Below are 134018 nucleotides of genomic sequence, written 5' to 3' on the forward strand. Positions count from 1 at the left end.
GAGTCCAAGGAAGGAGGGATGACTCTGCTCTGCTGACAAGGAGTTGACAAAAGACCCTTGTATTTTTCAAGTTTGGTAGAAATTTGCTAGTAGAGGAGAAAGAGAACATTCCAGGCAATCTAGAAATGCTCCTCTATGGAACAGCACGTGTAAGGCCCATTCAGCCTGTATCCCTAGACCATGCTGGGACTTAGCATGAGTCAGATCTGGGCTCTGCTTATGAGAGGCTTCTGGTTTGGTGGGCACAAGAACAGTGTGTGGGCAGGATCAGGGCAGGAGTGGCAGATGAAGCCTGGATATAGTGACAGACTTTTTTTTTTTTGGTCTACAATATATTTAACATTTTTGAATCAATTATCTACTGTTACAAATCAGTTTGCTTTTTTAAAAAAAATTTTCTGGCTTCTCTCTCAAAAAAAAAAAAAAAAAAAACCCAAAAAAACGAAAAGAAGGAAAGCAGAGAAACTGGCATATCAGACTTACTCTCCTTCCTGTCAAAAACTGGCTGAAGCTAAGTTGCAGAGGCTCCTTTTTTGTGGGGTCAACACTCTCCATTTCACCCGCTTATGTTTCCTGCTTGGCCTCTTGACTTGGAAAGTTTTTTAAAATGATAGTTTGAGGCACAGTAAATTTTCTGCAGTGGAGGCGGAGGGATGAAGCTAAACATGTGTTGGAATCTGATTGGGAAAATGAAGCGGAGGGGCTTGGACTGTACTCTGTAAAGCTTTTCCAGGGCTCCCTATTGCCCACAGGGAAACTGTAAAGTCAGTAGCAGGGTGTAGGGGACTGGCTGGGAGATCACACAGGTGTGACTCAGCTGAGGTCTTTTAGGAAGGTTATGGCAATGCTGGGATTTGAACCCAAGCAATTGATTTCAGAGTCTGTTTGTGGGTTTCTTGTAACACCACCCCCTTTGCCTCACGGCAACTGATTTTCACACCCTGGTAAGCAGTGATAGAACAGGGTCAGGCAGCAGGGTGTAGCGGTTGTGGCTGAGGGCTCTCTACCACCTTGGAGTTGTGTGACCCAGAACAGGTGGTTTACCCACTCTGCCTCTGTGTTTCTGTAGGAACTTCACAGGGTGCATGGGATCTGGAGTGGCCACAGCTGGTGATGGCTGTCATGGGGGCGGGGATGGGTAATCAAAGAGCAATTTGGGAGCCAAACTGAGGGGAGGTCAGAACAGAGCTGGGGCCAGGGGGTTGTGGGTCATCCTGAGATGGCAGCTTGGAGGAGGATGCTCGAACTGGGGGAATGCATTGGAGTTCATTTTAGGACACCGGGAGCCTGAGGTATCACGGAGACACCCCAAGGGGAGTACTGGGGCTGGAGAGGGGTGGTGCGGATGGGAAAGGGGCGGCCCCTCCCACGGCGATTGGGAAGGGGCCTGGCCGGGTCATCCCGGAGGAGAAGCCAGGGAGCGCGCTGCCCAGCGGCCCCTTTAATCGGGGCCGCGCGCCAGCCGGCCCGCGCGCTCTCGCCGCCGTCGCCCGGCCGGAGTGGGAGCGGGAGCGGAACCCGGGCCGGGGCCGGGGCCGGAGCGGGTGGAATGGAGCCCCCGCGCGCGCCCGCTCTGCGCCGCCTGCTGCCGCCGCTGCTGCTCCTGCTGCTGCCGCTGCCCCCCCGCGCCCGGGCCAAGTACGTGCGGGGCAACCTCAGCTCCAAGGAGGTGAGCGCGCCCGGCCCTCCCCTGCCACCCGCCGGGCCCCCGAGGGACCCGAGGGAGAGGAGGGGGAGGTGCCGCCCCGCCCCCTGCCGCCCCTCCCGGAAGGTTCCTGAGAGCCTGGGGGCGTGGGGCCAGGGGCGATGAGGGACTGGGTCTGGCTTGAGGCTGCGGGGGCCCCGGGGGTAGAGAGGAGCCTCAGGAATTGTAGGGGGGACATTGAGGTCAGAGTTGGGCGAGGAGGGGGGCGGGGTTGGGAGAGTCAGAGTTTGGGGTGGGGGTGGGGGACGCCGAGGTGGTGCTGAAGGGACAGCACTTTTCACTGCAGGAGAGCCTGAGTTCACATTCCTGCTCAGGACCCGGAGGGGGCCGTTTGGAATACTCCCCAGCATCTGATGGGCTCTGGGACCACTGTGTGTGTGTGTGTCTTTGTGTGTCTGTGACAAAAGATGTCCAGTGTGTGTGTGTGTGTGTGTGTGTGTGTCTGTATGTATGTATGTATGTCTGTCTGTGACAAAAGATGTCCAGGATGGGGATCTGGCCCTCCAGGCTTTCTCTGGCACCTGGGAAATGGGAGAAGTGTTTGAAAGTAGGGGAAGAAACTTGGGGGACATCCAAAGCAGGAATCCTGGAACCAAGGTGAAAGGATAACAGAAGAATTTTGGAGGTGACCTGGTCCCCTTTATGCTTCTTAGGAAACCAGGAACTCCAGGGTAGGGAGGAAAAGTTGAGAGGGGGACTATGGAATCAAGGAGAGTTCTCAAGGGGCTCAGAAGGTCTGAGTGGGCCCCTTTTCCAGGACTGGGTGTTCCTGACGAGATTTTGCTTCCTCTCGGATTACGGCCGACTAGACTTCCGTTTCCGATACCCTGAGGTGAGCCTTCCCCAACCACTCACCATGCTGAGGCTGGACACCCCCTTGGCCTCCCAAGGCAAGGGCTACCCCAGCTCCCCACCCCCCCCCCCCCCATTTCTGGGTCTGCAGGCCAAGTGCTGTCAGAACATCCTCCTCTATTTCGATGACCCATCCCAGTGGCCAGCCGTGTACAAGGCAGGGGACAAGGTGAAGTCTGTGAGGAAGGTGGAGGGGAGGGGGGAGAAGGTTGAAGCTGGCCAAGGAGTGACCGCATCCCTGCCCTCGCCTAGGACTGCCTGGCCAAGGAGTCAGTGATCAGGCCAGAGAACAACCAGGTCATCAACCTCACTACCCAGTATGCCTGGTCAGGCTGTCAGGTATGGGCCCGGCCTGGGGGAATGGGCAGGTGCTGAAGGTCCAGGTCCAGGCAGGCTTCAGCCTTTGCATTTCTCCTCAGGTGGTGTCAGAGGAGGGAACTCGCTACCTGAGCTGTTCCAGTGGCCGCAGCTTCCGCTCAGTTCGTGAAAGGTGGTGGTACATTGCGCTCAGCAAGTGTGGCGTAAGTGACTGGGGCCTTCTCCTCCTTGCCTTCCTGCCAACCCCCTCCCTGTGCAGGGCTGCGCCCACCTCCCTTCCTTAGGCCTCCACACTCCCCATAGGGAGATGGGCTGCAGCTGGAGTATGACATGGTCCTCACCAACGGCAAATCCTTCTGGACACGGCATTTCTCTGCTGATGAGTTTGGTGAGCCCGTGGGGACCCAGTATCTCGGTGGAAACCTAGAACTGGGAGCCTGTTGAGGGAAGACCCCTCCTGACTGCAGGATTTTCTCCTTCCACCAAATTGGCAGGGATCCTGGAGACGGATGTGACTTTCCTCCTCATCTTCATCCTCATCTTCCTCCTCTCCTGTTACTTTGGATGTGAGTCTGGCCCATGGTGGGGGCGGAGTGAGGGGGGAGAAGGAAGATGGGGGAGGGGGGACAGGGTGGAGGACAGCCAACCTGTCTGTGTACAGCTTTCCTTTACCCCCCTCCTAGATTTGCTGAAAGGTCGTCAGCTGCTACACACGACTTATAAAATGTTCATGGCTGCAGCAGGAGTGGAGGGTAAGGTTTAGAGTATCTTAACTTTTAAGTTCTATGAGAGGAGGAGCTTAGGGCTCAGATACCTAGGCCTAAGAAAGGAAGGGCTGGGGGCTTGGATTCTTAGGTCTGAGGGAGGAGGAGCTGGGGACTGGATTCCTGGGTCTCAGAGAGGAGGGTCTGGGGGTCTGGATTCCTGGGTCTGAGGGAGGAGGGGCTGGGGGCCTGGACTCCTGGGTCCGAGGGAGGAGGGGCTGGGGGTTGGACCCCTGGGTCTGAGGGAGGAAGGGCTGGGGGTTGTACCCCTGGGTCTGAGGAAGGAGGGGCTGGGGGCCTGGACTTCAGAGTATCCCAGGAGGTCAGCAGGAGTAGAGAGTCTAAATCCTGATGGGGATGAGCGAAGGGCTCTGGTCATCTGGATCACAGTGCTGGGGAAGAGTGATGCTCTAAAGCCGGTGTCTGTCCTTTCCTCTCGCTGCCTGTCCTCCCCTCAGTCCTGAGCCTCCTATTTTTCTGCATCTACTGGGGCCAGTATGCCACGGATGGCATTGGCAATGAGAGTCTGAAGATCCTGGGTGAGAAAAAAGTGGGCCCGGGAGGGTGTGGGGCTCCTCCCCCAGCCCAAACCCTGCATCTGAGCTGCCCTCTCCTCCTTCTACCAGCCAAGCTGCTCTTCTCCTCCAGCTTCCTCATCTTCCTGCTGATGCTGATCCTTCTGGGGAAGGGATTCACGGTGACACGGTGCCCACGCTGGGGCGGGAGGGAGCACGGCGGGGATGGGGTGGCTGGGCAGGGGGGCAGGGCAGAGATTGGGTTGGGGGAGGGGGTGGCTACCCCCTCCTCTCTGACGGCTCCCACCCCTGCTGTCTCCCCTCATGGCCTGCCGCCAGGGGCCGCATCAGCCACTCAGGCTCGGTGAAGTTGTCTGTCTACATGACCCTGTACACCCTCACCCACGTGGCGCTGCTCATCTACGAGGCCGAGGTGCGTCCCCTCAAAGCTCAGGCTTTGCTCCATCCTCCCCATGCCCCGAAGCTTTTAGTGGCCTCTTCCACCTGTCTGCTAGTCTTCTTCCTGGCTCTCTCTCCCCCACTCTGTGGTTTTCCGCCTTCCCATCTGTCTCCATAAGTGCATTCCCGTCTTTCTACGTGGCTCTCTTCCTCCTCCCTCTGTCTCTCGCTGTCTGTCACATTTCATGCTCAGTGTCATGACTAAGTTCAGGAGTCACACAGACCTGGAGTCCACTCTGGCTTTCCCATTTCCCAGCTGGTTGACCTTGACTGATGCCCACCCCACCCCCAGATCTGCTGCTGCTTCTGTAAAATGAGGAGGGTCTTACCTACCCTAGGGAACTTCTCTAAGGCTTTATATATCACCTTGACTTTAGCCGAAAGGCTTCCTGCTTAGCCTCAGTTTTCCCCTTCTGTAAAATGGGGTGAAAATAAGACCTGCTTCATCAACTTGGTGCAAACAGAAAAACTTACACTTGGTGGTGTTCAGCTCTGTGCTGAGCCATGGTAGCAGAGATAGTTTCTATCTTTTCACTTTCTCTGCGTCTATCCTTTCATCTCCATCTCTCATTCTCCTACTGCTTCTGTCCTGATCAAGTACCTCTGTGCCCTTAAGGGTATTTGAGGGTGGGATCTGGGGTCCCTGTGAGGAGGGCCAAAGGCCAGGGCTGTAACTGACCCTCTCCCTTGGGTCCAGTTCTTTGACCCGGGCCAGGTCCTGTACACCTATGAGTCGCCAGCGGGCTACGGGCTCATTGGGCTGCAGGTGGCGGCCTACGTGTGGTTCTCCTATGCTGTGCTCGTCTCCTTGCGCCACTTCCCGGAGAAGCAGCCCTTTTACGTGCCCTTCTTTGCTGCCTACACCCTCTGGTGAGATGTGCTGGGCCCCCAACCTGTCCATGCCTTCCCTGGCTCCCCAGAAATGGCTGTCTTCAACTCAGACCCTCTTCTGGGAGGCAGATGGACTTTAAGTTAGGCAGCTGTCACCAGAGTCTGCCACTTACTCACTGTGTAACCTGGAAACGATTCCTTCCCCAAAGTGAAAAAAATATAAAAGCCTCAGGTTGCCTGCCCAGAAAGAGGGATTATCCGGAGTATCTCCTGCAAATGGGTGTCTTGAGAGTGCGTAGGACAACAGATGAGGGCTTTGAGTGTGGCACAAAGTAAATGTCCAACAAAAAGTAGTTGTGATTCTCTTCATTTAATATAGCATAGCAGTAAAGTTATGGGCTTCCCAGGTGGCGCAAGTGGTAAAGAACCCGCCTGCCAGAGCAGGAGATGTAAGAGACACGGGTGTGATCCCTGGGTTGGGAAGATTCCCCTGGAGGAGGAAATGGCAACCCACTCCAGTATTATTGCCTGGAGAATCCCATGGACAGAGGAGCCTAGTGGGCTACACAGTCCAGAAGGTCGCGGAGTCGGACGCGACTGAAACAACTTAGCACACACACAAAGCAGTAAAGTAGGTGGATTCTTTTAAATGACTTATTTTCTCATATATGCATTTTAAATATTTATTTACTTATTTGGTTGCACTGGGTCTTAGTTTAGGCATGTGGGATCATTGTTGCAGCATGTGAACTCTTAATTGCAGCATGTGGGACCTAGTTCCCTGACCAGGGATCAAACTCAGGATTGGGAGTGTGGAATCTTAGCCACAGGACCACCAGGGAAGTCCCAAGTAGGCGGATTCTAAGCCAGATTACCTGGATTTAGATCCCAGTTCTAAAGCTTGTGGGGCTTCCCTGGTGGCTCAGATGGTAAAGAATCTGCCTGCAATGCAGCAGGAGACCTGGGTTTGATCCCTGGTTTGGGAAGATTCCCCCGGAGAAGGGAATGGAAACCCACTCCAATATTCTTTTTTTTTTTTTCTTTCCACTCCAGTATTCTTGCCTGGCAGGCTACAGTCCATGGGGTTGCAAAGTGTCGGACATGACTGAGCGACTAACAGTTTTACTTCACTTTCTAAAGCTTGTAAACTGTGTGACATTACACACATCAATTAAATTCTCTCTGCCTCAGTTTCCTCATCTGTTTAATAGGGACAGAAATTGTACTTGCCTCATAGAGTCACTGTGAGAGTTATATAAGTGTGTATTCATGAAATGCTTAGTAACAGGTCCGGCATGCAGTAAGTCCTTAATTGTTATCATATGTTAATTCAGTCATCAAACATCTGTTGATTTCCTCCCAGGTGCCAGAATTTGTGGTGGGGGTAGAACTGAGTTAAATTCAACCTACTGCTTGCCCACCCCCCTCACCACATTTCCCAGGCCAGTGGGATTCCTGTCTCCTTTTAACCTCTGGCTTCTGAGGGTCACACTGGCTTCCCTCCAGTTTGGGACCCACTTGGGGCCTGTGTGTGTGTGTGTACATAGCAGGGGATTCGGGGCCATGGGGTGGGGTGGAAGGCAGGGATGGTGTCTCTACAGACCCACTGCCTCCCCTTCAGGTTCTTTGCAGTTCCGGTCATGGCCCTGATCGCCAACTTCGGGATCCCCAAGTGGGCCCGGGAGAAGATTGTCAATGGAATCCAGTTGGGGATTCATCTGTATGCCCACGGCGTGTTCCTGGTGAGGCTGGACCTCCGGGGTGGGAGGGGGTGGGAAACCAGCGGGTGGAGGATACATGAGGCTGTCCACCCCTGAGCTGTCTGAGTTTCTGTTCTGAGCGCTTGATCCATTTCCTTCAATTCATCCTTTAGGCATTCAACACACGCTTACTGAGAGCCTGCTGGGTCCTTGCAGGCTGTTCCATTGTATCCCCCAGAGTCCACCCTCTTCTATTCCTCTCTCCTACTTTTGTGTCCTGGGCTCTTCCCCCAGCCCTACTCTATTTGCCCCATCCCCATTTCCATCCTGACCCTGGGTCCCCAGACTCTCACTTTCCCCTTCTGTATCCCCACTGCCTTCCCTAAGCCCCTTGGTCTCAACTCCCTGGCAGCCCCCTCACATCCTCCCATCTCTGCCACTCCATCACAGCCCAAGCCACTGGGTTGGGTCAAGCTGGGGCTCCAGGGGGCCTAGATCTGAATGGCAGCAGGGGTTACCAGCACCAAATCTCTTCTTTGCGCTGGTTTACATCCTATCTGGCTTTCTGGGAGACAGTCCAGTCCGTCTGTTCATTCATTCTTCCATCCATCCATCAACCATTTAGTGGGCACCTTTCTCAAACCAGCCTCTGTTTCATGCTGGGAACACCCATATGCCTTTATTTCTGCTGTCTTGTTTACTTGGCAGAGCAACCCCAGGGCGGGATGGATAATAGTCATTGAAACCACTATGCAGAGAGGGGAGCTAAAACCCAGAGAGGGGAGGTGACCTGCCAGGCTCCGTGGCCATTGGTGGGGGTGGTGGGGTTCTCTAGCAGACCGAAGATCTGGCATAAGTGGGAACCAGACAGGGAAATAGGCGTTGCTGATGGTCCCAGCTCCTGACTTGAGGGGTCCACCATGTATTCTTTGTTGGGAATATACTCAGCCACTGAGGGAGGGGGCCAGGTTCCCCATGGTCTACCCTGGAACCCGACTTAGTTACAGACTCACTTTCCTGGGATGGTTCCTCTTGAGGCTCTGCAGGAAGTCACAGAGGGACAGAGAGAGGCGAAATGCTGAGAACCCACCATATGCCAGGGCTTCCCAGGTGGTGCTAGCAGTAAAGAGCCTGCCTGCCAATGCAGGAGACCTAAGAGACGCAGATTTGATCCCTGGGTTGGAAGGATCCCCTGGGGGAGGACATGGCAATCCACTCCAGTACTCTTGCCTGGAGAATCCCATGGATAGAGACTGGCAGGCTGCAGTCCATAGAGTCACACACAGTCAGACACAACTGAAGCGATTTAGTGCACATGCACACACCATGTGCTAGGGTCTGCACCAGCGGTTTTCATTTCCACCCTCTCTTCATCTTTTCATGTAGGCACTGCAACTCCTTTTGTGCAGTGAGGTTCTGGGAGTTTATTTATTTATTTATTTATTTGGTTCTGGGAGTTTAATCAGCGTGCCCCAGAACCCATACTCAGTGAACTGTGGGGCCAGGAGGTGGGGTGTGGGCTCAGAACACCGGACACAGTGCCCTTTCTGCTATATTTCACTTTCGACCAGTTTCCTTCCTAAAAATGCTCACATTAGCTCAGCACAGCTCTGCCACGGGCAGGCATTCCACTGCTCTGGTTTCAGCTCCTTGTTCACTTACTCAGCAACAACCTTGCAGGGACTGAGCTGGGCTCCCGCGTGCAGTGCTAAGGTCACCCCAGTCCCTGCCCTTGTGGCCTGCCAGCTAATTCCGGAGACATCTCTACATTTAACCATTATGTATTGAGAGCTATAAGCTATGTGTCAGGCACTGTTCTAGAAGATGTTGGGGATTCAGCGGGGAAAAGAGCCATCAAGTACCTGCTCTCAAGGAGTTAACATTCTAGAGTCTGTCAGTTGCTCTTCAATTAAATTTTCTGTTTATGAAAATATTCTACCACCTGTGCTGTCTCATACAATAGCTACTAACCCCATGTGGCTACTGAACACTTAAATGTGGCCAGTGTGACTGAGAAATAAAAGTTTTAGTTTAATTTTGGTTATTTTAAATTAGCCACATATAGCTAGTAACTATTGTACTAGATGGGCTTCCTAGGTGGTACTAGTGGTAAAGAACCTGCCTGCCAGTGCAGACCTAAGAGACCCAGGTTCAACTCTTTGAGTGGGGAAGATTGCCTGGAGGAGGTCACAGCAACACACTCCAGTAGTCTTGCCTGAAGAATCCCATGGAGAGAGGGCCCTGGCCGGCTAAGTCCATGGGGTCGAAAAGAGTTGGACACGACTGAAGTGATTTAGCACACCCACATCCTACTAGATATCATAGGATGCTGCAGCTTAACCATTCAGTGATAACTGGGAGCGCAGGGCTTTGACTGAGGAAGCGCCTGCAGAGTAGTAAAGTGGTGACGGACTGCAAGTTAGAGCCCAGGACATTGTGAGAGCCCAGAGGAGGTGCCAAATCCAGTTCAAGGGTTCAGAGAAGCGGGGGTATCAAGTGAACGGGGGAGTCCTTAGGGCTCCTGTTTATGAAGGCTGCCTGGGGCCTGGACAGCCCTTCTCCAACCTGCGCCTGCCCTTCGTCCCAGATCATGACACGCCCTTCAGCGGCCAACAAGAACTTCCCATACCACGTGCGCACGTCGCAGATCGCCTCCGCTGGAGCCCCGGGCCCTGGAGGCAGCCAGTCCGCAGACAAGGCCTTCCCGCAGCACGTCTATGGGAATGTTACGTTCATCAGCGACTCGGTGCCCAACTTCACGGAGCTCTTCTCCATACCCCCGCCCGCCTCCTGCGTAAGCCCCGCGCCCCCGGCGCCCGAGGAGCTGCTGGCGCCGCCCCTGGAGTACCTGACCCCGCTCCCTGCCCCTCCACCGCCCTCCACGCCCAGGCGCCTGAGCCCACCCCCTGCCTTTCGCAGCCCCCGCGCCCCCACGCCGCGCCGCGACCGTCCCCCGGCGCCCGCGCCCACCTTGCCAGACTGGGTCCTGGCGCTGTTGCGTACGCCCCCTCAGACACCCCGCGCGGTGCCCCCGCCGCCGCTGGCCTTCCGCGGTTCTCCCCCACCTCCCCGGCCACCGCCGGAGTTCGCCCGGCGCACCCCGACGCCCCCGCTTGAGTACCTGGCCCCACTGCCCAGGCGCCCCTAACTGACCCCTGCGCCCACACCTCGGGAGGGGGGATCATCGCGGGGAGGGGGACGGGCCTTCGGGGCCGCATTTGCCCCTCCTTGGGTCCAGGACGGCCTCTGATCCTGACCCCCCTCCCAGGCCGGGAAGCAGGTGGAGGAGACAGCGGTGGCGGCGGCGGCGGCCCCGAGGGGCCGCGTGGTGACCATGGCCGAGCCGGGCGCGGCCTCCCCGCCCCCTTCCTCTCGGTTCCCCAAGGCGGCCGACCCAAGCTGGGATGGCCCGACGCCGCCCTACCAGCCGCTCGTGCCCCAGACAGCGGCGCCGCACACCGGCTTCACCGAGTACTTCAGCATGCACACGGCCGGGGGCACCGCACCCCCGGTCTGAGCACCCCTGCCCGCCCCTGCCCCATGGGCCGCGCGCCGGGCCCCGGCCGGGCTCCAGATCCCCTCTCTAACTCGGCCCCAGGGTCTGTCGTCCCCGGCCTTGCCAAACCTCCCCACCCCGCGCGCCCAGGTAGGGGTGTGTAGTGTCCCGCTCCCGCCCAGTCCCCCTTTGACTCGTGCCAAACGGTCCCGCGGGAGCCGCTCTCCCCGTCCCCTCCCTCAGCCCCTGCCCCGAGCGGCACCGGATTCTGGGCTCCCGCTGTTCCGTGACCTCCGGCCCCCTGGCCCCCTCCGAGACCTCTGACCCCGCCGGACCCCGGAACACCAGTGACCATCGCCGGGACCCTGCCTGAGGCTCTCCAGGAATCTGCGACCCCGAGCCACTCACTGCTCCCAGGACAGATATTGTGAAGCTACTCTCGACTCTGAAACCTTCCCCTGGATCTCTGTGACCTCGGACCCGTACTCTGCCCCCCCCCCCCCCCCATCTCCATCCCGGAGGCCCTCCCTCAGGTCCTTGGCAGAAAGACTTTTTCCCCTTCTTGCCAAAATAAAGAGGATTCGTTGAGTTTTTATCTTTAAGATGGGCTCTTTTACATCTTGATAGTGCTCAGAGACCGTGCTGAACACGAACCATTCCAGGCTCGGGACCTCAGTGTGCCCAACTGTGAAATGGTATCTTGTGAGGGACCTGCATAACCTGACCTTTTGTTGACCCATAATCGGAGAGCCCTGAAGGTATGAATCATCATCTAGCAGAGTTCTCTTACTGTACAGCTTTATTTTTACCTTCTCTGCCCCAGTTATAGGTAGAAGCGCCCTCCAGTGGCCGTTGCTTTGCTCAGCCACCTGCACCGGGAGTTCGGGTTAAGATTTTAGCACCGCGCATGTGTAATTCTCACTTCACCGGCCGAGGCGGTCACTGCTGCGCCTGCGTCTAGGAACAAATGGGCGGGGAAGTTTCCGGAAGTCTCCCTTTGTGGAGCGGTGGAGTTGGGTGCTCTGCAGTCCTCCCAGGGCCGCTCTGACCTGCGTCTCTGCAACTTCTCGCCTCCTCTTTATTTTCTCTTCCACAGCGGCCGCTAGGCCCCCGCCCTCTCTCCCTCCCAGCGGGTCTTCCCTTGGCCGCTCTGGCCCTAGCGTCCCCTCGTCTCTCTGATCTGGCTCATCCGGCTCGGACGGGAGTCGCGGGTGGGTGAGCAAGCGAGTTCGTCTGTGGGGTCCAGGCCTGAGCCCCTGAAGACTGACTCTGCCCCGGGCACCCGCTCGCGCCCCGCCCCTGACTGGAGGGTTCTCTCCCGGAGGACTCTCCAGTCCAGGACGTGCCCGCATCCTTGATGTAGGCCCCCGCCGAACTGTACACCCCTTCGCCCACTGGGGACCCTAGTGGTCTATAAGGTCCGTTTCGGCCTGCAGCGGCCCTCGACTGTAACTGCTGGACATCGTTTATGGGGTCAGCTAGCCTATGGGGGCCCATGTCTACAAGGGACTCCCATGGCCCCTAAGGGTCCGCCCCGTCCATAACGACCCCCATTACAGGGTTTTCCATGGGTCTGTAAGGCCCACCCCTCCATCTCCAGAGCCCGGCGACAGCGGCTGTCCCAGCGGCTCCTGGACCCCGCTGGTCTACAAGGCCATGTCCCATCCATAGAGGTCTGCAGGGCTTCAAACGGGGTGGAAGGCCCTCTCCGGGGCTTTACGACCCGTCAGTACGGGAGGAGGCGGCGATGGCCCTGGGCCGGGCTCTGGCTGCGGCGCTGGCTATATCATTGGCCGTGCTGGGGCCACTGTCCCCTGGATCCCAGGCAGGGGACTGCAAGGGCCAGCGGCAAGTGTTGCGGGAGGCTCCAGGCTTCGTGACAGATGGTGCGGGCAACTACAGCGTCAATGGCAATTGCGAATGGCTCATCGAGGGTGAGTGGGGCCGCGTGGGTCACACACCCGCTGGTGCGCTAATTCATTCATTTGTGCCCTCATTCATCCACTGACCACGTTCCCAGAACCCATTCTGGTGTAGGCCCTTTGCTCTGAAATGCAGCCAACCTGGGCCCTGCCTTGGAAGGCCTTGAAGTCTGGTCTGGGAATTGCACCCAGACCAGATGGACAATTACAAGCCACAGCATCAGTGCGGACTGTTCTGAGTAATCCTTGGATACTTAGGGGCTACTCTGGTGGTCCAGCAATTAAGACTCAGTGCTTCAACTGCAGGGGACGTGAGTTCAATCTCTGGTGGTGACTAGGATCCTGCATGCCGCTTGATGTGATCAAAAAAGTAAAAATAAATTAAAAAAAAATTTTTAAGCTTCATTTAAAAAGAAGTTGTTGGAAACTCAGGCTTTGAGCCCAGCCACCTGGCTTCAAATTTGGGTTCCGCTTCTTCCTAGCTTTGTGAATTTGGGCAGGTGGCTTCCTTTCTCTAAGATTTGGCTTTCCCTCCCTGCTTGTGGTGATAGTAATAGTACTCACCTCATAGGGCTATTGCAATTAAATGAGAACAGGTATACTGTGCCTGGTACATAGTAAATACCCAATAAATGGTCTTAGGATTATTAGTGTTGTTCTTTTTAAAGTACTTCAATGAAAGCAGTTTTTCAGTCATTCATGTACCAGGTATTGTCTTTGCCACTGAGATTCAGCAGAGAGACCCATGAGCCTCAGCACTCTGTGATGACTTGGGGCTTGGAATCTAGTGGGGGAGGCAAACACATTAATAGTCCATCCTGGTGTGGTCGGGGCTGTGATGGAGGAACCCCACGGACCTGGGGGTGCCCAGAGGAGGTACCTGATTCTGTGGGGTGAGTAGGAGCAGAGAAGTCTTCCTGGAGGAGGAGATGTCTGAGCTGAGGACTAAAGACCTATGGGAATCAGCCAGGAGGAGGAGAAAAGCATTCAGGAAGAGGAAATAGCCTGTGCAAAGGCCCCATCTTTACCGTTCTGGGCTCCCAGTCTAGTGGGGGAAACAAACCCACTCCTAGGGAGTGAGAACCTCAGAGATGGCATCTGACTTAGCCTGGGCTATGCCTGAGACCAGAGGCATATGTAGGAGAGAGCAAAAGGGCATTCCAGGTAAGGAGAATAGCCCGTGCAAAGGCCCGGAAATAAGAGTGTATGATGCTTTTGTGTGTGTGAGTCCCACTCTTTGGGACCCCATGGACTGTAGCCTGCTAGGCTCCTCTGTCCGTGGAATTCTCCAGGCAAGACTACTGCAGTGGGTATTCCCTTCTCCAGGGGAGTCTTCCCGACCAAGGGATTGAACCCAGGTCTGCATTGCAGGCAGATTCTTCAAGATATCTATATGTTAGGACACAGAGTCCAAGAAGACAGTGAGCCAGAGGCTGGAGGCTTGGGAGGAACCAGAAGGTGTAGGATGTGGTAATTTTGAGCTGTGCTCTGAGGACCATAAGGAGGTGGAGGAGCAATCTAAGGCAGTGGCTAGAGAAGTCCAGGAAGGCCTCCCTTGGCAGCAAATGAGGAGCTGGCCTTCACGGAGAGGTGGGAGTCCCCCAGAGGAGATCCTGGGCAAAGACCAGAGGTGTGACAGGGCCTGGGTCGTGCCAGACCTCCTTTTGCAGGCTTTGGAGCTTGGTCTTTATCTGGGGACACAGTTTGTCCATGGAAGGTTTTGAACAGGGAAAGTCATGATCCAGTTTATGGTTTAGAAGATCTTTGGCTGTTGTGTGGGGTATGGGTGAAGCATGTTTCTTGGGGTTGAGTGTGTCTGTCCCGAATGTGGGGGCCATCCTCATCTAGGGGTTGAGAAGAGAATGGGAAGTGTGTGTATGCATTGGGGATGTAAATTGTTCTCTGGCTTTGAAGAGCTCCAGCCTGCTTGGGGATGGTAAGGCCAGACACAGACATTCAGCCTCCAGTGTGCCCAGGGCTGAGACGGAAAGAGGTGCCTGGTTGGGTAGATGGGCCTGGAGAAGTGAAAAGACTCTGCTGGGAGTCACAGAGGGGCAGCCACTGAGCAGGGTTCTGAAACATGCACTGGAGTGTTGTTCAATCTCTAAGTCTGGTCTGACTCTCTGCGACCCATGGACTACAGCACACCAGGCTTCCCTGTCTTTCACTATCTCCTGGAGTTTGCTCAAACTCATGTCCATCTAGTTGGTGATGCCATCCAACCATCTCATCCTCTGTCACCCCCGTCTCCTCCTGCCCTGAAGCTTTTCCAGCATCATCAGGGTCTTTTTCAGTGAGTCAGCTCTTCGGACTTGGTGGCCAAAGTATTGGAGCTTCAACTTCAGCATCAATCCTTCCAGCGAATATTCAGGGTAGGAGTGTACCGGGTGAGAAAAGGGAATAGCCCTGTGAAGACAAAAGAGGGGCTGGTGGGGCTTCCCTTGTGGTCCAGCGGTTAAGTCTCCACTGCAGGGGACATGGGTTTTTGATCCCTAGTTGGGAAACTAAGATCCCATGTGCTGCCAGAAAAATAAAACGGAGGACTGGTGGGTCTCAGAACCCTGTCTCAGCTAATCTGATCTGGCTGAACTGTTGGCTGGGAAGAGCAAAGCAGGCCAGAAACAGGGAAGGAAAGGCCCTGAATGTCACACTGAACAGCGTGACTTTTCTCTGGGGATTGGTGGGGAGCCAGAGGAGGATTTTGAGCAGGAGTTGGGTATCACTGTCAGGCTGGGTAAGGGGCAGACTGGAGACTTGGTGTGCTTGTCTTGTGGGAAGTGATGAGTTCTGAATTGGGGCAGGAACTAAGTGGGTGGAGAGGCATGGAGAATGCTGAAAGACGTGTGATGTTTCACACATGAGACCTGGGGACCAGTTGGCTGGATGTTGGGGTAAGGAGGTGTCTGGGAGACTTCTGGATTCCTCCTTGAGGTCCTATCCTTCCCAGTGTCTGTCACCACTAAGAACCAACATGTTCCCCCATCTATTAAAAAATAAGCAAATGACGCACTTACTTTTTCTTTTTTAAACCATGTTCACACTTCATTGGGCCCAGTGCTCATAAGGATTCATAACATCCTTATGAATAAGAGGCATTAAGCCTTTGAAAAGCAGGAGCATTTGGGCTCAGATCTCTGTCCAGCATGGTCTGGGGATTAGGCCCCTGTTGGATGGAAACAGAAGGACTTGGACTCAGGGAGGAACTTCAGGAAGGCAGATGGTGAGCCGGCGGCCTCTGGCAGACACTTGGCAAAGATGTGTTTGTTGTGATTCTAGGGACAGAGCTTTAAAGTGTGGTTGAGGCTGGTAAGATTCTGGGAGGTCTGGTTGCCCGGCCTGGCTGAATGGTTCTTCTCCGTTCTCCAGACCACAGCTCGGGGTCTCTGTGTGATGTTCTTGGGGGCTCTGGCCAGAGCCAGAAGGGGAGGTGCCAGCTTCGGTATTCTGTCTGGTGCATTTCTTCCTTCCTTCATCCAGTGTTTCCTGAGCCTTTGCTCAGCACCAGGCCCTGTGCTGGGCAGAATCGGGGAGGGACCCACAAGATGAGTAGACCCAGGCCCTGTCCTGTGGGCTGCCTCGGTTGCAGGGAGACTGACTTGGACACAGATGGTCCTGGCCCAGAGAAATGGAGGTTGTATTGGAAAGTGAGAACCTGGAGGGACCCCTCACCCAGCCAGGGGGCATCAGGGAAGGCTTCCTGGAGAAGGTGGGGAAGTGTGCTGGCAGGAAGGGAGAACATGCTCAAGACAGAGAGGAGCTTGTGCAAAGGCCCAGCTCCTGATTGAACTGTAAGCCGTGGGGAGATGTGGGGCAGGTTGAGACTCCAAACCCCCAGTTAGGGAGCTGAACTTTTTCCTAGAGATGGTGGGGAATCACTGAGGGCTTTTGAGCAGGGGAGGGTAAGGACCAGAGGTTGAGCCAGGGGGATCCTTCAGGGAGCCATGTCAGGGGAAGACAGGAGGCCAGGAAGGAGGCCTGCTCTGGCATGTTGGAGTCACCATCTGGGATCGTCACACCAGCCTTGAGTGAGAATCATCTCCAAATTACATCAAGGAAACTGAGGCCCCGAGAGCCCCAGGAACTAGTGAAGGGTGGATGAGCACCTCCAGTGCGCAGACAGGTGTAGTGAGGAGCATGGGAAAGGGGCTGGTCCTCCAGCAGGTCCGAGCAGAGCTGGAACCTAGGTTTCCTAGTTGCCCCAGCCCACAAGACCTCCCTGAGCCCCTAGTGAGAGACATGGGGTGAGAGAACCTTCTGGAACCAGACAGAGAGCAAGAATGGTGACAGTGCCAGGAGTAGTGGCATTATGAAGTGTGAGGCCCCATCATAAATCAGCACTTAAGGTGCCTTATCTGTTACGGCATCCCGTGTGGTCAGTCATCTGAACAGTCTGGGCCAGGCACCCAGGATGCTCCCTCACGGGTGGGCAGTTGATGGCAGCTGGCGGCTCAGCTTGGACTGACAGCTGGGATACCCACACATGGCCCCTCCACGTGATGCTGGCTTTTCATAGCATGACAGCTGGGTTCTGAGAAGGCATATTCTACGAGGCCCAGGTAAAAGTGACAGGCTTCCTCTGATCTAGCCTTGAGAGTCCCAGAGCCTCACATCTGCTGTTGTGCACTGGCCAAGCTAGTCTCTTCCCAGATACAGGGGGTCAGGAATCAGCCCTTATTTCTCTCTCTTTTTTTTTTAATTTTTAAAAATTTACTTGTTTATTGGTTGCACTGGGTGTTCATTGCTTTGCATGGGCTTTCTCTAGTTGCGGCAAGTGGTGCTCCTCTAGTTAAGACGTGTGGGCTTCTCATTCCGGTGACTTGTTGTGGAGCATGGGCTCCGGAGTGCAGGCTCAGTTGCTCCGTAGCATGTGGAATCTTCCCAGACCAGGGATTGAACTTGTGTCCCCTGCATTGGCAGGTGGATACGTATCCACTATACCACTGGCGAAGTCCAGCCCTCATCCCTTGATGGGAGGAGTGACCAAGAAGTTTGCATTGACCACAGTGATTATATCCCTGTTTTACGGATGAGGAAACAGATCTAGAGAGGTCTGGTGACTTACCCAATGTCACACAACTTACTAGTGGCTAGTAAGTGGCAGAGCCAAGATTTGTGCCCAGTCAGTCTGGCTCCAGAAGCTGTGCCCTTAGCTAGTACAGTACACAGAGAGAAGAGACCCTGGGTCAGGGCAGAGAGGAGCTGTGGTGCTCCAGGGTTTGGTCTTTGCCCAGGGGGAAGAAACAGGCCTCTTCCCTTAGAGCTCCTTGAGCCTGGAACTCAGGATGCCCACAGAGGCCCTTTTCCATCTGGGAGTTTGCCTTCTGCTAGGGCGTGAACCCTGACCTTCAGGCTTAGGCGTGACCAAGGCTCAAGAATAAATGGGAACAGTTCTTTGTGACCACTGGGATGGGGTTCCTCTCTGCACTCCAATTTTCCCATCTGAATGATAGGGGGTGTTTGGCCTGATCTCAGGAGCCCTTCCCCTGATACTGTCCTTTCTTTGAGCTTCTGTCCCTCTTGCTATTGCAGCCCCATCCTCCCTGGGCTGGGAGCCTGGGAGTCCCTTGAAGCCAAAGCCCAGGCCTGACTTATCTTTGGGCCCAGCATCGTGAGGAGCAGGGCTTGGTGTTTGTGGGTGGGCTGCGTGGAGGCAGGAAGGGGAGGGCCCATGTCTGAGCCCGGCCTCCCTGTTCTCACCGCTCAGCCCCGAGCTCCCAGCACCGGATCCTGCTGGACTTCCTTTTCCTGGACACAGAATGCACTTATGACTACCTGTTCGTGTATGACGGTGACTCCCCCCGCGGGCCCCTGCTGGCCAGTCTGAGTGGGAGCACACGGCCTCCGCCCATCGAGGCTTCCTCGGGCAAGGTTGGTGGGGCTGGGCTGCGGGGCCATGGCTGGAGGAGCCAAGCGAAGTGTGTAGGACATGGGGGTAGACACACAGAGGGAAACACGGGGCCAGGGCACTCGGCACCCATCGGAAGGATACAGGGGCAAAGAAAGGTGGAGAGAGACAAACACAGGAGATGGGGTGCCCCAGGGTGGGGGGTGCAGGAGCAGACCCCGTCCGTGCTGCCCCAGAGCCCCTTACCCCATGCCTGCAGATGCTGCTGCACCTCTTCAGTGATGCCAACTACAACCTGCTGGGCTTCAACGCCTCCTTCCGCTTCTCCCTTTGCCCGGGTGGCTGCCACAGCCACGGGCAGTGCCAGCCTCCAGGGCTGTGTGTCTGCGAGCCGGGCTGGGGGGGCTCCGACTGCGGCCTGCAGGAGTGTTCAGCCTACTGCGGCAGCCACGGCACCTGCGCCTCGGTGAGCCTGTCCCCCTGGACCCCGGCCTGTGGCCACACCTTCCACCCCCACCTCCTGGCTCTGACTCTGCTCCTGCGGGAGACAGCCCCTGCCAGCCTGCCCTCCCCCACGATGCTGACCCCACCCCGGGACCCTGCTCCCTCCTACAGAACTCCCCACTCCCCCACCTATGACTCCATCCCACTCCACCGGGGGCCCTTCCTTGGCCTGAACCCACTCCCAGCCTCACCTATAACCCACCTGTCACATGTGAACTCACCTTCCTTCCTCTTGCCAGGCCTGACTCCACCCTCCCACTCCCACCCCTCCACTCTGTCTGGCTTGGGCCCCCAGCTGTGACTTCTGACTTTTTTTTTCCCCAAGTCTTTATTGAATTTGTTACAATATTGCTTGTTTCATGTTTTGGTTTTTTTGGCTGGGAGGCACCCCTGCATTGGAAGGTGAAATCTTAACCACTAGGCTGCCAGGGACATCCCATGACTTCTGACCTTTGACCACTGACCCAGTGCCTGAGCCATGCATGTCCAGCTCTGGGACTGGATCAGCTTCGAGCCCTCCCTGCCTTGACCTCCCCGGACCTGAGTTCTTGCAGCCCAGGCCGACCCTGACCTCACCACTGTTTTTTTTTTCTCCAACCTGTCTCTCTGTCCTTGTTTTTCTTTCCGGGTCTTTTTCCTTTTCCTTTCTCTGCTGGTCTGGCTTCTTTTCTCCACTGCTCCGCCTCCCTCTGGGTGTGTCTCCTGTGTCCATCTCTTTCTCCATCTCCTTCCCGTCTCCTTGCCTCTCTGTTTTTCCATCTTCTCCTTTCGTGTTCATCTCTCTCCTCACTTTCTGCTCTGCCTGTGTCACCCTGGCTCTTGTCTCTGGTGCCTGTCTCTGTCTGTCCCTGCCTGTGTGTCCCCCCAGCCCCTGGGACCGTGCCGCTGTGAGCCTGGTTTCCTGGGACGCGCCTGTGACCTGCACCTGTGGGAGAACCAGGGGGCTGGCTGGTGGCACAACGTGAGTGCTGGGGATCCCGCCTTTTCTGCCCGTATCGGGGCAGCCGGGGCCTTCCTGTCCCCACCGGGGCTGCTGGCTGTTTTTGGAGGTGAGCAGATGGCATAGATCTGAGTCTGGGGTCTGGAGGCCTGGCAGCCTGGGCCAGGGCCTGACACTGTCCTCCTCTCCACAGGCCAGGACCTCAACCGCGCCCTGGGTGACCTCGTCCTGTACAACTTCTCTGCCAACACCTGGGAGCGCTGGGACCTGAGCCCTGCCCCGGTATGGCCCCCACCTCTGCCCTGCTTGGGGGAGCCTGTCCACTCTGTCAGAGCCAGCCAGGGCATCCCAGTTGCTGTTCAGTCGCTCGGTTGTGTCTGACTCTTTGCAACCCCATGGACTGCAGCACGCCAGGCTTCCCCGTCCTTCATTATCTCCCGAAATTTGCTCAAACTTACGTCCACTGAGTCGATGCCGCTCCAGAGTGACCCTGTTACCCCGCACACCCCCAGCCCCTGCAGCTTTATGCAGGGTCACCGACCCCTCCCGCTCGTGCTTTTCTTTCTTCTTCCTTTGTCTTCCTTTCTGCGTCTTCCCCTTCTGTTTTTGTCTTTGACTTTGCATCTCTGCTGTTTGGGTCTCTGCGTCTCCTGCTCTCTGGGTTGCATCTGACTCTCCTGGTCTCTGTTGTTTCTCGCTGATAGTTCCTCCTCTTCCTGCCTTTCTCTGCCACCCCTCTCTTTGTACTTGCACGTGTCCATCTCTCGGGGTCTCTCTTCTTTTCTCCCCTGGCATGTGTCTGTCTGTCTCTCCGTCCCGCCCTGTCTCGGCATCTCCATCTGGCTAGCTGTCCCTGTCCTTCTGGGTGGCACCACCTGTTTCCCTCTCCATCTCTGCATCCTGGTCTCTTCCTCACAGGCTGCCCGTCACTCCCACGTGGCTGTGGCCTGGGCTGGCTCCCTGGTGCTGATGGGCGGTGAGCTGGCTGATGGCACCCTCACCAGCGACATCTGGGCCTTTAACCCGATGGGCGGTGGCCGCTGGGAGCTTCTGGCACCACCTGCCTCCAGTCCCTCGGGGCCGCCCGGCCTGGCAGGTCACGCGGCAGCCCTCGTGGACAACACCTGGCTCTATGTGTCTGGTGGCCGCACCCAGCATGACCTCTTCTCCTCTGGCCTCTTCCGTTTCCGCCTCGATGGCACCAGTGGGGGCTATTGGGAGCAGGTGATGCCAGCAGGTGGGCGGCCCCCTGCCGCCACCGGCCATTCCATGGTGTTCCACGCCCCCTCCCGTGCCCTGCTGGTTCATGGTGGACACCGGCCCTCCACTGCCCGGTGAGTGACCTGTCCTCCACCCCCGCCTTGCAGAGCCGGGCCTGGCCCAACACCCCGGGCCTTTAGGCTTTAGCAGTCTTCACCCACTGATAGACTCCTGCGGTCACTCAGTCACCCCTTCCTTTCTTCCTTCACTCATTCATTTGCTCACCCACTCACCCATTCTCTACTCTGTCATCCAATCTCTTGGTCACATGCTTCCCCACACACACCCACTCGCCGATCCATCCTCCTCACCTCTGCATGGTGTCCATCCCTGGCTAGATTATGCAGGGAACCCAGAGATGTGTCGGACTTGGGTCCTGCCTGTGAGTTGTTGCTAGTTCCAAGAGGATAAATATCTAGTAAAGCCAGTCTCAACCCTGGGGGATCACGACTCCTAAGAGCGCAGAGGAGGGAGAGAGGCCCTTCCTGCCCTGAGCCCCCCTCCCACCCCTCCCCGACAGATTCTCTGTGCGGGTCAACTCCACCGAGCTCTTCCATGTGGATCGGCGTGTGTGGACCACCCTGAAGGGCCGGGATGGACTTCAGGGCCCACGGGAGCGAGCCTTTCACACGGCCAGTGTCCTGGGCAACTACATGGTGGTCTATGGTGAGGAGGCTGCCCGTGCCCACCTGCCCGCCTGCCTGCCTGCCAGGGGCCCACATCTGAGCTGAGACCCCCTGCATGGATGCCCTCACCTCCCCCAGGCTGGCCAGCTGTGCCCCTCTCCTTCCCCAGGGGGCAATGTGCATACCCACTACCAGGAGGAAAAGTGCTATGAAGATGGCATCTTCTTCTACCATCTGGGCTGCCATCAGTGGGTGTCAGGGGCCGAGCTGGCCCCTCCGGGAACTCCTGAGGGTGAGTGGCCCCTCTGTTTCTGTCAGGGGCTCCTGAGGGTCACATGTGCCCCCATAGTGATGTGGGCTTTGGGCAAAAACCACCTGGTCCTGTTTGGAGCTGACCTCAGGAGGCATGGCTGCACTGGAGGCAGGACCAGGACATTGCTGTGCAGATGGGAGACATGTTCAGTAGCATCAGATCTGGGTTGCAGTTGAGGTTTTGCCAGTTTTCAGCCGTCCCAAGGAACTGCCTCCAAAGAAGCGCCTTTCTCAAGGTCAGACAGTGGGCAGATGCTGAAGCGAAATGACTGTTCCTCAACAACCTTTTGTGTAAAAGCCATCATTTAATCTCTCTGTACCTCAGCTTCCCCCTCTGAAAACTGTAATAACACTTAAACCTCTGGGCTGTGGTAAGAATAAATTGATAAAGTGAGGAACAAGTGAGCATCGTCCAGGAGGGGCCCCACACACCGTCCTAAGAGCGCAGGGCCAGAGGGCTCACCTGGAGGGCGCGTGGAGAAGCCTTTCAAGCTCAGGAGATCAGGGACAGCTTTGCAAATGGGAAGAAAATCACAGGCCCTCTCTTCAGAAAGATACTTGTGTGCACAAGCTGGGCATATCTTTTCAGCGGGCTCTGGACTTCTCAGAGGCCCATCTGTTCTCCCCACCCTACTGAATAGAAGGGTGAGGATAAAGGACAAGCGTAAGAGAAGGGACAGTAACATTTAAGGGGTGGGCAGGAGGAGGGATCCGTAAGGAACTCTGTTTGACCATCAGAAATAAAGCCTTGGCCCAGCATTGGAGGCCTCCGATCCCAGCCCACCTTTAGGCTCCCTCACTGGATAGACCAGAGTGTGAGGTTTCTGGAGGCCTCTTCTTTCTTTGTAGATTTTGATCCCTGGGCCAGGTCCCCTGAACTTACAGAGCATATAGGTACTCATCAGTCAGGACTCTTGGTTGTAAGTGAGAGAAAGCCTACTGCTTAAGCAAAAAGAAGAATGTCTTGACTCCCTTGAGTGAAAACTGGGGGCAGGCTGGCCTGGATCCAGGTGCTCATGTGATGGCCTCGGCCATGTCTCTCTCCAGTTCTCAGCCTGGTTTCCTTCAGTCTCTGGCAGGTTTGCTTTTGTAGATGGTCACCAGCAGCTCTGCGATTATATTCACCCCTTTTAAAATGCCCGGAGAGGAGACAGATATATACCTATGACTGATTCATATTGATTTATGGCAGAAACCAACACAATATTGTAAAGCAATTATCCTTTAATTTAAAATTTTTTTTTTTTAATGCCTGGGAAGAAGACCGTATCTTTCCCCCAAGAATAGTAGAAATTACGTTCCCTCCCTGAACTAGTCACTGACTCTGATCAGCCTGGGCTCAAGCCCCACTGCTGCCAGAGTCCAGGCCAGCTCCACTTGAGCCTTGGCGAGTGTGAGTGGGAGGGGTGGTTTCCCAGAGGAAATGCAGAGGCTGTCCCTGGGGGAAGGCAGGTGTCGGGCAGATGAGGGCCAGGGAGCCCACCTCAGCTCCCCAAGGGCAAGGTTCCATTTACAGAGGAGGAAACCAGGACTCAGAGAAATCCAGTCTCTCGCCCAAGGTCACACAACTAGTCAGCAGTTGCTCTGTGATTTGAAAGCAAGGAAGTGGTTCAGTTCAGTTCAGTTGCTCAGTCATGTCTGACTCTTTGCGATCCCGTGAACCGCAGCTCACCAGGCCTCCCTGTCCATCACCAACTCCCGGAGTCCACCCAAACCCCTGTAAGGAAGTGGTAGATCCAGGATCTGAACCCAAGTTTTTCTGATCCCAGAGAGCATGCTCTGTCTGAAAGATGACTTGGGCAGTGGTGTGGGAGCTCCAGGAGATGAGAGAACTAGGGCCGGAGCAGGGCCAGGCAGGCTGGCAGCGTTGGACGAGTGGGGTTGAAACATGGGGGTCTCGGGTGGTCCTCTACGCGGGTAACCATGAAGGTGAGAGGGGGAGTTGTGGGTGGTCTCATGTCCTTGAGGGGTCTGTATTCTCCTAGGCCGAGCAGCGCCTCCCAGTGGCCGGTACTCACACGTGGCGGCTGTGCTTGGCGGCAGTGTCCTGTTGGTGGCCGGGGGGTACAGTGGCCGGCCCCGTGGGGACCTGATGGCCTACAAGGTGCCCCCCTTTGTGTTCCAGGCGCCTGCTCCAGACGTGAGCACTGGGGTGACGGAGAGGGTGGCTGGGGAGGAGGTGACCTGGTTCCCATGGTTAAGGGAAGTTGTGCGGGGGTGGGTCCCTGGGAGAAGGGGAAGAGATCCCAAGGGCTGTAATAGGAGGGAGGTCAGACCCCAGGTCCAGGGGAGGAGGAATAGTGGTCCCTGGGGCTGAGGGCAGAGGGGCTGGGGCGAAGTGGACTGGGGGTCCTCAATGTTCTGAGCAGTTGGGGTCCCCTGGGACCATCAAGGTGAGCAGGGGCGTGGGAGGAGGTGCTAGGTCTGAGTGCCCCCTCCTCCCTACCCACTTCTCTGCAGTACCACTTGGACTATTGCTCCATGTATACGGACCACAGCGTCTGCTCCCGAGACCCGGAATGCAGTTGGTGTCAGGGGGCCTGCCAAGCTGCCCCGCCTCCTGGGACTCCCTCGGGGGCTGTGAGTGACTGTCCTTGTCCTCTGTCCCCAGCACAAGACCTGGTCCTCAGTGTCTTTTTCTGCCTAAACCAAGTCGAGACGGACTTTGCTGCGCTTGGGAGACTCATTTTCACACTTGAGATGGGCATTCCTGACCCTTGACCCTTTGACCCTCTTCCCCATCCTTTTGTGCTTCTGACTCTGTCCCGATTCCCCACCTGTGTCCTCTTGATCTTTCTGGTTCCAACTCGGCTCTCAGTTCCTTTCTTCAATTTCCAGACCTTTTTCTGCCCCAAGACTCCTGAATCCCCGGTCCCTTAAGCTCCTGTGGGTGGTGACTGCCATGTATCCCTTCTCTGCAGTGTCCAGCTGCCAGCTGCCTGGGCCTGGGCCGTCTCGTGGGTGACTGCCAGGCCTGCCTGGCGTTCAGCAGCAGCACGGCTCCCCCCCGGGGGCCCGGCGCCCTGGGCTGGTGCGTGCACAATGAGAGCTGCCTCCCTCGGCCTGGTGAGTGTCCAGTGGCAGCGTGGGGAGGGTGGTGGGGGGGCGGCCCAGCACTGCATACCGACTCCCCTCTCCCGACCCTCCTGTCCCCACAGAGCAGGCCCGTTGCCGCGGGGAGCAGATCTCCGGCACCGTGGGCTGGTGGGGGCCCGCTCCTGTCTTTGTGACCTCCCTGGAGGCCTGTGTCACCCAGAGCTTCCTGCCTGGCCTGCACCTGCTCACCTTCCAGCAGCCACCCAACGCCTCCCAGCCTGACAAGGTGGGGAAGCCGGGGTGAGGAGCCCAGCATGGAGTGTCGAAGGGCCTGGTCTTAAGAGTTCTCATTTTTTCAAATGGATCTTTTTTAAGAAATTGTTTTTATTTGTTTATCTTGGGCTTTGGCTGTGCTGGGTCTTCATTGCTGCGTAGGCTTTTCTCTCGTTGCGGAGGGCAGAGGCTGCTCTCGAGTTATGGTGCACAGGCTTCTCACTGTGCTGGCTTCTCTTGTTGAGGAGCACGGGCTCTAGGGCGCATGGGCTTCAGTAGTCGCAGCATGCAGGCTCAGTAATTGCAGCTCTCAGGGTCTAGAGCACAAGCTCAATAGTTGTGGCACAGGGGCTTAGTTGCTCCATGGAACAGGGGGTCTTCCCGGACCAGGGATTGAACCTGTGTCTCCTGCATTGGCAGGTGGATTCTTTACCACTGAAGCCACCAGGGAAGCCCTCAAATGGACCTTTATCACTCTTGTGTTTACCCCTTTAGTCTTCATAGTCAAGGATCTGATTTTCCTTATTGACTTAAATTTTTTTTTTTTTCAAACACCTGTGGTGAGACAACACACAACATAAAATTTACCATTAGTGATATTTAGCACATGCACGATATTGTGCAGCTGTCACCACTCTCTAGTTGGAAAATATTTTTATAACCCCGAGGGGAAGCCCCAGATCCATTAAGGCGTCACTCTCCACTCCTCCCTCCCTTTGGCCTCTGGCAACCACTAACCTTCTTCTGTATCTGGATTTGTTAACCCTGGGTAGGTCGTACAATGGAAGCATATAATCCATGGCCTTTTGTGTGTGGCTTCATCCACTCAGCAAACGTTTTCAAGGCTCATCCGTGTTGTGGCACGTGTCAGACCTTTCTTCCTTTTCTGAAAAATTGTTTGTTTAGTTTTGGTTGTGCTGGGTCTTCGTTGCTGTGGGCGGGCTTTCTCTAGTTGCAGTGAGGGGGATAGTCTTTATTGCAGTGAGGGGGATAGTCTTTATTGCAGTGAGTGGGCGTCTCATTGCAGCGCCTTCTCATTGCAGAGCACAGGCTCGAGGCGCACGGGCCTCAGTAGTTGCCTCATGCAGGCTCAGCAGTTTTGGCGCATTTGTATTTCTTATCTATCCTTCCACAGTTTTCCTATTCAAATATGAGTAAATTGATATTTAATTATTTTTTGTTTCTTGTGGAAAAAGTAACATGTCGTCTACACTGTACTGCCACCTTCCTTTTTTTCTTTGTGTATCCTGGCAAGTGTCCCATAGCAGAAGTTAGGAAACACTCTCTCTCTTTTTAACAGCTTCATAATATTCCATTTACATTCTAATGCTGTAGTGTTCTAGCTTATTTAAACAGTCTCCCATGGGCTTCCCAGGTGACCTAGTGGTAAAGAATCTGCCTGCCAGTGCAGGAGACATAAGAGATACTGGTTTGATCCCTGAATTGGGAAGATCCCCTGGAGAAGGGCATGGCAACCCACTCCAGTATCCTTGCCTAAAGAATCCCATGGACAGAAGAGCCTGTTGGGCTATAGTTCATAGGGTTGCAAAGAGTCAGGCACGACTGAAGCAACTTAGCATGCATGTATCCATGACGAATACTTGGGTTGTTCCCCCCTTTCACATTTATAAAAACACATACTAGCAATAAATCATGTAATATGTCCATTGCTTTGAATGTTGGATCTGGACTCCTTTTTTTTATCTTTTTAACTTATAACTTACATACTGGTTCATTTTACAACAAAGAACAGGATACATAGGGTGAGGTCCTGAAGGGTTCTGATCTTCTGTCCCCACGGAGTTGGGATGAGACATATTCCTGGAACATGAATGTGTTCACTAACCTGTAGCCTGGAAGTTCTCCAAACCCCCTAGTTAAGGGAGCTGGACTTTGAAGGGCTTCAGTGGAAAGATAGGATGTTGAGGAAGAAGCTGCTGAAAGGTCCAGGGCCCTGGAGCTTAATGAGAGGTGGAGATGAGCAGGGGCTGGGAGCCCACTGTCTGCTGTCCGAGTTGGAGCCCAGCTCCCTTCCTAGAGTAATGATGGGTGAGCTGTCTGTCTCCCCTGCACCCCTGATCCTGGCCTCAGTCTCCCATTTAGTAAAACAGAGGAGGAGATTGGGTTGCCTGGTCTCTCCGGCTCAGATGTGGCTGGAGAGGCATGAGGCCCCTGGGGCCGGGCAGAGAGGTCCTCATGCTCGCCTCTCGCCTCCACCGGCACAGGTCTTGATCGTCCGCAGCACGACCATCACCCTGACGCCGAGCTCAGAGACCGACGTGTCCCTGGTCTACCGTGGCTTCATCCACCCGCTGCTGCCGGGAGGCCCTGGGGGCTCTGGGGCTGAGGATGTGGCCGTGTGGGCCCGGGCCCAGCGCCTGCATGTGCTGGCCCGGATGGCCCGGGGCCCAGACACAGAAAACATGGTGAGAATGCCTGGGATACTCAGCGGGCTCTTTATGGTAAACACAGGGGGTGTAGGTGTGTGGCGGGGAGTAGGACTGGGGAGAAACTGGAGGCCTGGGATATATCCTTAGTGGAGGGAGGGCCTGGGGCGGGGGGGTCTTCATTTGAACAGAATTGGAGGGGAATTTTTAAAAAGTGGAAGCTCTCAGTTACCAGGTCAGACTCCTCTGAGGAGAAGGTGGGTCGCTGGGAGGTTTGGGGATGCTGGGAGGTTCTTAGGGTCTAAGGAACTCTGAGGCCCTCCTCTTCCCTGGAAGGGGTGCGTGCTCGGTGGCTTTGGGACTCTTGGGGTTTTCAGGAGCCAGAGTGTGAGTGGCACGTTCAGGGGCCCCGTCTGTCCCCCAGGAGGAGGTGGGGCGCTGGGTGGCACAGCAGGAGAAGGAGACGAGGCGGCTGCAGCGCCCAGGGTCAGCTCGCCTCTTCCCACTGCCCGGCCGGGGCCACAAGTATGCAGTAGAGATCCGGGGCCAGCTCAATGGCTCAGCAGGCCCTGGGCACAGCGAGCTCACCCTGCTGTGGGACCGGACTGGCGTGCCAGGTGGCAGCGTGAGTACCCAGAGGCCCTGGACTTTCTGAACCCAGGGCCACGAACTAACTCCCTTGACCCTGACCTCTTACTTGACTCCTGAACTCTGGGTCTTACCTTCAACCTCCCAGACCCCAGCATCTGACCTCTGGAGTCTGATCTGGTCTCGTATTCTGACCCCTGTCCACGTCTCTGACACCTCCCACCCTGACCTCACTGACCCTGGCTTCTGCCCTCCCTACTTTTACCTCTGATCTCTAGATTTTCTCAAACCCCAATCCCATTTCGTCTGCCAGTGTCCTAGACCCTGACTTTCTGCATGCCCAAATTCTCAACCTTGTCTCCAAATCCTTAAGTCTTTAGCTTCAAACCTTGACCTGGAGCATGGAGCCCTGACCTTCCTCTGACACCCCCACCCCCAGGAGATCTCCTTCTTCTTCCTGGAGCCCTACCGCTCGTCGGCCTGCGCCTCCTACTCCTCTTGCCTGGGCTGCCTGGCAGACCAGGGCTGCGGCTGGTGCCTGGCCAGTGCCACCTGCCACCTGCGCCAGAGTGGGGCCCACTGCGGGGACGCTGGGGCCGGCGGGTCCCTGCTTGTACTGGTGCCTGCCCTCTGCCCACTCTGCGAGGAGCATCGCGACTGCCACGCCTGCACGCAGGTGCCCACCAGGCCGCAGTGGGGATGTCTCAGCACGGTCAGCCAGAGCAGGCGACTCAGCCCCGGGGGGAGGGACCCCAGGGCTGGCCGAGGGACCCTGTGGGTAGTGGTGAGGGTAGACAGCTGGTGCCCTTGTTAGGAGGTGAGAGTCGGGTAGGAGAGGGGCTGGAGAGTGGGCTTGACATAGTCATGACTCTGCATGTGGCAGGGGCCGGAGAACCCAGCTTGACATCTCTGCACCAGAGGGGCCTTATCCGCTTGGACACCAGAGCCCGAGAGCAGGTCTTCAGGCCTGCTGGCTCCAGAAGTTCAAGCCATGTAGTCAGCCATTCATCTCCTTCCATTCCACATCCTCATTTTCCCTGGAAGTTCATTCCTTGGGAGGGTCAAGGGAGCCTCAAGGGCTCCAGACTTTCATCCCCCACCCCTACTCCGGGTACTTGAGTCCCAAGAGGAAGAACACCTTCCTGTCCCCACCACACCCTCACCCTTCAGCTCAACAGAGGTCACTGAAGGGCCTTTTCTGTGCTCTTCTGAGCTGGTGCCGGCTCCTGGACCAGTGAGACTGGGAGGAGGGAGGGTGACCCCCTGCCCATCTCTGGATCCTGGAGATTAGATCAGCCCCACCTGGACCACACAAAGTGGCACTACTGCCCCCAAAGCGGGCAGTGCGGGTCAGGCAGAACCCATGGATCTCCCTGGCTGTGGGAGGGAGGTGGGCTTGGACCAGGGGTCTGTGAGCCGGTGCTGGGGGGCTGGCGCCAGGAGGCCCAGGGGAAGGTTCAGCTGGGCTCTTCTTCCTCCATCCTCCTAGGACCCCTTCTGTGAGTGGCATCAGAGCACCAGCCGCAAAGGGGACGCGGCGTGCAGCCGGCGCGGCCGGGGTCGGGGCGCCCTGAAGAGTCCGGAAGAGTGTCCCCCACTCTGCAGCCAGTGAGCCCCGCTGGGCCCAGGGAGAGGGAGTGTGAGGGTGTGTGTGGGGGCCGGGCAGCGCCCTGACCCAGTCCCCGCCCCGTTCCCTGCCTGCCCCCAGGCGCCTGACCTGTGACGACTGCCTGGCCAACTCGAGCCAGTGCGCCTGGTGCCAGTCCACCCACACCTGCTTCATGTTCGCCGCCTACCTGGCCCGGTACCCGCACGGGGGCTGCCGAGGCTGGGATGACAGGTGTGGCCCGGGCGGCAGGGCTCCCGAAGGGGAGGGTGGAGGTGGGCGGGGTGGCGGTGGCTTGGGCAGCCTCACACCCACCTCCCTGCAGCGTGCACTCAGAGCCTCGGTGCCGGAGCTGTGACCGCTTCCTGACCTGTCACGAGTGTCTCCAGAGCCACGAGTGTGGCTGGTGTGGAAACGAGGACAACCCCACGCTGGGCCGGTGAGGGTTGGGGGCTGGGGGCGGGGCTGGTGGGGGGCTCTCTGCCCACCCTGATTCTGACGGCCTCTTTGTTTCTCTGCCCCTTGGCCTTTTTCTCTGTTCTTCTCCCCCTTTTCTCTCTCTCTCTCTCTTTTCTCCCTCCCAACTCTCCCTATTTTTGTGACTTGTTTTCTCTCATATTCCCTTCTGTTTTCTTTCTTCTGATCTTTGTGTTTCTCTTCTGTCTCCCTTTGTCCGTGTCCCCACCTCTCTTTCCTGTCTTTTAAAATCATTTTTGCCTGGCTTTCCTGTTTTTTTCTCTGCCTGTCTTCCATTTCTCCTTCTGTCTCCATGTTCATCTTTCTGTCTCTCTGATTTATCTCTTCTCCCTGTCCCTGTTTCTCTGTCTCTCTCTCCTTACCCTGCCCCTCCACCCCAACCGCCTTCTTCAACCCCCCGTCCGCAGTTGCCTCCAGGGTGACTTCTCAGGGCCTCTGAGTGGGGGGAACTGCTCCTTGTGGGTCGGGGAGGGCCTGGGGCTGTCTGTGGCCCTCCCTGCCCGCTGGGCGTATGCCCGCTGTCCGGATGTGGACGAGTGTCGCCTGGGCCTCGCGCGGTGCCACCTGCGGGCAACCTGCCTGAACACACCCCTCAGCTACGAGTGTCACTGCCAGAGGGGCTACCAGGGCGATGGCGTCACTTACTGCAATCGCACGTGAGTGGGGCCTGGGTTTCCATGGAGATGTCGGCCCAGGGCGGGTACGGGCAGAGAGGCTGGAAGTGATCCTGGTGTCAGGCTGCCTTCCCTGGAGCCAGCCTCCCCAGTGAGCCTTGGGTTTTTACCTGGCAAAACAGGCCCTCATTAGAGCGACAGGGTCCTCACTGTTACACGGTTACTGCGGAGACGGGTCACCCTTGGACTGGAGGCCACAGTTGCCATAGAGACGGAGGAGGACCAAGTTGAAAGGGGTTTTCACAGAGAACAGATCACCAGTGGTGATATTTGGTTTCTATAGAGACAGGAGTTACTACACGTGATGGGGTTACCTTGGAGACAGGGCCACCCACGGAGTCCAGGATCCTGGAACAGGCAGTAGCTTCTGATGGTGTTGCCATGGAGATACTGGGGTGGAGTGGGGAGAGGGGTGGATGCCTTGGGGGCTCCAGGCCTGCCCATCCTTCCCCCACCCCCACCACACCCCCTCAGGTGCTTAGAGGACTGTGGCCACGGTGTGTGCAGCGGCCCCCCAGACTTCACCTGCGTGTGTGACCTGGGCTGGACGTCGGACCTGCCCCCTCCCACGCCTGCCCCCGGCCCCCCTGCACCCCGCTGTTCCCGGGACTGTGGCTGCAACTTCCACAGCCACTGCCACAAGCGGGGGCCCGGCTTCTGTGATGAGTGCCAGGGTGAGCAGCCAGCTGCTAGCCTCAGGCACCTCCCTGGGGCTCCTGAGTCCCCACCCCCAGCTCCAGGTCCCTCGGTCCCACTGCCTGTTCAGCACCCACCGTCCCTCCGGGATCTGCACTTCCTCCTCAGTCTGGGTACCAGTTGCCCCGCTTTGAGCCAGGTGGGGTCAGAGAGGGTCGGGCTCCTTCCTGCCTTGGCCCCTGACCCTGCCTCTTGCCCACGGGGGCCTCCACAGACTGGACGTGGGGGGAGCACTGTGAGCGGTGCCGGCCTGGCAGCTTCGGGAACGCCACGGGCTCCGGCGGCTGTCGGCCCTGCCAGTGCAATGGGCATGGGGACCCTCGCCGAGGCCACTGTGACAACCTCAGCGGGCTCTGCTTCTGCCAGGACCACACCGAGGGTGCCCACTGCCAGCTCTGCTCCCCTGGCTACTATGGGGACCCTCGGTGAGCCAGGGGCCAGCCAGGCTGGGGTGGGGGGCAGGGTGGGGTTAAGCACATGGCGGGCCTGGGCGGGATTGATCTGACACTGCCTCTCCTCTCTCCCCCCAGGGCAGGTGGCTCCTGCTTCCGGGAGTGTGGGGGTCGTGCCCTCCTCACCAACGTGTCCTCAGTGGCACTGGGCTCACGCCGGTTTGGGGGGCTCCTGCCTGCAGGTGGTGGGGCAGCAAGAGCGGGGCCAGGCCTGTCCTATTGTGTGTGGGTTGTCTCAGCCACTGAGGTGCTGCAGCCCTGTGCCCCCGGGACCCTCTGTCCCCCGCTTACCCTCACCTTCTCCCCCGACAGCAGCACCCCATGCACGGTGAGCACCAGGGGCGCTCATGACAGGCCCATGTTCCCCCACCCAGTGGGAATCTTCAGACAGACCCTGGCCCCTGTGTCCCTGCTTTTTCATCCATCAAACTCCCAACTCTATTCCTCAGGCCCCTAGCCCTCTGTTCCTCAGCCCACAGACCCTCCCACTTCCCAGGCTGCCTCCTGTTTCCTGGACCCCAGTTTTCCATTCCCCAGTCCAGGCATGGTAAACGTTTGTACCTTGAGTGCCAACTCTGATGGATTGGTAGTGGCTGCCAGGATCTGTGCATTGAGAAAGAGTCTCAATGCATGAGTGCCTGATTGATTAACCATGTCTGCTGTCGACACAGGTGTAGGAATGGTGGCCTCCATGCCACAGCGTGACAGTCAGACTAGGTGGTTCAAGCAGCTTTTGCCCCCGTCTCAGATTGCCCTCTCTTTTTGAGCTCCTCTCCTCCCAGACCCCAAGCATCGCGCTGTCTCTTCCCCATCATCCACTGATCCTCGACTCCTCACCTCTCCAGCTGAGCTACGTCCTGGCCTTTGATGGATTCCCACGCTTCCTGGACACCGGTGTCGTCCAGTCGGACCGTAGCCTCATCGCTGCATTCTGCGGCCAGCGGCGGGACCGGCCCCTCACAGTGCAGGCCCTGTCTGGTACGGGCACTGGGGGAATGGGACCTCCGTCCTGGACTGTCCTCTGTCCGTGTACCTTGCTGCTTGAGGTGGGCTCAGGACCCAGCCTGACTGTCCCAGCCACTGACTTGCTGGGTGACGCAATTCCTTGCCACCTCTGGATCGCAGTTTCTTCAGCTGAAGATTGTACTGGCTGGGTTGTGTCTCTGGAAGGAAGGTCCAAGTGGGGGACACAGAATGTAGCTGGTGTGGGGGCCCCCGAGCATCTCTCTCCTCAGCTTAGTGGTTCTCAACCAGGAGTGACTTTGCCCCTTGGGGTATTTAGCTGTGTCTGGAGATGTTCTGATGGTCACGATTGGAGGTACTACTGGTTTCCCATGGGTAGGGGTATCCCATGGGTGGGGGCTGGAGACCCTACTCTGCAGTGAAAGGGCCCGTGTTTGGAAATGCTTCTCTTCATATTGTAAAACCCAGTGGCTGCAAGGCTGTGAGAGGGCAGAGTTGGGAGTTGTTCCTGCTGGCGAAGGCACGCGAGCCCAGACCCTGCACAGCGAACTACTAGAGCTGAGCAGTCGTCTCTGTCATTTCACCCAGCGAGTGTTTACTGAGCACCCAGCTGTCAAGCTGGGCCTGCCTGGGCTCCGTGCTGGGCGTGTCGAAGGGAACCAGGGACACAGGCGCTGCCTTCATGGACTCACAGCAGAAGGGGAAGTGACAAACAGCAGTGAACAAATTATAGTCAGAATAGTCACACTTTTTTGAGAAGGGACGAGAGGAAATGGAAAGGACTGGGGACCTGGCCTGTCTGGGGAGGTGAGGAGGGATTCTTTGCAGAAGTGAAATTTCACTTGAGGCCTGACGGGGGCAGTGTGGGCAAGGATGACTACTCAGGGACGCATAGCAGATGCCCAGGCTCTGAGACTTGGTGGTAAAGAATCGGCCTGCCAATGCAGGAGATGCGGGTTTGATCCCTGGGTCAGGAAGATCCCCTGGAGAAGGAAATGGCAACCCACTCCAGTATTCTTGCCTGGAAAATCCAGTGAACAGAGGAACCCTGCAGGCTACAGTCCATGGGGTCGCAAAGAGTCAGACATGACTTAGCGACTAAACAACGACGACAAACAACAACTTCCTATTCTGAGAATAAGAAGCTGGTCAGTGGTGCTGGAGTGCAAAGAGCTGGGAGCGTGGGAGGTGATGAGGTCAGAGAGCCTGTAGGCCTACTGACTCTCTTTATTTTTAAAAAATATTTATTTCTTTATTTGGCTGCACTGGGTCTTAGTTGTGGCGTGAGCTTAGTTGCAGCATGTGAGCTCTTAATTGGCAGCCTGCAGTTAGTTGCGGCATGTGGGATCTAGTTCCCTGATCAGGGATCGAACCCATGCCCTCTGCATGGGGAGCGTGGAGTCTCAACCACTGGACCACCAGGGAAAACCAACCCCTGTCTCTTTAAATATCACTTTGTTACAACCTTCTGATGAGCCTCTGGACTCTCTCCTCCAACAGGGCTGCTGGTACTGCACTGGGAGGCCAACGGCTCTTCATCCTGGGGCTTCAATGCCTCCGTGGGTTCTGCCCGCTGTGGGTCAGGGGGCCCCGGGAGCTGCCCTGTCCCCCAGGAGTGTGTGCCCCAGGATGGGGTCCCAGGTGCTGGACTCTGCCGGTGTCCCCAGGGCTGGGCTGGCCCGCACTGCCGCATGGCTGTGTGTCCTGAGAACTGTAATGCCCACAACGGGGCGGGGACTTGTAACCAGGTACGGGTAGAAGAGAGCCAGCCAGGTGGGACGGGGCAGGGGTGGGGGTGGTAATCAGGGCAACCCCCCCACAGCTGCTTCTGCTGCCCCCCAGAGCCTGGGCTTGTGCGTCTGTGCTGAAGGCTTCGGGGGTCCTGACTGTGCCACAAAGCTGGATGGCGGGCAGCTGGTCTGGGAGACCCTCATGGACAGCCGCCTCTCTGCTGTGAGTTATGGGCGCCACTCCCCAGGGAGGTGCCGTGCAGCCCGCCTCCTGGATCCTTCTCCCCGCTCCACTCCCCAGACTACCCCCAGAGACCCTGTACCCAGCCTGTCACTTGGTAATGACCTCACCTGAGCCCTCCTGTCCTGTCTGCACCCACCCCACCCCCAGGACACTGCCAGCCGCTTCCTGCACCGCCTGGGGCACACGATGGTGGAGGGACCTGATGCCACCTTGTGGATGTTTGGGGGCCTGGGCCTGCCCCAGGGGCTGCTGGGAAACCTGTATAGGTGAGGACGGCCCTGGGGAGGTGGGACACCTGAATGACAAAAGGTCACCTCAGGGGATGCTGAGATGCCTGTCTAGAAGAGTCCCGTTGGGGGGAGGTGTGCAGAAAAATCTCCACGAGTGCAGGATACCCCAAAGGATGCTGGGACGCTTGTCACAGGAGCCTTACCTCGGGCTGGGGTGCTTACTGGGTTGGTGATACCCCAGAGGATTGAACAGTGATTGGGGTACCTGCCAAGTGGGAGGTGATCCCAGGGGATGCTGGGGTACCAGTGGGGGGACATCACCCCAGGGGGTTATGGGCTGACTGCCACATAGTGAGGCTGCCTTTTTGCATCTTGGCCCCAGGTACTCAGTGAGTGAACGGCGGTGGACACAGATGTTGGCAGGAGCCGAGGATGGGGGCCCAGGCCCCTCCCCTCGCTCTTTCCACGCTGCTGCCTATGTGCCTGCCGGCCGTGGGGCCATGTACCTACTGGGGGGGCTCACAGCTGGGGGCATCGCCCGGGACTTCTGGGTCCTCAACCTCACCACCCTGCAGTGGCGGCAGGAGAAGGTGAGCATCTCAGTCCCCAGGTCCCCACAGCCAGACTCCAGCAGAGATGGCGAGAGCAGCTCCAGCCATCCTTGCCCCCAGAGGAGGACGCTTCCTCCTGGGGCCCCAGCACAAGTCCCAGAAGTTGAATTTCCTTGGCCGTCCTGGGTCACACTTAATTCCTGAGCCAGTCCCCAGCCAAGGGGATGTGACCCTCTGGGTGGCCAGGCTGGGACACAGTCCCCTTGTCGAGCTGGTACACTCAGCCCTGTGCAGGCAGGGTAAGAGTCAGGGAGCAGGGGTTTCCCGAAGGAACCCCGGGCTATTCCCACCTGAAGAAGTGACACCAAGCAGGCTGAAATAGTGACAGGTCTGCTGGGGTCTGACCCGTTCCCCCTTAGCAGTTCAAGGGGAGAATGGGGAGCTTTGAGCCTTGCTTCTACCCACAAAATGACCCCTGACCTCTGCCCTTCTCCCTAGTGACCTCCACCCTTCATCCCCCAGGCCCCTCAGACTGTGGAGCTGCCAGCCGTTGCTGGTCACACGCTCACTGCCCGCCGAGGCCTATCTTTGCTCCTGGTGGGTGGTTACTCCCCGGAAAATGGCTTCAACCAGCAGCTGCTTGAGTACCAGCTGGCGACTGGCACCTGGGTGTCCGGGGCTCAGAGCGGGACGCCCCCCACAGGTGGGCCTGGGGACAGGGCTCGGCGTGGGGTCTGGGCACAGCGCTTTTGACTCTCAGCTGTCCGTTCTACCGCCTCCTGTACTGTGTGGTCACCGCCCCCTACACCTGTCGTCTCGCTGTGTACTGTCACCCACCCCCCCTCTCAGGATGCTGTCTTTTGAGAAGTTCAGTTTCTCTACTTACCCCTCAGACTTCATGAGAAGCTGCCCACCTCCTGCCTAGTAGCAGTGGGACACTTTCCCTCTCCCAGGCCCTAGAACACTGCCCTTCAGGTATTTTCCTCCCTCTCCCTCTCCTCTTTCTTTCTTTCTTTGGCTACACCGGATCTTAGCTGTAGCACGTGGGATCTTTCTATGTGGTGCACAGACTCCCTGATAGCGGCTCACAGGCTCAATAGTTGCAGCTGAGGGCTCTAGTTCCATGGCCTGTGGGATCTTTGTTCCCCAACCAGGGATCAAACTCTCATTCCCTGCTTTACAAGATGGATTCCTAGCCACTGGACCAGCAGGGAAGTCCCTCTCCTGCATTCTTTGATCTGTCCCCAAGGTCCCTCCGGCCACCCTGGCTCCCTCTTCCCTTTCCCAGAGTCTCAATGGCTGTCCTTTAGCACCTAAGGGAGAGGGAAGGGTTGAGAGAGGCTCCCCGGTCTCCGGCGTCAGGGCCTGGTTGGGTGGTGACATGGTCACGAGGAGGGGAGCCCGGGGGGCCTTCTTGATCCCCAGCCCTTTCCCCAGCCTCTGTGCTTGCTCTCCCCGCACCCCCAGGTCTCTACGGTCACTCCGCTGTGTATCACGAGGCCACCGACTCCCTCTACGTGTTCGGGGGTTTCCGCTTCCACGTGGAGCTGGCAGCCCCGTCCCCTGAGCTCTACTCCCTGCACTGCCCTGACCGCACCTGGAGCCTGCTGGCCCCTTCTCAGGGAGCAAAGGTCAGAAAGAAGGGCCAGACAGATGAGTCAGCGGGGGCAGGGGAGGGGCCCCTCCTTTCCCAGTGCCCCAGGGAGTGGCTCAATCCCAGATTCCTACTCCGCCTCCTTTCCAGTCCCCCCCTCCCCCAAGTCTCCCCTTCTTCTACCTGACCTGGAGGTCAGAATCAACCACCAGGAGGTCGGAGGCCTGGGTTCTGACCTGGTGCTCCCACTTCTGGGTGTGGCCCAGACCGGCCCCTCCCCTTCCTGGTGCCCCCAGCTATGAAACAGGGAGCTGAGGTTGTGCCTCTGCCTCCAAGGCCAAGGAGTCAGTGTGAGTGAGAGCAGGAAACCTGGGTGCCTAGAGACAGCCGCATTTTCCATCCATGAACAAGTTTCCAAGCCCTTCTTGGGGCTAGACTGCAAGGGAGATGGAAGTATGAGCCCCAGCAGAACCCCAGTCCAGCTGGTGAGGTGATACAAGAAACCAGGGGTTCATCTTAAGCCATCCAGGCTGGTTCCTGGGGAACAGCATGGGGCATGAGGGTTCTGGGGGTTCACGAAAAGGAGATGGCTTTAGAGGTGGCTCTGAGGAACAAAGGAGATTTCCTGGAGGAAGGAGTGAGATTTGAGGAAGGTTAGGGTTGGGTGGGCTGGCAGGGGCTGGGGTGTGAGGAGATTTGGGGTGGCGGGTGGGCTGAGAGGGAGTGGAGGACTGTAGGCCCTCACAGGCCACCCTGCCGCGTGTCCCCGCAACAGCCCCGGCCCCGACTTTTCCACGCCTCGGCCTTGCTAGGGGACACCATGGTGGTCCTCGGGGGGCGCTCCGAACCCGACGAGTTCAGCAGCGACGTGCTGCTTTACCAGGTCAACTGCAACACCTGGCTCCTGCCCGACCTCATCGGTGAGTCCGCTGCCCTCCTGGGAGGCCCCGGGACAACCAGGGGGCGCTCTGGCCTGGCCTGAGACCCCCACTCGTTGGCAGTCACATGGACCCCTTCAGACCAACAGGCAAAGCTTTGGTCCTCTCCACGTTATCTCAACACCCACAGAAGCACCCTCCTTCCTTTTTTTTTTTTTTTAAGGAATGTTTTAAATTCTGATTATGAAGTCATGGTAGATAATTCGTAAAATAGGAAGAAAAGCATCCCCCATAATCCCATTCTCTAGAGATGGCTGTCATATGTGAGGGTGTTTCCTTTCAGTTCATAGGCTGGTAAGGGGCTGAATCTTTTGCCTTTGTATTTCATTTGACCGTTGTAAGTGACTGACGGTGTTTCTGGGTCTGTCTCCTTTTCATTTTGTTTCTCTCTCTGTCCCTCTGTCTGTAGTTCTCTTTTGCTTTTAATCTATCTTTTCCACCACTCTGTGACTGTTTTTTTTTTTTTTTTTTTAGGATTTAAAAAAGTGTAGGTGCTTTGTGATGACCTAGATGGGTGGGATGGAGATGGGAGAGAGGGGATGTATGTATACGTGTAGCTGCTTCACTTTGTTGTACAGCAGAAACAAATACAACATTGTAAAGCAGTTATACTCCAATAAAAATACATTTAAAAAATAAAAATTTAGGGGAAATTCACGTAATGAAATTAGCCACTGTAAGATGAACCATTAAGTGACATTCAGTACCTTCACAGTGTTGTTCACCCACCGCCATGGTCTGGTTCCAGAAAATTTGCCTGTTTTTATTCCACTCTTTCTGTTCCTTTTTCCTGTTGATGTGTCTCTCTCCCTCTTTCTGTCTTGCTGTGTGTGTCTGATTCTCTTGTTCTGTTTAGCCTTGTCTATCTTCTCCCTGCCTTTTCTTGTCCGTCTCTGCTCTTCTTAGACCGTCTCTCTGCCCAGCATCCCTCTCTGACTGGCTCCTGTGTGTGAATCTCTGCCTCCAGTCACCTGTTCTCTCTCTCTGAACTTTCTGTCTTTCCTCAGGCCCAGCCTCCGTGGGACCGCCAATGGAAGAGTCTGTGGCCCATGCTGTGGCCGCGGTAGGGGGTCGCCTGTATATCTCAGGAGGCTTTGGGGGAGTGGCCCTGGGCCGCCTGCTGGCCCTGACCCTGCCCCCTGACCCCTGCCGCCTGCTGCCCTCGCCCGAAGCTTGTAACCAGACTGGGGCCTGTACCTGGTGCCATGGGGCCTGCCTGTCCGGGGACCAGGCCCACAGGTAACCATGGGGATTGACAGCACCTGGGTGGGTGGTACTGGTGCCGTCCAAAGGGGGTTCTGTGCTGGGCCAGGCTTGTTGGGGAGTCCTCAGTAAGGTACTGTCTGGTTGGGACACCAGCTGCCCTGGGAGAAGGGCCAGCTCATCATAGGTGGGGCAGGTTTGGGGAGCGCCCGAGTGGGACCTGTTAGTGGGCTGGGGCAGCTGAGTCTGAACTAGGCCCCAAATGACCAGTTTGGGGTCATTTAGACCACAAAGATTCAAAGCAGGGCTGTGTCTAGTGGCTTTTAGAAACACCTGAGTTGGGGAAGACTGAGACTGGAGAGGTGGGTGGGCCTGCTCAGAGAGGGCTCCCAGGGCCCAACCGCCCTGGGCTCCGTCCAGTTCCGGAGACTCCTCGTCTGTAGTTTGGGAATCCAGGCATCTCAGGAGGCTGAAAGTGCTTTGCTGGGTTTAGCACAAACTATACTGGCTGCAGTGACCCTCTGCTGACGTGAGGCTACTAATGGGCTTCATTTTGTCCCATTACATGTGTCACCATATTTACTACAGAATATTATAGGCTCTGATTTTTAGGGTGCTCCCCCAGACTCTGCTAGGGGTGTTACAAAACAGTGGGTACACCCACTGCTTTTCTAAAACCTAGAAAATTCTGAAACGTGTATGCCTTCAAGGATTTTGAGTCAGGGATTGCGAGCCTCCACGTGGGTGATGGGGAGTCACCGAAGGGGTGAGCAGGAGAGGGCAGGGGTGGGCTCGTGGAGGAGGGGATGGGGAGGGGAGGCTGCAGGTGTAGGCTTGAGAGGAGGAGCCTTGAGCTGGGCGGGGGGCTGCAGGGGTCGGTTAGGAGGGGGTGGTCAGGGAAGAATTTAGGAGGAAGAGGCCTCCATGGGTGGAGGGCCAGGAGGACATGGGGTGTTGTCCAGTGTCTCTGGCTTGGGATGACAGGTGGCCGTGGGATCATCACCACGTGAGCTCAGGAGGGGCCGGTCTCGGAGGCCTGTGCTGAGACCAGTTGGAATGGACCTGCGGGGCCTTTAGACCAGTGTCCAGGAGGCACCAGGGAGGGGCGCCGGGTGCGGGGAGGATGGAGCCTGGCTGAGTGTGATGGGCCAGGCCTCCTGCCTCCCCAGGCTGGGCTGTGGCGGCGCCCCCTGCTCCCCTATGCCCCACTCCCCCGAGGAATGTCGGCGTCTGCGTACCTGCGGCGAGTGCCTGGCCCGCCACCCCCGGACCCTGCAGCCTGGAGATGGAGAGGTGAGTGATGGGGGCGGGGGGAAAGCGTTTCAGGCACCAAGGGGCTCTCCACCTGGGATCAGGTGGCAGGAACTGAGACTGGAGGGGTGCTGGGGGCCCTGACAACCCTTCTGAGCCAGTACCTCCCCCCCAGGCCTCTGCCCCCCGCTGTAAGTGGTGTACCAACTGCCCCGAGGGTGCCTGCATTGGGCGCAATGGGTCCTGTACCTCAGAGAATGACTGTCGCATCAACCAGCGCGAGGTCTTCTGGGCCGGGAACTGCTCGGAGGCCGTGTGTGGGGCGGCCGACTGCGAGCAGTGCACCAGGGAGGGCAAGTGCATGTGGACACGGCAGTTCAAGAGAACGGGTGAGCGCCGAGGCCTGGTCCCTGTGAGGAGAGCCCGGGGAGCCTGGTCTGAGGGAGGAGGTGGGGGGCGGGCAAGGGACCCAGACCCACTCCTTGATCCCTGCGCCCCCCAACCTCAGGGGAGACCCGCCGCATCCTTTCGGTGCAGCCCACCTACGACTGGACGTGCTTCAGCCACTCGCTGCTGAACGTGTCCCCGATGCCGGTGGAGTCCTCACCCCCGCTGCCCTGCCCCACACCCTGCCACCTCCTGCCCAACTGCACCTCCTGCCTGGACTCCAAGGGTGCTGATGGGGGCTGGCAGCACTGTGTCTGGAGCAGCAGCCTCCAGCAGGTACCACACCCGAGCGGGTGTGCGGGTGGCCCTCCCCTCCCCACCACATTCACCTTTCTCCCCACCTCCGCCTCTGCCCCACGTCCTCCTCCGTCTCCTTAGGTCTGCTCCCAGCATCACACTTCTTCCTTCCCACTTTCTCTCCCCACATCTCTTTCTTCCTTCTTTGCCTTTTTTTTTTTCTTTTTTTTTTTCATTTTTGGCCACGCCACGGGGCTTGTGGAGTCTTAGTTCCCCGACTAGGGATTGAACTTGTGCCCACAGCCCTGAAAGCACAGAGTCCTAACCACTGGACCACCAGGGAAGTCCCTGAATCTCATTGTTCAAGTGTTTTTAGAGACCTCAGTCTCTGCCCAGAATCCTGGTGACTGGTAACTCCCCTAAGTCACCCCATTAACATAAACTCAGGTGTAAAGAGGTTCCTTGTGAATAACAAAAGACGTCCCCATCACTCAGGAACCCCTGTGCATTTTAGTAGCTCAGTACCAGGAACCCGGGACAAAGACCAAATATATCTGGTGTCATACCACTCCATCCCATAGGAGGGTCATCCACATTAGAATTGTGCTGCTGAAGCAAGCACAAGAGTCATCCACATTAGATGGGAGAATTATTTAGAGCCTGGAGCAGTGCCTGCTCTTCAGTAGAAACTCAGTAATGCCCTCCCCCACGCCCCACCCCCTGGGAAAATCTCCATTCTCTGCTGTCTGGGCCACAGGGAGAAGGTCAGTGCAGCGGCTGAGGGTGGAGGGTGCTCCCTCTGGGGGTGCTCATTGTGGCTGCAAGGGCAGAGGCCCCCTGCGGTGCCTCCTCTAACAAACCGAGGCCTCTGTCATCCTCAAGCCTGGGTTCCTGCTGGTGATACAAGGTCTCCCTAAGTATTTTTGAGATTGGTGTTATTTGTTCTTTACTGGGATTCCAGGGACTGGAAGACAACACCAGAGAGCCCGCAGGCAGCTGAGGAGCTAGGAGGCGGGAGGGAGTGGTGGGGCGGCTGAGTGGATCGCATGGAGCTGGTGCTGCCTGGGAATGTCAGAGGGCCGCTGCCACATCTGAGTTCTGGGAGGATCAGTTAAAAACTAAAGTGTGTTGGCTCAGGGTTTTTTTTAAAAACGCAGGTCAAGGGGACTTCCCTGGCGATCCAGTGGTTGAGACTTCACCTTCCAGTGCTGGGCTGTGAGTTTGATCCCTCGTAGGGAACTAACATCCCACATGCCTCCTGGCCCAAAAAAAAAACAACTAAAAACAAAAAAATGCCACTGCCCATCCCCCCACACCAGATCAAATGTAACAGGTTTGCAGACAAGACCTGTTGTGCTGTGGCTCAAGGGCAGCCATACTGTAATTGTCAGACTTTGTTCTTCTTAATGACTTTGGCCTCAGAGCCTGGGGCAGGCAACAGGGTGCTGTCTTCCCCACTGACTGACTGGCTTCTTCCTTCCTTCCCTTTCTCCTTTCACCAAATTCATCAGCAAGCACCTTCCTCGTGCTGGGCACTTTGCCAGGCGGTGGGCATAGGTCAGCAGACAAGCTGGGATCCTGCGTCTCTTCCAGGAAACGCAGTTAATGGTGTTGGGCAGCATTGCATTGGGCCACTACAGTGGTCCCAGAAGAGAGTGCTCAGCTGACTGGAGCCTTGGGCTGCTCAGCCCCCTTCCCAATGGCCCTGCTGTTTGCCAAGGAGGGCACTAAATTTAGATCTGGAAGCCTGACCTGGAGGAGAATTTGGCTCCGGCTGTTCAGCCAGGCTCAGCTCATCACCGGCATAGCCCGCAGTGGGTTCAGAGCTCCGGCCACAGCAATCAGGGTTTTCTATTTCAGGATTGCACAATTGCTTTGTTTCTTCCTGAGTGCATCCAGACAGACAGCCTAGACTAATCCCTTTCCCCTTGTACTTTACTTAAGGCCAGAGCTGTAAATAAAATGTTCTCATACAGTGAGGTAAGTTCCTGACCTCACTGCATACCCTGTCTGAGTGCCCGGACACAGTAACTGATGGTGCATGAGCTGCAGTGCAGCCCCTGACCACAGGCCCCAAATCCTCCCGGCCAAGGGCAGGGGGATCCTGTTGCCCAGTGGCAGGGCCCACGTTCTTTTTTTTTTTTTTTTTTAATTAGAAGTTTAATTAAAAGTTTTTTTGGACACTCTGTGCCTCATGAGGGATCTCAGTTCCCCAACCAGAGATTGAACCTGCAACCCCTGCAAAGGAAGTTCAAGGTGCTAACCACTGGACCGCCAGGGAAGTCCCTTCCATGTTCTTTCTAAGAGACTGTGGCTGGCCTCCCCCCTCCTGAATCTTGTTTCTGTGTCTACCTGGGACCATTGCCTTTCTCTGACTGTAAGAGACGGCTGTATCCCAAGCCAGGTGGTAGAGAGGGCTCACCATACCAACACAGTGGCGCCTCGGGTAAGGCGGGTGGACAGCACAGCCAGGCACCGGAGATGGAGCCGGAAGGCTGCCTCTCCGCTCGTCCTCAGCGTGTGTGGGTCTCATCTCTGCTGCCTTCTGCCTCTGCTCTTTCCCCGCCCCTCCCCACTCTCTTCCTTTGCTGTCACTTGTTCATCCTAACGCCCGGCCAGCCCTGGTCCACACAGTCTAGTTTCAAGGCTGTCCCTAGCTGACTTCCGGTCTGCACTCCAGTTACAAATGCTGAGGAGGGAGGATGCAGTGGCCCCAGGTGATGGCCGTTTTGGCCCACCTGCTTGTGGCCAGCAGGGGTGAGATCTCTGAGAAGAGGGTGCGGCCCAGGGAGCCCCCAGGACATGTGTGCCTGATGGTCTTCCTCCGCCGTTTCCGCTCCCCGCAGTGTCTGAGCCCCTCCTACTTGCCCCTGCGGTGTATGGCCGGAGGCTGCGGGCGGCTGCTCCGCGGACCCGAGAGCTGCTCCCTGGGCTGTGCGCAGGCAACCCAGTGCGCCCTGTGCCTGCGGCGCCCCCACTGTGGCTGGTGTACCTGGGGGGGCCAGGATGGGGGCGGCCGCTGCCTGGAGGGTGGACTCAGTGGCCCCCGTGACGGTGAGATTGGCGGCTTTGGGGATGGGGTGTGGGGGGCTGGCCCCTGTCTGGGTTCCGACAGGGGGGTTGGTGCGGAGGATGAACGTGGGGGCCCTCACAGGTAGTGTTCAGGGAAAGTAGGGGCAAGGGCCAGGGGGGCTGGGTGGGAGGTACAGAGGCTTGCCCTCCAGCAAAGCCTGGTGTCCTCATGTCAGGGCTGACGTGTGGGCGACCTGGGGCCTCCTGGGCCTTCCTGTCCTGCCCCCCGGAGGATGAGTGTGCCAACGGGCACCATGACTGCAACGAGACCCAGAACTGCCACGACCGGCCCCACGGTTACGAGTGCAGCTGCAAGGCGGGCTACACCATGGACAAGTGAGACTCTGGCTGGACCAGGGCTCTGGTGGGGTTGAGGGGAGTGGGCTAGACTGACCGTGGGGTGGAAGAGCCTGTGAGGAGCAGTAAAGGATGGGGCGTGGACCCAAGCAGGATGCAAGGAAACACAGTCCAAGGTATGGAGGAGGGTGTGAGGTAGGCGCTCAGTCCAGGGAAGGCAGGTTGGTGCATTGGTTTGATAGGGTGCCCTGGAGTGGGGGGTCATCGCTCCCGCAGGAGGTTCTGGCCTGGACCCAGGAGCGGGGCAGTGATGGAACGGACCTGGGGGCGGGGTGGACTAGTGGAGAAGAGGGTGGGTGGTCGGGGGTGGGCTCTGAGAAGCTGTGAGCACCCTGACGCCAGCCAGGTCTGCCCTGGGGAGGGGGCGGCTGCTGCCCTGCCCTGACCTCCACCCCCTCCCCACAGTGTGACGGGGCTGTGCCGCCCAGTGTGTGCCCAGGGTTGCGTGAATGGCTCGTGTGTGGAGCCCGACCACTGCCGCTGCCACTTTGGCTTCGTCGGCCGCAACTGCTCCACGGAGTGTCGCTGCAACCGCCACAGCGACTGCGCCGGCGTGGGGGCCCGTGACCACTGCCTGCTCTGCCACAACCACACCAAGGTGGCCGTCCGGGATCTCCAGGCCTGCCCCTGGGCCCTGCTGGCCTTCCACCTGCAGTCAGGCATCTTGAGCCTCATCCCAAGCCCCAGTGAACTAGATGCAGGGAGGAGGTGGCATAGCCCCATCTCAGGCAGGATGAGAGGACAGTGGGGACACCTTCTGGGGCTGTGTCACAGTGGGGTGCTTGGGAGTAGTGTGACAGAGTTAGTGCTGGGCCAGGGAGGGTGAGCACGTGGAACAGCATTTGGGATCAGGTAGGGAAGGGCTTTCCGAGCTCAACACCCTGGACTGAAGGGGACTGAGACCCCTGTCACTGGAGGTGTGCAAGTGAACGTGGAGGGCTAAATGGTAGAGGGGCTGGGGTAGTTAGTAGTAGTTAAGTTGCTAAGTTGTGTCTGACATGCGACCCCATGGGACTGTAGCCTGCCAAGCTCCTCTGTCCATGTGATTCTCCAGGCAAGAATACTGGAGTGGGTTGCCATTTCCTTTTCCAGGGGATCTTCCCAACCCAGGAATCAAACCCAAGTCTCCTGCATTGCAGGCAGGTTCTTTACCGACTGAGCTATAAGGGAAGCCCATAGACGGGCTGGGGTGGCCCAAGCCAAATGCCGGAGCCACTGCTGCCTTCCCAGGGTGCTCTCAAAGTGAAAAGTGTTAGTCGCTCAGTTGTGTCTGACTCTTTGCGACCCTATGGACTGTTGTCTGCCAGGCTCCTCTGTCCATGGAATTCTCTAGGCAAGAATACTGGAGTGGATAGCCACTCTCTTCTCCAGACCAGGGATCAAACCTGGGCCTTCTGCATTGTGGGCAGGTTCTTTACTATCTGAGCCGTCCCACCAGGACCCTTCACTCCCTCTGACCACTCTGTCCTTGGTTTCCAGGGCAGCCACTGTGAGCAGTGCCTCCCACTGTTCGTGGGTTCAGCCGTGGGGGGAGGGACCTGCCGGCCCTGCCATGCCTTTTGTCGCGGCAACAGCCACGTCTGCGTCTCCAGGAAGGAGCTTGAGATAGCCAGGAGGGAGCCGGAGAAGTACTCGCTGGATCCAGATGAGGTGAAAGGCTGGGGTCCTGAGTGCCTGGGGACCCCTCCTGGAGGAGGGGTCTGGTCCGAGTCAGTTTGTGATCACCCTGTCCTCCCTTGGCCAGATTGAACACTGGGTGACAGAGGGTCCCAGTGAAGATGAGGCTGTGTGTGTGAACTGCCAAAATAACAGCTACGGGGATAAGTGTGAGAGCTGCCTCCATGGCTACTTCCTCCTCGACGGGAAATGCACCAAGTAAGTGGAGAGGGGCCAGGGGCCTCCGCCTTGCCCAGTGGGAACAGCTCTGAGAGCCAGGCTCCTCTCCCCAGTCCTCAGTCCTCAGGCAATGATGGGATCCCCTGAGGCTAGGGTTGGGGGCAATAAATAGACTCGGGTGGGAGACCTTCTGCCTCAGAGGCTGATGCTGAAATGCAGGCTATTGAGCAGCCCTGGTGGAGACTGTTGGGCAGAGAGACAGCCCTGGGACATCTCTGGTGGGCCAGTGGTTAAGAATCCACCTTTCGATTCAGGGGATGTGAGTTCTATCCCTGGTCCAAGAACTAAGATCCCACATGCTAGGGAGCAACTAAGCCTGTGCACTGCAACTTGAGAGCCCACATGCCACAACGAAGACCCAGCACAGCCAAAAATTTAAAAAAATGTTTTTAATTTAAAAATAAGAAAACATAGAGAGGACCTTGAGGGAGAGGCCTCAAGCCGGTCTCCCCATTCCAGCCTCTTCCTTCTGACCCCGGAGTCTACCCAACCCGAGTTCTAATCCTCACTCGGCCAGTGAACGGCTCTGTGGCCTTAGGGTGAATGGCTGTGAGCCTCAGCTTCCTCTTCTGGCCTCACAGGTTGGAGCTTGTGTTTACAGCATCCAGCCTGGCCCCTGTAGGTCATGGGAGCTCTATAACCCGCATCTTCCCTCTCTTCAGATGCCAGTGTAATGGCCACGCGGACACGTGTAACGAGCAGGATGGGACAGGCTGCCCATGTCAGAACAACACAGAGACAGGCACGTGCCAGGGCAGCTCCCCCAGTGACCGCCGAGACTGCTACAAATACCAGGTACGGCTGGAGATGCGAGTTATGGGTCAAGGGCCCTGTGCCCAGAAGAGGTCCGAACTGGGATGAGATAGCCTGGCTCAGGCAGGACTGACAACATGGTTCCAGTGTCTGTGGTCCTGGGGATCAAGGTCAGCTTGATAAACTGATCCCTAGTCAGTGTCAGGCCCTCAGCGTGATACTGGGAACCCAGAAATGAGCCTCTTGGGGGGCTTTCAGAGTGGTAAGGAGACAGACTCCGTTACAAGTAGTCACAACTTAAAGATGGCAAATGCTGGAAAACTCATATCATAGTAGCTTGAGCAAAAAAGAAAATGTGGCTCTCAGAACTGAGTTCTGGAGTTGCCTTCAGGATTGGCCAGATCCAGGTGCTCACATTTGGGATTGACTAGGGTCAGTCCAAGCTCCAAACCCAACCAACTGTCTGACCTGGGACAGGTGTCACCCAGGACCAGTTTTGCTTTCTTGATGTTTAATCAAAAGGCCTGTTGGTCTTTGTCTGAACAGACAGCTTTGGAGATGAGTTCAGACCTTCTCCTCCAGCACCTCTGTTTGGGGGCTCTGATAAAGCAGTTTTTTTCACTTCTAATGATAGCAGTTGTTGCTGTTTAGTTGCTCAGTCATGTCTGACTCTGCCACCCCATGGACGGTAGCCCACCAGGCTCCTCTGTCCATGGGATTCTCCAGGCAAGAATACTAGAGTAAGTTGCCATTTCCTTCTCTAGTGGATCTTCCTGATCTGGGGATCAAATCTGCATCTCCTGCATTGGTAGGCGGATTCTTTACCACTGAGCCACCTGGGAAACACCCAGTGATAGCAACGGTAGTTGCTGTATAGGGAGTGCTTGCCGCTGAGCTGGAGCTACGCCATAGATACAGTGGAGACAGCGCACACGTGGAAGGCTCAGGAAGGCTGTGCTGGGGCCTCAGTGAGCTGTGGGCAGAAGAGGCTCAGAGACCTGTCCTGGGTCAAACAGCTGCTTGGGTTTGGAGCTTGGACTGGCCCTGGTCAACCTCAGAGACTGAGTGATTTCTACTGGACTGCAGGAATCAAGTGAACTGTTATCCATCCGCTCATTCATTCCGCACATATTTACTGAGCACCTAGTTATGCCAGGCACTATACAGAGCGCTGGGACACAGTAGGGAACAAAACAGGCAAAATGTTCTGCCCTTCCCTGGTGGCTCAGACGGTAGAGAATCTGCCTGCAGTGCAGGAGACCTGGGTTTGATCTCTGGGTCAGGAAGATCCCCAGGAGAAGGAAATGACAACTTACTCGAGTATTCTTGCCTGGAGAATTCCATGATCAGAGGAACCTGGTGGGCTTAAGGTCGTAAATAGTCAAACATGACTGAGTGACTTAATGCTTTCACTTTCTGAGGAACTCGTGAAGTCCAGCAATAAACAGAAAAATAAGTCTGACACCCAGGGTGTTAGTGATGAGCAGTAAGGAGGAGAATGAAGCAGAGAGGAGGGCTCGGGGGTGTGGGGGAGTGGAAATGGTAGATACAGTGGCCAAGAAAGGCTTGAGTGAGAAGGTGACACTTGAGTAAAGACCCGATGGATGTGAGGACACTGGACATTCAGACTTGGGGGAGCAAGGAAGCGATCCAGGCAGAGGCTCAACCAGTACAAAGGCCCCAAGGCAGGACCTACCTACTACAGTCAGAAACAGCAAGGCTAGCAGGCCAGGCAGGCCCACTCATGCGGGGCCTATGATTTCAGCAGTGTTTGCTACCGGGGTACAGAGGAAGAGTCTCCAGTTCAGCAAAGGTAGGTCACTAGTCCAAGGCCACATGGCTAGGGAGGTGGTCAAGCCAGGATTCAGCAGAGCTCTGCATCGCTGTGTCTCAGAGTTCCAGAGGCCTCGCCATCAGGGTGCTGTGGTTGCTGGGGTGACACCAGGAACCGGAGTGTAGGGTGCTGTTAGTGTCCACACTGTGTCAGGGAAGTTTGGGGGATGTGGTCACAGGGAAGCTGCTGGGACGTGGGGGCAACTAATCAGTAGGTACAAAATAGAGGACCCACTATAGTAGCAGAGGCTACTTACCAGTAGTTGCAAAATGCAGCCCGTCTCCTTGGAGGACTGGACACTGAGCTGTCCCACCCTGCCCTGCCCGCAGTGTGCCAAGTGCCGAGAGTCATTCCATGGGAGCCCGCTAGGGGGCCAGCAGTGCTACCGCCTCATCTCCGTGGAGCAGGAGTACTGCCTGGACCCCACGTCCCAGACCAACTGTTTCCACGAGCCCAAGCGCCGGGCTCTGGGCCCCGGCCGCACTGTCCTCTTTGGCGTGCAGCCCAAGTTCACCAACGTGGACATCCGCCTGACACTGGACGTGACCTTTGGCGCCGTGGACCTCTACGTCTCCACCTCCTATGACACCTTTGTGGTCCGCGTGGCTCCCGACACTGGTGTCCACACTGTGCATATCCAGCCGCCACCGCCTCCCCCACCCCCCCCACCCCCTGCTGATGGCGGGCCCCGGGGACCTGGGGACCTGGGGGGACCTGGGGCTGGAGGTGGGCCGGTTACCCCAGCAGAGCCACGAGTGCGGGAGGTCTGGCCACGGGGCCTGATCACCTACGTGACAGTGACAGAGCCATCGGCGGTGTTGGTGGTCCGTGGCGTGAGGGACCGGCTGGTCATCACCTACCCGCACGAGCACCACACCCTCAAGTCCAGCCGCTTCTACCTGCTCCTGCTGGGTGTGGGAGACCCAAGTGGGCCCAGTGCCAACGGCTCAGCTGACTCGCAGGGCTTGCTCTTCTTCCGGCAGGACCAGGCCCACATTGACCTGTTTGTCTTCTTCTCCGTCTTCTTCTCCTGCTTCTTCCTCTTCCTCTCGCTCTGTGTGCTCCTCTGGAAGGCCAAGCAGGCCCTGGACCACCGGCAGGAACAGCGCCGGCACCTGCAGGAGATGACCAAGATGGCCAGCCGCCCCTTTGCCAAGGTCACCGTCTGCTTCCCGCCAGACCCTGCTGCCCTAGCCCCCGCATGGAAGCCGGCTGGGCTCCCGCCACCCACCTTCCGCCGCTCCGAGCCCTTCTTGGCACCTTTGCTGCTGACGGGGGCCGGCGGGCCCTGGGGACCTGTAGGAGGGGGCTGCTGCCCACCGGCCATCCCCACCACCACTGCTGGCCTGCGAGCCGGGCCTATCACCCTTGAGCCCACCGAGGATGGCATGGCCGGCGTGGCCACACTTCTGCTCCAACTGCCTGGCGGGCCCCATGCACCCAACGGCGCCTGCCTGGGGTCAGCGCTCGTCACACTGCGGCACCGGCTGCACGAGTACTGCGGTGGCGGCGGGGGCGCTGGGGGCAGTGGGCACGGGGCCGGTGCGGGCCGGAAGGGGCTGTTGAGCCAGGACAACCTCACCAGCATGTCCCTCTGACCCTCGGCGGACCTTCGGCCACAGCAGTCGAGTCCCCTTAGAGTGGCCGCCCTGGACTTGGGTGCCCTTCCAACTGGGACACTGTGTCCTCAGAGACTTCTGGATCTTTCTCCTGGGGGGAGGGTCCCCAGACAGAGCCTTCTTTGTTCTGCGTACTTACCGAATACCTACTATGCGCCAGGCACTGTTGAAGGCACTGGGCGTGAGTGGGAACCAAAACATTTAAGGTCCCTGTTCTCGCGGGATTTTAGGTCCCAGGGCTGGGGCACTGTCGACGTGCGCATGCGCGCAGGGGTAGATGAGGAAAAGCATGTCTGAACCGGGCGAGAGGTGTGAGTTAGCAATGGGATGCGCCTGTGAGGGACCTCGGGGCCGTCAGTTGTTCACTGTGGGAAGCTCGACTTTAAGAAGGAAACCGGCTATGGGAGGCGCTGTGGGGAGTGGGTACCAGGCAGAAGGAACTGCGAGGACAGAGGTGCAAAGGCGGGAAGTGGCTGATGTTAACTCAGAAGGGTCGGAAAGCTGGCCAGTGTGGCCCTGACCAAATGTGCAGAGGCATTGGGGTCAGGGTCGGGCAGGGGGCGGATCACCCAGGGCCCACCGACCCCAGATAGGGCTTGGGGTTTTATTCTCAGGGCATTGGGAAGCCATTAGACAGTCTTCTGAGGGAGAATGACAGGATCTGAGGTGTTTAAGAGGTCACTCAGCCGTGTGGAGAATAGACTGGAGATGCCGAGAGAAGCCACAGGGGGACAGGACACGAGATGGGCCCAGTCAGGGTAGAGGCCGTGAGAGGAGTCTGGGCCAGAAGCAAGGGGTGAGTGGAGGATATTATGATGGCATACATGGACATCGGAATGGGGGGGGGAAGGAGGCCAGGTTGGCACCAGCTTTGTGGCCCGAACTGTGGGCCAAGGTGGGGTTGTTGGTGAAGGTGAGACAGACTGGGGCTGTGGGGGAAGATTAGGAGTCACGCTTTAGACCTGAAATGCCTTTCAGTGACATCTCCTCGGTCAGGTCCCACCAGGGACACAGCTGCTGCCCTGAGGATCTCAGCAGAGGGAGCTGAGTGCGGGGGTTGGCTCAGTGGTAAAGGAGGGGTGCTGCTGTGAGGAGACTGGAAGTGGGGCCACCCAGCAAGCCAGAGCAGGATGCTGTTTCTGCCACCACAGGCTGCAGGGACAAGATCAGGTTCGCCCAGGCCAGGGTCACTGCACTGCCAGGGCACATGTGTAGACAAAGCCCCTGCCTGAGATGCTGGCCTGGGTGAGGTTGTGGGGGAGGGGAATACCCAGGTTGGGAATAGAAATGACAGTTTTCAACCTACAGCTCTCTTCCCAGATGACACTGCCTTGAAGCAGCATCTGGCCTTTCCCCAGGGCCTCCCCTCACCCCAGCTGCCACCTTGGACTTCTGAGTCTTTCTGGCCCTTGAGCACTCCCCTGCCTCCCTCAGTCCTAACCATCTTGAACTTCGGACTCCTTCTTTCCCAAGACTCCACCCCCCAGCTGTTTTTTGGACCTTGGGAAGTGGGGACCCTGTGTCTTCCTGTCTGCTGGGGGCCTTCGTCTAAGAGGCTGATCCCTGTGTGCCATCAGAGGCTGCAGGGAAATTGGGGGAGCAGTAAAAGCAACAAATAAAGAGTGTGTGGAAGACCCGGTGTCCAGTGCTGTCTGTAGGAGATGGGCTGGCTTGGCTCTCTGACCCGGCACCTGAGAGCTGGTTATGTTGGATAAACATCCTTATCTTGGTGCCCCCGCCCCCCAAGCCATGTGGCCAGGGCCTGACTCCTCACCATCTCTTCTGGTGGGCATGGGGGTGGTACCACTACAGAAGCTTGTTTCTCAGACAGCATGAACTGAGGGCAGTGAGACCTTTGACCCTTGCCCAGACCCCTATCAAAAGGAGACCTCTACTCGGCTCAGGAAGGAAAACGGCCTGCCTTGGTCCCAAGTTTGGGTTTTATTCTGGCCCCTGACATTAAGAGAACTCAGGCAGCACAAAGACTGAAATGAGGCCTTGGCACAGCGAGCGTTCTCCACTTAAGTAGATTCTCGCAACCCAAATGGAAAGCATCATGGGAACTTCTATTTGCCAGTCCTGTGGGTGAGCAAGAGCCCTCTTGTGAGGGAAGGTGGGGACAGGAGACCCCATCCCTTCAGTGTGGCTGGGAGCATTCAACAGTGTACTTTTTGGGGGCATCCCTGGTGGCTCAGTGATAAAAAATCCACCTGCCAATGCCGGATAGAGGGGTTTGATCCCTGATCTCAGAAGATCCCACATACCACGGAGCAACTAAGCCCTGGTGCCACAACTACTGAGCCTGTGCTCTAACATCTGGGAGCCAAAACCTCTGAGGCCCGACAAGCCCATGCTCCCCAACAAGAGAAGCCACTGCAAAAAACCTTCGCCCTGCAACTAGAGAGTGGCCTCGTAGCAAGGAAGACCCAGCACAGCCAAAAATAAATAAAAATTTTTAAAGTTACTTTCTACAAACCCAGCCCCTAGGCACAGGCTGGCCACAACTGATATTTAGCCAAGAACACAGCAATGTGTTGCATCAAGGGGGCCAGTGAGCCTTCAGTGCAGCCTGTGAGTATCATGATATTTTCAGACTTGGTAGGCAGTTTAAGGAATTTTTGGGGATTACTCTACCCACACACACTTTGCCTTTATGAGATGATAGTTGCACCTAACCTCCAAGACATGACTGTGAACTTATATTGCTAAGTATCAATGCTAGATGGCTCGCTTGATCTTTTCATTTGATCTTTCCAACAACCAATTGTATGAGGTAGGTACCATGTAGTCTCCATCTTGCAGATGAAAAAACAGTACTTCATAGACATTATGGAGAAGGAAATGGCAACCCACTCCAGTACTTGTGCCTGGAAAATCCCATGGACCAAGGATCCTGGTAGGTTAGAGTCCATGGGGTCACCAAGACTCGGACATGAGTGAGCAACTTCACTTTGTTTTTCTTTGAGTGACAGCTGCCATATGAACCCGAACCTTCTGACTCTCTTACCCACGTTCCTGACCACCAGGCTCTTCCACCTCCCAAGGAAGGACGGCATTACTTAGCCCAGATTGACCTCACTGAAAGCTCTCTCGGTGCAGAGTAGACGCTAGGAGTCAGTGTTCAAAATGGCCAATTTGTGCTCAGGATAAGGCTGAATTGCCCAACTGGGGAGCTAAGTAGTAGTGGGACATGCTGCCTCAGGAGTCCCAGAGCCAGTGGTCATCATGCATAACCAGAAAGGAGCTGAGGTTCTCCCAGACTCCTACATATTGTGCTCAGACCCTTTGGTAAGGTCTCTGTCTAACATTCACGCTGTGACTTTGCCTTCCTAAGCAGAACATTTGCTCTCAGACTGGATTTTCCCTCTGGGACAGAGCCACCCTCCCTCTAACGCCTGTCACTGCTATGTAGATGTCCCTGTGCAGATGCCCCACAGCATGTGTTCCTCCTTCCTCCGTGTCAGCCCCTTGCCTGGCACCTCTCCTACTATCCACACACCTGAACGCAAGAGGCTTATAGTGAAGTGAGAGAAAGCCTGGACACAGGAGGCTAGGGACCTGGATTCTAGCCTGTGTGTGGCCACTGACATCCCCGGGACTTCAGGGGAAATTTTTATTGAGGGCCTACAGCACTCCAGCACTGCTCAGTTCTTGGCATGAGTCTTTATTTTATTTTATTTATTTATTTGGTGGTGCTGGGTCCTAGTTGTAGCATGTGGGATCCTTAGTTGTGGCATGCAGGATCTAGTTCCCCAACCAGGGATCAAACCTGGGCCCCCTATGCTGGACGTGCAGAGTCCTGGCCACTGGACCACCAGGGAAGTCCCAGGGAGAGCCTCACTCTTAAGATGACATGTGAGCAGCAGTGAAGGAATCAGCCATAAGGACATCTGAGGAAAGAATTCTGAGTTGCAGGAACAGCTAGCGCAAAGATCCTAACGTGGGAGCGCGCCTAAAATTTCAGATAAACAACAAAGAGCCTCCTGTAGAATAAAGAGAATAAAGAGGGAAGGTCACAGGGGGAATAAGAGGCAGATTGTGCAGGTCCCTGAGTTGCTGTGAGAACTTTTTTCTTTTAAATACTTATTTTTATCTGTGTCAGATCTTAGCTGTGGCTTGTTGTGGCTCACAGGCTTAGTTGCTCTCCAGCATGTGTGATCTTAGTTCCCCGACCAACGCTTGAACACATGTCCCTTGCATTGGAAGGCAGATTCTTAACCACTGGACCACCAGGGAAGTCCCAGACTGGCTTTTCCCTCCACACAGGAGGTGCCGTCAGGGAGTTCTGAGCCCAGGAGGCATGTGATCTCCTTCCACACGTGTGGAAGGGCTCCTTTGTGGGGGTGAAACTAAAAACAGGCAAGAGGTAAGGCAGGAAGCTCAGTGGGGGAGCCACTGTGGTTGGAACAAGTCTGGCAGTCGAGTGGGGAGAAGGGAGACTCCGGATATGTTCTGAAAGTAGAACCAACAGAATTTGTTGTGGCAAGGGGCTCAGAAAGGCTTGTTAATTTACTAATATAACACAGCTAGGAAATGGCAAGAGTCCAGGCTGAGCTCCAGGTCTGTCCAGTTTTGAAACCTGAACAGTTTTCAATCTGCTAGTTGCTTTTGCAAGAAAGAGGGTGGATTGAATCAGATGATCCTTGAGTGTTCCTATCAGCTCTAGAGTTTTAAACCTGACAGTTCTGTGCTTTGAAGACAGAGCCCTCAAATCTGTTAGCATTGTATGTAGACCAAGAGTCCATAGGCAATGTATGAGCAAGGGGACTTCTAAATTTATTCTTTGAAGGGTTAGTGCCTGCATGGTTCCCAGACAGCCTTTCTGGGTTTGCTTCTTTTCAGGATCTGGTCAAGAGCTTTGGTTGGCAGCTAAGGAGTTAGTGGTTTTACTTTGTTAGCAAGGACTCCCTGACTGAGTGAGGGAAGAGACTTGCCAAGGTCGTACACAGCAGATGCAGGTCAAGCACCCGCCTCTGGAACTCCATCCACACCTAGGCATCTCCCCTGTGTCCCCGCCTCCCTCCTCAAACCTCCTTCTCCACCCAGATTCCTTCCCTGGGAGAAAAAGGATGTAGGCGGAGTTGGTTTTCAGGTTTTTATTGTGGACGCATTTTTGGTGAGGGATGGGGCGGAGGGGCAGGCCTTCCCAGGAGAGGGCAGAGGAGGGCAGGCGTCATGGGGGGGCGGGGGCGCGGAGAGAAGGGTGGGGGAAACTTCTTTACTCTCGGATCTTCAGTTCCCGCGCCATCTGACAGAGGGCGCAGGGCAAACAAAAGGTGAGGGCTGCCCAGTCCTTCCCGACGGAGCCCTAGAGGGTGGGAGAGAGAGGTTAGCAGCCCTAAGCTGGCATCTGAGGAGGCCAGTCCCCCAGCCCGCGGCTCCCACGGGCCCCGGGCGCGCACGCACCTGGATGCGGTAGCGCTCGCGCATGCCGGTGCGGAGGGAGTGCAGGCCTCCGGGCAGGTAGGGCGTGCAGCAGCACTCGCCGAAGTCGTCGGAGATGCGGCAGGCGAGGCACAGCGGGGCGAAGGTGCCGCACAGACCTGGGGCGGACACGGGGCGCTAAGGGCGGGGCCCACCGGGGGCCTCCGGCCGGCTCCGCCTCGGAGAGGGGCGAGGCGGGGTCCGCGGGGCGCGGGGTGCGGGTCCCAGAGAAAACTGAGCGTTGGAAGAAGTGAAAGTCCCAGAGGAAATGAGGGGTCCGAAGAGTAGGGGTTTCGAGAGCGGGAAAGAGGGTTTAAAGAAGGAGTTGGAGCCGCAAGGAAAACAGTCGAGGGTGCAAGGGGGACGAGGAGGGTCCCCGCGAGAGTTGGAAGGTGTCATGAAGCCAGGATCCTAGGGACTGTCGGGCGTCGGAGAAAGGCGGGAGGGTTAGAGACCGGGATTCAGGGCCCACGGAAGGGACCGGGGAGTGGGGTGGGAAGCGCGAGGAGAGTGAGGCTGAGGGTGACCCTCCGTCCCCTCCCGCTCCTTCCCGGGCCTGGAGAGGGAGCGACAGGGCACTCACAGACGGGCATGTCGTTGCAGCAGTCCGTGAGGCCGGTGTGCCAGTCACTGAGCTGGGTCTGGTAGCAGGTGCTGGCGCTTTGGGGCTGACTGGTCACTGGGTAGGACATGGCTGCGGAGGGAGGGGGCGGGGGTCAGCGGGCAGCCTCGCAGCACCTCCCCGGCCCTGGCACCTCTGCCGTCCCTCCCTCTGCCGGGCAGTCCGGGCAAGGCCACCAGGCCGCCCGCCGAGGGGACACCACTGCGTCTTCCCCGTCCCTGCCGCCACTTTTGGGCATCGCCACCCCATTCTGTCCCCCGAGTTGCTGCCTCCTGCATGTCTGGTTCAGTTGGGCGTGGGGGGTGGGGGGACATCCTGCAGGTCTAGGGGAGGTTGGCGCCACATGTGGGCGGGGCCGAGACGTGCCGCCGCCTCCTCCACGTCTGGGCTTGGGGTGCTGGGTTCCCGCGTTTCAGGGCTTCTGGGGTGCAAGCAGGCGCCGTCTGTCTTCGAAGCCAGAGTGCCCAGGGGAAGGAAGTGGCCATGTTCCAGGGACTGGAGGGTTTGGGGGTCCATCCAGCGATCCCACCTTTGCCTTTCACGTTGTCGTGCATCTCAAACTGCATCTTGCTGGCCCTGAGGAGGTGGCGTTGGGGACGGCAGAGGTGGCGGCGGTGACAGCGTCAGAGTCTGCCCAGGGGGTGCTGGATACTGAGGGAGGTCAGGGCAAGGGGTGGGGCACTGGGGGCTGAGTTCTCAGGGGTAAGGTGCTGGGGAGAAAGAGGCCAAGTCAGCTTGCCTGCTAGGAAAGAATGGGACAGGGATATATGGGGTTGGGGGCGAGAAACTCGCCCATCTCTGTACAGCTGCCCGACAGACCCCAGAGGACCCTCTTATACCAGAGGCAGTGCTGGAGAGAATGACCAAGAGACAGACAGGCAGAGTCAGAGACAAGAGGAGAGAGAGATCAGAGCTGGGTGCCTATAGAGATGCCGCCAGTAGCACTCACACCTGCCCGGTACCTTTTTTTTCTGCAAGCCCCTTTCATGGACAGAACACTTGAGGCTCAGGGAGCTGAAGAAAAATACCTCACACCTGATGGCCCAGCCAAGAGGGTCAGCAAAGGCGGAAGCAGGTCCCAGAACTTCCAAATTCAACCCAGTGTCCACAGGTTGAGAAGGGAGGAGGGTCACAGGGTGCAAGAGAAAGATAGGGATGTCCAGAGAGGTAAGCAGTCGGAAGAATGTAAGGAGACAGATGTGGAGTTGGCTGGAGGAAGAAGAGAGCAGAGACACCAATCTCTGAGCAGAGAGCTGTGGGCGGATGCGCCTACCTGCAGGACTGCTGCGGCGATGATGGAGACAGAGGTATGGGTGACACCTGGGCACTGAGTGGCTTATAAATGGGCGGGCTGTGTGGTGCTGGGCGGGGCTCTGACAAAGATGCTCAGGGAGCCGAGCCGGTCTGGCTGACCCTCTTCTCCCCACTGGGACTTCCCCTCCCTCCCTCTCCATCCTTCATCCCGCTTCTGCTCGCTCTCAGAGGACCTAGGAGATAGTGGGGGAGGGAGTCCAAGGGTGAGGAGCTGGGAGTAGAGGTCTAAACTGAAGGGGGCAGAAAGAGAGATGGAGGCAGAGGGCAGAGGGGAGGTGCAAGGGGCATAGCTGCCCAGAGACCAAAGACAGGGAAAGACACAGAGATGGGGAGGGACTGGGAGACAGAGAAGGAGAGGACCAGAGGGGAGAGAGAGACAAGGAGATTCAGAGAGATGGAGAGAGACAAGAAGACAGAGAGAGAGAGAGAGATGCTGAGACAGAGGGGCACAGACATCTGGGGAGAAATAACAAGAAAGGGGGAACCAGAGATTCAGAAAAGAGAAAAAAGGTCAGGTGAGTGGGGGTGCCAGCCACTGGCTGACCCATGCCCCACAGCTTCAGGGGAAGGGAAAGGGCGAGACGAGAAAGACCTGTGGTGCTCCCACCACCCTTAGTGAGGCCCCAACTTCCCTGGGAGTGGAGGCTTCGGGTCCTCCCAATCAGGCCCACCAGGCACATGGGGGGACAGTGTGTTTGGGGGGTGACCATGCTGGAACCAAAGTAAATAAACACACCCCACCCAACTCCAACTTGGGAAGGGAGGAGGCTGGGAACTGAGAAACCTGTGGTTCCTGAAGGAGGAAGATGCGGTCCAGGATGCTTGAGTCCAAGCAGAGCAGAGGACTGGGGGCTGGGACTCCTGGGTTTGAGGGTGGAGGGAGATGAGAGTCAGACTCTCAGGGGTAAGCTACGCTATGTCCCTGAGTCGGGTAGGGGTCCTGGGATACCCAGACTGCTGGCTTCCTGGGAAATGAAAGAGCTGGGGGCCTGGGTGCCTGAGTCACCCAGAAGTCTCCCCTCAACAGGTCTGGCGGGGTTGGAGGTGACTCAGTGAAGGAAGCGGCATTAGAGCTGGGTGGGTGAGGTTCCCAGCACGGGTGTCACTCCAAAAATGTAGGAGGCACTGGAAAATCGGGGTGTTAGCTGCAGAGGGAGTGGTGTCGTCACGCACTGGGCATCACCTTACTGACCTGGAGTCCCGTTTTCCCCCAAGCCTTGGTCTCCTGGCACTGCCCCAAAGAGGCTTGCTGTCCTTGTCCCAGACCTAAGGACAGCACCCAGCCTCTTGCCTGTTGTCGCCATCACTTGGTCTGGGAGCCTGAATGTCTGGGAAACATCTCCCCACTCTGTACCCCATCTCTGCATTATTGTTTCTCTGGCTCTGAATCTCTCCTTTCTTTCTTTCCCCATCTCTGCAGATCTGTCTCCCAGTTTCTCCTGGTTCTCTGTCTCCTCATCTCTGAGGCCCTCATCTCAAGCTCTGTGTCTCAGTGTCCTTATCCAGGAGTCTCTGCGCCCGGTCTAGGGATCTCTCCCCACCTTGAGGCCTGCTCCATGGAGGTAGCCACAGGACCCCCTCCCCCAGCAGACCAGACCACGGGCTGCAGGTGACTCAGTCAGGGTCAGATTCTAGGGCTCCCAAGATGACAACCTGAGTCGTCCTCAAATTTCCTCTTCCAACTCTGACATAGCCCGGGGGCCCCAATTAGATACAGCAACTCATGTAGATGAGGAAATCAGGACTGGAGAAGCTGTGAGGTGGCCTGCTCCGGGGTGAGGAGGAGGGCAGAGGGCAGGACGAGGAGAGCTGGGGGCTGAGGGGTGACCATGGCAGAGTCCCCAGGCACCTGCCTACATCCCCCTCAAATGGGGTTGCTAGATAAAATACCGGATGTCCAGTTAAATTAGAATTTCAGATAAACAATACCTTTTTACTATAAGTATGTCCCATATGGGGCTTGCCAGGCGGTGGCTCAGTGGTAAAACATCCGCCTGTCAAACAGGAGACTTGGGTTTGATCCCTGGGTTGGGAAGATCCCCTGGAGAAGGAAATGGCAACCCACTCCAGTATTCTTGACTGGGAAATCCCATGGACAGAGGACCCTGGTGGGTTACAGTCCATGGGGTTGCAGAGAGTCAGACATGACTTAGCAACTAAACAGTAACAGCAGTAGTGTCCCATAAGTTGGAGGGAATACACTTACTCTTAAAAAAGTATTGTGTTGGCCAACAAGTTCATTCAAGCTTTTCTGTACCATCTCTGTACCATCTTCTGTACCATTTATGAAAAAACCCGATCGAACTTTCAGGCCAACCGAATATTTGCTGTTTACCTGAAATTCCAATTTAACTTGGTGTCCAGTATTTTTATTTGGTAAATCTGGAAACTCACTTTCAAAGAAGGGAATTCATAAAAGAGGAAATAATAGCAATCCTCTCCAGTGTTCTTGCCTGAAAAATTCCATGAACAGAAGAGCCTGGCACGCTGTAGTCCGTGAAGTCACACAACTGAGCATGCACACATGAGGGGAGAGGAAGGAGATGGATTGGTAGCAATAAACAGAACTAAAATAAAGCAGGTGGGAGGATCCAAGTGTCTGTGCCCCTCTTCCCCCAGAACACAGGAATCCCTCCTCAGAGTTCAGGTCCTACTCACCCTCCTTGCCTCCCTTAGAACCCAGTCCCTACTCCAGAACCCAGGCTCCTAGCCTCTTTCTCCCCAGAATTCAGGTGTCCAGGCCAGGTCAGGGTCCAGTTGCCCAATGTGGGTTTCACAAGGAGGGTGGTGCCATCCATGACCCTGGTGGAACCAGTCCGGCTGAGCAGACAAGTGAGGTGGCCCCCATCCCATCCTGAGCCTGCTGCTTCCTCGAGGGCCAGCCCAGCGGGGCTGGGCGCAGAACCGGACGGACTCAGGGTGCTCTGGGTGCGTCAGAGTCTGGGTTTGGGTGTGTTGTATCTCTGCTGTGTGGTGTGTGTGCCTCTCTGGGTGCTGCTGCTTCTGTGTGGGGATTGTCACGATGTGTCTCTCTCTGAGTGTCCCTGTGTCCTGGGGTGTGACACGTGAGAAGGTCTTTTCTATTTACGTGTCTGGATTGCCCTCCTGTCATTCTCCCTCCTGTACACCTGTGTTTGGATGTGGTCTCAGTTGTCAATTTCTGTAATTCTGACTAGGTTAAGGCAGGAATTATTATTTTTTAACATTTTATTTATTTATTTTTGGCCATGCTCCGTCCCAGTTGCTGCATGGTCTTTTCTCTAGTTGTGGCGAGCAGGAGCTAATCTCTAGCTGTGGGGTGTGGACTGCTTGTTTTTGTGGCTTCTCGTTGCAGAGCACGGGCTCTAGGGCATGTGGGTTTCAGTAGTTGTGGCGCATGGGCTTAGTTGCTCTATGGCATGTGGGGTCTTCCTGGATCAGGAATTGAACTCATGTCCCCTGCAATGGCAGGTGGATTCTTTACCACTGAACCACCAGGGAAGCCAAGGAATTAGTTTTTGAGTGGTAGCTTTGTATTCTGGACTCTATAGCCAGAAAACCTTAGTTCAAATCTTGATGGCCTCTGAATGGCTGTGAAACCTTGGGCAAACCACTCAACTTCCCTGGACCTCAGTTTTCCCATATACAAAATGGGTTTTTGCCAATAGAGTTGCTGAGAGGATTAAATGAGTTAATTCATGTAAAGAAACTGCACCTGGCCCATAGGAAACATTCTGTGTTTATGAGGATAGTGGGGATGATGTTCTAGTTGCTGGTGATGCAATAGTGAATAAAACCAAGTGTTTGCTCATGGTTCTAATAGGGATTGGATAAATGGCCTGTCTGTGGCTGGGCATATAACCACATAACTGGGGTGTCTCTTTTGCATGTGGAATGGGATATTTCTGTGTGGTGTCAGTGCAAGTGATTTCACAATTGTGTACCTCTGTGTGTTTGTAGGTAACTTCACGTGCTGTGTGTGGGTTCTCTGCTTCTGTGGGTATAAATGCAAGATCACACCAAGCAGGTGTTGGAGGACACATGTTTGTTCTGATCTTGCATTCCTGACTGAGGTGCCAGGGGTGTGCCTGTATTTGGGGTCTTGAGAACTCCTTTCTCCATCATATTAAAAAAATTTGTATTTATTTTAAAATTTACTTTTGGCGGTTCTGAGCCTTCGTTGTTATGAGCGCTTTTCTCTAGTTGCAGAGAGTGGGGGCTACTCTCCAGTGATGGTGCGTGGGCTTCTCTTGTTGTAGAGCACAGGCTCTAGGGCTCTTGGACTTCAGTAGTTGTAGTGCCCAGGTTCAGCTGCCCTGCCACATGTGGGATCTTCTTGGACCAGGGATCAAACCCATGGCTCAGGGTGAAGAATCTGTCTGCCAATGCAGCTGGCTGTAGTTTCTCCCTAATGGGAATGGTGGGCCCAGCGGCTTTAGGAGAAACACCAGGGTGAAAGGGAAGATGAGAAGAGACAGGTGAGACCTGGGCGGGGATGAGAAAGAACATGATGGGAAAGCAGGGAGAGATGGCGGATGGGGAATAGGAAGAGATGCACAAAGAGATGTGGATGTTTGTCCACCCATTCCATAAGCATTTGGTGAGCCCTTGCAATGTGCCAGGACCTCTGGCAGGCATTGGTTCAAGGCTTGGGGGAAAGTAGAGAGACCCAGAGGGATGAAGACCCACTAGGAAAGCTTTTGGTGCCCCACCTGTGTCCAGAGTGGGCCTCAGTGACAGTTCTGAGTGATGGGGATCCAGCGATGGGGAAGGACAGAGAGGGACCTGCCCTTCTCCAATCCTCCCTGAGGCTGATCTGGGCAGATCAAAGGACACAGGCTGGGGGGCCAGGGGGCCAGGGGAGGGGGAGGATTCTCCCAGACCAGGGACATCCCAGGAATCATTTTTGTCATCTCCTAATAGGATAATGACACACGACACACCCATACCGTCCTAATCCATATTTTCAACCCCAATCAGGCCCAACACCCATAGTGAGAGGCCTGGTATCTGTGAGTTAAGGAGGAAATACCTGGAAGTCCCCATCCCTCATCTTTCCTCCTCCAGACCCCAGGAGTCCCAGGCCCCAAACCCCCACCCCCACCCCCCGGGAGTCCCAGCTCTGTCTCTCTTTTTTCACTGTGTACCTTTCCCTCGCTCTCTGGGCCTGTCATTATCTGTTTGTCTTCTTTATCCCCTGTTTACCCTTCCCTCTCTCGGGGCCTGTCCGTCATTATCTGTCTCCATCTGTGCTTTGTGTCTCTCCTGTCTCTTTACATCTGGATCTTGATTCTCTCTCGATGGGCCTCAATTTTCTCACCTGTCAAGTGGGAATAATAATAATCCGGTCACTTAGAGCTCTTAAGAGGAAGACATGAGATAATTATGTAAAATGCTTAGCACAGAACCTGGGCCACAGTAAATTCCATACAAGTGAACTCTATTGTGGTTATTTTCAGTATTTTAATCTCTCAGTTGCTATCTATGTTTTTCTCTTGGTTTCCACATGAGTCTCAAGTCTTCTTCTGTTCTGGATTTTTTCTGCACACAGCAGCCGCCCCTGGCTTCCCTTTCAGGGATGAAGTAAAGGGCAGTATCGAGGCCAAAGCTTCACCTAAGCCTTTTTCCTATTCATCTTTAGTCTAAGCCCCACCTCAGGAACTCAGAACTCTGGCTCCAATACAATACGTAGCCACAAAAACCCCTGAACCCCAAATCTGTGATCCTTGGGCAGGCCAGTGACCCTTGGGATCCAGAAGTCCCCGAATCTGGAGCACGATTCTTCAGGGTCCCAGTTCCCCTCTTCCTCAAGATCCAGGAATCCGGACGCTCAGCCTCTTCCTCCCTCAGACTCAGAAGTCTAGGCCCCTCAGTTTGTCCTTCTCAGGACCAAGAAGTTCGGACTCTCATCCTCTCTCAAGACAGGATCAGGCGGTCGAGCGGTCCAGCTCTACCTGCAGCCCAATACCTCACTCAAGATCCTTCTGCAGTCCCCCACGCGCTCAGCAAGCTCCCGAGTCTGTCTTTTTTAGAGCCGTGTCTGACACCGGAGCCCGCCTCCGAAATCGAGCTGTGATAAGCTATCCGTGACGTCAGTCACCAGTTTCCAGCCAATAGACACTCCGCCCCTAACTCCCTGGGCCACTCAGGACAGGGCGCATTCCCTAGTAGGCGGGGTCCACAGCCCAAGGAGGACCGAGATAGAGCGGTATCGGCAGATTCAGCCAGGCAGTCAAAAGTCTAGGTCTTTGCCGGTTGGTGTGTGTGTGTGTGGGGTCTGCTTCGTAGACGCTGGAGAGGCTCTTGAACGGACAGGTTCTGCGAGTCTGGCCTGGTAAGCCCTTCACAGCACACCCAGAATTGGGATTCTGGACACAGCTCGGGCGGGAAACGGTGAGATTTTGTTGAGGCTGGAGGCGGAGCGGGGAGCTGGATGCACAATCTCAGAAATTCCTCCATCCCTTCCCTTCACCAGCTACTAAACTCACCCGTGCGTTCAGTCCTTCCTGCCCTCATTTAAGTACCTCATTCACTGATTTCCTCATATGGCGACTCACTCGCACTCGCTCATTCACACACTCACCCACCCAGTACTTAGATTTCCTGAGGCTTCCAGTGTGCTAAGCCTCCTGCTGGGCAATGGTGATGATCAAGATGAGTCAGGCCTGGGCCCTGCCCTTAAGGAGCCCAGGTCAGACGGGAGGACAGATCCATATATTGACGTGCAGGGGTGTGCAGAGGCAGGGGAGTCCAAGAGAGTCCTTTTTGAGTTTAGTGGGCCAGGAAAGGATTTCCAGGGGAGGGAACCTCCCTCTCCTGACTCCTCCCACCTCTTGGATTGTCTCATGAAGGCTTCTTTTTTAATTGATGAATAGTTGATTTACAATGTTAATTTCTGCTGTAGAGCAAACTGATTCAGTTACATATATATATTATTTTCCATTTTGGTTTATCATAACATACTGAATATAGCTCTCTGTTATACAGCAGCAGTTCCCAACATTTTTGGCACCAGAGATTGGTTTTATGGGAGACACTGTTTCCACAGAATGGGGGACAGGGGATGATTTCAGGATGAGTCAAGCCCATTACATTTATTGTGCACTTTATTTCACTTACTGTTACATCAGCTTCACCTCAGATCATCAGGCATTAGCTCCCAGAGGTTGGGGACCCCTGCTGTACAGGAAGACCTTGTTGTTTATCCATTCCATATATAATAGCTTACATCTGCTGACCCCAACCATCCACTCCATTCCTCCCCCAAACTCCTCTCGATTGGCAACCCCAAGTCTATTCTGTATGTCTGTAAGTCTGTCTCTGTTGATGAAGACCTTTTGATTTGTGTGCAAAACCACCCTCACTACCTCACCTATCTCACACACCCCTGAACCTCCTCCCAGCAGAAAAGTCTCACTGTCCACCTGCTCCCCTGTCCAGGATGATGTCCTCTCCATCCCCTTGCTCACCTGTAACCTCTGCTCCACCCTCAGTAAGTCCTCTTTATCCAACCTCAGTAATGGCTCTGGGAGCTGCTCCACCCCGACTTCTGCTCCCCACCTTCATTGTTTCTGCCCCAGCTCAGGGCTTGTCATCCCTGTCCGCAGCCTCCTCTCTTGCCTCCAGGGCTCTAGTCTTGCCTTCAGTCCACCCCCGTTTCCCAGTAGACTCTTTCAGTGCCTGAGCTGATCCTGTCCCTCCCTTGCTCAAAGCCCTTCTATGGCTCCCGCTGCCCTTCATTTATAGTCCAAATTGCATTCCAGCTCCTTCAGGATCTCTTGCTGACCAGTCTAGGCCCCTCAGACCACTCCCCACTTTGCATCTGAACTTCTGGTCAGGCAGAAGCCTTGACCACTGACTCTCTCAACCTTGCCTATTTCTTCTTTTTTGCTCTTTCTTGGATCTCCTCCTCTGTAAAGGACTCCCTGGCTACCACAGATAGAACCGGTGGGGACTGTGACAGCCTGTGTCTGGGTCTCTCCCCACACTCTCTGAGTGTGGAAATTTGAAGGCTAGCCCTGGAAGGAAATCTGCTCCAAACCCAGGGCCTACTGAGGGTGAGGGCTTGAGTGGCTGTCACAGCCGGGCAGAGCTTGGGTCCCAATTTTTGAGTGATCAGTTTGTTTCTGATTTCCTGTTAGCTTTGTTCCAGTTCTCTAGGGACTTCGGGTTTTCTTTTCCGGGTTGGTGCTGGGGCTAGGTTTGTAAAGAGGAGTAGCTGAGATGCCTGCTTCTGGCACTGTACCTGGATTAGGTCTGAGGAGGGGGTGGGTCTGTGTTAGTAGGGGGGCTCCTGCCCTTCCACACTCAAGAATCCAGGCCTGCACACCCCTTCTTTCTCAGGACCCAGGTGTTGGGCTCCCAGCCTTCTGTCGGCTCGCCAGTGCCAAGTTCTCGGGCTTCTTATGCTGCCCCCTGGTGGGCAACCCCCGTCCCCACTCTATTTGCCTATTGTTTAATTGCTAGGTCCTGACTCCTTTGCGACGCTATGGGCTGCAGCCCGCCAGGCTCCTCTGGTCTATGGGATTCTCCAGGCAAGAATACTGGAGTGGGTTGCCGTTTCCTTCTCCAGGGGATCTTCCCAAACCAGGGGTCGAACCCGAGTCCCTTAAGTCTCTTGCATTGGCAGGATTCTTTACCACTGAGCCACCAGGGAAGCCTGTCTATTTGCCAGAGGCCAAACTAATTAAATACTTTTATTTACAAAACACAAACAAAGCAAATCGATCTGCAAGGTCGGGGCAGGCCCGCCCCTGCAGTGGTCACAGCAGCAATAGAAGGCAGTGATCCCGTGCAAGTCCGGCTGTCTCTGAGACTGGTTTGTGTGCGCCCTCCTCCCCCAGGCCAGGGTCTTAGCTTTGGGGAGGGGCCCCCCCGCCCGACTCCCCCCATGCCGTTCCCCCCACTTAAGGCACAGCCCGCCCCCTTCCACCCAGCCCGAGAGAGGGCCTGGATGGCCGGGGAGCCCCGGGGCCGGGGTCCCCGCTGCCCTTCCCGAGGCGCGTTCACCACGGAGTCCTGCGCAGATGGGTACAAGCGGCCTTTAGTGTCGCCCCCCCGCGACCCCCTTCTCCCCGCGGGGCCTGGCTCCGTGCCCGGCTCAGACCGGCGGGCCTGGCAGATTGAGGACGAGGCGGATGCGCTCCACGCACAGCGCAGCGGCCTGCCGCGTCTCCTGGCACAGCGCCGCCAGGCTCAGGAAGCCGTGCGGCAGGTCCTCCACCACGCGCAGCGTCACGGGCTGGCCCAGGCCGCGGAGCCGCCGCGCGAACATGACCGAGTCGTCCAGCATGGGGTCCAGCGCGCAGGCCTGCGGGGGCGGGGCAGGGAAATGCGCGGAGGCCGGAGGACAGAGGCAGGAGACACAGGGATGGGGGCGGAGAATCGGAGAATGAGAGAATGAGTCTGACTGGCCTCTGCCTGGCTTCTCCCTGCCCCCAGAGACCCACTCTCTCTTTGCCCCTTCCCCGACTCTCCAAGCCCAGCGCCTGCCCTGCGATCTCAACAGGATTGCAAAAGCAAACTGGCAACTCTGACCCCCTCAATCCACTCGTTGCCAGGCCTCCCCTCCTGCTGGCACCCCCTCCCTGCGGCCGCGCTTTCTCCCTTTCCCCCCACTCGGCTCCCCGGGAGCTCCTTTCCCCAGGCCCCCACCCGTCCCCCTCCTCGCCTGCTCCACCTTCCTGGCCTGGTGCTCACCACGATGTGCACAGGGGGCAGGGTCTGCAGCATGCTGTCGGGGGCCAGCAGAGGTGACATGAAGGGATTCTTGACGATGGGGGCCGAGTAGAGGGGCATCCACATGGCACCCTGGCTGCAGCGCCGCGGGTGGAAGCCCTCGGGGAAGGCCGCGCCCACACCTCGAACTCGGTCCTTGTTGCTCAGCTCCTCTGGGGCCTCAGACACTTCAGATCTATCCTCAGACCCAAGTAAGAAGTTGACGGTTGAGGGTGTGGAGGTGCGGAGTGTCTCCGCCGACAGTGACAGCTCTGGGGCGTCTGGTGTCTCGCAGCTGCTCCTGAGGCTCAGGTCATGCAGCTTCAGGCCCTTGAGGGAGTCCGTTCCCAGTGGGCCCTCCGGCTGGGTCAGGGCTGCTTCAGACACACTGCGCCGCATTGGCTCTGCGAGAGGAGCAAGGTGAGGGGACCGGCCAGGCCTGCAGCTGAGCCTGGCTCTGTGGGTCGGGTGTGTGGGTGGCTGGCGGGGAAGTCCACCTCAGGAGCAGAGGCCGGTGGGGGAACTGCTCCCTAGGGCTGTAGACTAGACTACAGGGTGCCCCAGGCTGCAGTTCCAAGGGGGCGGTGGAAGGAGGCCCCTGTCTTAGAGGTGAGGCTGTGTCCTAATGGAGGGGTGTGTGTGTGACTGGGAACATGAAATGCCAGTCAGTTTACCTCTGGGAGCCTGTTTCCTCTTCTGAACAAAGGGGATAAAAATAGTCCTTACCTCAGAGGAGGCGGTGGGAACTCAGTGGGATTGATAAGATTTGGGATTAGGTACTGCTACCCCTGGGGAGGCTTCCCAGGTGGTGCTAGTAAAGAATCCGCCTGTCAATGCAGGAGGTGTGGTGTCCATCCCTGGGTTGGGACTATCTCCTGGAGTAGGAAATGGCAGCCCACTCCAGTATTCTTGCATGGAAAATTCCATGGACACAGGAGCCTGGAGGGCTGTGGTCCATGAGGCCACAGAGAGTCAGACATGTCTGAGCAATTGAGCACAGAACACATCCCTGGGAGGTCATTATATATATCTATATATTATTTTTTTAAATTCTTAACTTATTTTTAATTGAAGGATAATTGCTCTACAGAATTGTGTTGGTTTCTGCCAAACACCTTGTAATGTTTTATTACCAGGTACCTTGTTTTAGCTGCCTCTTAGCCCCCATCATGGGGCTGTCAGCTTTTCCTAGTCACCTGAGACAGAGAGTATGAACGGATCAAAGTGGAATGGTGAGCAGGCCCACATGGCTTGAAAGGAGGCTCTGTTCACAGGGTGTTAAAAAGAACTTGAGGACATATCAAGACTTCCAGAGACACCCACAGCTTTAGCTATGTAAATCTGCTCCCCGAAATTCCTTCCTGTTCTTTACCTCATTCTGTCCCTTTGTTTTGTTTTTTGGCTGAGCTATGAAGCACGTGGGATCTTAGTTCCCTGACCAAGGATCGAACTCAGGCCCCCTGCACTGGGAGCATGGCGTCTTAGCCACTGGACCACCAGGGAAGTCCCCATCCCCTCCCTTTGAATGACCAGACAAGCTAGTGCCCAACTGATGCTAAAGGTGCACTTCAGGCTTGCCTGGTGGGCCCACTGTGGTCTCAGCTCCCCTGATTTGATCAGGACCATTCTGCTTATCACTACTGCCAGGACCTTACATTTTTCAGATTTTCTCTTTTTTTAGTTTTTCTTTTTTTTTCTTTCACTTGCCTTTATAAATCCATGAAGGCAAAATGTAGGATGATACAAAAATAACTGCTTAGGTGCCCTGTGGCCCAGAGGGCCAATGGAACCAAGCTGTTGACTAGAGTCACAGACACAGCCAATCAGGGTGCTGGCATCTTCTAAGCGCACCTACTGTGTTTTAGGTACAAGGCACAAAACAGCACCTACTGTGCACCTATTGTGCTTGACACAAATAGGTAGGCAGTCCTTACAGCAACAGAATAAGGTAGGTATTCTTACTGTTCCCGTTTCCCCCAGAGGGGCAAAGCTAGGCTCACAGATACTGCAACTTGCCTGGTATAGTACCTGGTACTGTAGGGAGCTCGACTGGCTTGTGTGCCTCTAGGGTCTGCTCTTGTCACCTTTCTCCTACAAGGAAAGCCCCAGTGCCAAATGGTCCATGTGTCTAAAATTCAAATCCTTTTTCATTGCTTTTGAATGTATGTGCTTAGTTGAGTCCTACTTTTGCCACCCCATGGACTGTGGCCCATCAGGCTCCTCTGTCCATGGCATTTCCCAGACAAGAATACTGGAATGGGTTGCCATTTCCTTCTGCAGGGGATTTCCCCACCCAGGGATTGAAACAGTTTCTTGAGTCTCCTGCATATGCAGGCAGATTCTTTAGCAGCTGTGCCACCTGTTTTTGGGTGTATTTATTTGTGTTGGTTGGAATATCCTAATATTAAAAATTGAGCTGAAAATAAAGCATATTCAATTGGAATAATTTTCTGAATAACAGGAACTGTATCTCCTTTTTCTCTTGGCCCATGGCTTGTGGGATCCTAGTTCCCTGACTAGGGATTGAACCTGTGTTCTCGGCCGTGAAAGCGCTGAGTCCTAACCACTGGACTGCCAAGGAAGTCCCTGGGAATGGTATCTACTTTTGAAAATGCAATTTCTATTACCCAGAAAATACTGTTGATTTATTAGAGATAGAAAGTAATTTGAGGTGGCTGTGCTTTAAAAATCCTTAAAATGTTAGGAAATGGGAAACAATGGATCCCTGGATGGAAGTGATTTTTGGCAGCCTGAGGGTCTTCCCACCTACCCAGGATGGGGATTTCCTCCACTTACTGATGTCTCTGCCACTTTCTGATCTCCCTGCGTGCCTCTGTTAAAAGTCAGGAAAGAATCTAGGAGGGCTGAACTTCCACCTGAGGGCCCAGGGAATTTCGGTGGACTGGATTCTTGGGACTGAAAATCAGGACACACAGCTGGCCTTCTGAGTCATTCCTTAGGGTGCCTTTCTGGGAGGGGGTATTTGGAAAGCTAAATCTTATAGTTCCTGGGATTCTGAGCTGACCCGTGTGATCAGAAGTTCTGGAATTTCTAGAATGTGGACAAAGGTTTTATGGCAGGGAGCCAGGAAGGTGATCTCCGCTTCCCTGAGTGCCCAGGGCCCAGCCCCTTGCCTCCCCCAGGACTTCTGGTGCCAGGCTGTCGTTCCTGGACATGCTGGATGGGTATGTGAGGGAAGGGCGCCACTCACCAGTCTTGGACACCAATTTCAGGTGGGACTTTTGCCCGCCCAGCTCCAAGAAGGCGTTGAGCCACGAGGAGGCTCCCAGGCGGAGGTCTCGGAAGAGCAGGGCCGTGTCCCGCTGCATGAGCCCCATCATGCCCAGTGCCTTCTGGTTTGAGTCGGGGTGGTCCTCAGTCTTCTCACCTGTGAGTGGATGTGTGTGTGTGGGAGGTGAGTAGGTCTCCTCTCTTTCTGGGCCCAGTCTCAACACACACACCCTCAGGCACCTCTGCCCTCAGGGACCCAGACTGTCTGACCGCTCCAGCAGGAACAGGGAGTCTCAGATTCCTCCTCTTTGTACCCAACGAGACAGGGCTCTAGTCTCTGCCCCCGAAGGAGCCAGGGCCCCAGTTGTGTGCGCATGGGACTAACCGGCATAGGCGCTGACGCACTTGGAGAGCACGCTGAGAGGCAGCAGGGGGTCCATGAGGCTCAGCAGGCGGGAAGGAGAGGCGGTGGACTGCAGCATGGTGGCCGGGTAGGCTGCCATGATTCCATCTGGCACCCGCACCCCGTAGGCTGCTGCCCGAAGGGACACGGTGAAGCAGAGGTTCCCACCGGCGCTGTCTCCGGCGAGGCATATCCGCTCACCTGTTGAGCCTGGTGTGGAGGGGGCTTGGTCAAGCCTGGCAGGGAGGAGCTGGAGCTCTAGGCTCTTGGAGGTCGGGTGTGGGGGTCTGGCCCACTGCCATTTTAAAGACTGGGAAACTAAGGCAGGGATCTGGACCCATTTGGGGGATAGTGGGCAGAGGATCAGGCAGGCTGAGGACACGGAGAGGTCTGGAGATCAGGAAGCTGTGGGGAAGCTTGGGGGTCTGGGGGTCAGGAGCAAGGAGGAAGGGTGCTGAGAGAGGGGAGACCCAGCGCCCATGTCAGGAGGGAGGGGTGGCAAGGCCAGAAGATGGCAGCCCTGTGCCCCGCGGCATGACCTCATCCTGCTCTGTGCTTCCCGGGCCATGTGGGGAGCAGGAGGGCGGAGGAGCTGGAAGAATGGGCTGGAGCCCGGCCGGGTGGCCGCCAGCAAGGGACAGCAGTGGGTAGAGAAACAGGAGGGAAGGAAAGGTCAGAGGTCAGGGGGCAGTGGGGGATGGAGCATTAGGGCTAGAGTCGGGGGAAGCAGGAAGAGGAACTGGTTGAGTGGAGGGTGGGAGCCCGGGGGCAACGGAGGCAGAGCTGGAGGAGGGGGCGGGGGACACAATGGGCAGGTGGCAGAGGCTGGGTGGTGGGAGGTGGACGGGGAGGCAGGGTGTCAAGACTGAGGCTCCAGTGCCTCGTGGCTCTTTGCCCCTGCTGTGCCGGGTGGGGGCTGAGGCAGGCTGGGAAGGGGGCTCACCCAGGAGGGCACAGTGCTTGACGGCCCAGCAGTAGGCATAGAAGCACTCTTCGAGCGCCCGGGGGAAGGGGGCCTCGGGGGCCAGGGAGTAGTCGATGGAGAGGATGGGGGCGCCCAGCTCCTGGGCCCAGCTCTTGAGGTAAGGCTCGTGGGACTTGGAGGTCTGGGCCACGAAGCCGCCGCCGTGGATGTGCACCACCAGGGCCCTGGAGCGGGGTGCCTGCTGGGGGCGCAGCCGCAGCTCCAGGCTCCTGGGGCCCTCGGACCTGATGAAGCCGCTGAGCTCCTTGCTGTCCTGGGGGAGAGGAAGAAGGAGGTGGTGGGTCATGGGGCGGGGGTGGCCTGCCTGGGCCTCACTCCTCCGAGAGGACGTGCTCCGAGAGATGGGAGAGGGGGCAGGTGTGAGCTGTGAGGCGGGAGGTGGGGAAGGCGCTCCCACCGTGCTCCTAGCTCTGTGCCTGTTCTGGCAGAGCCGGGGCCCTACCTGTCCTTCCCGCAGGTCATAGGAGATGAGCCTCACGAAGACGGGCCCGGGGCCTGTGTGGGCCAGTGGGGGTGAGATGGTGACCGTGAGCTCGGGGTCCGAGGTCAGAGGCATTTCAAAGGCGATGGGCGGCAGGCTGAGCAGGCGGCTTACCCTCACGGTGGTCGAGGCCATGTTTGCTAGAGACTGGGTCGGGGGTAACAGGAGGAGCTGCAGCGTTCCCTCTCACGCCTCCCCTCTGACCTCCCCGCCAGTCTCTTCCCTCCTGTGCCCTCCCTGGGCCTGGGACGTGTCTCTGGGTCCCATCATGCCCCCATCGCTGGTCCCCAGGCTCACCGATAGCACCTGGATCTCGGTGATATTCCAGAAGGCTTTCCAGAAGTGCACGTCCAGGTTCTGAATGATCCGCTCAAACTCGGCCCCACGCAGCTCGGGGTCGATGGCAAAGCGGCCGCCAGTGAAGAGGGAGCTGGCGGTCACACCTGGAGTTTGGGAGGGGTGTCAGGGAGCCCTTGGTGGCCTTGCTGGGGCCCTGGTGTGGGGGAGGGACAGGAAGGGTGGGGGTGACTGTGGGCAGGGCCCTGCAGGGACTCACTGATGCCGGTCTCGTTGCGTTTGTAGTGCTCCCCGAAGGACACCAGTCCGATGGAGATGGTCTGCAGGAACGGCCGGATGGCGGGCGTGAACTGTGGGGAGAGGCCTCCGAGTCAGGGAGCAGGGGCGGGCAGGGGAGTCGGGGGGAGACAAGGTGGGTAGAGGCGGTCACTCGGCAAATGTCCAGTGAGCTCTGACTATGTGTTAGGCACTGTGCTAGGCACCTCACGGAGCTGATGTTGTTGAAAAGACAGACAATACTCAAATGAAGACATGCCGTACAATGTCAAGGAATGACCAGTGTCTGAAAGGACAGTCGGTGGAGGGACAGAGTGTTGATGAAGGGTCCGACTCTGTTTATGGGTCTCCCCGAGGGACTCAAGGAGGGATGACTGGGCCCCGAGGAGAACAGGACACAGGCAGAGGCCTTGAGGGGCGTCCTCGCTTGGCGTGGATGATGAGTGTGGTGGGAACAGAGAGGCCAGGAGAGGGGGCGGGGGTGGGGTGAGATCCAAGGGGCAGCGGGGGGCTCATGTGGGGCCTGAGGACTTGGGTTTGTTCTAGATGTGATGGAGCCACAGAGGGTTGTGAGCTGGGAGAAGGATGGTGCGGGGGACCCTGAAACTCAGCAAGGACCGAGATGGGGGGATACAGGCCGTGGGGACCACGGGGCAGTGGGGAGAGATAAACAGGAGAGCTCAGGGATCCTGAGGCAGAGAGAGTCAAACAGGGAGGCAGAGACCCCGCATCTGAGAGAGGAGCCAGGCAACTGAGAAAAGACAATAGAGACACCAGATCAGGGGGAATAATCCAAGCCACAGGAGGCTGGGCCAGGGGCCAGCACGGTTCTTCTGTTCATTCAGCAAGTCCTAGCCCGGGTCCTCCGGCGTGCCAGGCACTGGGCTGGAGCGGAGGCTGAGCGAGACCTGGAAATCAGGGACGTCTGCCCCCAGGGGCTGACATTTTACACGGGGAGGCTGTCCTGCAATGTGACCTAGCTGGGCCAGGAGAGAGTAGCTGTCAGGCATGGCTCTGCCCCTGGTCGGGGGCCCAGTGGGCCAGAGAGCACAGCGGTGCCTGACTTTCGGGACTGGAATGCAGCTTGGGGGTCCCCAGGCTCTTACTCCCGAGCTTTGTGGGCATGGCCGGGACCCAGGGAGGAGCCGGCTGGCCCAGCTGGGCTGATCAATATTTGGGGGTTGAGTTTAGATGAGGGGAAGTTCCCAGGAACACCTGGGCTGGGCTGGTGAGGACAGGCTGCCCCACGTGAAAGCAGAGATGGGATGGAGGCTGGGACAGTTTCCACACCCCACTACCTGGGGGAAGACCAGAGAGGGGCTCACACGGCTCCAGATACTCCTGCTGGGGTTCCCAGGTGTGGGTAGGGATGGGTGGGCCCAGCACAGACCCCGGACGGGGGCAGACTGTGCCTCAGCTCTGAGCTTGGTGCCCTACAGACTTCCTAATTCTCTGAGTCCCCAGACTACTCTTCCTGGGAGTCTGAAGGCCTTGGGGCTGTCTCCCTCCCAGTGCTGAAATGAGCTGTGTTCCTGTGATGGTAATATCAGGGTGGGGGCAGAGGATAGGAGAAGGCCTGCAGCTGGGGTTCAGAAAGAACCTCCCTGGTTCAGGGAGGAGAGGGGCCATGACCAGGTCTTCCTTGTGGTCATCAACGTGGATATGCTTGCTGGTTCTCTCTGCAGCCTGAAAATCCAGATTCTACTGTGCCTTAGGGGAGTCGATATGTTCCGGTTGATCTGGGTACAGCTGAGAAGCTGGGGGCCCCTCCCCTGAGCCCCTGTAAAATGGGGCCGGCACCTGTCCTCCCTGCCTGCCAAGCCTCTGGTGGGGATGACTAAGTGGGGCTGTTACAAACAGGCCTTGATGCTCTTACGAACAACACTGGCTACGATCCTAGGGGCTCTCAAATAAATTCAGGGGCCAGACAGGTCACGTAAGAAAGTAAATGAAGCTCCTGAGTGCAGGGTGATGGGGAGCAGTGGGGATCCTGATGTAGGAGAGCTATGTCCAGTTGAAGATTCCTTCCTCCACAGTGGAGTCGGTAAAGGGGCCACAAGTATGAGACCCTCGCTCTGTGCAGTATGAGCCCCTACCAGCTTCCCCTTACTGCATCTGCCGTTTGCTCAGCCAAGCACCACACCACACCGCTGTGCTTCCTCTGTATGCTACTAGGGCTTCCCTGGTGGCCTAGTGGTAAAGAATGTGCCTATCAATGCAGGTGACGTGGGTTCAATCCCTGAGTCTGGAAGGTCCCCTGGAGAAGGGAGTAGCAACCCACTCCAGTATTCTTGCCTGGGGAAATCCCACAGACAGAGAAGCCCATGGGCTACAGCCCATGGGGTCACAAGAGTCGGACACGACTGAGTGACTGCGCACGCATATGCGACTGAGCCTGGTTGGGCCCACCATGTGCCTTTGCCATGGGCCCCGGGGGGGCAGGCGGGGGTTGGGGGGCTCACCTGGAAACCCAGGCAGCGGCCGTAGAAGCAGCCTTTGTGCAGCGTGACGTACTCTCGTAGGAAGTCGGCAATGACCCTCTCGTCACCCTCAAAGAAGAGCCTCCCGGGCTGGTTGGTGGTCAGCAGGCGCTGGGCATAGTAAGCCAGAGCACGGAGCTGGGTGATGGCGGCCAGGTAGGCCTCGAGTTCGGCCAGGTTGTGGCTGGTGCGAAAGAAGATGCTGCGGCGATTGGAGGCCACGTAGCGCGATTTGTGCAGCAGGTGCGCCAGGCAGCAGCGGGCCGTGTGCACCAGGCTTCGGTACCCGTTGGCTGGCGTCTCTGTGTCCAGGTCAAAGAGGTGTGCCACGCTCAGCAGGCGGCCCAGGGTCGGCTCCAGCCCCAGGGCCTGCTCCCGAATGCCCGCAAAGACTCCCGTCAGCCGCCGGGCGGTCTCCCCGGGGCCCTGGCTGGAGAAGAAGGCCATGTTGTCCTCAGCCAGGGTCACCAGAGACTGTGTCATGGTGCGCAGGTCCATCCTCTGCAAGAGCCGTGAGGCTGCGGGCAGGTTGGGAGGCACATTAAGGTAGGGCTGGGTCACCCCTGGCTCCACTGGGCCCCGGTGCCCCAGAGTCCAGGCTGTACCCCCTCCTCCCCCTGACTCACGTCAGACCACAGTCTGCTCCTTCCGATGGGAGGATGGAGTCCAGGGCTCCAGTTCCTTGCTTCCTTGGGACCCATGAGTCCAGTACCCAGACCCTTTCTCCCTCCTCAGGAACTGAGTTTGATTCCTCAGCCCCTACCTTCCCGAGACCCAGGAGTCCAGGCCCCCGCACCCTCTTCTTCAGGCTGCAGGTCCCTGTTCCCTCTTCCTTGGGATGCTGACTGACTCCTTAGCTCCAGCATCTGTCCTACAGCCCAGGAGTGTACGTAACTCTCTTTCTCCTTTCTTGGGGCCCACGTTCAGGCATCTGTCTCCATTTTCTCTCCCGGAGCCTGGGACTCCTTCCAGGTTCTGAGCAGCCTGGCCCTCTAGTTGGTCCCCTCTCTCAAGACCAGGAGTTTCAGCCCCCATCTTACCTCCTTCTCAGGCCCCAAGTTTCACCTACAGGCCCTTGCCCTCTGCAGTATTTGGGAGACTTCTGCCCTCAGCCCATCGATTCCCATCCACCTGGTGGTATCCCAAGATCCTGGTCCCAAGCCTAATTCTTTTCCTGAACCCAGGAGTTCATAATTCTAGCCTTCCCTGCAACCAAGGGGTCCCTCCTGCCCCCTCCTGGTCCCTCCAGTCTGGCTGTGGAATCCCCTCTAACCCCCTCTCTCTTCCCACCCTTGGTCCCACTCCTCCCCCAGCTGGGTCCCTGGCCTTCAGGCCTGTCCACTTGGCTTAGCTTTGCATGGGTCGGCCTTGCTCCCTGCCTGCGGTGGTATTCATCCCTGTTGTTAACCTTGAACTCACTGCGCCATACCCAGTGCTAAGAGCTTTCTCAGTTTGCTCCTTTAGGTTCTCACTAACCCTCTGAGGTCCAGACTGCCTTGGTTCCTGTTGCAGCTGTTATTCGGAGCATTCCCATTTTACAGGAGAGGAAACGCAGGCTCAGAGGTGTTAAGTAAGGCGTTGACAGTTGCATTGAAAAGCGGCAGAGCAGAAATCAGACCCAGATCTCTGGGTCCAGAGCTGTTACTTTTGCTGGTCTCCGTCCCAGAGCCCTGAGACTGGGCCTGTAGCCCTGGCCCCCCAAAAACCTGCCCTGGACTTGGCCTGACTCCCCACACTTCAGGGTCCCTGGTTAATCTTCCTTTCCAGACCACTGTCCTGTCACCCAGGTCCTGGACAAGCAGTTCTTGTCCCCCCTTGGTGGGGACGCTGCCCTCTGCTTCAGAGACGTTTCCCTCCTGAAGCCCACCCAGCACCTTGCCTGCCTCCCAAGTCGATGGTTCCCTGATCCTCCAGAAGAAGGTGTCTCTTTTCCCCTTCCGGGGCCCGGGGGTTTGGCAGCGGCCATTCCTGTCTGTCAGCTGGTTGTGAACTCACCCCTCCCAAGCCTCTTCAGAGCTCCCCAGGGCTGCTGACCGACTGCTGACTGTGGCTACTGCCAGTTGCAGCCTGGGGTGACAATCCCAGGGAGGGGCCCAGCCTGCCCAGGGTGTGGTCACCGGCTCCACCTCCTACCCTGATAGGACGGTGAGAATCCAGCGCAGGAAACGGAGCCTGGGGCTCAACTCACTGCTCCCAGTCCCCGTGCCAGCCTCCTGTGCCTTTGAACCCTGGAGTTTGGGCCCCCAAGACCCTCCTCCTTCGGTTCCAGGAGTCCAGACTCCTAGTCCCCTCAGCAATTAGAAATGGAGGCATCCAGGTCTACTCTCCCCTCCTCCCATAGGCCCAGGAGGCTCACCCTAGTCCTGAACAAAGTGTCCCCTCCCACCCAGCCTGGCTGCCCTCCTTCCCTGGGGGGATTCAGGGAGCAAAACACACGGGGTTGATGGCAGTTCCTGCCCGCCCAGGCTGGCCGTGGCACAGCTGGCCCCGGCTGGTGGGGAGAGAGAGGAGAACCAGCCTTGCTTGTCCCTCCCAGGAGGATAAAAGCTGATCAAGGGCAGGGCCAAGCCCAGCCAGGGGCCCACGCCACAGGTCCTACTGTGTGGTGTTCCCATACTGGGCACCCTGCAACCTGCCACTGGCCTTCCAGGCCATCATCCTGCAGTGACTGTCACTTCTACCTCACAGACAGAGCAATGGAAGCTCAGGGACACCTCACCTGTGTTATTCCATGTGCTCCTGGCCTGGCCAGATCACCCTCGCCCTCAGCTTCCCCCCTCCTCCAGGAGGTGGTCCCTAAGGGTGCCTCCCCATCTAAGATGCGCCCCTCCCACTGCTTTCTGTCATCATATTTTAAGTTCTTCTTCTTCCTAGGATTTTCCACCTTGGCAGTTTTCCATTTATCTGTTTACATGTTTTTTGTTTGTCTCCCCCAGGGGCAGAACCCGGCTTCATGGAGCTTCGAAGCTTTTCCAAGTGGAGGTGGGGTTCTTTAGGAAAAAGGAGAGACAATCACAAGTGCTGAATTAGGTACAGGGCTTGGGAAGGGGCCTGTGCAAATGAGGGTATTCTTTGCTTGGCTGTAGGTGAGTCCGCCTCTGGCCCTCTGCCTGGAATGGCATCCCCCTGGGGGCATGGGGTGGCACATAGCAGGTGCTCAGCAAAGATTTGAAGAAGGAAGGAAAGGGAAGAGTCAGAGTGGAGGCAGGCAGGACTGGGTGGGAGTCCAGAGGACCACCCCTCCCCAGGGAAACAAACAGATGTACAGATAGAGGCCTCTGGAGACAGCTCGCAGCTTTGTGACTGGCCTAAGCCACTGGCTAGGTGGATTTCTTCGTCGTGGAAAGTGCACTTGGCCATCCTGCCCAGGGGGCTGGAAATGATCTTTGTACGGGACCCCACGGCAGCGTTTCTGCTTGTGGCTTGCTGTGTGTGGTTCTCACTGGCCTCACTGAGATTGGGTCCTTCTCCACCTGACGTGCTGGCCAGTTTACTGCGTGCGTTCTTTGCTTTCTCTGTCTGACACTAGATTATAGACTCCCTGTGGGCAAGGGCTTTGTTTAGTTCACTTGCACAGAGCTAGCGAGGTATTTATTGCATGGCTGTGCCTTCCTGTTCCGTAAAACAGCTGTCATTTACTTCCTGTCTCTGGGGCAGGGCTCCTGATTGAAGATGAGGGCACAGGAGCCCTGGACAGAAGAAGCAACTTGCACACAGCAGTGAGGAAGAGGCTGATCCCAGGCGCTGCCCTTTGCCCCGTTCCAGGCGGCTCCCTGGGGACTGGTGTGGGCGAAGCAGGGAGCAAAGGATATTGAGCTGAGGTTGCCAGAGTCATGCCAAGAATCTGATGCAGAGGGCACTGGGGCAGGGGCAGGCAGGCCCCCAGGGCCTTGGGTGAGGACTGGGCCAGAGGGAAGGGTAAGGGTCCTACTGCCTGGGCACCAGCCCTTTGCCCTAAAGAGTCACAGGACAAGTGGACCCGGCCTGGATTTTGGTCCCTGGGGACTGAGCAGGCAAGAGAAGGGCAGTGGGGAAGTAAGTGGGGGGAAGATGGAGGAAGGCCCAGGTCGGGGGCCTGGGAGGGGCAAGGCCTTCTGAAGGGGAGAGGCCTGGGGCCAAATGCAGGCCAGAGGGCCGTGATTACAGCCTGAGCTCCAAGTGTGTCTGCAATGGCAGAGCAGACGCTGCTCTATGACAGCCATGTGCTGGATACTGCTCTTTTCCTGGGTTCTATGTAAGGTAACTCAGGTAAATGCTTTCAGCCTCTCCATAGCTCACGAGGCAGGGACCATCAAGACCCCTTTAGGCAGATGAGAGAACTGAGAGACAGAGAGGTGACATACTGCCCAGGGTCACTGAGCCAGCAAAGATGGCGCAGCTCCTCTGCTGCGATCCTCTGTGTATCCATGTTGTTCCTTCTCTCGTGTCTCAGCTTTGTGCCTTCTGGGCAGCCGAGTATGAGTAGGTCTTTGAGGTTCACCTGGATGTACATGCATGTGTAGGTTCCTGTCGTGCTTAGCGTTGGTCTGTGTGTGCGGGGGTGAGTGCGTTCAGTCCACAGTTTTTCTCAGTGTCTGTGTTTCTGTTTCTCAGGATGTCTGCAGGCATGTTTGTATGCATGTGTCACAGCCTATCTGATAGGGACAGAATAAAGGGACAAAGTAGGTGATTAAATAGTTAACTAGGGGATTGTAAGTAGAAAAATATGAGACCCCTGTAAGTTAATTACTCAAGAAAGCAGGTTTGCTTAACCATAAAACCAAGCAGGCTTGCTTAACAGCAAAACCATGCAACAGAAGCACGAGATATGACCCCAGATAGTAAAATGACGGTGGCATGAGACCCACAGCCTGTCCAGCGAGCTCAGTAAGTTAATGATTCCTAGGACACGCTGTCTGCACATGTAAAAAACAGTAATTAGTGGACCCAGCTTGGCCCGAAGAGACAAGAAAACTCCCCTGCCCAACCTGGAGGGGGAGCTGATGATAGAAGCATGATGTTGACTCAAGAATGACAAAGAAGTCTCCCCCTCCCCACTTTTTCTTTGCTTACAAAACTGTAGCCCAGTAAGTTCTCAGGGTGCAGCATTTCTCACCCTCCTGCTTGTAAACCTCACAAGCATTCTATTCCAGTACATCACTTCTTATCTACCACTTTGCCTCTGGCTGAGTTCTTTTCTACACTGAGACCTAAAAGACTGTGGTACTGGAGCTGTTCAGTGTCTGAAATGACACCAAATGGTTTCATATCTGTATCCTCAGCCCCTGAAGGCTCTGTGTCTCTGTTCTTCTTGGCCTGTGAGGTTGTGCAGGCATGTTGTTTGTATGTATGTGTATGGACATGTATCTTGGGGATGTGTGTAAGATCGTGCGGGCATGTTGTCTGTATGTGTATCTTGGGGGTATGTGTGTGTGATTGTGTGGGCATGTTGTTTGTCTGTATGTGTATGGATGTGTATCTTGGTGTGTGTGAGATTGTGTGGGCATGTTGTCTGTATGTGTATGGACGTGTATCTTGGGGATGTGTGTGAGATTGTGTGGGCATGTTGTCTGTATGTGTATCTTGGGGGTATGTGTGTGTGATTGTGTGGACATGTTTGTCTGTATGTGTATGGATGTGTATCTTGGTGTGTGTGAGATTGTGCGGGCATGTTGTCTGTATGTGTATGGACGTGTATCTTGGGGATGTATGTGAGATTGTGTGGGCATGTTGTCTGTATGTGTATCTTGGGGGTATGTGTGTGTGATTGTGTGGACATGTTGTTTGTCTGTATGTGTATGGATGTGTATCTTGGTGTGTGTGAGATTGTGCGGGCATGTTGTCTGTATGTGTATGGACGTGTATCTTGGGGATGTGTGTGAGATTGTGTGGGCATGTTGTCTGTATGTGTATGGATGTGTATCTTGGGTGTGTGTGTGTGTGACTGTGCGGGCATGTTGTTTGTCTGTATGTGTATGGATGTGTATCTTGGGGATGTGTGTGAGATTGTGCGGGCATGTTGTCTGTATGTGTATGGATGTGTATCTTGGGGGTGTGTGTGTGTGATTGTGTGGGAATGTTGTTTGTCTGTATGTGTATGGACGTGTATCTTGGGGATGTGTGTGAGATTGTGTGGGCATGTTGTCTGTATGTGTATGGATGTGTATCTTGGGGGTGTGTGTGAGATTGTGCGGGCATGTTGTCTGTATGTGTATGGATGTGTATCTTGGGTGTGTGTGTGTGTGATTGTGCGGGCATGTTGTTTGTCTGTATGTGTATGGATGTGTATCTTGGGGGTGTTGTGAGATTGTGCGGGCATGTTGTTTGTATGTGTATGGATGTGTATCTTGGGGGTGTGTGTGTATGGTACCCCTCTCATCCCATTTGCTCCAGTTGGAACCCAGGGCATCATCATGGGCATCTCCCAGTCTTGTCTAACCCATCAGGAAGTCCTGTTGCCCCTGTCTTGCCTAGAAATCCCTGGAATGTGGCCTTTCTCCTACCTCCACTGCCCACTTCTCTAGATGACTGTAACAACTCTTTCTGTATCTCTGCTTTTGCCCCCTCCATCCCTTTCCCACAGAGTGGCCAGAAGGTCTTTCTAAAACTTAAATCTGGTCACTCACTCCCAACCTTTGAACACCCCACCCTTGCTCTCAGAATAAAGCCCCAAATCCTGGACACGGCATCCCAAACCACGTACCACGTGGGCCCTCTGGGTGCCTGGCCCTTCCCTTGCTGAGCTCCCTTCGTGCTGTGAGCTGCCTCTTCCTTGGGCCTCAGGGTTCTGCCTGTGTTGTCCTCGCCACCCTGTGTCCCTCCTGCCCAGCAGTCCATACTTGCTCATCTTTGAGTCCAGTGTCACGTGCTTGGGGAGCCTCTCTCTTATATGTTCTCTCTTCATCAGTTTGGCAGATGGGGAAACTGAGATAATTGGATAATCAGATAATTATATCTGATTTGTAGGGTTATTTATTAATGTCTGTGTCCCCGCCTCAGATGGTGTCTTATCCTCTACACTGAGGACCCAGGCCTGGCACAGGGAAGGGTTCATTGACTGTCTTTGCTGAACAAAAATGTGCGCCTGGAGCCTTTTGGGTCCAGAATCAAGGTTGAGGCACAGAGCAGTTTTGAGTGTACACACTCACTGTCCTTAGGAGCCTAGGGGTGGCCATCTCCTTGCCTTTACTGGCCAGGTGAGGAAGACCAGGTGCCCTCACTCCCTCAGAGTCTCAGTGTTGTCATCTGAAAAATGGGGTGATCATGACATTAGTGTCATCTGTTACTGGCAAGATCCAAAGGATGAGTAGGAGTGCTCCAGCCCACCTGGATGCCCTTGGGGTCTGATTGACTCAGGGGAGGCCTGCACCAGGGCGGGGCCTCAGGAAATGACAGGGAAATCCAGGGGCCCAGAGGAATGAGCCTTTGTGAGTAGGTGGGCCTGTGGGTTTGTGGGGAGGACTGGCTCAGCCCTGTGCGGGAGGCCCTATGCAAGAGGATTCTAACTCCTCACGACTCCCTAAAGGGCAGCATGATAATTATCCCCATGATACAGTTCATGCATGCCTTCACTTATTAAGTGAACATTTGAGTGTCCATGTGTCTGGCATACCAGGCTCTGCAATTGTGGGGTAAACAGGACTGACATAGCCCGCTCTCAGGGAACTCACAGTCTAGCTGGGGTGACTCCTGTCATTATGCCCATTTTATAGCTCAGAAAGTTGAGGCAGGGAGGGAGGGAGCCTCTGTCCAGTGTACCACCCCCTCACAGCTGAGGCACCAGGTCTCCAAGGCCCATTTCCCGATCACTGTCTTGCCTCTGGGCACTCTGTCCTGTCTGTGAAGCTGTGCCCTGCAGTGACAAGGAATGCCCTCAGGCCCCAGTGTGAGCTCTGAGCCTTCCTGTGTGCGTCTGGAGCCAGCTCCACTTCTACCCTTGGCTACTAATGATGTCTATGGCAGGGAGGGCGATGAGTCTCGGGTCTCTGGACTAAGTCAGGGCTAAGTCAGCTTCTTTCCTGCAGAGGAGATTCCCATAGGTCTTCACTTGGGCTGACAATCCTAATCCAGCAAGGACTTCATGTGGTGGCAGCATGTCTTGTCTGTCGGTCTCTCCAGCCTGCTGAGACTTGTAAATAATGTGACACCATAGGGAACCCTGGAGGCAGCTCTCCTTTCTCCCAAGTGAAGGTCAGGCTGTCCCAAGCCAACCCAGGGCCTCTTAGTCCTTGGAGTAGGAGTCAAGAAGTTAGATACTAGGGCAGCCAGCCTGAGGATGGTGGACTGACAACAAATGAATGAGCAGATTGAATGAAAGATGGTGGGACAAGGCTATTGGGAGCAGTACTGCACCCCCTCCTCCAAGTATGCCCCACTGTGGGGCACCACTTCCTCCTACTTTTCACTCCAAAACTTCCTCTTTGGGCAACAACTTCTAAATCTCTCCCCTATTACTGTCTTAAGAGTGTCAGAGACCTGAAAACCAGGGCTTGAACCATTTCCCACAATGGAATCACAAGGCAAGAGCTGCCACAGCCACAGAGCGAGAACGGAGTCAGAGTGGGAACGCTAGTTCGGGACACTAACATTCTGAACTTTTCCCCCTAACACGGTACTGGGGCGTCCGAGAGTCTCTGCTGGAGATGATACCTCCCTCTCACGTCACCCGCTTCTCACAATGGATTATCTCCACACCCCCGCCCTGCAGGGTGGCAATGAGCCAGTCCACGAGCGTCCCCCACTTCTCGTGGCAGTAGGTCAGTCCACTCGGCCACCAGTTTCCCGCAGGATGTCTAAGGTTCCTTCCGTGCTGCTGCCGGCCCCTGCCCACTCACCTTTGGCTCTGGCTTTTCGCCACCACCGGCGCCTTTGACTTTTGGACCCCTCTTGAACCGTCTTCGAAGCCGGAGCCTCAGAGGCCACCCAGGGCCTCGTTTCCCAGGGCGATTCCATCAATTTTCCGCGGTCCCGTTCCCGCGGCCAATTCCACACCCGCCTGGGCCAATTCCACACCCGCCTGAGCCAATTCCACCCGCCAGTCTCCGCCCCGAGGGCCTATCCTCACACGCACCACCGCCGAGCCTCCACACCACCCAATCCCGGACTTGCTCCTCTCTGGGTCCCGCCCCCTGAGCGAGGTGGGCCGCCCTCGACACTCGGGTCCCGCCCCTTTCCACTAAGGCCCACGGTCTGGCCCCGCCCCTTCGCGTGCTTTAAAGGGCCCGCGACCAAGAAAAATGCAGCCCTGGAGGCGGCTAAAAGCGTATTCCTGCAAAACTAGCGGGGAGTCCCTAATCGTCACTCCAGCAAGGAAGCCCCGATGTAGTCACGTGTTGGCTGTCACCCTCGTCTTCCCACTCACCTGCCCACGTAGGGATCGTCTAGAACGCACTGTGCCTGCCCGCTTAGAAGTGAGCAGGATGCCACTTCGCCTCCGCCTGAGGGCGGGGAGCCGGCCAGGTCCTCAGGCAATTCAAGCCAAGGCGGGCGGGGCTGCAGCGCAGGAGGCGTGACTCTGCCTGGGAGCCTTCGGAGGAGGAAGCCCCGCCTTTCCCTCCCCCGCCCGCCCCGCCCTCTGTCTTCTAGTTCTCCTATTGCTCCGTTTCTTGGGGTTCTTCTTCTCCCTGTCCTGTTCTTCCCTGCGAGAATGGAAGGCCAGGGGGCGGCGGGGGTTGGGGGTAGGGGTGTGTGTGTGTGTGTGTGTGTGTGTGTGTGTATATATATATAGGGTGCTCGGCGCCTGCGCACTAGCTCCAAGCCGCGCACCCGCCCGCAGGGTGGAGAGGAGGTCGCGGGTACCGCGCTGTCCTGGGAAAAGGCGGGAAACAGAGGAAACTCGAGGCTCGCGCATGCGCACACACTCCGGCGCGGGGTGGGGGCGAGGGAGTGGAGAGGCTTTGGTTGTGGCAGAGCTGTGATGAGGGCATCCCTTGTGACTGGATTCGCGAGGCCCAGAGAAACACCAGAAATACCATCCCGTCTCTCCTCCCCACCCTTCCGAAACACACGATGAGCCCTGGCACTGAGAGACACCATGACACTCTTCTCCTCAGTCCTGAGAGAAACGACTCAGCGCTTCCAGGGGATACAGGCTCCTGGGCTGAGACCCGCCATTTACCAGCCTTCGGACTAACGGCTTCGTAACGCCTTCAGCTCCTGGATTGGGGCTGCATTGTTTTCTCCCCCTCTGGTTGTGTCACCACATGTTCCCTGCAGAGAACTTGCAGCCGTTCTCGTGCAGAGCAGGTCTTCTGAGCCCAGAGCAGGAGTTCAGGGCCGAGTCTGCTCCCCGGGGGCACCCAACCATCGTTAGCTTTGGAGGAGGAGGAGAAGGGGCAGGGTGCTGTCTCCAGCGGAGTCTCATGCCCACGACCTGCCCACACCGCCCCCCGAGTCTCCCTCCCTGCGCGCAGCCCAGACCTGGCCTGGGATTTGGCGGAGCCCAAGCGCCTCTCCTGAGCCTCCCGCTTCCTGAGATCACACTCTACGAGGCCATGGGCCTGGTGGGACCGGGACTGCCGGGGATGAGTGTCTTCCAGCTTACTGGACACCCCTGAGAGCTGAAGGGCCGTCCCCGCCGGATGTCCAGCCTTGCCTGCGTGGCAACCCGCCCAGGGTAAGTGTCCCTGGTCAGCGAGGTGCTTGCCTCGAGTGGTGCTCAGAGTTCTGGACCCAGGGGATGAGCACTCGCCCTCTCCCACAGCCTTTCTTAGTTTCTGTTTGATTCCCACAGGTCTCTGCAGGGAGATGGCCTGGAACAGGGCAAGGAATCCGAGGCTGGCTGGGGATGGTGCCGCCAGCCACCCCTCCTGCCCAGCCCCCTACAGGCTCCCTCTCTTCTCCAGGCCTCAGCTTCCTCCTCCATCAGAGGGGGCTCTGGCTCTGTGTCTGGACTGCTGGGGGGTCACATGAGCTCACCTGAGCTCACCTGACGTTCTGGCAGTTCTTAGTTCTTGACTGAATGAATGACCATCCCTAGGAGCCTCTCCCCCTCTCCCTTCCTTCAAGCTCACCTGTGTACTGGTATTGTCTGGGATTCTGGCTGCTGATTTTCCTCCTTGGTGTTGACATCCCACCGAATCCTGACATCATTTCGTAACCAGGTTGCTCTTTGAAGGCCATCTTCACTCCAGGGGCCGCCATCCTACCCAGAGTGGCTGGTGAATCAATGTCTAATGTGAACCCCACATCTGGTTTTGTGCCTGAATCTGTGACCCACTCAAGAGATGCGTTCAATTCTGAGGTCGATGGCTGTTCGGATGGTTCATTTGGTTTTGATAGAAATTGCCACTCAGCCCAAGATTCCTCTCTGTATTTGACTCCCTGAGTTGCAAGGTCTGACTGTTGCCGTCTCTCTTGGGACATCAGTTCAGTCTGGGCAGGTGGTTCATTTTGGGGTTCAGGTTGCTGCTGGGCTCTGGATCCCTCTCTCAGTTCTGGGTCCTGTTGAGTTCTAGATTCTTCTCCTGGCCCTAGTCTGTGCTGTGAGGCAGCTTCCTGTTTACTAAAGGCCACCCTTTGGATGGGAGGTGACGGCTGTGGGGCAGACTCCTGTGGGGCACGAAATTCCTGGTACAGAGCGGATTTTTGTTGTGCTGGACGTCCCTGCTGGGCTTCAGTTTCCTGTTGGGCAAGGGGTCTTTGCTGTGCAGTGAGGTTCTGTGGTGTATCGGGTGCCTGCTGAGCCTTAGATGCTGGCTGAGCTGTGGGTGTCTTTTCTGGCTCAGACTCTGGCTGAGTGATAGGTATCTGGAGTGGCTCAGGTTCCCAGTCAGGCCTAGAAACTAACTTAGAGCCTGGCTCCACTGTTGTGAGTTCCCTGAAGGGAACTGTTGATCTCCCAGGCTTCATCCTTCTGGGCTTTCCTTTGTCACAGATCTGGGCCTCCTTCACCGACTGCTCATGATGGCACCTGCCTTTGGGTTCCACTCCTTCATCCTGGCATCTCTGCTCTTCCTTTTTAAGGCAGTTGGCAAGTGGCCCCTCTATTCCTTAGCCTAGTAATGTGCTTCTGTGCCTCCTGCTTTTGAGAGGCAGGCCTGGGAACAGGAGGAGGCTGTGTGCCCAGCACACTGTCCTATCAGACAGCAGGGGCTTGCCCTGTTGTGTCATAAATAGGACCCCACCCAACTCACCAATCCATTAAAATGCTTCTTCTCATAAGACCAGCATCCCAATTTAGTCTTCTCTTTCATCTGAATGACAGAAGCCAGCCTCTGGCTGAGTGTTTCTTTTCTCCTCCTCTGATATTTGAGGAAATGGTCAGAGGGGGAAGCAGAATCCACACTTTTTTTTTCTTTTTGGCCACAGTGGTTTGCAGGATCTTTGTTCCCTGGCCAGGGATTGAACCTGGACCCCAGCAGTGAAAGTGCCAAGTCCTAACCTCTGGATTTCCAGGGAATTCCTAGGATCTACACTGTTTTAATGTTTTCCTCTTTACTCGTTCTTCCAAATCCATTTTTATTTCCTTATGTTTTCATTCTGACAATTTTATCCCCATGTTACAAAAAAATATGACTTCTCATTTTTTCACTTGAAGCCCTTTACAGTGGCATTTGAGATTTTCCACACCATCTCTCTAGCCTTCAACTCCGCTATTGTACATACGTCTTCTGTAGTAGATTGGAAACTTACAGGGTCACTTGACCATTAATGATGATGATGATACTCGTAAGTACTGGAGGCATTTTATGTGCTAGGAAACTGTGACAAGTTTGTTTTTTTTTTAAATCTACATTATCTTTGCTGAGACAATGTCTTACTTATTACTTTACTTATTACTTACTTATTACTTTAACTTCTTTCTTTGCTTTACCTAGCTTTTACCTCAGAAAGGCTTCTCAAATGAGTAAAGAAATAAAAGATTGGATAGTGGAGAGAGATTGAGGATGATTTTGGGGAGAGGTGTGTGTAGAATCTGGATTAAGTTTGGAATTTACAGAGTAAAATGGGTTCACTGGCTTGAATGTGAATTTCCAGGCCTCTTTGAAAGAAATAATTCTGATCTATTGTGTGTGTTCTCAGTTGTGTCTGACTCTTTGTGACCCCAAGGATTGTAACCCTCCAGACTCCTCTGTCCTTGGAATTTTCTAGGCAAGAATACTGGAGCGGTGTTGCCATTTCCTCCTCCAGGGGATCTTCCTGACTCAGGGATCAAACCCACATCTCTTGTGTCTCCTACAGTGGTAGGCAGATTCTTTACCACTGTGTCAATTATATTTAAATATATTAATTGGCTACTTGTCTGGTTCTATTTAAGGTCAGGAGGTGCCAGCTAGGAAACTTGGCTTTCCTGGTTTCTTTCAGGTAAGTAAACTTAAGCCTGGGTCTGTAGAGGGCACAGGAAGAGACTGTTAGGAGAAGGCCTTAGAGGGCACAGTAATTCTGGCGATAATGTTTTGTTTTTTGTTTTGTTTTGTTTTTTTTTTTTTGAGAATACTAGAATGGTTTAGGGACTAGGGACTGTGATGGGGAGCCTGAGGTGGAAGAAGAGCATCTTCTAGGTGTGCTCACGGCCTTGTAGGCTGAGAATGTTTCTTTGGGAGGGTGGGGCCTCAGAGCGCCTATAAAGGCAGAGCAAAGCTTGCCAGCTGACATTGTCTGAGAAATTGCTGTCAGGCTTTGGAGGGCTTGGTTGGCTTCCTATGGTGTCTTTGGTGTCCTAGGGTGAAAGAAAAGGGAGAGACTGCTGTTAACATTTTTAGAATTTAATTTTAATGAGAGCTTTTAAAATGTTAAAAGTAAGACTCATCTAGTGGAAAAATTAAAAGCTTATTTATTTTATACAGAATAGTTTGTTCTCCATACCTTTTTGTATGTAAACATAATAGTTGACTTAAAAAAAAATGAGCTTGTACTATACATATTGTTCTTTGCAACCCTGCCAGGCTTCCCTGTCCATGGGCTTCTCCAGGCAAGAATACTGGAGTGGGTTGCCATGCCCTCCTCCAGGGGATCTTCCTGAACCAGGGATCAAACCCACATCTCTTATCTCCTGCATTGGCAGGCAGGCTCTACTTCTGGAGCCACCAGGGAAGCCCGTTTTGCTCTGTGCCTTTAACCAGTCTTATTATACTATAGAAATATCCATAAATCCATATATCTATAGAAATCCATAAAACTTATGTGTATAGTTTGGGACTTCCCTTGTGGTCCAGTGGATAAGAATCCTCCTTGCAAGGCAGGGGACTCAGTCTGATCCCTGCTTGGGGAACTAAGACCCCCACATGTTGCAGAGCAACTCAACCCATGCTGCAGCTACTGAAGCCCGCCTGCTCTGGAGCCCTTGTGCCACAACTAGAAAGTCCATTTGCCAAAATGAAAGTTCCCACATGACACGATGAAGATCCTCTGTGCTGCAACTAAGACCTGATGCAGCCAAATAAATAAATAAAAAATAAATATTAAAAAAAGACCTAGGTGTCTGCCTTTTAGTGGCTGCTTTACTTCAAACTAAGCCATTTTTCCTCTCTGTTTCAGTCTTGCCTGTGAGTAAAATAAGGCTGAAAATGGGGTCCAGGAACCTCTTGGAAGGCAGCCCTGGGTTGTTGGGGAAAAGGATAAGGGAGAGGGGGCCAGCCAGACCTTCAGCCTGGACCCTGGACCCTGGAGGAGTCTGGCTCTTACATGAGACTCACGAAGACATGAGTAGTGGGCTCGGGAGAGGGCAGGGGGTGAGGGCAGCTCCGATAATATCTGTTCCGCTCTCAGAGGGATTCAGGAGAGCAAGTGGGGATATCGATGGTGCACTCTTGTCAATATTTTGTTACTGACTTTTGCACTCACATTCTTGGCCTCCTTCTTGGAGCCACCTCCCAGAAGCCTGGCATTGGTCCCTTTGGCCTCTGGCAACCCCTGTAGGAAGGAAACTGGTCACTTCCAGGCACTGGAAAGGGAAGGCGCCAAGAGACTTGGTCGCTTATCACTGTGCCTCTGGGTCAGTGCAGCTCCATTGCGCTTCCTCTTTACTCAGGGATCTAGAGTACTTCCAGAGAGGAGTATTTTATATATATCTTATTTAAGCCATACCGTGTGGCTTGTAGGATCTTAGTTCCCCAATCTGGGGTTGAACCCAGGCCCTTGGCAGTGAAAGTGCAGAGTCCTAGCCCCTGAACTGCCAGGAAATTCTCTATTTTAGTTTTTAAATTGTATGGTTAATGTTGTATTAATTTCTGGCCTACAGCAAAGTGATACAGTTTTATACATACACACACACAAATATATTCTTTTTTGTATTCTTTTCCATTATGATGTATTGCAGGATATTGAATCTAACAGGTTCCTGTGCTATACTGTAGGACATTTTTGTTTGTCTATTTTATATATAATGGTTTATATCTTCTAATCCCCAACTCCTAATTTATCCCTCCCCCACCCCCTTTTCACTTTGGTAACCGTAAGTTTGCTTTCTATGTCTGTGAGCCTGTTTCTGTTTTGTAAATAAGTTCACTTGTGTCATTGGATTCCACATATAAGTGATATCATGGTATTTGTCTTTCTCTTTCTGACTTACTTCACTTAGTAAATGACAATCTGTAAGTCTATCCATGTTGCTGCAAATGGCATTATTTCATTCTTTGTAATAGCTGGATAATATTCCTTTGTATATACATACGACATCTTTATCCATTCATCTATGGAAGTCATTTAGGTTGCTTCCATGTCCTGGCTATTGTAAATAGCACATATATCTTTTTAAATTATAGTTTTGTCCAGATATATGCCCAGGAGTGGGATTGCTAGATCATATGGCAACTCTATTTTTAGTTTTTTGAGGAACCTCCGTACTGTTTTCCATTATGGCTGTACCAGTTAACATTCCCACCAACAGTGTAGGAGGGTTCCATTTTCTCCACACCCAAGAGAGGAATATTTTATTTTATTTTATTTTGAGAGGAATATTTTAAATGGATAAGGAATTCAAGTTTAAAATCTGACTTAGAGAAAAGCTTACCTAGAAGTAGGTGGAGAAAGAATGATTTCTGGATGGAAAAGTAGGGGTTAATCAAGAACTTACATTCTCCCCCTATTAAGATTCCCTCCTACATACATTAAAATCCTGAAGCCTTGAGGAATGAGAGCAAGGAGTAGACTATTCCATTAACCAGTCAGGAACTTCACCTGACCTCCATGTTTTGTTGTATTTGAATCCATAGTCCCAGTTCAACTGTTAGAAGTTGGTATTTACCTTTGTAACAAATCCATTCCTCTTTTTGTCTCTATTTAAGTCTGTCTTATCACCTGATGCTCTTTTATGCCCATCTTGTAAGACCTAAAATATTTTTTATGACAATCAAGGTGATGTTTTATAGGTATTCTGGAGCTGCAATTGGGTCCAGATGATGCTTCCTCTGTACAGGAGTTGTTCATATTTCCTGCCAGACTGAATTATACCTTCACATGGTTCCCTACTATATTTGAATATGGTAGCTGAAGCTGAAGCTCCAGTACTTTGGCCACCTGGTGCAAAGAGCCAACTCACTGGAAAAGACCCTGATACTAGAAAAGATTGAAGGCAAAAGGAGAAGGGGGTGGCAGAGGATGAGATGGTTAGATAGCATCACCAACTCAATGGACATAAATTTGAGCAAACCCTGGGAAATAGTGAAGGACAGGGAAGCCTGGCATGCCGCAGTCCATGGGGTTGTAAAGAGTTGGACTCCACTTTGCAACTAAACAACTATCATTGTACAATTACACTTATAGTTTGTTGTTTGAAATGTGTTATGTATTGAATTCTGTCCCCCTAAAATTCATGAAGCCACAACCCGTAATAACTCAGAAAGTCTATATTTGAGGATAGGGCCTTTTAAGGAGATGATTAAGTTAAAATGAGACCCTTATGGTGGGCTCTATTCCAATCTGACTGGAGTTCTTGTAAGGAGAAGAGATTTGGGCACACAAAGAGACACCAGGCATGTTCATGAACAGAGGAATGAACAGTGAGGAAACAGCAAGGAGATGGCTATCTGTAAGCCAAGGAGAGCGTCCTTAGAAGAAACCAAAGTTGCTGACACTTTGATCTTGAGCTTTCCAGTCTTCAGAATTGTGAGGAAATAAGTTGTTGTTTTAAGCCTCACAGTCTGTGGTATTTTGTTATGGGCAAGTCTAGCAAACTAAAAATCTTTCTCCCTCACTAGATGCTGAACCAATGATTCAGTAGTGACTCAGCTACATGGCTGCTGACACACGGTAGACACGTGGTAAATGTCTGATAAGCAGATGGACACGTTGTCCAGAGAGGGCCCTTAGAGTAGCCCCTGCTTCAATCCAGCTCTCCTGTTTCCCAGACTCGTGCCCTTTCTGCCACACAGATGGAGGGTGTTACACCATTTCTCCAAGTGCTGGTTTCCAAGTGTTTTCACGTGCTGTTTTGAGTGGTGTTAATTTCAACAGGCATGGCCCCTGCCATCTAAACTTTTCTAATATTTTACTCTCGCCTGACCTCTACTTCTGGTTCCAGAGACAAGCCGCAGAATATTAGAGTCAGAGGTTATCTTGAAGATCATGAGTGGAACCCTTTCACTGAGGAGTTTTTCATTTTTAACGCAGCATAACTATATTAGAGAAAATTTGTAAAGTTCAAATAAAAATCTTTACTCTTGCCAACTGTTGGAATTTTAGTGCGCATATGATTTTTTAAATATAGTGATAGCCACACTCTGTGAACATTTTCCTTTTTATTCACTTTGTAAGCTTGTTTCTATGTTGTCTTACAACATTGATAACAGACTTTTTAAGATAAAACATTCTTTTTTCATTTGGCTTCACTGATTGGTCTTAGTTTCAGCACAGTGGGATCTTTGATCTTCGTTGTGGCATGTGGGATATTTTTTTTAGTTTCAAACTCTTAGTTGCAGCATGTGGGATCTAGTTCTCTGACCAGGGATGGAATCTCAGCCCTCTGCATTGGGATTGTGGAGTGTTAGCCACTGGACCACCAGGGAAGTCCCCAAAACAGACATTTTGAATGACTACATAACACTCGCAAGTATATGCACTTCAGATTACCTAATTGCTCTCTCATTGCTGAATATTTAGATTGTTTTATTTTTAGATATTGATAAATTTCTTTGTAACTGTTTTCCACATGTTGAATTTCTGTCTTAGGGAACACAAGTGGAATTACTGGGTCCAAAGTTAAGAACAGTTTTATTTTTCTAGATATATTTACCAAGTTGCTTTTTAAAAAGTTACATTAAGTTAACTAAACCACTGTCTCTTTTATTTTCAGGTGAGGAAACTGAGACCCTGAGAGAGCAAATGAAATGCCCAAGTTGATAAAGGTAATGGTGACTCATCTGGTGCTAAAACCTAGATCCAAGGCTCTTAGTCTGTTGTTTTTTCTGCAGCCCTGTATGACCCTAATTTCATGGTATAACTGAAAATGAAACTGTTACTATAGTATTATGTCCCCCAAAGTTCAGACGTTTTTGGACCATCTTAATTTTTGCTACGGCTTAGACCACCTCTACTGTTATTTATTTCATATTAAACTTTTTTCTTTAAATAAATTTAATTTACATAACATCTTCATTCTATGCAATATTTTCTGTGAGAGTCCAGGTTTGATACATGCTTAGATCTTTTTCTAAGGTGCATTAAAAATAAGCATATGACTATTAAAGTAGAAGCTTACTTATGTTTTACCTAAAATCAGTTTTGGAAAATATTGATATGATGGAATAAGCATGGACCTTGTATCCAGACATTCCTGAGGTCAACTGCTTGCTCTGTCAGTTAGCTATATGGTCTTAGAGAAGTCACTTAGCTTCTTTGATGATCAATTCTATGGTTTGTAGAGTGTCTATCAGTATCCACCTTGCAGTGATGTTAGGAATAAAGAAACTTCTGTGGGCCCAGTGCCCAAGTAGATGTTCAGTACACTGTGGTTATTATAGTGTGTATTATTGCAGACTTCCAGTTATTTCCCAAAAGGAGTGTCTATACTGGCTTATTGTTCTTGCTAACTTGTATGTGTAAAGAACTTGCTTCCACATGTTAGGTTTTGCAGTAGATCTGTTATTACTTTTACCTCTCATATCCTCTACTTATTAGTATTGTGATTTTGGACAAGTTTGCTTAACTTTTCTGTGATCTATTTACATAATTTCTAAAACCAGGCTTAAAAAGTACATTGGTTTGTGTATGCACACATCTGTCCACCAGAGGGCCTAGACCTCATAAGAGCCCCAGTGCATGCATGCTCAGTCATGTCTTGACTCTTTGCAATCCCATGGACTGTAGCCTGCCAGGCTCCTCTGTCCAGGAGATTTCCCAGGCAAGAATACTGGAGTGGGTTGCCATTTTCTTCTCCAGAAGATCTTTGTGACCCAGTGATAGAACCCATGTCTCTTACATTGGCAGATTCTTTACCATCTGAGCCACCAGGGAAGCCAATAGCCCTGGTAGCCATGGGCAATACCTAGTGCCCAAGATTTGTGAATATCATTCTCCAATGAAAGGAAGCAGGGCTCTGTGGGGAAATGGCTGACTCCAGGGCTGCAGAAGGGAAGTGCAAGATGACCCTGGAACATCTTGAGGTGTTACCAAAAGGTGTGGGGTCTGGCTACTTGCCGCTCAAAAGGCCAATAAACAGGCCAGGTTGTAGAAAGGAAAGTTTGCTTTATTTCAGATGCTGGCAACTGAGGGGGAGGGTGGCAGACATCTGTCCAAAGGCTGACTCCCCACCAGCCACCCTGGGAACCAGTGGGACAAGAGGTTTTATAGACAGAACATGGGGGGTACTACATATAGAAAGAGCACAGTCATCTCTGACAGTCATCTTCAAATTGGTCATCAGTGGTCTAACCAGCATCATCTTGGTTGTTTTAGGTACAGTTAATCTTCAGTTCCAGGGTTGGTTTGTTCCCATTTCTTTGAGGCTAGTTCTCGGAATCGTGGCAGCTCATGTCATGGTCTGGTCATCATGTAGTTAACCTCTCCACCTGGTGTTTTGCTATCTATAAGACAGCTCACAGGATATGGCCCAGAATATTATCTGCAGCCCTTGAGAAAGAACTAAAGGTCCTTGATTACGCTTAATAACTACATTATTATTACTTGGTCTCCTCTGCCTGTTTTCCTTTGTTTCTACATTTCCCACTTCTTTAATTAAACCTATTCTTTGACTAAAGTTTTCCACATACAAAAGACAGGCAGAGGACATGGTGGGGGTTGGGGGGCAAGGACCATAGAGTCCTGCTCCATTTCAGTGTGAGAAAGTCAGGAACTGCTGAAGAAATGATATATCCCGAAAGACACCGAAGCCACCTGGATGGGGCTCAGTGGTCAGCTTTGGGACAATAGGAGCAACGTTGTATATAAAGGATGGTAATGGATTATAATCCACAAATACCCCTGAGTCTTTACTTATATAAGTACATAATTTAATACCTAAATAAATGGGAGAGAAGCAATAGCTCGCTCTCTCTCTTTTGTATTCAACTCATGGTTTTAAAGCAATGACTTTTGAAAAGACCATAACCTAAGGAGCTGCCTACTACATCACTGACTACACATCACTTCCTCCAGGATGTGGAGACACTGGATAAATAGATGCTGTGAAGGGATATTTGGTGCAGGAACAGCTCTTCCTCATAGGGGAATGTTAATTAACAAACATAGAAGGAATAATGGAAACAGAAAATCACTGATTTGCTAAAACCAGAGTAATACCTGTTGTAGGCAAGAATTACCCATGGATTTTAAAAATTAATGGGCATAAGTATGACGAGAAGAAACCGGTTATTTGGGCAGTCTCAAACTATCTCTCCACAGGATACTGTTATGCCCGCTGTCCGAATCCCCCAGCAGGAAAAGAGAAGACCTCCATGACAATGCAACACGCAAAGGAAGGGAAATTTATTGCTGACTCGAGCCAGGGCCCCTGCTGCAACCAACGCAGTGGTGCAAAGTCAGAGGGCCCCGAGCCCCAGTTTCCACGCACATTTATAGGGTGCTCGATTTCAAACATAAGCAGTGGGTAGTGGGCGCAAGTGGATTGGTTACATGTTTGCAAAGCAGTTTTATTGGTACACACTTTCCAGGGGACCTTCTCGGAGGTTTAATGGGTGCGTACTGATTAGCTGGTGTCGGGTGGTCTGTTGAGGGCAGATAATTACCCTACCCTCGGGAGAAACTGAAACTTAGGCCTACTCTTAGTTCAGGGCACCTGTCATGGTGCTAGTCTTGACAGTCTCACAATACTTATTAACTCTAGTGAGAAACAGTACCTTTATGGACACCACCTTAACCAGGCTCAAACTCAGCATCCCCCGAGGTATTATCCTTGGTTATCCTGGGCCTTCTGATGTGCTGCACTGAGAAGGCAAGCATCCTTTCTGTGGTGTCAGTGCCCAACATGCATAATCTGAACGTAGTCATGAGGAAACGTCACATAAGCCCAAATGGAGGCACATTCTACAAAATAACTAACGGACAGTACTCTTCAAAAGTGTCAAGGTCTTGAAAGGTAAGGGAGCCTGAGAAAGTGCCCTAGACAGGAGGACACCAGGAGAGATGATAACTTTCTTCACTGTAGGATCCTGGGTTGGATTCTGACCAGGAAAGGGACATCAGTGGATGATTAGCAAATTCTGAAAACGTGTCCATTAGCTAATAGTATTGTATCACTACTAATTTTCCAGTTTCCATAATTGTATTATGGTTATATGTGGTGTTATTTGAAAACAACTGGGTGGAGTTTGGATCTATTGGAACTCTGATCATTTTTACAACTATTTTTTTTTAAAGTTTGAAAAGTGAAAAGATAAAAATAAAAAAGTACACTAGATTTCTGTGAGGACACAATGAATTAATATGTGTAAAGTGCTTAGGAGAAGCCTGCCACAAAGATTAACACATGGAAGCTACTATTATATGTAATATTATAATTAATAAGTAATCTTACAAAGAATTATTCTATTATTATAAGTAATTTATTTCCTAACATTGTCATCACGTCTCAGCTATTTCTTTTTTCCCCTCTTCCCTGGGAAAAGCATATTAAGCATGTATGTGGTTATTTTGGGGCTTCCCTGGTGGCGCAGCAGTAAAGAATCTGCCTGTAATGCAGGAGCTGCAGGTGACAAGGGTTTGATCCTGGGTCGGGAAGATCCCCTGGAGGAATGCATGGCTACCTACTCTAGTATTCTTGCCTGCAGAATTCCATGGACAGAAGAGCCTGGCGGGCTACAGTCCATAGCATCACAAAGAGTCGGTCATGACTGAAAGGACTTAACACACACGCATGCACGTGGTTACTTTAAGAGATAAAGCAAGATCAGATTTTATTTGGAGTATTTCTGAGCGGGAATATTGTGTACTGTTATTTCTTCTTGCCAGACTTGGTCCAGCATTGCAAACCACCCTTGTCTGAGAAACAGTTGATCCCTGCCGCCAACCCCGGTTTCCTGTGGTTTATAATTGCGCCACCTGGCGGCTCAGTGTTGTTCAGTCTGTCAGTCACACCCGACTCCTTGAGACCCCATGGACTGCAGCTCGCCAGGTTTCCCTGTCCTTTGCCATCAAGGAGTTTGCTCAAACTCATGTTCATTGAGTCGGTGATGCCATCCAACCATCTCATTCTCTGTCGTCCCCTCCTCCTGCCTTCAATCTTTTCTAGCATCAGGGTCTTTTGCAATGAACCGGCTCTTCTTAGATTGCCAAAGTATTGGAGCTTCAGCTTCAGCATCAGCCCTTCCAGTGTACATTCAGGGTTGATTTCCTTTAGGATTGACTGGTTTGGACTGCAAGGACTCGGGGCGGCTCAGTGAGCTTTCCCCAACTTGTTCTTGTGCCTCAGTAGCTACTTTACTCAAGTCGCAAAATCGTACAGGACTAAGTGACTAACACTTTTCTCAGTTTTACTGAACCCTTAGTAAGTTCACATTATTGAGTGTTTACTCCTCAAAACAGTTGTATAAGCTAAGTGGTATTTTATTCATTTTAAGATGCTAAAACCGAGGCTTAAAAATGTTAAGCATCCAGACTTCCTTGGTGGTCCACTGGTTAAGAATCCGCCTACCAATGCAGGGGATACTGGTTTGATCCCAGGTCGTGAAAGACCATGCCACGGAGCAGCTAAGCCCGTGAGCCACAGCTGCTGAGCCCACGTGCCCTAGAGCCCCTGCTCTGCAACAAGAGAAGCCACCATGATGAAAGCCCACGCACCGCAACTGGAGAGTAGCCCCCACTCCCAGCAATAAGAGAAAGCCCACGAGCAGCAACGAAGACCCAGTGCAGTCAAAAATAAATGAACTGAACAAATACAAAATTTAAAAATGTTAAGCATTTTGTCTAGGGTTGCAAGGTAAGTGATGAAACAGGGTAAGTGATGGAGCCAGGAATTGGATCACGGTGCCCCTGAATTCAAGCCTGAGTCTGGAGGTCCAGGTGAGTCTAAACATGTCATCGTGTTTGAGAATTATTGGTAGAGAGCAGTGGCTCCACTAGGGAGTGAGTTCCCCTTCCAGGGAACATTTGGCCGTGTCTGGAGATATTTTTGACTGTATTAACTGGGGGGTGGGCAGGGAGAGGCTGCTAATTGGCTTCTAGAGGGTAGAGGCCACTCAGATGTTGCTAAATATGTTACAAAGCACCGAACAGTGTACCCCGCCACCTGACAACTGAGAATTATTAAGTTCTAATGTCAGCAGAGCTGCTATGAAACCAGGGTGTCCAGTCTCCTGAAAGTGAAAGTGTTAGTCCATCAATAGTGTTTGACTCTTGCGACCCTATGGACTGTAGCCCACCAGGATTCTCTGTCCATGGGATTTCCCAGGCAAGAATACTGGAGTGGGTTACCATTCTGTTCTCCAGGGGATCTTCGTGATCGAGGGATCGAATGCAGGTCTCTCACACTGGAAGCAGATTCTTTGCTGTCTGAGCCACCAAAGTCTTGTGAAGAGAGGCCAGTCTCCTAAGAGCAAAATTTTGAACTTAGAAACCTGAGGATTTATTCTTCCACTTAGATGTATTTACCTAGCACCTTGCTGGGTCATGAGAGTGATGTAGAAACAAGATACCAGGTTGTGCCAGTGGCGAGGTTACAGCTCAGAAGGGCAGGGGTTGGGGTAGGAGACGCACAGACACTCAACTCAAGGTGGAACATGGACCGTGCAGAGAGAGTCCAGTTGGAGCCAAGCTTGTGCAGGGAGGTGAGGGCTCCTTTCTGCCTCTGGGACACATCAGGGCAGCTGTGGGAGCAGAACTGAGCTGGTGGGAGGACGCAAGAGCAGCCGGGGAGCAGCCAAGGTTCCAAGATCCCGGCTGAGAGGAACTCGGGCCCTTGTTAGTGCAGGGGTGCAGGGGGGATGGTCGGGAAAGGCGGTCATGACTGGAGCTTGGAGTCCAGGCTGAGGTCTCCAGCCTGGGGCCCCGTCACAGCGGTCGAAAAGACTTCCCTCCTAGAATGCTGGTCTAGGGCCACCCCCGCAGCTTCCAGAGAACTCTGTAAGGGAGAAGATTCTGGAAATGGGTGCAGGAGGGTAGACTCCTGATTTTATAACCCACTCGATGCTGAGTGTGTAACAAAGCTATTTCACCTCAAAGTAGCACTTGGGGAGATGGTCACTTAGAGTGGGAAGACAGGTGGGCAGGGGGTCCCTTCTGCACAGTTGTTCTGCTCAGGGCTGGGCCACTCCAGCTCTAGGGAACAGTGGGGCCGATTTGGAGCTCCTGACCCAGGATCTGCTTCCTAAAGGTGAGCTGTTCAAACAGGGCCAGTGTGGTCACAGCTTCAAACACAGGTTCTACCTGGTGGTGTGATTTTTCTAGTTTATCACCTTATCATGAAAAAGCATTAAGAATTGTTGGGGCATGTCTAGTGTACTAGGAAGAATATAATCGAGGATGACTGGCTGTCTGGACACACACTTGCCTTCAACACCCTCTCAGCACAATCTCCAGGCCCGGCCTCCTGGACACTCAATACCCCCAAACAGGGACTGCGGGAGAGGTAAGGTCCCCTCCCGCCAGCTACCCTTGCAGACACTCCGTACACCCGGGCACCTTTAACTTCACCACACTCTTAGGATTTACGTTCGGTTCATTCCTTTTTGTAAATGAGGAAACAGGCACCCAGACAGGCTAACTCACCACTAATCCCCGTAGCCTGCAAGGGGCTACATTTTACCATGTGTGCGGTCATGCTCTCTCCTGTTTTGCCACGTTTCTCCCCCCTTTTTATCTTTCATAGAAAGTGGACTTTTTTTTTTTTTACCTGTGTGTGAGCTGCTGGAGACTGCGGACATCAGTATTAGTGGCAGCAACAGGAGGAGGGAGGGGATGAGAACCTTCATTTCACCTGTCGATGCTGCTGCGGGGCGACTCTTCAGCAGCTCCCAGTGAGAGGGTCCCCACTTCTCCCGGCGGCTCAGGCCACGCATGGTACATGGCTGGGGTCGTGGGATGGGGTCTGCACTTTACTCCCAGACCAGTGTTTCCACTAAAGGGCGGGAAGGGCCGAGTGGTGCTGGCCTTGTTAGGTAACAGGTCGGACCATGTGTTTTATGGGAATCTGGGAGGCAAAAATGGCCAAACAAAGGAATGAAGCCTTCCTAGGAACACGAGAGGGTGACCGGTAACCTGGCAGCCATGCTCATCCCCTCCTTTCTCCCTCCCGCCTCTCCACCCTGCAATGAGCTATAACTTTCTTTTGGCTTGTTTGAATTTCCTTTACGTTTGAGTGACGTTTTCTAGCTTAGTGTCTGGCAGGAAAAGTGAGGGCTAAGGGTTGACAAAGAGGATGACACGGCCTGTCTCCCGTCTGCCCTACTCCCAGCCTCGGCACAGTATCAGATGTTGCCGTGTCTCCACTGTGGACAGTGTCCTCCAAGTCTGTGGCCGCATAATGAGGGAAGCAGAGAGGATGGAGGAGAGGCTCTTCTCTCTTGCCCAGAACCCTGCCCTGGGGCACTGGGTCTAAGCAGGCCTCCTTGTTGTTGGTCAGGCAGTGGCTGTGGCCTCTTGGTTCCCGTTTAAAGCAGAGGGACCTGGGTTGGTGGAAGACCCTCAAGGCTGGTCCAAGGGGGGTTGAGAAGCAAGAGCCACAGCAGTGACTGTGTTTGCTCAGGCTGCTGGGGCTCTTGGCATGAGATCCTGTTTGGAATCAGTCTCAGATGAAAGAAGGAGGTGATACTGAGGCTGGGACCTGGGACCCTTTGCTGCAGTGCTGCAGTGCTTGCGCCTGGATACACCTCTCTTTGAGCAACAAAATACAAAGAAACTGAAGTGAAAAGTGAAAGTGTTAGTTGCTCAGTCATGTTTGACTCTTTGAGACCCCATGGACTATAGCCCACCAGGCTCCTCTGTCTATGAAATTCTCCAGGCAAGAATACTGGAATGGGTTGCCATGTCCTCCTCCAGGGGATCTTAACCAACCCAGGGATGGAACCCAGGTCTCCTGCATTGCAGGTGGATTTTTTTTTTCCATTTATTTTTATTAGTTGGAGGCTAATTACTTTACAGTATTGTAGTGGTTTTTGCCATACATTGACATGAATCAGCCGTGGATTTACATGTGTTCCCCATCCTGAACCCCCCTCCCCATCCCCTCCCTCTCATTCATCCCAGTGCACCAGCCCTGAGCACTTGTCTCATGTATCCAATCTGGACTGGTGATCTGTTTCACACTTGATAATATATATGTTTCAATGCTATTCTCTCAGATCCATCCCACCCTCGCCTTCTCCCATAGAGTCCAAAAGTCTGTTCTATACATCTGTGTCTCTTTTTCTGTCTTGCATATAGGGTTATCGTTACCATCTTCCTAAATTCCATATATATGCCTTAGTATCCTGTATTGGTGTTTATCTTTCTGGCTTACTTCACTCTGTATAATGGGCTCCAGTTTCATCCATCTCATTAGAACTGGTTCAAATGTATTCTTTTTAATGGCTGAGTAATATTCCATTGTGTATATGTACCATAGCTTTCTTATCCATTCGTCTACTGATAGGCATCTATGTTGCTTCCATGTCTTGGCAATTATAAACAGTGCTGCGATGAACATTGGGGTGCACATGTCTCTTTCAATTCTGGTTTCCTCAGTGTGTATGCCCAGCAGCAGGATTGCTGGGTCATATGGCAGGTCTATTTCCAGTTTTTTAAGGAATCTTCACACTGTTCTCCATAGTGGCTGTACTAGTTTGCATTCCCACCAACAATGTAAGAGGGTTCTCTTTTCTCCACACCCTCCCCAGCATTTATTGCTTGTAGACTTTTGGATAGCAGCCATTCTGACTGGCGTGTAATGGTACCTCATTGTGGTTTTGATTTGCATTTCTCTGATAATGAGTGATGTTGAGCATCTTTTCATGTGTTTGTTAGCCATCTGTATGTCTTCTTTGGAGAAATGTCTGTTTAGATCTTTGGCCCATTTTTTGATTGGGTCATTTATTTTTCTGGAATGGAGCTGCAGGAGTTGCTTGTATATTTTTGAGATTAATCCTTTGTCTGTTGCTTCATTTGCTATTATTTTCTCCCATTCTGAAGGCTGTCTTTTCACCTTGCTTATAGTTTCTTTTGTTGTGCAGAAGCTTTTAAGTTTAATCAGGTCCCATTTGTTTATTTTTGCTTTTATTTCCAATAAAAGAGGATCTTGCTGTGATTTATGTCGGAGAGTGTTTTTGCAGGCGGGTTCTTTACCGTCTGAGCCACCAGGGAAGCCCCAAAGAAACTATATGCTATGAAAAATAACTGTGTCCTTGTGCAGTTGGGGCAAATTCTGGACGAAAAATATGAAGAGACCAAAAAACCCAACTGCTGTTTTTGAAGACCCTGGAACTTAAATAGGGTACTGTGAATACCCCCTACACACAATACTGTGTAAAAGGTGGGCAAACCACTTCAGCCATCCCTCAGGCTGGACCCCTGGACACACCTCTACCCTCACCTCATATAAGAAACCAGCTCACCCATCTCAGGCAGTGAGCAAGCAAGGGAACCTGTTATTTGTTCTTGCTCCCTGCTGCTGTAGCAGGGGTCCCGATAAAACCTTGCCTGAGTTTCTTGCCTAGCCTCTGCTCAACTTCCATTGATTAAGGAAGTCAAGAACCCTGGTCGGTAACAACACTACTTGGAACAAACACCGAGGGTGCAGAACATCAGCACTTGCTAACCCTGACTACTGAGGACTCGATGGGAAACTAAATAAAGCACCCCCTCAGGCTCCACGTGTGTGTGTGAACTTTTATCAGAAAAATGTTTTACTGGTAATGGACTGCACCCTCAGATGCTTTTTAACATAGCATAATATAGATAGATATTATATATATATATATATATATATATATATATGAGAGAGAGAGAGATAAGATAGATAGATCAAGGCTTACAAAAATATCATTCAACTCAAGAAACATTTGGAGAGTACCCACAAAGTGCCAGGCCCTACATAAGTTCAGGAACATCAAAATGAACAACTAATGGCCCTGCCACAGAAATCCACAGTTAGCTCCCTGCTCCTTCTCCGCCCTGCCCTCCATCAACACAAATCCTACCCTACCCTCCAGACCCAGTCCAAGTTCCACTGAGTCCAGAATCCCTTGAGCTACTCAGTCCACAGTGAATTGCTACCACTGATGAAATTTGATTACACGCTGTTTTATGGTGTGTGTCATCTTCCTGGTTAGACTTGAGCTTCCTGAGGACAGAGACTATTGTTAGAATTTCCCAGGGGGGAGACACATCAGACCAAACTCAGACCAAGTGTTCGACTCAAGCCTTCAACTTGAGGACAATCTCCACTGTGTAGTACAGTGCCTGCCACCTACAGATGCTTTATAAACTTTGTAGCAAAATCTACAATCAACTATCCAACATGTTCATAGGCAGAAATAATCTGAAATTGAGAGGGTGAGGGTGAATAAGCAAAAACCAAGCCTGGCCTGTTCCCTCCTCTTGCCTGGAACAAAGTCAGTTTAGTTCAGTTCAGTCGCTCAGTCGTGTCCGACTCTTTGCGACCCCATGAATCACAGCATGCCAGGCCTCCCTGTCCATCACAAACTCCCGGAGTTTACTCAAACTCATGTCCATCGAGTTGGTGATGCCATCCAGCCATCTCATCCTCTGTAATCCCCTTCTCCTCCTGCTCCCAATCCCTCCTAGCATCAGGGTCTTTTCTAATGAGTCAACTCTTCACATGAGGTGGCCAGAGTAGTGGAGTTTCAGCTTCAGCATCAGTCCTTTCGATGAACACCCAGGACTGATCTTTAGGATGGACTGGTTGGATCTCCTTGCAGTCCAAGGGACTCTCAGGAGTCTTCTCCAACACCACAGTTCAAAAGCATCAATTCTTTGGCACTCAGCTTTCTTCACAGTCCAACTCTCACATCCATACATGACCACTGGAAAAACCATAGCCTTGACTAGATGGACCTTTGTTGGCAAAGTAATGTCTCTGTTTTTTAATATGCTATCTAGGTTGGTCATAACTTTCCTTCCAAGGAGTAAGCATCTTTTAATTTCATGGCTACAGTCACCATCTGCAGTGATTTTGGAGCCCCAAAACATAAAGTCTGACACTGTTTCCCCTCTTTCCCTGTCTATTTCCCATGAAGTGATGGGACCAAATGCCATGATCTTAGTTTTCTGAATGTTAAACTTTAAGCCAACTTTTTCACTCTCCTCTTTCACTTTCATCAAGAGGTTTTTTAGTTCCTCTTCACTTTCTGCCATAAGGCTTGTGTCATCTGCATATCTGAGATTATTGATATTTCTCCCAGTAATCTTGATTCCAGCTTGTGCTTCATCCAGCCCAGCATTTCTCATGATGTACTCTGCATATAAGTTAAATAAGCAGGGTGACAATATACAGCCTTGACGTACTCCTTTTCCTATTTGGAACCAATTGGTTGTTCCATGTCCAGTTCTAACTGTTGCTTCCTGACCTGAATACAGGTTTCTCAAGAGGCAGATCAGATGGTCTGGTATGCCCATCTCTTTTAGAATTTTCCAGTTTATTGTGCCTGGAGTTTATCCTGCCTGGAGGAACAGGGAGGACTTCCTTGCTAACCTTCCCCTCAGCTCCACAAATATCACCCAGCCCTTAAATCCTGTCCTCTCCTCTGTCTTCGAGCCCATTTCCTAAAGTCTCTGGAATGAGTCATGTTTATTAAGTGCAGATGTTTAGGGCAAGAAAAGCCAGCCCTCCCAGCTCCTTTCTTGGTGAGAGAGGTAATATGAAGGGCATTTACAGGTTTTTGCCACAAGGTGGCAGCACCACCAAAGCGCTGTTTTTCCCCCTGATTCTACCCAGAATACATCAAGTCCAAGTCTGAGATGAAGTTAGGGTTAGGAAAAAGGCACAAGTGAAGTGAACTAGGTAAGCTTTTTTTTTTTTTTTTCTGTGAGAAATGATAGCGTTGAGGTGAGTCTCAAACCCACTGCATTTGAGAAGTGGCAGACACTTTAGAGAAGTGACTCAAATTTTAGCGTGCTAACAAATCTCCTAAGTAGCTTTTTCAAATACAAATCTGATTCTTCTGGTGGGCCCTGAGATTCTGCATTTTTAATATGCTTTTGAATAATGCTGTTGCTGCTGATTATTGGGCCACACTCTGAACGCCAAAGCACTGATGCTTTCAAATTGTGGTGCTGGAGAAGACTCTTTAGAGCCCCTTAGCAAGGAGATCAAACCAATCAATCCTAAGGGAAATCAACCCTGAATACTCATTGGAAGGGCTGAATCTGAAGCTCTAATAGTTTGGCCTCTGATGCAAACAGCTGACTCACTGGAAAAGACCCTGATACTGGGAAAGATTGAAGGCAGGAGGAGAAGAGGGTGGCAGAGGATGAGATGATTGGAGTGCATCACCGATTCAGTGAACTCTGGGAGATGGTGAGGGACAGGGAGGCCAAGCGTGCTGCAGTCCATGGGGTTGCAGAGATGGTCACAATTTAGCTACTGGACAACAACTGAATAGCAAAGCCCTAGAGGTCATTTAGGTTAGTTCTCCCTTCCCCTGATTTATGGATGACGAGAGATTGATGTCTGGAGAGAGAAGATTTCTCACCTGATGTTGTGGTGACTTCAGCACTTAGCTTTCTATATCTCAACCCAAGCTTCTCACTCTTAGTTCACTTCTTGCTCCACTATATTGTGTGGCCCTCTTTACTGTTGTGGTTGCATCTCTGTAGCCTAGCACTCCCATTTTTACCACCATCTGATTTAGTGTTTGCTGGAGGCGTCCCCTTGGTTATTCCCTTATTCAAACCCTACAGTGGTTCTTCTGTAACTACCAGATCAAGCTCAAATGTCTGTCTCATTTTCATGGCTGTATGAGATGTGGTCCTGTTACTGAAAGATGGGATCTGGCTGCTTGCTGCTTGAAAGCCAATAAACAGGCCAAGTTGGTGGAAAGGAAAGTTTCAAATGTGTGCAACGGGGGTAGGGGGCAGTCTGTCTAGAGGCTGACTCCCTCCCTGACAATCAGGGGGCAAGAGATTTTACAGACAGAGAGAGGGGGCTGCATGCGGAAACAGCACAGTCAGCTCTGGCAGTCATCCTGAAATTGGTCATAGGTGGTCTGGCCAGCTTCATCTTGGTTGTTCTAGGGACCGTTCATCTTTAGTTCCAGGGTCAATTTGTTTCCCTTTCTTTGAGGCTAGTTCTCGCAGTTGTGGCAACTTATGTTGTGGGTACGGTCTGGTTATCATGTGGTTAACTTCTCCACCTGTCTATCAGACAGGTGTCTATAAGACAGCTCACAGGGGGAGGGGGGATTGGGATGGGGAACACATGTAAATCCATGGCTGATTCATGTCAATGTATGGCAAAAACCACTACAATATTGTAAAGTAATTAGCCTCCAACTAATAAAAATAAATGGAAAAAAAAAACCAAAATAAAGAGATAAAAAAAAGCAGGAAAAAAAAAAGACAGCTCACAGGGTATGACTCAGAATATTATCTATAGCTCTTGAAAAGGAGCTATGTTATTTGGACCTTTATTCTAAAGGTCCTTGACTCTGCTTAATGAGGACATTGTTATTATTTGGTCTCCTTTGACTGTGTTCCTTTTTCTCTGCACTTTCTCATTTCTCTGATTAAACTTATTCATTGGCTAAAGTTTTTCCAAGACAAAAGGCAGGAAGAGGACATGGTGGGGGCAAGAATTGTAGAGTTTTGCTCTGTTTCAGTCCCACTTTTGCAAAGTTACTTAAATTCCTTGTTTCTTAACCCTATCTTTGCTCTGTAGCCACCCCTGTTCCTTCCTGTTCCCTAAATATACAGTGTTCGGTTCTCTCTCAGTGGTAGTGGTATTGCTATGAGCTTGGAGTTAGATCTGCATGAATGTGTGCTAAGCTGCTTCAGTCATGTCCGACTCTGTGTGACCCCATGGACTGCAACCTGCCAAGCTCCTCTGTCCATGGGATTTCCCAGGCAAGAATGCTGGAGTGGGTTGCTGTCCCCTCTCACAGGGGATCTTCCCGACCCAGGGATCAAACCCACGTCTCTTATGTCTCCTGCATTGGCAGGCAGGTTCTTTACCGCTAGTACCACCTGAGAAGCCCTGGAGTTAGATGTACCTGCTTTCTAATTTCAGATTCACCAATGACCTTGGCAAGTTACTTCACCTTTCTGAGGGTCAGCCTCCTCCTCTGAAATAACCCCATATGGTGATTGAGTAAAGAAAAATAACACATGCAAACCCGCTCTCATTTTTGAAATCCTTTTTAAGACTTGTGTCCACAGTGGTGCCTGATGCTTGGTTCTCTGTGTTTATATTTCTCTTTGTCTCTATTTCCCTAAGACTTCACCTGTCAAAGGCGTGCCTCTTTTGTGAAACCTTCCCCAGCCATTTTTTACCTAGTTGATCCCGTGCTTCTTTAAGTTATTTCTATTAACAGTTTATTATTTGTCAGTCCTTTCAGTGAGACACCATGGAGAGGCTTCAGGGGTAACTGGCTGTGCAACTGAGGGGTAATGAAATTAATTCTTGTTTTGGTATTTCCTGAGTTTTAAAATACTTCCTGCCTCTTCTATTGTCACTTATTCCCTAGCATAGGTTCCTCCTACACCAGCAGCACCAGACCTAGCAGTTTTTTGTTTTTTTTTTTTTACTGCATATAATTTTATTTATTTAGTTTTGGGTGTGAGGAATCTTCGTTGCTGTGCTGGCTTTTCTCCTGTTGGGGAGAGTAGGGGCTGCTCCCTAATGGCGATACGTGGTCTTTTCATTGCTGTGACTTCTCTTGTGGAGCATGGGATCTCGGGCGCATGGGCTACAGTAGTAGTGATTCGCAGGCTCTAGAGCGCAGGCTCAGTAGTTGTGGCACATGGGCTTGGTTGCCCTGGGGCATGTGGGATCTTCTCGGATCATGGATCTAACCCGTATCTCCCGCACTGGCAGGCAGATTCTTTACCACTGAGCCACCAGGGAAGCCCAGACCTGGTAATTTTCTAACACTTTAGGGGTAATTCTTGTCAGGCACCTTCTAACCTCTGCATTTTGGGTAAACTGGTGTTTCCCTTTGTGTGTTATGAAATGGCCCCTCCAAGGAAGCAGTTCATGAAATGTCTTTCTGGAAACACCGATAACAATAAAGAAGTTGAGCACAGAATCATTGCTTCAACAACCCAGTGGCAAGAAATGTGTACACTTTCCTATTTCATGACATTTATAGCAAGATCCTTACTCTCTTGTTTCAGAAGAAACTAAGGACAAAAGGCCAGGTGGGGAGGGCCAAGGTCATTTAAGGGAGATCATGTACCTCTGACCTAGATTCTCTGAATTGTTCATTTGACTGTACGCAAAAGTGTTCATCTTTGCATGTGTGGTCATATATTGATATCCCATGATCCATAATTACCTCCCTCAGTGGCACTTAAGAGCTTGCATCAGGCTCACAACTGTATAATTATATGGTGTGTTCTTTCACCGTAGCAAAGGTTTCTTTGAAATCTGGAGAGAAAATAGACCGGGAAGACCAGACACTTTCCCTAGCATCCTGCCTTCTCTTTATTGGACAGCAGTCTACTCACCCATCGCTTTCTCAATCGGGATTTTTTTTGGCTTTTCCTTTCCCCTGCCATGGGTTCGTGCCAAAGTCCAGATATGTTTATCTGTGCCTGGAACCAGCTGTTCTTTTAAAAAGAGAAGCCCAGGAAATCATTTCCTCGCTGATTTCCAGAATTCTAATTTTCTCATCTCAGCTGGTGATTTCTGACCCTGGATGCTAGTTCGAGTCACCTGCAGGACACCTAAAGCTAGCAGTGCCTGTATCTTATTCCCAGAGAGGCTTTTTTGATTGATCTGTGGTGTGGCCCCAGCCTTGGTAGTTTAAAAAAGCTTCCAAGCAAAATAGTGGTCATTTCAGAGTGGAGGAACCTTAGCCAAGTGTTCAAAGTTAACATCACCAGTAATGAGACGTTGATATCGTGGACCCAGCATGACAAGCTGAGAAGGCCTAGCGTTGCTTCTGTGATATTCTTACCAAAATTGCATAACCTAAGTAATCATGAAGAAATGTTAAATGATCTCAAACTGAGGGGCATTCTGCAAAATAACTGGCTAATACTCTTAAAAATGTGCAAGCCAAACCTATTTGCAGGGCAGTAATAGAGACGCAGACAAAGAGAACAGACTTGTGGGCACACCGGGGGTAGGACAGTGTGGGATGAATTGAGAGAGTAGCCTTGAAACATGTACATATGTTAAACAGCTAGTGGGAAGTTACTGTATAACACAGGAAGCTCAACCTGGTGCTCTGTGACAGCCTTGAGCAGGGGATGGAGTGGGATGTGGGAGGGAGGTTTAAGAGGGAGGAGACACATGTATACTTATGGCTGATTCACCTTGTTGTGTGACAAAAATCAATACAACACTGTAAAACAATTATCCTGCAATTAAAAAAAAAAAGGTGATGGTCAGGAAGGAATTCTGAGGAACTGGTCCTGATTAAAGGGGACAAAGGAGATGAGACAACTAAATATCATGTGGGATCCTAGATTGTATCCTAATTCAGAAAAAGGGCATTAGTGGCAAAGTCAGTGAAATTTGGATAAACTCTGTAGATTTGTTAATGGACTGTATCAACAATAATTTATTGATTTTGATCATCTCTGTGGTTTTGCCTATCACATTGATATTTGGGGAAGTTGAATGAAGGGTCTATGGGCACTCTGACTATTTTGAAATGTTTTTGAATGTCTAAAATTATGTTAAAATGGAAAGTTAAGAAAATAGAAGCACAATAAGAAAGCTTCCGGATAATTAATGAGTTACCAGAGTTGAGTATCATTTTCCTAGGTCATCTTGCCCGATACTGTCAGAGTAATCTTGCTGAAAATTCTTTTTGTCTGTTTATGACTTTCACAAGTTTTCAGTGACTCCTGTCGTCTATAGCAGGAAGTTCAAATTTTTTAAAAACTTTTTACTTTATATTGGAGTGTAGCCAATTATCAGTGTGATAGTTTCAGGTGATCATCAAAGGGGCTCAGCCATCCATCTGCATGTATCCATTCTCCCCCAAACCCCACTCCCATCCAGGTTGCCATACAACATTGAGCAGAGGTTCCTTGCACTATTACAGTAGGTAAGCTGTCATTCAAAATTCCCAAAGCATGACCCTAGTCTGCTCCCTTGGTCTATGTAGTAAGATCTGAACCCATATTTTACATTCCTATGTCTGCATTTATTCAAATTCTTTTCCTTCTTCCTATAATACCCTTCCCTTCATGCTCAGGCTCCTGAATTATTTTTTCTATCCTACCCATTCCAGATCCTGTCCTTTCACTGAAGTCTTTTATGAGTATTTCTATTAGAAGCAGTCATCTTTCCTGTCCTTGAATTCTGGTAAGTAGGATGGCATGGAGTGAAAATATGATCTTTAGATTCAGAAATATGTGATTCTGAATCCCGGTTTTACCTTTCACCAGTGCTTGAATAAGGGACAAATTAATTGATTTTGTTGGAGTGGTGGTTTGTCATCTGCCAAATAGGGATGGTAGTACCTACATCAAAGGGTCAATGTAGGCATTAGATGAGATTCAGACCTAAAGATCCAAGCACATAGGAGGTAAATTCCTCCTCTTGTCTTTAGCTCAGTTGTCCCCACAGGGATGGTGGGTGGTACAAAGGCTCTTGTCAAAATTTCCTTCAGAGTCTGTAAAAGATGTCTGTGTCTAGTCATTAAGATGACAGGCACACTTGAACTGAATTGAGTGCATGGGTCTTCAAGGATTTCAACAGATTTTTTTTTCCCCCCAGAAGTTAACTCAGTAAATAAGTGACCTGTAGATAGAGGAATGTAACCCAGTTGGGTAGAGGTGGGTAGAGAATGGATTAGAAACATTGGGAGGAATCTATGATGCCTCCCATGCCCATCTTTGCTCTCATCAGGACAGCACTAAGGATGTTGACTTTTTAGTAAGACTCCTTGAACCATGAGTCAAGCAAAGCAAACTTCAGTAATCCATTCCTTGCCCGAGTAATGGGTACACAGGTGTCAGGTTCCCTGTGAGTTGAGTGCTTTCTCCCTTTCTGCTCCCTCCACCCACACAGCTGTGTTGGTTTGGCCCAAGGTGTCAAGCCCCTTGAGTTTGAGCAAATTCCAAGAGATGGTGAAGGACAGAGAAGCCTGATGCACTGCAGCCCATGGAGTTGCAAAGAGTTGGACACGACTTAGTGACTAAACAACAGCAAGAACCCAAGCCCCTAGTACTGGTCTAAGATGTCAAAGCCAGGAGTATGGGAGACTGAGGAGGAAGTCAGAGGCCAACAGTCATGGAAAAAGTCGGGTGGGGCTGCCATTACGGAAAGGCCACAAGCTGGGTGTGTTTTATGACCATTTCTGCATTTGGAATCTCCTCCAGATCCCCTGGAGAAGGAAATGGCAACCCACCCCAGTATTCTTACCTGGAGAATCCCCATGGACAGAGGAGCCTGGCGGGCTACAGTCTGTGGGGTCGCAGAGAGTTGAACATAACTGAGCATCAGCAGCCGCCCTGTAGTGATCTTCCTGGGGACTCTCTATCTTCTTTTTCCTTCTCATTACACTTTCTTTCCCTTGTGCACCCCTTCTATGGCTAGAGAATGGCTCTGCCAGTGTTGCAGGAAGGGAGGCCCCTTTCAGGGCTCGAGAGTGGGCTCTTGTCTAACACGCAGAAATGAATTGTCCGAGGAGACACTCATGCTGACACAGCAAGAGACTTTATTGGGAAGGGGTGCCCAGGTGGACAACAGCAGGGTAAGGAAACTCAGGAGGACTTCTTTGCCCTGTGGCTCGAGTTTCATGGCAGTGGGTTTAGTTTCCAGGTTGTCTCTGGCTAATCATCTTGCTTGACCCATTGTCTGACTCGGGCCTTCCTGGAAAGTTTACTGTGGGCTCATCATGGCCTCAGATATCTCACCTGCTCTTTTCTGTCATTTCCTAATGCAGAGAGAGTGTCCCTTGTGTTACACGTGAGGAGGATGAGGCTGAGGGAGGTGAAGGGATGGGTCCAGGGTCATCTAGCCCTAATGGCACAGCCTGTGTATTTCACCTGGAAGCTCATGCTCCTGCCTCTGCACCAGAAGCAAAGCGAAGGGGGAGGAAGGCCAAACAAGGGGTGGGTGTGGGTAGCGTTCAGGCAGATCCTGGTCCTCCCCCATATCTACCTTCTAACCCCTGGAGCCTGTGGATGTCACGTTACTTGGGATGAAGGACTTTGCAGGTGTGATGATGAAGTTCAGGGTCTTGAGATGGTAAGAGTCTTTGGGATCATCCAGGTGGGTCTGACATCATCACCAGTGTCCTCATAAGTGACAGAGGGAGGCAGGAGAGTCAAGCAAGGTCAGCGTGAGAGACTCCACCATCCATCGCTAGGTTGGTGGATGCAGGGGGCTGAGCACCAAGGAGTGTGAGCGTCTCTGGAGCCTGAATCAGGAGAGGGAGCGGATTCACTCCTTGGATCTCCAGAAAGAACACCATCTGCCAACACCTTGATGTGAGCCCAGTGACATTGTGTTGGACTTCTAACCTCCAGAACTCTACAAACAGGGGCAAAGTATATTGTCATTGGGAATTCCCTGGAGATCCGGTGGTTAAGACTCTGTGCTCCCACTGCAGGGGGCAAGGGTTCAATCCCTGGCCTAGAAAGTAAGATCCCACGTATCACGTGGTGTTGCTCACCACCCCCCCAAAAAAGCATGCCATCTTTGCATTCCAGGAGGTTACAGTTTGCCACCCAGAAAAGGAGCCTGAAAGAAATATGCCAAATTGTTAAACAACAATTAAGTCTAGATTCCCAGGCGGCAGTAGTGGTAAAGAACCTGCCTGCCAATGCAGGAGACCTAAAAGATGTGGGTTTGATCCCTGGGTCAGGAAGATCCTCTGGAGAAGGAAATGGCAACCCAATCCAGTTTTCTTGCTTGGAGAATCCCCTGGACAGAGGAGCCTGGCGGGCTACAGTTCATAGGGTCGCACAGAGTTGGACATGACTGAAGCAACTTAACACGCATGTATGCCTGGGCAGAAAACGGAATATGGGTGATACTTTATCTTTTCATACTGTATCTTAGCTTTCAAAAATAAGAATTTAAATATCATTACTTCATGATGTTATAAATAGGGGTATAATCAACAAACTGTGGGAGCATGTTTGGGGACCACTACTCGTCTGCGTGTGGGCCCCTGAGAGAGCTCACCACTCGAGTGTGCTGAGGGCAAGGGCCGGAGAAGGAAGGACTTTATGGTGGAGGAGTGGCTTGTGCCAGGGCAGGAATCGGGGATGGGAGCCTTTGTCAGGAGCTAAGCATGAGACTCTGTTCTTTAGTCTAAATGTTTAATCAGGGACTTCCCTAGTGGTCCAGTGGTTTGGACTTTGCATTTCCACTTCAGGGGGTATAGGTTCAAGCCCTGGTCTGGGAACTAAGATCCTGTATGATGTACAGTGCGGTAAAAAAAAAGTCCAGTCACTTGAAGGATCAAACCCAGAGGTATGGGTCTCTAGGCATCAAGGAATATGATCAGAGATGTTTTATGGGGGCGAGACAAGGCATTCCAACAACTTGAAATCATATCAAGTAGCTTCAGACTTGGTGACTGGGAGGATGTGCTTATGAAGTAGTTGTTTAAAGCTTGGGCTTTTCTGCTTTTCCCTGCTGTTTCTTTCAGTACTGAGTGGGCAGAGCCCTGGTCCCCAAATAGGGTCCTTGTATTTTGCAGGAGGATTTGTTTCCTTTGCTAGGGGTGGAGTGTTTTTTGTTTTGTTTTTTCTCTTACCAGTACTTGGGGAAATTACTGATAGAGTGACTTCTTTTTCTATTAACAGTACAGTCATAAAACAGAGCCATCGAATCTCATCCTGTGTCCTCCACCCTCTAGGGAGCCACTCCTTTTCCTGGTCCTCCTGGATCCTGGAGGACTCAGGCCTATGTGAGGAAAGAAAAACAAAACAAAAAAAACCCCAATAAAAAACAAAAGCCAGGGGTGAGTAAGAACTGTTGTCATGCCCTTATTTTCTTCAAGTATGTGTTTCTTTCTCTTTTTCTCCCTTCTCCACTCTGATGCTTTCGGGTCAAGTCCTGATCTCTGGGTATAAGAACTGTTTTCCTTGATTCTGCTGTGGTTGGGTTCCACCCATAAGAACAATAGGTCTATTTTTCTTTCTTTTTTTTTTCTCTTCTATAGTCAAAGGTCCTTGTGTTTGTCCTCAGGATTTTACACCTGAAACTGGTACCACGGTTTGAGCTTCCCTGTTCTGTTTCTTCCAGATCATATTAGAATCTGTAGGCTTGTGGGGTGGTGTAGGGGGGGTCCTGAGTTGTGTGCAGGAGAAGGGGAGGGTTGTGGAAATCCCAGTCAGTTGCACTTGGGAGAGTTTTGTAGGCCTGTTGGCAGAAGAAGCAGAATTGTGGGCCAGGAAACCTGGTCCCTGGGGCTGGTGACTAAGCTCTTATCTTGAATTAGTAGCTCAACTTTTCTAGGCTTTACCTTTGCCTGGGGCTTCCCAGGTGCATCAGTGGTAAAGAATCTGCCTGCCATTGAAGGAGACACAGGAGGCACAGATTCAGTCTCTGGGTTGGGAAAATACCCTGGAGGAGGAAATGGCAACCCACTCCAGTATTCTTGCCTGGAGAAATCCCTCCAGGCTATAGTCCATGGGGTCTCAAAAGAGTTGACTAGGACTGAAGTGACTGAACATGCATGCATGCTGCAAAATGGGGAAATTTGACTAGATGAACTCAAAGCCTATAGCCTGAACGCCCTGCCAGGCCCTTTCTTTCCTGTTTCTTATCAATATCTCTGCGTCCAAGGATCTACTATGAGACCAAATAAATCTGACTAATAATATCTGTATAGGAGGGGCCCACTCCCAGCTATTATGTTGGATGCTGGATTTTTAGAGTAGAGTGAAGGGGGTGGATCTCCTGGGCCTGGTCTTATCTGGCACCTTCTTTGATGGCAGGAGGAGTGGGGTCCTTTGAAACTGTGGAAGTCTTGACCAGCAGCTTAAGGAGTTTAGACTCCTGTGAGAGGGGAACTACCAGGGACTTTAAGTGAGAAGCGACCCGGTCAGATCTGTGTTTCAGGATGTGCTCTCTGGCAGCTGTTACGCTGGGAGAACTGTGGCCGTGGAGGGTCCCTGTGAGAGTCGGGACTGGGGGAGCAGAGGGCCCAGAGAGCGGGAGCCAGGAGAGTGTTCCGAAGCACTGGCTGGCTGTGGCGAGGGGGAGGCCTGAAGGCAAGTGGGAGCCGCGTCCTGTCCTGTCTTCTGTGGGCTCTGGGGTGATCAGCTGTCCTGAGCCCTGAGAGAAGGATGAGGGCTGGCTGCCTAGGGACCGAGCCGCTAACCGAGTTGGGTGTGTTTATTTTTTATTTTTAAACTCACCTTATTTATTTATTTTTAGCTGTGCTGGGTCTTCGTGTCTGCTTAGGCTTTTCTCTAGGGAGCAGAGGTACTGTCTGGCTGTGGTGCGTGGGCCTCGCGTTCCGGTGGCTTCTCTCGGGCTTTTGGAGTTGGGGCACACAGGCTCTAGAGCACAGGCTCAGTAGTTGTGGGCACGGGCTTAGTTGTTCTTCGGCGAGTGGGATCTTCCCAGACCAGGGATAAAACCCATGTCCCCTGCACTGGCAGGTGGGTTCTTTACCACTGAGCCACCAGGGGAGCCCAACTCGGATATGTTTAGATGAGATGCCTGTGGATCCTGCAGGTGGAGATACCCTATGGGCAGTGGGAAGAAGCTCCCCAGGGAGGCGGGGGCTGCAGCGGGTGGGCGGGTGGGCGAGGCCAGGTTGGAGAAGTGGGAGCCAGCCCAGAGGCTGGCCTGTGCAGTACAGCTCTCCTGGTCTCCTCATCACAAGTTCCAGGGCTGCGTTCTACTCTTCATCACCCTTTTTTCTCTGGTCAGGGTGACTTTTCAGAGTTTGGCTTAGATAGGTATTCTTTTTTTTTTTTTCCTAGGCCGACTCATATGGATGTATGGCAATTAGATAGGTATTCTTAACCTGGGGGTCACATACTAACCGCCTGAAAGTCTTTCGGAAAATGCGAGCTGTTAATTGATGGGGGGGGGGGGGCGGGGAGGAGGGGGGAAAGGAAGGCCTTCTGGAGAAGAGGAGGAGAGGGCAGCACTCAGAACACACTATGAAGCACTTTAATGTTGGTGATGAAGCACAGAGCACAGTGTGGACGCCAGGTTTTGTGAGAGCGCATGTCCAGGGACAGAAGAGAGGGGGTGATACTAAGGGGGGGTGGGCGGGGTGGGGGAAGAGGTGCCTCAGAAGGATGAAGCTGGTAACTGGGCTACAAGGTCTGTAAACCTCCTCGGGAAGCTCCTTTTTGCTTAAAGGTTCCTTGGCCTGTCAATTCCTTGAGAGTAATGAATTTTATGTGCATGAATTGCATCATGAACTCCTATCAGTCCATAAACTCTGCGAGCTTGATAATAATTACAGTACAATTGACCACTAGTACTGCTGGTCGTGTTTGAAGAGAACAGCAAATAGTCAAAAAACACTGTGTGCTTAACGCAGGCCAGGCACGTGCTAAATACTTTAATAATCAGACGAGCTCCCTTGATCCTCACAAGGTGCATGCAGTGGGGACTTTATTAGCCCTTTTTTTTTAACAATGATTAAGCTGTGGTCTGTTGCGCAGGGTACTATAGATACCTGTAGGGTACCTGATTTGAGCCAGAACTTGAAGACATATCACTGGGCAGGGGCGGGGGGTGTGGGGAACTTTCTGTTGTAGTTCAGTCACTAAGTTGTGTCTGACTCTTTGCGACCCCATGAACTGCAGCACACCAGGCTTCCCTGTCCTTCATTATCTCCCAGAGTTTGCTCAAACTCATGTCCATTGAGTCGGTGATGCCATCCAACCATCTCATCCTCTGTTGCCCCCTTCTCCTCCTGCCCTCAGTCTTTCCCAGCATCAGGGTCTTTTCCAGTGAGTCAGTTCTTCACATCAGGTGGGATTTTCTACTTGTGCTCTTCACCTCTCAGCCATCCTGTGGGGAAAGTGACGAGGTGGGACTTCTCCTAGGGTGGTCCTCAGACCGTCTGCGTCAGAGTTACCTGGGGTGTTTGTCAAAAACTGAGATGTTTAAGTCTCATCTTGGAGCAAACGGAAACAGAATCTCAAACGTGGATATTTGCAACTGAGCCGCGGTTGGATGTCTGACTCTGGAAATTATGGGCTCCTGCCTTCCCCAGCTGCCTGCATCTGGGGTCTCGCCCCTCTTTGAGGTGGACAGGCAGGCTCTGCTCTCTATCCTTCTCTGGGCTGCAGGAGGGTGTGTTTCGTTTTGAGAGTGGAGGAAATTGTGCTAACATCTATGCTGGAGGAGGCGCTTCCAGACAGTGGCTTTTACTCTCGTTTTCCCTTCACCTTTCATTCGCTTCTCTCCTCTCTGACGGCCCCTCCCCACCCACTCCCTCTCCTGGGTGGGTTTCGCTTCTCTGCCTGTCCCTGGTGGCTCACCACCTGGGTGGGACGGGACAGGGGGTGGGTGCGGCAGTGTCCGTGTGGTTCGGGGCTCAGGGGGATGAGCACTGGACAGGAGCAGTGGCCCCTCGCGTCCTTTCATGCCTAACCCCACTGGAAGTGGAGGTGGAGATGGAGGTGAAGGTGACATTTTCCATGAAGTGCGGCTGTTTCACTCCACGAAGGGTGGGGACGTCTGAGAGCAGTGGCAGGCATGGTGGAGCTGCAGCCTAGCATGTGAAGTGGAAATCCTGTCACCCACACACAAGGCTGCGTGCTCCCCATTTCTTCTGAAATGGAGAGTTAATCTCTCTTCGGGGTCCTAGCCAGCCAGTGCAGGTGGACAGAAGGAGGTATGAATCTTCCAATACACATTTAGAGGGCTGATCCAGTTCCACTCCCTGTCTTGAGTGAGGACTCTAGAGTTCGGTTGAGAAGATGTTCACACACTGGGTCCCTGGGGACATCCAGAGGTGGGGCAGGGCCCTGGGCTGGGAGAAAGGAGAGCTGGTTCTTTTGTTTTTGTAATTTTAAATTTTTAATTGGAGGATAATTGCTTTACAGGACTTCCCTGGTGGCTCAGCAGTAAAGAATCTGCCTGCAATGCAGGAGACGTGGGTTCATTCCCTGGGTCGGGAAGATCCCCTGGGAAAGGAAATGGCAACCCACTCCAGTATTCTTGCCTGGGAAATCCCATGGTCAGAGGAGCCTGGCGGGCTACAGTCCATGGGGTCACAGAGTCGGCCACAACTTAGCGACTAAACCACAATTGCTCTACAGTGTTGTGCTGGTTTCTCCCATACAACAATGCAAATCAGTCATAATTATATATATCCTCTCCCCTACCCCTCCCGTCTCAGAGTGCCAAGCTGGGCTTCCTGTGCTACACAGCAGCTTCCCACTCGTTCTTTTATACAGGGCAGTGTGCGCTGAAGTGCCTGTGGGTGCAAAGACTGGGACACGACTTAGCGACTGAACAACAAGTGTACATTTGTCAGTGCTGCTTTCTCGATTCATCCTCGGGAGAGCTAGTTCTGAGTCAGCTAAGGGGCCCGCTCCATTTGTTACCGTGAGAAAGTCACATGCTCACTCTGGACATGAGTTTCTTGTGTGGAAATTGTTGGGTTTGAGTGAGATGATCTTTGATCTCAGGTCAGCAGCAGGGGAGTCAGGGCAGGGGTGGAAGGGACCTGCATTCTCCTTTCTTTGGGTCTCACATGCCTGCTTCCCCCCTTCGCCCCCCAAGTGAGCAGGTTGTGAGTTCTGTTTGTGCCTCTCCCTCCCCAGCCCTGTGTCTCGGTGGCCTGAAGGCGTCACTCACTGTGGGTGTGGTGAGGAGGGTCTGTGGAGCCTGGAGCCCCCGAGGCACCTGCGGAAGCAGGGTAGGTTCCCTGCCCTCTTGGAGAGTTGTCCTGTTGAAGGGGGTGATACGACTTACTTTTCTGTTCTCCCACCTCCTCCCCAACCTACCCCGCTCCACTCTGCCTCCCCAGAGTCTCACATGCAGTTTCCAGAGTGGGCTATGATTGTTTGATAACCTTCCTGGCTGTTTCCTGCCTGCAGTTTCCTGTAACAAATAGCAGGAAGTTCGTTTCATGGTCCCCAGGTTCTCTGTTTCATGTTTTCCTCTTCCCTCATAGAGCGGGAGGGAACACTCGGGGGGTGCACAGGCATGTGGCCTGCTCCAGCTCTCTGTATTCCTGTATGCTGAAGGGTGGGGTTATGTTCTTAATGTTGTCTGGGGGCCTCTATAACACACATGTGCAGCCGTGTGGAGTCCTAATGTCTTCTATGTTGCTCCCACTTAAGAGCGGAGTGTGGATGCTGTATTTGAGCAGGAGTGTAGTCAAGGCTATGGTTTTTCCAGTGGCCATGTATGGATGTGAGAGTTGGACTGTGAAGAAAGCTGAGCGCCGAAAAATTGATGCTTTTGAACTGTGGTGTTGGAGAAGACTCTTGAGAGTCCCTTGGACTGCAAGGAGATCCAACCAGTCCATCCTAAAGGAGATCAGTCCTGGGTGTTCATTGGAAGGACTGATGCTGAAGCTGAAACTCCAATACTTTGGCCACCTCATGTGAAGAGTTGACTCATTGGAAAAGACCCTGATGCTGGGAGGGATTGGGGGCAGGAGGAGAAGGTGATGACAGAGGATGAGATGGCTGGATCGCATCACCGATTCAATGGACATGAGTTTGAGTAAGCTCCGGGAGTTGGTGATGGACAGGGAGGCCTGGTGTGCTGCGATCATGGGGTCACAAAGAGTCAGACACAACTGAGCGACTGAACTGAACTGAACTGTATTACATTACCTATGCCTGGGGCTGCGCATGTGGGTCAGAGTCAGGGGATGGGGGGCAGTGGCAGTTGATAGGGAGAGGAAGTGATTCAGAAGCTGGGTTTGCTCTGTTTATGTTTCTGCTTTTTATGCAAAGTACTGGTAACTCGTGTTGTCAGAGGACCAATTAAAAAGGTGTACGAAATTTCCTTAATATGGTCTGAAATTCGCTTTGTTTTATTTATTTATTTTTGGCCATGCCACATGGCATGTAAAATCTTAGTTCCCCAGCCAGGGTTCAAACCTGCACCCCTCTGCACTGGTAGGTGAAATCTTAACTGCTGGACCACCCCACTTTGTTTTATTCTTGGATGTGTAAGATGTGAGGGTGTGGAGAGCAGAGGATGGAATGCCAGGCCGTCTTGAACAGCCTGAGGTCAGCTCTCAGAAATTAGATGTTGAGTATTTAGCCATCACCATCCATGTATTTGTGGGCTTCCTAGGTTGTGCTGGTGGTAAAGAACACCTGCCAGTGCTAGAGGCATAAGAGACTTGAGTTCAGTCCCTGCGTCGGGAAGATCCCCAGAGAAGGGCACAGAAGCCCACTCCAGTATTCTTGCCTGGAGAATCCCCATGGAACAGAGGAACCTGGTGGGCCATAGTCCATAGGGCCTCAAAGAGTAGAACAGGACTGAAGTGACTTAGTATGCATGCATGCTGCATGATGTGGCCAAAATTTTTTTTAAAAAAAGAAAAGACCACCATAATATTGTATAGTAATTAGCCTCCAATTAAAAGAAATTAATTAATTAAAAAAAAGAAATTGTAGTTCCCTAGAGACAATTCCAGATGTATTAATACAAATTGGGTTTCGAAGAGTCAGAGGAACCAGAAATCAAATTGCCAACATTCAGTGGATCATGGAGAAAGCAAGGGAGTTCCAGAAAAACATCTATTTCTGCTTCCTTGACTATGCTAAAGCCTTTGACTATGTGGATCACAGCAAGCTGTGAAAAATACTTAAAGAGATGGGAATACCAGACGACCTTACCTGTCTTCTGAGAAACCTTCTGAGCAACAGTTAGAGCCAAACTTTGAACAACTGACTGGTTCAAAATTGGGAAGGGAGTATGCCAAGGCTCTATACTGTCACCCTGCTTATGTAACTTATACGCATAGTTGTTGTTGTTTAGTGGCTAAGTCGTATATGATTCTTTGTAACTCCATGCACTGCAGCACTCCAGGCTCCCCTGTCCTCCACTATCTCTCAGAGTTTGCTTAAATTCCTGTCCATTGAGTCGGGGATGCTGTCTAACCATCTCATCCTCTGCCGATCCCTTCTCCAAAAGGAGAAGGGATCTTAACCACTAGACCACCACGAAAGTCCCATGAACTACAGTTTCTTTACCTGTTCTGAACAGGAGTGTGGGTGGTAGTTAAGGGTAGAGTAGAGAGAAAGATGCACAAAAATGCTCAAAGCAACTGTGCCAGTTTTTTTCCCTGAGGCTCCCATACTAAGCTTGGATCCCCTTGACGATACCAAAACACCAAGTCACCTCAGTGGGACTCCGTTCTGCTAAGGCTTCGTGGTCCCGTGTGACTTCTCTTCCCCTTCAACACTCACTGCCTTTGATGTTAGCCTGAAGCACTTTGTAAGATCACTGGGGTTAGGGTGTGTGAAAATTTTCCAGACCCCACATTCCTAGGGTTGGCTCTGGGCCTTGCACATTTCTACTTCTCTAGGATGACTCTAGGAACTTAACCAAAACCTGGGTTCTACTGTATCTGTTTTACCACCCAGCTGCTCCCTAAGGACAGTTTACTAAGAGACAGAGACAGAGACAGAGGCTTCAGGCACTAAGATGTGTCAAGTGTCCATGTGCTTCTGGAATCAGGTAGATCGGATCTGAATTTAAATCCATGCTTTGTCTTCCCAGGTGGCTCAGATGGTAAAGAATCTCCCTGCAATGCAGGAGACCCAGGTTTGATCCCTGGCTCAGGAAGATCCCGTGGAGAAGGGAATGGCTACCCACTCCAGTATCCTTGCCTGGAGAATTCCATGGACAGAGAAGCCTGGTGGGCAATAGTCCATGGGGTTGCAAAGAGTCAGACACGACTATCGGATACGACTGTCGGACACGACTGAGCAGCTAACACACACTGTCCTTCATTAACTGTGTGACCTTGGCAAGTGACTTAAACATTCTGCAAGACTCAGTTGCTACATCCGTCAAACACAGATGATGCCTACATAATAGTTATTATTGTAGGCAACATGTATTGAGTATTTTATACTTATTGAGTTAATCCTTATATGTTTCTAGGATCTAATTAGTAGGGTAGCCGTCATTTGTCAGATGAGAAACTGAGGTACAGGAAATTTAAGTAGCAGGTCCAAGGTAATGTAACACATAAGTAATGGAGCTGGGGTTCTGAGTTTGGACTGTCTGACCCCAGGGCCTGTGTTTAACTATTGCAGTGGACTGTGTAGTTCACAAAATGTTAATAAGAATTAATTGAGAAGAACATTTAAAGCCCCAGGTAGGGACTTCCCTGGTTGGTCAAGTGGTTAAGAATCTGCCTTCCAATGCAGGGGACTCAGTTTTGATTCCTGGTCAGGGAACAAAGATCCCACATGCCACACGGCAACTAAACCCATGGGCTGCAACTATAGAGAAGCCGGCATGCTGCAACTAAGACCTGACATAGCCAAAAATAATAAATAAATATTTTTTAAAAGTTTAATTACCTCTAATTAAAAAAAAATAAAGCCCTGGGTATAGTGCTTGGCAGGGCTCCCCTGGTGGCTCAAAGAATCCACCTGCCAATGCAGGAGACACAAGGGACTCTGGTTCAATCCCTGGGTCAGGAAGATCCCCTGGAAGAGGAAATGGCAACCCACGCCAGTATTCTTGCCTGGAAAATCCCATGGACAGAGGAGCTGGTGGGCCACAGTCCATGGGGGCCGCAAAAGAGTCAGACAAGGACAACAGCCCAGTGGTTGGCACACAGCAGACACCGGGTGAATGGTAGTTGTTACCAGCAGAGCAGGGAAGTCTGCCTGTGCCTGGGTAGGCACGGCCCTGGGTCAGGCAGAGACACAGGTCCTCCTGCCAACTCGAGGTTTGCACAGTGGCAGGGCCTCTTCCAGCCTGCTCTCTTACGGCTTTTGGGCACAGTTTGTCCACGTGCAAAGAAATCCCAAAGTTGTCTGACAGGCCCCGAAAGGAAAACACAGGAGCTGAAACTGGGTGGCCATAGGGAGGGGCTCCTGGTGGGGCTCCCTCCCAGGGAACCAGCTGCTGGAGAATCACCTTTCTGACTCTGCTTCAGAGGAACGTGGCTTTTCATTTCCGGCCATCTCACCCATTTGGTCAGAGCTCCTAGGTGAGCCACCTGTGAAACAGAGCAGCACTGCTGCCTGGCTTGGCCCCAGGTGAGCAGTTAGTGCCAGGAAGCTCAGGGGACCCTGCAAGGACCCTGGGAAACCTGATTGTGGGCTCAGCGGAGGGGTGTGTCACACTCGCTGTTTCTTTTCATGTGTGTGTATCTTGGCTCCCTGCCTGACCCAGGACCGGCTCTGTTGGCCGCAAGCAGTTCTGGCCCACCCATCCTCTCAAGGCGCCAGCTGGGTTGGAGTCAATGTGGTTTATGACTGTGCATGCACGTGTTTGGGGCTTCCTGGATAGCTCAGTGGTAAATAATCCACCTGCAATGCAGCAGACACAGGAGATGCAGGTTCAGTCCCTGGGTTGGGAAGATCCCCTGGAGGAGGAAATGGTAACCCACAAGTATTCTTGTCTGAAGAATCCCATGGACAGAGGAGCCTGTCAGGCTGCAATCCATGGGGTTGCAAAGAGTCAGACAAGATTGAGCACAGCACACACACACACACACACACACACACACACACACACCATGTTTATTACAGAAACTTTGTAAAGTTTAAGATTTTCCTGTGGGGGAATGAATGTAAATTGATACAGCAACTATGGAGAACAGTATGACAATTCCTTAGAAAACTAGGAATAAAATTACCATGCTTGCATGCTCAGTCGCTCAGTCGTATCTGACTCTTTGTGACCCCATGGACTATAGCCTGCTAGGGTCCTCTGTTCATGGAATTTTCCAGGCAAGACTACTGAAGCGGATTGCCATTGCCTATTCTAGGCGATCTTCCCCACCCATGGATCAAACCCATGTCTCCTGCATTGGCAGGTGGTTTCTTTACCATTTCGACACCTGGGAAGCCCAAAACTATCATATGACCCAGCAATCCCACTACTGGGCATATACCCTGAGAAAACCATAGTTCAAAAAGACACATGTACCCTAATGTTGTTTGTAGCACTATTTGCAACAGCCAAGACATGAAACCAACCTAGATGTCCATCAACAGATGAATGGATAAAGAAGTTGCAGTACATGTATACAATGGAATATTACTCAGCCATAAAAAAGATTGAATGTGAGTCAGTTGAACTGAGGTGGGTACACCTAGAGCCTGTTATACAGAGTGAAGTGAGTCAGAAAGAGAAAAACAAATATCATATATTAATGCATATATGTGGAATCTAGAAAAATGGTACTGGTGAACCTATTTGCAGGGCGGGAATAGAGATGCAGACATAGAGGACGGACTTATGGACACAGTGGGGGAAGGAGAGGGTGGGAGGAATTGGGAGAATAGAATTGACATATATATACTACTGTGTGTAAAGTAGATAGCTAGTAGGAAGCTGCTGTATAGCATAGGAAGCCCAGCCAGGCACACTGTGATGACCTAGAGGAGTGTGATGGTTGGGTGGGAGGGAGGTTCAAAAGGGAGGGGATATATGTATACTACTTATGGCTGATTCACCTTGTTGTATGGCAGAACCAGCATGACATTGTAAAGGAATTATCCTCCAATAAAAAAATAAAAAAATTTTCCTCATCATACCACCTGTAGAGACATGGCTGTGTTTAGACTTTCTTTTGCCTATTTTTCTACTTACTGAGGTCACACTATGTATAAAGCTTAGAATACTGACTTTTTTCAGTCAATATGAATGTTTTCATGTTATTTAAATTTTAACAAACAGTTAAAGGAGTGTATATTATATTAATGAATGATTCACAACATACTTAACAGTCTCCCTATGGTTGGACATTTGGGTTATTTCCAATTTTTTTCTGTTTTAGATATTTCTACCACAAATGTGATTTCATTGTTTGTTTTACATTCCAGTTATTTCCCTGGGCTTTGTTTTTGAATGTGAACAGATAATTTGGTCAAAAGAGTTACTTGGGTTCTTGACAGACATTGCCACATCATTTCCCAAAACTTGTTAGAATTATCTGTCATCGCATGGGCATTGTATGAGTGCAGCTTAGGAGTTCTGAAATAGGAAAAGAAGCTGTTTTCTATTGTTTTGGCAAGGGTGGCCATGATGAAGACCTCTGAAAGCCGAGCCTGTCATTGGAGCCTGGCCCTGATCTTAGTGAAAATAGTAAAATACCCTAAAGGGCTGTCCTTGACAAAGATCAGGCTAAGGCATATATTCCACAGAGGTTTTAAAACTTATTCATTTAATTGGAGGATAATTACTTTACAGTACCATGATGGCCTCTGCCATACATCAACATGGGTCAGTCATAGGTACACATGTGACCCCTCCCTCCTGAACCCCTCGCCCATCTCCCTCCCCACCCGGTCCCTCCAGGTTGTCACAGAGCACCTGCTTTGGGTTCCGTGAGTCACCATCAAACTCCCACTGGCTATCTATTTTACATACGGTAATGTGTATGTTTCAATCCTATTCTCTCCAGTCATCCCACCCTCCCCTTCTCCCACTGTGTGCAAAAGTCTCTTTACGTCCCACTGAGTTTTGTTTTTTTTATTATTAAAAAAGAGGAAAGGTGTGTTTCAGGCAGCAGAAGACATTCCGGGGCCTCAAAATTAGAGTGATTTAGGGGTAGAGCAAAGGAAGCTGCTGCCAACTCTTTGTGACCCCGTGGACTTGCAGCATGTCAGGCTCCTCAGTCCCCCACTATCTCCAGGAGTTTGCTCAAATTCATGTCGATTGCCAGGTGGGTTCAGGTGAGGCCAAAGTTTAGGAGAGGAGTGCAGAGTCAGAGGGGGTGGCTCTCCTCCCAGAGCTATCAGGACCTGCAAGTTTACGTTCAGCATCGCCCAGGGTTAATGAAAGGGAGGGCAAAGTAGGTTGGGCTAATCCCTCGGAACTGGTCAGGAGCCAGATCTGTTTTCCAAGGAAGTTCAGACAAGGCCAGAGGCATCCAGTGAGAAATCTCTGGCTAGGCTTCAGTTATACTTGGCTGACTGCTTCTATCTTAAAAAAAAAAACAAAACTCTTGTACTTTTCTTGTTCCTGTTGTTAATTCCTACTGAAAGGTTAGTCCACACTTGGCTGAACTAAGTAGAAATGGTTCATTCTTGCCCAGACACAATAACTGTGCATGCGTGCTCAGCTGCCTCAGTTGTGTCTGAATCTTTGCAACCCCAAGGACTGTAACCCATTAGGCTCCTCTGTCCATGGAAGTCTCCAGGCAAGAATACTGAAGTGGGTTGCCACGCCCTCCTCCAGGGGATCTTTCCAACCCAGGGATCGAACCTGTGTCTTCCTCATTGGCAGGTGGGTTCTTTACCACAGAGTCACCCAACACCATAACTAGAGTGGTTGAAACAGCAACTCTAGAAAACAGGTGGTGGTCCTGTGGTCATCCCATAGCCTTGTTTTTTTTAAAATTTTAATGGCACCTGTTGCATTGTCATTATGCCTTGTTCTTTATCTGAGTACATATTTACCCACTCTCTTCTAAAAGCAGCTTAAGGATAAAAACTATGTCTTTGTTTCTGATTTTTTTTTTTTTTTTTAGATTTATTTACTTTTGTGCTCGGTCTTTGTTGCTGCATGGGCTTTTTCTAGTTGCAGCGAGTGGGAGCCACTCTCTAGTTGCAGTGAGTGGGCGTCTCATTGCGGTGGCTTCTCTTGTTGGGCGGTACAGACTCTAGAGCACAGGCTCAATAGTTGTGGCACACAGGCTTGCTTGCTTCTCAGCATGTGGAATCTTCTCAGACCAGGGATTGAACCCATGTCCCCTGCATTGGCAGGCAGGTTCCTAACCACTGGACCAACAGGGAATTCTTTAGCCATTGAAGAACTGATGTAAGCAAATTTCTTTACTAATGTAAACTGTCCCCCCAAATGCACAAAGTCTAACATCTCAGTGTAGGGTAATGAAGCCCTTCTTGGGCTTTAAATGGAAGTGGGAGCCTTTTGTGTCTGTTTCTGCCCATTTCCACTCCCATTTCACTTCACTGTGAGCCACGGTGACAAAGCTGGGGGACAATATTACCCAGAAAAGCTCCAACTGGGAAAGGGGGCTATTTACTGATTTTAGTTGCAATTAGCACAGTGCTTCCATCTCTGAAATTTACTGTTCCCTTTGTATTCCTCTTTCCTTTGGAGCTTCTTTTTTCTTATCCACACATCTCTGCCACCATCTATACTTCTTCCCTCCCCCCTCCACACCAGTCTTTCTTTTCTCCTCAAACTCCTGGTTGCATCACTGTTTTTTTCAGTCCTATGCATAATAAGTTAAAGACAGAGTTATGAGACTCAAATGAGTTTTAGGATTCCTTTTACAAGTATATCAAATCCAAATAAGTATGGGCACCTTAAAAGTAGTTGTCCTAATATCATATATTAAGGCATATGATATGGAATCTAGAAAAAAGTACTGATAAACCTATTTGCAGGACAGGAATAGAGACACAGATGTTGAGAATGGACTTGTGGGCACGGTGGGGGAAGGAGAGGATGGGATGAATTGAGAGAGTAGTATTGATATATACACATCACCATGTGTATGGTCTTCCCTGTAGCTCAAGTGGTTAAGGGTTCTCCTGCAGTGCAGGAGACCACGATTCGATTCCCGGGTCAGGAAGATCCTCTGGAGAAGGGAATGGCAATCCACTCCAGTATTCTTGCCTGGAAAATCCCATGGACAGAGGAGACTGGCAGGCTACAGTCCGTGGGGTCGCAAAGAATCGGACACTACTGAGCAACTAACACTAGGTATAAAATAGATAGCTGGTGGGAAGCTGCTGTAGAGCATGGGAACTTAGCTCTGTGACGACCTAGAGTAGTGGGATGATGCGGAGTGGGCGGCAGGGAGGCTCAAAAAAGGAGGGAATTTATGTGTACTTGTGACTGATTCACGTTGTTATGGCAGAAACCAACACAACATTGTTAAGCAATTATCCTCCAATTAGAAACAAAGAAAACAAAAGCAGGAAAAAAAAAAGTAGTTTTGCTAGCTGACTACCTATTTATTCCAGAAGTTCTGTCATTACTCAAATATTTCAGTCACTTATTATGTTGAGCTGCTCTCAAAACTAGTCTGAGCCCTACGAAAAGACCAGTTTCACTTCTTATAACCACACTGAGTATTTCAGGAGTCTTGCCACTCTGCTTTTCTCATTTGTCTTCCTGTTTCCAGTTCTCTTTTTAATGTGTTGCTCTAGTCCCCAAGCAAGAGGAGTTCTGGGTTCAGTGGGGCTCAAAGTACAGGGCAAGGCTTATGGGCATAGAGCCCAGCAGGGAAGGGAAGTTGGCCTGGCTCAAAAAACCTTGACCTTTAAACAAAGCATGCTTAAACAGCTCTTTTTAGTCTGTCCTTTCCTGTGTCCCATTTCTGCTCTGTGATTCCTCACCCACCTTTATAACAGAAAAGAGCCATCAAATCCTCAGGCTGGGTCATAACCTTGAATTGCCTAACTCTCAGGGGTAACGGGGAGAACCACAGAGAGAGGCCCTTCTGAGGCTTCCTTTCCTTCTGCCCCTGGGTGTTTAGTTAATGTTCTACCAGCACTTCCCACTTGTCGGGGGCCAGGACTATACTCCAGCCCCACATCACTGCTCAGGGCAGAGGGCACTTTGTCCAGACAGCTTTGATTCCAGAGAGACCTGCATCTGAGCTTCACACTTCACCTTCGAGTCTGTGTCCTCTGTGGTCTTGTATCTTCTCAGGTCTCAGGCTCTGGCTCTTCACATTCTCTTCTTCTGTTCCTCACGGTTCTTTGGGGGTGAAAATGAAAATGTCTGCTAATGGAGGAAAAAGAAACTAGTTTGCACAGCAAATAACAACCTAAAGCTGGGCTCCCTGCCCATTGTGACTCCCTGACCTCCCCAGCAGTTTCTGAGCACCAAACTCCAGTGAGGTGTTAGCTGATTGTACCAGTATGTCTCCAGGATCTCCTTGGTGTTGGGACTATGTTTGAAGAGTTTATGTTCTGGGTATCCTCAGAACTGGACTAGCACTTTTTGTATATATTGTTAAATTACTTAGCAATATATTTGTTGGAATATCTCCTCTTGTGTTATAATCTTCTGGAGAGCAAGGGCTTTTTTGTCTTAAAATTGTCAAATAGTTGCAAAAGTAAAGCTAATAATACAGTGAGTCTACTGTACTCATCACGTAATTTCAGCAATTATCATTTCATGGCCAATCTTGTTGCTTCTATACTCCCCTCTCCAACCTGGATTGCTTTATTTTTTAAATTTATTTTTAATTGGAGGGTAATTGCTTTTACATGGTTATGTTGGCTTCTGCCATATGACAGGGTGAATCAGCTATGCGTGCGCGCATGTGTGCTCTTAGTCACTCGGTCGTGTCTGACTCTTTTGGGACCCCATCCACTGTAGCCAGCCTACCAGGCTCCTCTGTCCATGGGATTATCCCAGCAAGAATCCTGGAGCAGGTTTCTATTTCCTTCTCCAGGGAATCTTCCCAACCCAGGGATTGAACTTGAACCTGCATCTCTTGTGGCTCCTGAAATGACAGTCGGATTCTTTACCACTGAGCCACCTAAGTATACATATATCCCCTCCCTATTGAGCCTCTCTCCCAACTCGCCCCCATCCCACCCACCCATCTTGGTCATCAAAGAGCACCAGACTAAGCTCCCTGTGTTACATAGCAACTTCCCACTAGCCTCCAGGTCTGGATTGTTTTGAAGCAGATCCTAGATATCAAATCATTGCATCTGTAAATATTTCAGTCATATTACTAAAATGTAAGGGCTCTTTGAAAGACACAATCATAATACCATTGTTACAGTAAGAGGTAATGCTTCCTCAGTGCCATAAAGTTTTCAATATTCAAATTTCTGCAATTACCTCCTCATTTCCCCCTTTCCTTCCTTGCCCATTTTTGTCACTCCTGAATTTGTTTTTGTGTCTCCCCTGATTTTCCTTTTTTTTATTTAAGTAGAATTTTTTGAATAACAATCCAAATAAGGGCTTTATTTCGTAATCATCACGTTCTCAGCAAGTGACTTAGTGTTTGTCATATAGTAAATCCCCAGTAAATGATGATGAATGAATGAATCATCAGAAGTCTGTAACATCTCATGGTTGAATTAGTGCAGTCTTACCTTCGCTTTTGGTTGGTTTGTCGGGATGGCTTTTGGTTTCTGATGACTTTAGCTAGGAGTTAACTTTGGTGCTAGCTACTATCAGTGCCTGTGAACGTTACTAAAGGTCTGAGGGCAATGTATGCACCTGTGACTCAGATTTACAGGTGAGCAGGGAAGGGGCCCTTGCTTTATCTCTGTTTTTTGTCTTCAGTGTCTTATAATATCAACTTGACTTTGGACCAAATACCTTTGACTTTTTTTGTTGTTTCTATAGAAGAGACCCTGAAGGAGCTCCCTGAGAACAAGAACAGCTTCCGTATGGTGCTGTTGTAGGCAGCATTCTAGGATGGACCCTCAAGACTTACTCCCAATCCCTGGACTGTGAATATGTGATGAGTAATCGTGTGGGTGATTGTGTTATGTTACATGGCCAAAGGGATTTTGCAGATGTACAGTAAATATGGTTACTCATCAGTTGACTTTGAGTTTAACAAAAAGAGATGTGATCTAAGTGGGCTTAATGTAATCACAGGAGCACTTTGAAAAGCAACTGTTTTTTTCTAGTTGGCCTCAGAATCGGAAATACAAGAGGGATTAGAGGGTCTTCCCTAGTGACTCAGTGATAAAGAATCTGCCTGCCAATGCAGGAGACACATGTTTGACCCCTGGTCTGGGAAAATCCCACATGCCCACATGTGGGGCAGCTAAACCCGTGTGCCACAAGTGTTGAATCTGTGCTCTAGAGCTGGGAAACCGCAACTACTGAACTTGTGCACCTCAACTGCTGAGGCCCAAATGCTCTAGAGCCTGTGCTCTGCAAAAAGAGAAGCTGCACTGCAACTCGAGAGTAGTCCCCCTTGCCACAACCAGAGAGAAGCCTCCACAGCAATGAAGACCCAGTGCAGCCAAATAAATAAAAATTTTTTAAAAAGAGGAATTGGATTTAAGGGATATTCTCCATTGCTGAGATAGAGGGAGCCTCATGCCTAGGACCTGAGAAGGTCCTCTAGGAGCTGTGAGTGTTTGTACTAGAACGATGGGGACCTCAGCCTTATAACTTCAAGGACCTGAATTTTGTGAGCTAAAGAATGGGCGTTGTTTTAAGTCATTAAATTTGTCGTAGTTTGGCAAAAGTAGAAAATGAATACAGATACTTTGTGCCTGATAGGTTGAATAAACTGCTCCTTTGTTTATTTTTTAAAATTCAAATAAAATTAAAATCCACAAGAAAGCACACAGATCTTAAGTATATAATTTGATTTTTGGTAACTGTACATACCCATGTGATCATCACCTGAATTGAGATTTAGAATGTTTCCATTACCCCCAACAGCCCTCATGTGCACCTTTGTAGTTGATTCTACCCTCTAGGGTGAATTCTCACACAATTGATTGCATGTGTGTATGTGTGCTAAGTTGCTTCAGTAGTGTCCGACTCTTTGGGACTCTATGAACTGTAGCCCACCAGGCTCCTTTGTCCATGGGATTCTCTAGGAACGAACACTGGGGTGGGTTGCCATGCCCTCCTCCAGGGTATCTTCCCGACCCAGGGATCGAACCCTTGTCTCTTACATGTCCTGCATTGGTGGTTGGGTTCTTTATACCACTAGCACCACCTGGGAAGTCCAAGGCCATCAATTCTGCCAATTAAAAAAATAAGGTATTTATTTATTTTATGTTTGGCTGATCTTCATTGCTTCATAGGCTTTTCTCTAGTTTCGGAGAGTGAGGGCTCTCTCTCTAGTTGTGGTGGGTGGGCTTCTCCCTGCGGTGGTTTCTCTTGTTGCAGAGCACAGGCTCAGTAGTTGTGGTGGATGGACTTAGTTGCTCCATGGCATGTGGGATCTTCTTGGACCAGGGAATCAACCAGTGGCCCCTGCAGTGGAAGGTGGCTTCTTTACCGCCAGGGAAGTCCCCTGGGTACTGATTTTATTGCTGCTTCCAGTGGTCTTGGGATGGAGGCACCACAGCAGAGGGCCAGGGGAAATCAGGGGCTGAGGAGGGGAAAGACAGCACATGTTCCAATTGCTTGGAAGTGAAGGAAATGAGATGACAGGCT

The 134018-nt window shown here is 52.7% G+C and overlaps 5 protein-coding genes and 1 long non-coding RNA gene across 14 annotated transcripts; 3 read left to right on the forward strand and 3 right to left on the reverse strand.

The window, feature by feature from the left end:
- The first annotated feature begins 1389 nt into the window (after window positions 1–1389).
- Window positions 1390–11242, forward strand: TMEM145 (transmembrane protein 145). Of its 3 annotated transcripts, none has more exons than XM_020871115.2 (15): window positions 1395–1669; window positions 2463–2537; window positions 2649–2726; window positions 2810–2896; window positions 2977–3078; window positions 3179–3263; window positions 3370–3441; window positions 3559–3627; window positions 4098–4178; window positions 4266–4344; window positions 4494–4587; window positions 5311–5483; window positions 7066–7186; window positions 9732–9938; window positions 10884–11242. In XM_020871115.2, exons 1-15 carry the CDS (start codon window positions 1550–1552, stop codon window positions 10962–10964), a joined length of 1524 nt encoding a protein of 507 aa, XP_020726774.1. In that variant the 5' UTR covers window positions 1395–1549; the 3' UTR covers window positions 10965–11242. The 3 variants fall into 3 exon arrangements, with proteins under 3 accessions (XP_070306912.1, XP_020726774.1, XP_020726773.1); XM_020871114.2 differs by lacking the exon at window positions 10884–11242 and adding an exon at window positions 10413–10753 and having other exon boundaries at window positions 1397–1669; XM_070450811.1 differs by lacking the exon at window positions 5311–5483 and having other exon boundaries at window positions 1390–1669; window positions 10413–10976.
- Window positions 11243–11616: 374 nt separating this feature from the next.
- Window positions 11617–52791, forward strand: MEGF8 (multiple EGF like domains 8). Of its 2 annotated transcripts, XM_020871113.2 has the most exons (41): window positions 11617–12574; window positions 18267–18430; window positions 18667–18873; window positions 19780–19960; window positions 20045–20133; window positions 20770–21185; window positions 21632–21777; window positions 21907–22029; window positions 24035–24189; window positions 24510–24629; window positions 24971–25115; window positions 25208–25371; window positions 27584–27784; window positions 28170–28370; window positions 28773–29009; window positions 29823–29941; window positions 30042–30173; window positions 30265–30378; window positions 30824–31072; window positions 31565–31764; window positions 32001–32211; window positions 32317–32566; window positions 33084–33216; window positions 34702–34949; window positions 35044–35154; window positions 35323–35441; window positions 35788–35995; window positions 36479–36659; window positions 37424–37587; window positions 38326–38470; window positions 39496–39727; window positions 40861–40984; window positions 41118–41331; window positions 41451–41665; window positions 44473–44680; window positions 44875–45034; window positions 45461–45653; window positions 46535–46705; window positions 46800–46930; window positions 47614–47746; window positions 49868–52791. In XM_020871113.2, exons 1-41 carry the CDS (start codon window positions 12388–12390, stop codon window positions 51134–51136), a joined length of 8370 nt encoding a protein of 2789 aa, XP_020726772.2. In that variant the 5' UTR covers window positions 11617–12387; the 3' UTR covers window positions 51137–52791. The 2 variants fall into 2 exon arrangements, with proteins under 2 accessions (XP_020726772.2, XP_070306911.1); XM_070450810.1 differs by lacking the exons at window positions 11617–12574; window positions 18267–18430; window positions 18667–18873; window positions 19780–19960; window positions 20045–20133 and having other exon boundaries at window positions 21096–21185; window positions 21876–22029.
- A 3447-nt stretch (window positions 52792–56238) lies between these two features.
- On the reverse strand, window positions 56239–58533 carry CNFN (cornifelin). The gene is made up of 3 exons (XM_070451907.1): window positions 57165–58533; window positions 56564–56700; window positions 56239–56465 (listed from the first exon to the last, which is right to left on the reverse strand). Exons 1-3 carry the CDS (start codon window positions 57271–57273, stop codon window positions 56376–56378), a joined length of 336 nt encoding a protein of 111 aa, XP_070308008.1. The 5' UTR covers window positions 57274–58533; the 3' UTR covers window positions 56239–56375.
- A 6155-nt stretch (window positions 58534–64688) lies between these two features.
- On the forward strand, window positions 64689–112146 carry LOC139029859 (uncharacterized). 2 transcript variants are annotated; one of them, XR_011482106.1, is made up of 4 exons: window positions 64689–64830; window positions 89604–89650; window positions 94578–94629; window positions 112072–112146. It is a non-coding gene; the product is annotated as an uncharacterized lncRNA (long non-coding RNA). The 2 variants fall into 2 exon arrangements; XR_011482105.1 differs by lacking the exon at window positions 89604–89650.
- Window positions 67161–88427, reverse strand: LIPE (lipase E, hormone sensitive type). Of its 5 annotated transcripts, none has more exons than XM_020871203.2 (10): window positions 87358–88427; window positions 76349–76884; window positions 73870–73960; window positions 73611–73756; window positions 73275–73460; window positions 72791–73085; window positions 71830–72057; window positions 71425–71601; window positions 68196–68617; window positions 67161–67806 (listed from the first exon to the last, which is right to left on the reverse strand). In XM_020871203.2, the coding sequence occupies exons 1-10, from the start codon at window positions 88193–88195 to the stop codon at window positions 67597–67599; spliced, it is 3129 nt and encodes a 1042-aa protein (XP_020726862.2). In that variant the 5' UTR covers window positions 88196–88427; the 3' UTR covers window positions 67161–67596. The 5 variants fall into 5 exon arrangements, with proteins under 5 accessions (XP_020726862.2, XP_070306915.1, XP_020726863.2 ...); XM_070450814.1 differs by lacking the exon at window positions 87358–88427 and adding an exon at window positions 85707–85817; XM_020871204.2 differs by lacking the exon at window positions 87358–88427 and adding an exon at window positions 85180–85400.
- CXCL17 (C-X-C motif chemokine ligand 17) lies at window positions 89908–92475 on the reverse strand. Its single transcript, XM_020871140.2, is given in 3 exon segments — window positions 89908–90005; window positions 91118–91229; window positions 92470–92475. Coding segments are annotated over 3 exon segments (216 nt in total).
- Window positions 112147–134018: the final 21872 nt, after the last annotated feature.

The sequence above is a fragment of the Odocoileus virginianus genome, chromosome 20 (genome assembly GCF_023699985.2).
Source record: "Odocoileus virginianus isolate 20LAN1187 ecotype Illinois chromosome 20, Ovbor_1.2, whole genome shotgun sequence".
Taxonomy (NCBI): domain Eukaryota; kingdom Metazoa; phylum Chordata; class Mammalia; order Artiodactyla; family Cervidae; genus Odocoileus; species Odocoileus virginianus.

What these genes read in the sequence shown, in the direction of transcription:
- TMEM145 (XM_020871114.2), top strand. Translation starts at nt 1,550, where the DNA reads ATGGAGCCCCCGCGCGCGCCCGCTCTGCGCCGCCTGCTGCCGCCGCTG. An exon ending in TCCGTTTCCGATACCCTGAG is followed by an intron (nt 2,538 to 2,648) that starts GTGAGCCTTCCC and finishes CTGGGTCTGCAG; the next exon opens with GCCAAGTGCTGTCAGAACAT. An exon ending in AAGGGATTCACGGTGACACG is followed by an intron (nt 4,345 to 4,493) that starts GTGCCCACGCTG and finishes GCCTGCCGCCAG; the next exon opens with GGGCCGCATCAGCCACTCAG.
- MEGF8 (XM_020871113.2), top strand. Translation starts at nt 12,388, where the DNA reads ATGGCCCTGGGCCGGGCTCTGGCTGCGGCGCTGGCTATATCATTGGCC. An exon ending in GTCACTTACTGCAATCGCAC is followed by an intron (nt 31,073 to 31,564) that starts GTGAGTGGGGCC and finishes ACACCCCCTCAG; the next exon opens with GTGCTTAGAGGACTGTGGCC. An exon ending in TGCAGCCTGGAGATGGAGAG is followed by an intron (nt 40,985 to 41,117) that starts GTGAGTGATGGG and finishes CCTCCCCCCCAG; the next exon opens with GCCTCTGCCCCCCGCTGTAA.
- CNFN (XM_070451907.1), bottom strand. Translation starts at nt 57,273, where the DNA reads ATGTCCTACCCAGTGACCAGTCAGCCCCAAAGCGCCAGCACCTGCTAC. An exon ending in CTGCAACGACATGCCCGTCT is followed by an intron (nt 56,701 to 57,164) that starts GTGAGTGCCCTG and finishes TGTCCGCCCCAG; the next exon opens with GTCTGTGCGGCACCTTCGCC. An exon ending in GCGAGCGCTACCGCATCCAG is followed by an intron (nt 56,466 to 56,563) that starts GTGCGTGCGCGC and finishes CCCACCCTCTAG; the next exon opens with GGCTCCGTCGGGAAGGACTG.
- LIPE (XM_020871203.2), bottom strand. Translation starts at nt 88,195, where the DNA reads ATGAAGCCTGGGAGATCAACAGTTCCCTTCAGGGAACTCACAACAGTG. An exon ending in ACGCAACGAGACCGGCATCA is followed by an intron (nt 73,757 to 73,869) that starts GTGAGTCCCTGC and finishes CCCAAACTCCAG; the next exon opens with GTGTGACCGCCAGCTCCCTC. An exon ending in ATGACCTGCGGGAAGGACAG is followed by an intron (nt 73,086 to 73,274) that starts GTAGGGCCCCGG and finishes CCTCTCCCCCAG; the next exon opens with GACAGCAAGGAGCTCAGCGG.